We start from the raw sequence: 144,179 nt of genomic DNA on the forward strand, positions 1-144,179 counted from the left end.
AGAATTCTCTTCAGGGGGAGAGCTCAAGTGAAGAGAATAGCGGAGGGGCTGAGTTTATTGCGTTAGAAGCGGTGAATGAATTGTTTAATCAACAAGAGAATAGTGGAAGAATTTTTTAGCCAACCAGGTCATCATGATGTGCAACAAGACTGTGCTCCCAACCATGAAGTTGAGAGTGAATCACTAATTGCTCCTGAAGAATCCTCAGAGTTGCCTCCGTCTACACCATCAATTGAAGAATCAATCCAGAATGTTCCTCCTCAGGTAAATACGAATCCAGTGTTTGATGAATCTATTGAAACATGTGTTCCTCTAGAAAATATAACTCCTAGATATCCACAAAGATTGAATAGGGGAGTTCCAAATAAACAGTATGAACCTGATCTTGAAGCCAAGACCAAATACTCAATCAACAACTATGTGTCTTCCCATAGGTTGACTAAATCATATACATTTACTGTTGATCAATTATTCAAGGTTTCTATTCCTAGTAATGTGTTGGATACATTAGCTGATCCAAATGGAAAAAGGCGATGAACGAAGAGATGGAGGCTTTACAAAAGAAGGCCACGTGGGAACTTGTTTCATAGCCTAAAGGAGTGAAGACAATTGGATGTCGATGGGTGTTCACGGTGAAACTCAAATCGGATGGAAGCATTGAAAGATATAAAGCTCGGCTAGTTGCAAAGGGATATACACAAAGGTAAGGGATAGACTATAAGAATACTTTTGCACCAGTTGCTAAGATCAATACAATTCACATCCTTATATCTTAGTAGCAAATCGAGACTAGCCTCTACAAAAATTTGATGTTAAAAATGTCTTTCTCAATGGATACTTAGAGGAAGAAGTCTACATGGAGCTACCACTCGGAGTTAAAAGTGGTTCTTTATGTCAAGGTAAAGTTTGTAAATTGAAGAAGTCATTGTACGGGCTAAAACAGTCACCTAGAGCATGGTTTGGGAGATTCTCGGCTACAATGAAGGAGTTTGGCTATAAGAAAAGTAACTCAGATTATACTTTGTTTATAAAATACAGAAGGAAAAGTAACGGCTTTAATTGTGTATGTTGATGATATGATTTTGACAGGAGATGACCCATGTGAAATGCAAGCTTTATAAGAGTATTTAGCCACTAAATTAGAAATGAAGGATCTCGGACAACTTAAATATTTTTTTGGAATTGAGATGGCAAGATCGAAACATGGAGTCTTCCTTTCACAGCGAAAATATATGTTGGATCTTCTAGCTGAAATCGGAATGCTTCATTGCAAACCAGTGGAGATGCCTATAGAAATGAATCATAAGCTCGGAATTTTCCCAGATCAAATCCCAACAGACAAAGGGCGTTATCAGCGATTAGTTAGAAGATTAATCTACCTATCACATACAAGACCAGATATAGCATATGCAGTGAGCGTTGTGAGTCAGTTCATGCATGCACCAAGTGAAGAAGATATGGAAGCAGTCTATCGGATCTTGAGATACTTAAAGAGTGCTCCTGGAAAAGGTTTGTTATTCGGAAAAGGTGTCTCTAACATTGAAGGATACACAGATTCTGATTGGGTAGGAGATCAAACAACCAAAAGATCCATGTCTAGTTACTTTACTTTTGTAGAAGGTAATTTAGTCACATGGAAAAGCAAAAAACATAAGGTAGATCAAGTGTTGAAGCTGAATTTCGAGGCATGACTCATTGTGTATACAAATTGTTATGGATAAGAAATATACTTAGGGACTTAGGGATTGAATATCCTGAATCTATGAATATCCACTGTGATAATAAGGCTGCCATCGAAATTGCAAAAAATCCTGTTCAACATGATCGCACTAAATATGTTGAAGTTGATTGTCATTTCATCAAGGAAAACCTCGATGCAAAGATTATATAATTTCCTTTTATTCAATCCGGGAGTCAGCTGGCTGATATGCTTACGAAGGGAGTATCAGGGAAAGTAATTCATGATATAATTGACAAGTTGGGCATGATCGACATCTATGCACCAACTTGAGGGGAAGTGTTGGAATGAGCTGTAAATTGTGTAAATTGTTACCGTAATTATAGGAAATGATTTGTTTCCTTGTTTTGTTCCTGATTCTAAGATCTAAATTGGATCTAAATTAGGTTGTAAATGTATTATAAAAAGCCTCCATGACGAAAAGAATATCATCGGAAAAAATTATTTGAAATCCTTCTTTGTGTTATTCAATTTTACAATATTCTCATGTTTTGACTGAAGGACCTCATTACCCAAAAAATATTTTAAAAGTCAAAGATCTTTCGTTTTGAATTCCTTGCATATCGTTGCTTTAACTTCTTTTATACCTTCTGCATTACTACTAGTTAAGACAATATCATCTACATAAATTACTCGTAACACACTCCTCCTCAAGGTATGCTTGACAAATACAGAATGATCTATGAAGCATCTATTGAATCCAAACCACTGCATTGTTTTGATAAACTTGTCATTCCAAGCCGGAGGAGATAGTTTTAGACCATATAAAGATTTCCACAATCTGCATACCTACTCCCCCTCAACCACAAAACTAGGTGGTTGATGCATCTAGATCTCCTCTTTAATATCTCTATTTAAAAATGTATTTTTCACATCTAATTGGAATATCGGCCAAGAAGAATTTTACAACAACTAATAATAAGATGCGTACCGAATTTAACTTGCCCCCCAAGGAAACGAAATGGTGCAAGAGGGGAGATCGAGGAGGAGAGTTTCAGGTATTGAGAATTAGGCCGAGTCTTCTTCTTTCAACAAGGTGAGAAATTCTCCAGTAATTCATTTTCAAATTGATAACCATTTCTTCATTTTTTTGTATTTCAAGTATCAATTGGTAATCCTTTTTCTTTTTCCTTATATTGTTTTGATTGAACGTATATCTATTGTCTTGTTGATACGTGGCCTACTTCTTTTTCCTTTCTTCTAATTGAACTATTTTTAATTCTTATTGAGGGAACGATCAATAAGAATAAAAAAATAAGAATAAAGAGGTATATTATTTCACATGTTGTGGTAATTTTTATGTGACCAAAATATTCAAGAAAGGGGGAGCACAAAAGATGAAGTTTTTGCATCTATGAAGAATTGAGTATGTGAAGCATTTTTTCAGCAAAAGAAAATTGAAGACCAAATATAATTTTCATTGCAAGCTGAAGTTATAAACTCTATCTTGAGGGGAAGTGTTGAAGCGAAGAGTCTTACATGACTCTCATAATAAGAAGTCTTACGAAGCCTGAATTAATATGGAAGGTCTTATAGAAGAGTTTCAGTTAAAAGGTATTTTAGTTATGTTTGTCTTCTATTTATGTTCAATAGTTTAATTATACTAGGACTTATCTTTAAGCGTTAAACTCTGGGTGTAATTGGGACAAGGGTAGTTTAATTTTAATCGGACTCTACTGCTTTCCCCTATTATAAATAGGGGCTCATGCACTCAGATTACCTCAAGTTAATGAAATTTTTTTATTTTCCTGAAATTCAACACCTTCCATGATACATCTGTTGTTTGAAGAATGGGAACTTAGAGATCAAATAGCAACAGATGTGTAGCAAAAATGCAAGAACATCTTTGCAAACCAATCAAAGGTCTATGAAATGCATCTCCGCAAGCCTTGCAAGCCATAAAAAGACTGATGATTAGACACTGAATGATTATGTTACAAAATTTAAAGGAGTTTTTGATGCATTAGAAGCCATATAGAGTCCCACTTAAGAAGAAGACAAATAGTTTTGGCTTCTCCATGCCTAAACACCTAAATGAATCCTTGGTCAAAACAATACTAGCTTGACCTTCGCTTCCAACAGATAAAGAAATTCTACCAATACTCCAAAGTCGTCACCTTCGAATTATCTAGTAGAAGAAATTCCTTCTTAGCAATGGTGGTAAACAAAACTTAATTAACCAAGTCACAAAGGAATATGTTGAATTTCATGAAAAGAGAGAAACTTCATTAACTTGATGTAATTTCAGTATATAAGCTTCTAATTATAATAGAGGAAATAAGAAAAATTTAATTACAATTAAACTATCCTTATCCTAGTTACACCCAAAGTTGAACACTAAAAGATAAGTCATAGAATAATTTAAAAACTGAACATAAATAAAAGATTAATATAACTAAAACAACTTTGATTGAGACTCTTCCATGAGACCTCCTCTTGTGAGACTTTTCTTAGACTCCACCATATTAATTTTAGCTCTGTGAGATTTCTTATTGTGAGAATCATGTATGACTTTTTCAAACTTGCTATTCAACAACCCCCTCAAATTGTAGTTTATAACTTTAGCTTACAAGGAAAAAGATTCATGTTCTTCAATCTTCATCGGCTAATTTTTTTTCATAGATGAAAAATCTTCACTTTTATTCTCCCCATTTCTTGAATATTTTTGTCACATATAAATTACCACAACATGTGGAACATAGTATCTCTTTCTTGTTCTTTTTTTTCTACTTCTCCCGCTCAAGTTGGGGATAAAAAAGACATAGACACCAAGTTGGACAAAACACAATGTGGGAGAAGAAAATCTCTCCTAGACGTACGACAAAGGTCCATATACCAATCAAAACGGTCATAGTCTAAAACACACTTCACTCAATTTTAAAGGCAAAAAAATGGCCCAACTTTAGGAATTAACAATGAGACTACACACTTTTTAAGGGTAGTTCAAAAACAAATCTCCTCTAGGGTGAAGAATAAAAGACTTGACTCAAGATGGATGTTGGGCACAATCCTACACTTTTTAGGTAGTGGGTCTAGGTATTGCTCAGATGTGATAAAAATACATGATGATAAACTAAAGAAATAATACAGGAAAACAACTTTAACTGGAAGGAGACAACTATGCAACATTCATGCTTCCAAAGTAACCTTTTTTTGTGAAAAATAGTGGAGGCTATAACGATAGAACTTAATAAATTTGACCACAAATATTTGGAGTTAACTATGTGGAAGATACACAACCAAGTTACAAAAACTCAAAACTTGAAGAGACCATGGAACCAAGCAAGGAGGAGTTAATTCATGGAGTCCTGAAAATCATAACTCTAATATCATGTTGATTTTCTGGATTTCATAGCGTTAAGGTCTTCGGTAACAAAAGAGAGAAGGAAGAAGGACAAGAAGAGAGGAGGAGAAGAGAGAAGGAAGAAGGACAAGAAGAGAGGAGGAGAAGAGAGAAGGGAAGAAAGTGACGTCCAAGACAAGGAGGGAGATAAAAGACGAAGCATGTTAAGGAGAGAAGAAGAGGAGGATTAGGTTATGAATGTGTGTCCTAATCCTTCCCCTTAAGCATTATTTATGGAAGCCAATAATACAAAAATTATAATTGTACCTTTCACCCTAGTAGGAGTGAATATGAAGCAAAGATCATAGGATAATTACATCAATAACACCCAAACATGTATATATCTACTAACAAGTTCTTGCACATGAACCAATCAAAACACATAAATAAGCCAATCAACCACTACACCAAGGATTTTTATAATAGTTCACAATCAATATTTTAAATTACTACTCCATTCCCAAGGAGTTTTTGCCCTAGAATAAAAGGGTTTCAATATAATTAGCCAAATGACATCTTTAGCTTAGAGCATGAATACGCTCAAGTACAACACTAGCCCAAACACTTTATGACTTATGGTTAGTAGCTCCTAGGTACAAGCACCTAGGTCCAACTTATGGGATTTCACAATCAGATTTAACAAGTTTTGCAAGGGTTACTTATTTTCAATGTACAAATATACCTCTCATCAGGCATATATAACAATATCCTTCTTTGAACACTTGAATCCATCAACAACTTTTGTACATGGGTCAACTCCATCTCTACCTTTCATCTTTTAGACTAGGGTTGACTCCTTCAATTTACATAGTGTTGGGGTCGACTCCTTCTTTCAATCTTAACCTTACTGTAAGTTGGTGTCGATTCCATCTTCCCTTTTTACTCATTATACGGGCACAACTCCATCTGAGTGTGCTTGACTCCTTTGGTAACTTTTGTTCAAGGCTCAACTCCATTTTTTACTTGAGACCTTACTATAAATCAGATTTGACTTGGTATGTAGTTGTATGTGGCTCATGGGCCAGATTCCACCAGCAAGGAATCGACTCCACATTTGAAAATGGCTTTTATATTATAATTTTTTGCATAACTCTCACTCATAGATTTATAATTAAATAACTTGATTTGTTATCTTCTAAATTTAGGTTATTAGAGGATCCTTAATCATCAACTCCCACAAGATTAAGTGTCAAAAACGGAGAAAAAATAGATTTACTTAGCTTGTAGTTACATACAAGTGGGCAAATTTTTTTAATCACTTTAAATGGGATTCTCAATGACATACTCGAGATTGATTAGTTTCTTAGAAAGACCAATCTTATTCTAAGCCAATATCAAAGACAGTTTAGTTTGTTTATGACTTCATTGGTGAACTGATGAATGTTGAGCAACGGGCACATTGGAAACAAGTATGTCCCCATCAGTGTAGAGTGATTTTCAGCCCAGTATATGAACAAGAATAGGGTGTTCTCACTTATAAGATTTTAATGTTGATACCTTTCGTTGTGATATTGGGGTTTGTTCAATGAGTTTCCACTCAAAATTATTGTTCTATTTTGAATTATAGAGAGGGTCTACAATTGGCGCCCTAAATCAGTTTAAAATAATTTATGACCTTGCATAAGAGCTTGGCTTTCGTTTCTCACTTTCTTGTGTTTCTTTGTTTCTATCACCCTTTTTTTCTTCAAATATCAAGAGGCAGTTTCGGAAATCCAATGCAATAACATGGTTTAGTTCTTTCCAATGACATATATAAAGTGCATCAGACCTGACTATTCCATATCAATGGGTCTCATTCATCCCCAAAAATAATTGGTGTGCACCAGACCTAGCCTTCTCCATGGACTAGCAAATTCCATATCTTTCCATCATTGCATCAATTTCAGTAGTCGTGTATGCTCATTGAGCACCCCATCAATCATCATGCAAATAAATAAAAGTGATCTCTCCCACTATTAAAAAAAATTATTTAACTCTTAAAAGCAACCACTTTTGAAGCTAAGCAACAATCTAATTTCAACAAGTGCTTATTCTCTTGCCTAGACATCAATCCATGCAAGAACAAGTCCAAAACCCATGAAGCAAAAATGGTTATTCTCTCCCATGTCAACTTTTGTATTCTTAAAGTCCAAAGTGGCAAAGTCAAATATAGGAAGGATTAGGGAGAAGAAAAGGAGGAAAAATATAAGTCTATCCTTAATCTTGCTGAATAAAATCGGTTCAAAAAATAAAAGAGACATCAAATGAGCCATGCGAATAAGGTAATTAAGAAGAAGTTAAAAAATTTTGTTTTAGACAATAGTGTGTATAAAAATAAATTATTTTCAAAAGGCAAGTCCTTGAACAGTTCAAGTGAAATAATATCGAACCTTGAATATTATAATTTATGGGTGTAGATCTGTCAGTCTATGTATTAGGATTAGAGTTGGTTCTTCCAAGCACATGAGAAAGATGAGTGAGACCCATCTCCCACATATATGGATCCCTATTATCCTCTCCATGTAGGTAGCAATGATCAGCTACAGTAGTAGTAACCGGATCAAGACATCTGAGCTTCCATTCTATTGAATGCAACTCAACTATATTGTAGATTACAACTCTTTATCTCCTTGTCTAGCATATTTTCCCGACATTCTAAAACTGATTTCTTGCTTCAACTCCATCCCATTTGCTTCTATTAGTGTCCTTCAGCATGCAAATTTTGAGACTTTAAGATCTCAATACTTGTAAGGAGAGACTCTCTTGGCTTGACAATGCAGCTACAAGGAACATATTTTGCAGTATATAAACCATTCCATTATTGATTCCACCAGAAACTATGAACATAAACATGAAGCTAGAGGCCAAAGGCAAAACCCTAGAAGTGACCCATATCCCTAGTATAGACTAGAAAATTTCTAGTTATGTAGAAGGAGATGGTCTTGTGTAGATCTTCCTATCTCCATTACATTTATGCAAGTACCGAATAATCTGTATCCACGGAGAACACTTGCATCAAAATTTAGGGCAATGAAGTAGTTGATTCCTCTTGATGATCAAATGTTATAAAAAAACATGTGCAACGTACTATATGTGGTGAGGCACACAACTAGACTTCTCTTACTATTATCTTCGTATTATTCATTTGAAACGAGAGAAGTTAGCAGTCAAGGTCTTGGTTGAGCCTAGTTGTTTCATATTAGAAGTTACCACTTAAAATCAATCGATACGATCACTTGAACATACATTAATTTGGATATCCTTAGAGGCTTTAGAGGGAAAAAAGGAAGAGGATAGTATTCCATAAATCTTTGTTTCAAGAAGAGATAATAAGACATGGGAGATAAAATACAATTGAATTTCAGAAGAACTTACCATGCCTCACTCACAAAACCATTGAGGCTAGGTTGTAGAGGGGACGCACCAGCTATTATTTCCTTCACGAAGGGGGGTTAGTCCAAAATGAACTTCAATTGAAGTGAAAAATTGAATTGATTCAAACTTCAACTCATCTTTGGGTGTTAGTGTAAACGAGTTCAAATGGTTGGAAAACAAATTCCAGTATTAATACCCCCAAATGAAAAGTATGATATAAAGAAGAGAATGAGTAACCTTTTATAATATACTAAATAGAACATATACCTAAACATATAATTAACCAAAATAAACGTAGTTACTACACTTATAAGTGATTTAATGTGTAGTATTATAATATATTAATATCCTAATTAATGAAATATTATATTATATTACTTAATGATTATAGTTTATTACCCTAAACCCAATAATTATGTGAGACTAGAATAAATTATAAAAAATTAATTAAAAAATTAAAAATAACGTAAGAGAATATACTAAATAAACCTAATAGTTTAATTAATTATAGAAATTGGATAATTTAACCAATTAATGATTACAATTTATTATAAATTAATATATTAATTACATATGACTAGAATAAATTATTTAAAATAAATAAAAAATTTAAAATTAACGTAAGTGAATATAATAAAAAATAAATTATTTTATAATAACATAATATATAGTTTAAAATTTAAAATCACTATTTTAATACAAAATAAAAATACATAATAAATAAAATAATATATTAATTTATCAATAACATAATATATAAATTAAATATTATTAACTAATAATATATTCACACAAAATGAAAAACTGATGGTTTAATTAATTGGATAATTAAAACAATTAATTATTTTATGTATTAATAATTAATAAAATATTAACAAAAAATGGAAAACCATTTGTTTAATTAATTATAGCAATTGGATAATTAAACCAATTAATGATTACAGGTTGTTATAAATTAATATGCTAATTACGTGTGACTAGAATAAATTGTAAACATGTGAAAAAAAGTATAAAATAACAAAAACAAATATAATTAATGTAAATTATTTTTAACAACGAGTTCGTTCGTTTAACTTCATCAACTTACTAGTTCAATACATACGAAAGACAAAATACATGTTGAAATGCAATAAAGTACAACCACTAATCATCACTCCACATGCTAGTTTCTATGGCATCTCGAAATTTTGCAACTCTAGTGGATTCTAATGCACGACGCCTCCGCATTGTTGTTGATAGGTTGCCTTCATCCCCAAGATCATCGCTATCATCTCTATCTTCATCCAAATTTTTACCTGCTAATCGGATCACATCACCTCCTTCACCGGCTAGTCCTTAAAACCCCTAAAAGTCCCAAACCCAAAACCCTAAACCCTACACCTTAAAACTCCTAAAAGCCCCAAACACTACACCCTAAGCACTTAAAACACTATCACCCCAAAAATCGAGAACCCTATTTAAAAAAAATAAAAATAAACCCTAAGTCTAGACCTAAAGACTAAACCCTATACCTTAAAACCCTAAAAGTCCCAAACCCCAACTCTAATCCCGAAATTAACCCCTATCAAGACGAAATTGAACCCTAAATTTGATAAACTCTAACCCTAAATCCCACAATTAGGCCACAATTAAGATAAATTAAGCACAAAAATTAAAATTAAATCAAATACAACACTACATTAGTTGAAAAATAAATTAGGGTTTCGGCTTACCTTTGAAAATTTTGGGAAAACCACTGCCGAATGGGGAAATTTAAACCCGATGGAAGAAATCAACGCCTAACTGTCGAAAATCAAAGAAGATCGAAGGAAATCGAAGGATATCGAAACCGAAATAGGTTAAATCGAAGGAAATCCGGGGAGGAGGAAAGAGAAGAGCGAGAACAAGAAGGGAGAGGGAGGCCGAGAGTGAGAAGAGAGGAGGCCGAGAGGGAAAAGAGAGAGGGAGACGAGAGAGGGAGAAGGAAGAGTGAGGCCGAGAGAGAAACGGAGAGGAGATGCGTAGAAGAGAAGAAGAAGAAGATGGGGCCAAAAAAATCAAGCGATGATGAGAGAAAATGAGAGATGACGAGCGAAAGCAAAGAAAGCAGAGGGAGCAGAAGGTGGGGCAAAAAAAATCGTCGGGAGACAAAAGGCCGAGGGAGAGGGAGAGGAGAATAGCGAATGAGGAAAAAAATTTGCTTTCGGGGACAGGGGGGGATGAAGCAATGCGGTCATGCATGGTAAGTTAATGAATCGCAAAAAAGGTAGGAATCAATTTTCCTCTGTTTTTGCCTAAGGAGATGAAATGGTGTAATCTCACTTCAATTCAAGTCTTTTTACACTAAAACGCAAGTTTTTTTATGAACTAGGTAATGCGAGGGGAATTCATTCCACTTCATTGTGGACTAAACCCCCCTAACTTTCAAATGATTTTTGTTTGTACCACATTACTTACAATAGAGATAACCCAATTTCTTGAACGATGCGATGTTATCTCCCTTTGGAATTTGGAGCATCGAGATTAAGAAAGTAAGAGATCATGCCTTGGTTCACATGAGTTTTTAAAAAAACTAATCAGATAAAAAAAGATTGAACAAAAGAAGAGAAAATGGGGAAATCTTGTTACATGAAAAAAAGAAAAAAGTCATTTGCTTTTTATGAAACAAAAATATGAGCAAAGATAGACAGATTCTCTTACCTAGTCATCACCACCGGCTAGAGTTGTTTGCCACGGGAAAGAGTTGATACCTGAAATTCTTCTTCTCATTAGGGCCGGATTTTTATTTGCTGAAACCGGACTGCCAGTTTCCGCATTGGGAAAGAGTTGATACATGATAATAACCAGCAAGACTGTCATTTAAGAAAGATTTGGATACATTTGCTGTAAAATACAAGATAATCAACACTTATTCCTGACGACCGTTCAGTTCTCTCACTCTCTCTCCCTCTCTCAATTTTTCATGTTTTATCAGAGAATAGCATCACTCCCTTTCATCCTAGGCAGCCAACGGAATGATGGAAGGGTCAATAAGGCAAGGAATGAAGGGGAATGCCTTGAATCTCACAGAAGTAATTTCATGTCGCCTATGTATCTCCATCCTCTTGAATCTGACTTGGTTGCAGTCGTAGATCACAGCTCCACCCATTTCTTCCAGGAAGACGAGTTCATGATCGGAGAGAAAGACCATCGGCTGGTACAAAATGTTCACCTTGTCCCCCGGGCCGAGGTCGCTCTCAGGGATTATGGAGAAGTCAGTCAAGCTGATACAATGCTTTAGCTCCCACTCGTTGGTATTGTTGTCCTTGAGCATCCAGACAGTCGAAGCATGCTGGTCCCCGTAGGAGTAGTACAGGGATCCTCCTACCTGCTCGATGCTTCCATGGGAAGCGGTAGACACAGAAACTGGCAGTCAGATCTCTTGGACCTCCACATTTAGTTTAAGATCTCGAATCCAGGTAAGAAGAAGTGAAGGAATTTTCTATTTCGAAGGTAGTCGAAATAGATGCCTCTCATATTGGCTATGGTGACATATTAAAACAAGTTAACCCAATTGGTAAAGAAGAACTTGTTAGATTTACTTCTGGTAATTGGCATGATTCACAAATTAATTATTCTAATGTAAAATAGGAAATTCTGGAAATAATTAAGTGCATTCATAAATTCCAAAATGATTTATTAGATCAGAAATTTATTTTAAGAGTTGATTGTTTTGCTGTTAAATCAATTCTTAAGAAGGATGTGAAAAATCTTACTTCCAAACAAATCTTTGTTAGATGGCAGGCGGAATTAAGCGCCTTTGATTTTGATATTGAACTTATCAAAGGAGAATTGAACTCCTTACCTGATTTTCTAACCTGTGAATTTCTTCAAGGTTCTAACCATGGTTAACCTCGATAGGAACCATTCTTCTTGTTCAATGCTCTGTAGTCGATGCATAAGCGCATGGAACCATCCTTCTTGCGCTGAAATAAGACCAGTGCCCCATAAGGAGCTTTGGACGGCTGAATGAACCCCGCTTCAAGCAGCTCGCTCAGTTGCTTCCTCAATTCTTCCAACTCCTTAGGCGCCATGCGGTAAGGGGCTTTTGAGGGCGGCTTTACTCGAGGCTCCAACTCGATCTTGTGGTCTACTCCCCTTCTTGGTGGCAAGCAGGGGGGAGTTCTATCGGCATGATGTCCTTGAACTCGTTCAAGACTCCCGCCATCTCCTAGGGTATCTCTTGGGCCATGTCCTCTTTTACCTCACAAAAAGCAGCTAACTAGGTAGAACAGCCCTGCTTAAGACCACACTTAAGCTGGAGGGCGTTGATTGATTCAACATTTTCAGTTACATTGGTTTTGAAACCATTGACCATACAAGCCCCTCCCTCATCAAGGATGCCCACTACGCCTAGTGAAGGTAAAATGAAGGCCTTACAAGTCGTGAGGAAGTCCATGCCAAGGATGACTTTGAAGTCGTCCATGGGTACTATGGTGAAGTCTATCTTCCCATCCCAATTCCCCACGTGGGCAGAAACGGCTTTGGCTACGCCGAAGACCTCTCTTGCAGCGGAATTCATGACCTTCATCCTGCTGCTGTCTTTCATAGCCTTGAGCTTCACGTATCCACCATGGCCTTGACTTGGAATCCATTGATAAGGACATCCAAGTAGAGAAGATTGCGGTTCAACCTTGCCTCTTTGGCACTCGCCTTTGCCTCCCTTGACCGAACAGCATTAAGCACGGATAGCGCCCCCATCTGTGGTTCCTCCTCTTGGTTCTCGAATTGGGCAGCATTTAGCAGCTTCTTCTTGGGACAATCTCTTGCCATATGCTCCCCTTCACAAATGAAGCATTTTAGAGGGCGTTTGGAAGGCTTACCTCTATCATCCTTCTTCTTGTTGTTGGTGTGGCGAGTGTCGGTGGTGTCGGTCCTGGCCTTTTCCTTCTCTGGCTTCTTCTTCTTCTTGTCATTGAAGTTGTCGTCCTTGTTAGGCTAAGTAGCGTTGTCCTCCGACTTTCACTCGAACTCGGTCAGCTTCTCAACTGTGGCTATGGCAGCAGCCAAGGACTTTACCTCCCTTCTATGAAGTTCGGTCTCGGCCCAAGGCTTTAGCCCAGCCAAAAATGAGAAAAGTCTATCCTCGTCAGACATACGAGGAATACACAGTATGAGGGAGGTAAAAGCTTGGACGTATTCCCAAAATGTACCTTTTTGCCTGAGGGCACTCAACTCTTTCTGAGCTTGATAGTCTACGTCCTCCAGGAAGAAGTGGTGTCGGAGTTCCCTCTTGAAATCCTCCCATGTCTCCACCGATGCTTCATCTCCCTGCTCACCCGAAGTCTTCCACCATAGCATGGCGTCTTCCGCGAGGAACATGGACGCAATGCTTACTTTGGCTTCTTCGCTGGTCAACATCGAGGCATTGAAGTATTGCACTACTTGCCAAAGGAAATTGTCGATTACCTTTGGGTCGTTCTTCCCAGTGAAAGGCTTCTGTTCTGGAATCTTGATCTTAGCTCCTCCTTGTGAACCTCCTCCATTGGCAATGGCTCTTTAAGATAGAGTGAGCCTGGCCCGAACTTCTTCCACGATGGTATTTATATCTCCGTCAACTCTCTTGATTTTGACACGCATCACGGACATGGCACTGTGCACATCGTCCTCATAACCTTGGAACCAGTCCAGGACCGGTAGTCGTGCGTGTGCAAGGTCGTTCACGTATTCCTCCAGTCTTGAAAAGTGATCCACCATGCTGACAAGCCTGAACTCGAAATCACCAAAACGTAAATCGGTTGAAGAAAGTGACACTTTACCTCTTGGTGCTACATCATCACTGGTGGATGCCATTGATGGAATGCTGCTCTAATACCAGTTGGTCCTCTGATACCTAAGCTCTGATACCAGTTGGTCCTCTGATACCTAAGCTCTAATACCAGTTGTCACGCGGTTAGATTTTGGCTAAGTCCGTTTAGCCAAGCGGAATATCTACCTCGTGCGGCCTAGCTCTTCCCAAGAACTAGTCTGCCTCCTCGTGCCTCGGATCCTCCACTCAACCTTCACTCTAGATGTTGCAAGACCAAAAGGACAACAGAAAGGACCAAAGGGATGGAAGAGAAAAGCCAAACTCTCTTGAAGGCGAAAAACTCTCTATACACTTGAGCAAAGAATGCTAAGAATCTCAAGAATGCCTTTACAATGGGAGAGGCCCCTCCTATTTATAGCCTCCTCCCATGCCTTTAGAAGGCTCTAGAAATGCTCAGGATGATGCCACGTGTCCTTGGTCCTTAGAAGTTTCTAGACATGCTCAGAAACACGTCAGTTCCAAAAGGTTCAACTTTTGGCGCCCTCTGGAGTCTTCTGGTGCCCAGGCCGCGTGCGCGCCTCTAGGGTCTCGCCTATGCGTGCCTCTGGATGGAGTCCCGCCCGTGCAAGCCTTTGGATGGAGTCCACCTATGCGCCTGGAGTCCTTGTCGCCCGCACGCTAGGAGTCCTTGTAGCCCACGCGCCAGGAGTCCTGGCGGCGCGTGTTTTGAGTCCTGGCCGCATGTAACCCTGCTTCGACCCGCCTCCGCTCGTCTGTTGGTGCGCTGCCTTGCGTGCGACTTGCCTAGCCTTGTGTGCATTGCGCCAAGGCCTGTGCTAGGCTTGCCGACATTGCCTCCGAAACTTGTATGGCTGCCATAAGCGCTTCCTTAGCCATATGCGCGTTGCCTTCCCTTGTGATGCTGCTGTGTGTGCACCCCTCCGGATCGTGTTTGCATGCTTGGCCAAGGTTGTGATTATGGTTGGAGCCATGTGGTGGGCCTGTGGGCGTGCCGTCTAGACTCGGCTGGTTGCCCCTCGTCTCAATAGTGCTCACCCATTAGAAAAACATAAAAAACAAGAGAATCCCTAAACCTGTATAGTACACTTATAATTACAACATAATCCTTGAACCCTAAATTAGGTAAAACAATCATTATTACTACATGAATAAGTTATTTAATGTATAATTAAAATAAATTAATATATTTATTAATTGAATTAGATATGTTATTGTGCATTCATATGGTAATTACGTGAACCAATGAAATACTCACATGATTAATTACAAGTAATAAATAAATAACGTTATAAATAAAAAAACGAAAGTAATATGTATAGCTATTAATTTATTAATAACATATGATATATTATAGCCTAAAAATGAATGATTTAAGAGGAAAAACTGATATAATCATAACTTTAATACTATATATTTTTACGTAATATTACCACTATTAAATCACTAATATAATACAATAAATAAAAAATAAATATAATGAGTAAATAAAGAATTCTTTTATTAAAAACGTAACATGGCATAGTATTAATTAATAATAGATTTCCACAAAATTGAAATTAATCGATTGATCAAATGCATATTGTAACTATATTTTATTTACCAGACTTAAATATCTAGTTTAATACAGTAATAAAATTTAATAAATATAATATATAAATAAATATACAACTTTATTACTAATGTAATAAAGATTTATTGTAATAACCAGTTCATGATTAGTATTAAAATCATCAAATTACAAGTTTAGTACATAAGAACAACAAATGTTCAAAAACAATAAAAAATACAATCATCAGTTATCATTCCACATGCAAGTCACTATGTCATCTCGAAATTGTGCGGCTCTTGTGGATTCTAATGCACGCTGCCTCCGAAAGCTTGTTACTTGGGTGTCCTCTTCCACAAGACCATCGTTATCATCACTATATGTATCGTCTGTTGCTCGTAATTGGACCCCATCACCTCCTCCACCGAACTCGTCATCTGAATCATCATCTTCCAAATCAAATATATCATTGTAATCCTCTCTACGTATATAATTGTGCAATATGCAACAAGCAATGACAATTTTTGTCTGCATCTTAAAATAAAATGGAGGAGTGTCTTTCAACATTTGAAATCGAGCTTTTGAAGCACCAAAAGTTCTCTCAATAGTATTCCGCAAAGACGAGTGTCTTCGATTGAATAATTCTTTTTCATTCCTAGGAATATTATCTCCAAATTCTTGCAAATGATACCGAGTTCCTTGATATGGTGCCAAAAATCTTAGTAGATTTGCATAACCAACATCGACTAGATAATATTTACCAACAATACAAAATATTTTATATATTAAATAAATAAAGATAAAATAGATAAAAGATTACTGCATAAAAATAAATTATTTACCTTCAGGTACAAATAATCTATTTCGGCGAGTCAATGCGTCCTTCAGTACACAAGAATCAGCTACTGATCCCTCCCATCCAACTAGTACATAAATGAATTGCATGTCGAATGTACATGTTGCCATCACATTTTGTGAGAGATAGCCCTTTCTGTTTCAGAACCTTGGTTGTTCTTCAAGTGGGATGTTCGCTTTGATATGTGTTCCATCAATAGCCCCAATAAAATTCTAATTATAAAATTTCAATTAGTATTGACTAAATTTGTATAGTAATCTAAATAGAGGGCAAGTGATGTTACCTTGAAGTATGGATAAAAACTTGAATTGTTTAAAATCGTCGAGTGTGTATGTTCTGAAGGTTGTTTGATGTAATCAGCGTGAAGTTTGAGGATACCATCCAACACCTTGTTGAAATATTTACTTATGGTCCAGTTTGATCTATCAAACATATCTGTTGTGACACTATAGGCTTGGTGTTGACCAACAATTAAGAGGAAATAGGCAAGTTGTTCTTCTACTAAGATGGTCTTTGTTGTTGATAAAAACCCTCTGGTATTAAGTATTTTTGCCAATTTGTGAAATACAATTTGATTCATCCTATAAACTTTTCAAAATTTTGCAGGAGATTTGTCTAAGGCCTTTTGCAAATACAATGGACCATTCAACCCACAAGAACGTGGTACACCTCTATTACCATGGCATAGATAGTATCTTACTATGATGACAATAATACATGCCAATCCAACCATAATTACATCCATGTCTTCTTCTGTCATAATATCCATGAGAATCTGCAAATTTAATCTTCTAAAAAGTCATAACCTATTCATCCAAACTCAAAAATCATATTCACATCCATGTTATAGAAACCTATTCATCCAAACTCAACAATCATACTCATCCATCATACTCATCCACCATATTATCCACATAATATATTAAAGACAACAAACATAACCTATTCATCCAAACTCAACAATCATACTCATCTACCATATTATCCACATAATATATTAAGATAACAAACATATAAAATAGAAACCTTAACCATACTGATAAGTCTAGCAACGTTATAATTCAAACGTACTCTTTAATACATAACAATCTTCTCAAAAAAGATATTGTACTTAAAACACATTACAATTTAGTTGTTTGCACAATAATTAAGCCATCTGACCCACTCTGTCACTGTCATTTTTACAAACAAGACCTTCTTACTTGGTGTATCCAACCATCTAGAAGCGCCATACTTCAGTTCATTTGACAAGTCCGAAATTTCCATGAGGGCATTTATCCAGGGTTCTTCGACATCGCGTTCCTTATACTTCATAACACATTTCATTGCTTCAGTGATTTCATGAACTGCATCAATTAATTGTCTATTGTCATCAGTGGGCAATTCGCTTCTCTTTCTACGACAATGTGAAGATGACCCTTTACTTCCACGAGATTGATCCGTTGTCGAATCATTTCAGCTAATTAATTGCGGTAGAGTTCCCATAACTACGTCAACATTGTCGGGCTCGTCCATCGGGATAGGAGCCGACTCATCATGGATAACTTCATCACCCATATCTATAGGAGTTGTACTACCACTCCCAATGGCTATTGTGTTTCCGACTACCATAGCTAATTTGTCGTATAGGGGGCAACCTTGTTGTCTATACTTCTCAGCATCTTTATGCTCTTACAATAATAAAACATCATTTATAATGGAATAGAGTTCTTAGTAATGCAAAATAATACAAACTATTTTACAGTATATCATAATTTACTGACCTTAATGTAGTATTGCCATACAGAATGACATGCAGTAACTACTTGTGTGGTTGCATCCCAACTGAACCCACAGGTGTTGAGACAACTCGTTATCGTTTGGTATGTTTTCTTCCATGATCTTGTTCGATTCTTAAGCTGCTCAACAGTTTTTTTATTCACTGCGTCTTCATTGAACTTATTGACACATTCCGTATATACCTCATGCTTCTAAATCCCATTGGGAAACTTGTTCCCCATATATACTTGCTCGACTAACAGATCGATCATTTTGTTATCTTCTTCAAAGCTCAAAAAGTCATATGATCCACCAATTGGTTGTTTTCTTGTAGCCATTTTCAATCTAAATCCAAGATTGTCCTCATGGAAAAACTTTATCAGACAACCATTGCCCGTCACAAAAAAAAAAAAAAACACAAATAAGAAAATACCATGTGTTGGATATTTATAACACCAGAATGTCCTCACCACATGGAAAAAACATTCCATAACACTTCAAAATTTTTAAACAACATTCTAAAACATTCCACAATTAATCAATTATTTCCATTGGAGATGTACTAAACAATACAAACACACATACACATCAAGTCCAAATTCACCGAACACCCCTAGTAGAGCCCCATATGACTTCACAGTCACTACAAACTGTACCTCGTCAGTGATGGGGGTCGGATTTTGTTGGCTAATGGACGCCTGAGTAGGCGACTCAACCTGGTTTCAACAGGACAACACCTTAAACTGTAATTGAGAACCTTAAAAAAACCCTAGATCCTAAACCCTAAACCCTAGACCCTAAACCCTAACCCTAACCCTAGACCCCATAACCCCAAAACCTCCTAAACCCTATACCCTGAACCGTAATTCCATAAGTTAAACAAAAAACCCTAAATCTTAAAAACCCTAAAAGTCCCAAACCCTAAACCCTAAACCCCTATCACCCAATAAACATTAATTGAAAAAAATTGAAAAAAAAAATTTAAACCCTAATTCTAGAACCTAAAACCTCACAATACCATAAATCCTTAACCCTAAATCATTAACCCCTAAATACAGAGCACCAACCCCTAAAAACTCTAAACCCTAACCTTAATAAAAAAATTTAGACCCTAAACCGTAACAATAAATCCCACAATTATGCACAAATAACCCCAAATTAGGCACTGAAACTAAAAATAAATCAAATACAGCACTCATTTAATCAGAAAAAAATTAGGTTTAGTCATTCCTTCTAAAATTTTGGAAAAATCGAAGCCGATGGCTGAAATCAAAGTCGAATAGGGAAATTGATGCCAAATCGAAGTAGAAATTAAGAAATCGAAGCCCAAATGTCAAAATTGAAGAAAATCGAAACTAAAACAGGGAAAATCGCAAGAAATCGAAAGGTCTTTTGGGGGAAAAGATAATAGTGTGATGGAGAAAGGAGTGAGATGTCGAAAGGGAGAAGAGAGGGAGAAGAGTCAGAGAGAAGAGAGGGAGGCCGAGAGGGATAAGAGAGTGGGAGAAGCGAGGGGGAGGTTCAGAGGGAGAGCGAGTCTGAGAAGGAGAGAAGGATGCCGTAGAGAGGGAGACCGGAGAGAGAGAGACCGGAGAGGGACGGTGGAGATGAGAGAGGGAGCAGAGAACGAGAGAGGGTTGTAGAATGAAAGAGAGCTGCGGGAACCAGAGAGCGAAAAATGAGAGCTACAGTGTGTGAGAGACAAAGGCCCGAGAGAGCGTCCCGCGAGTGTCATGTACATGATTCACAAAATCAGGCAGAAAGCGCTTTCCGCCGTTTACTCTTGGGACATGAACTCCTGAGTCATGGATAATCATATACATGACATGATCTTTGGCGCTTCCTAACGACATTAGGACATGAACTGAGTAATGCGCCTGATCTTCATGTCCTAAGCCATGTTGACTAACCCCCCACCCCCTCTTAGTAAAAACACATGAATTCTTGATATATATTGCAGTCATTTGCTTTACCATCGAATGCTCCTTATTTGTACTTTTCATATCTCAGTCACAAATCAACTTTGTATAAAATATAAATTAGATGCGACCTCTCCACACGAATCGATTCTTCCATTGTATCATTATTAACCGTAATATCCATATTTTCTCAAAAATATGTTTATTTTTATTAATTATATTTTATTATTACGTTAGGAATGTGAACATTATCTATCTCCACATTGATATGATATTATTTACTTTGGGTCTAAGCCCTCATGAATTTGCTCTCGAGTATTATCCCAAAAGGCTTCATACCAATAGAGATAGTGTCTATACTTATATATTCATGATCCTCCCCACTTTTAGTTAATGTGGGATTTTGGTCATATATCCAATAACGGTGTCAAAGTTTTTTCCAAAATATAAAGAAACTAATAAATTTAGAAGAAAAGAAAAATGAGAAATTGAAGTTAGATAGGAAATATTTTTTTTAGTTTTCCAATTGATATAACGCAAACTCTAAACTTATTAAAGGAAAAATATAATAATGTTGGTAAATTGGTAGGATAACTGAGTTAGATTATTAATATTTTTATGTTTGATCTAAACTAAAGTGAATCCAATTTAACTATAAAATTCTATTAAATTCGATTTAATCAACTATCATATCTATTTTGAACATGGTAGATATGTAATTAGGGGTGTGCATAGGGTCAAAGTTTCATGGAAAAACCTCATATTCTAAGGGACATTACGCCTCTATAGGCATCACTATTCATTACTAAATGCATGATTTTAAATCCAATATTCACATCAGGAACTGTTACTGGACATCAAATTTCGGTGTTGAGAAGGGATATCTCATGTTTCTCTTACTTCGGTTTTGATTGTTGTTTTCTTATCTTTTATTTTCAGTTTTTTCGTTCAAAATAATTTCTAATTGTACATTTTTTGTGCTATTTTCTTTTATTTCAAAGCTTTGGAATAGGTAAGGGCTGTAGCAAACCCCTAGGCTTACGTTGTTCGATTTTATCTTGTTCACAGATAAGACACGTGCGTACAAACTCCTCCACATCATTCTCCATGTCTGGCCAATAATACTGGCCAGACTGCAAGGCCAACGTCCTTCTTTGACCTGGATGTCATGCCCACTAGGTATCATGGCATTCCCTCAAGAGGTCACGCCGTAGGTTATTGTACTTCGGCACATAAAGTCGATTACCTTTTGTCTTGAGCAATCAGTCGTCAAGCCAGAATCTTCTCGTCTCGCCCAAGGCAGCAGCTTGTACGTTGTTATAAGCCTGGGTGTCTTGGCAAAGTCCAGTGCGAATCCGGTCTAGCAATGAAGTACTGACCTTTGTAATTGCTACTAAGGCTCATAATCGCAAAATTGCATTTTCTATTTCTACGCCAAGAGAGTCTTCCATGTGCGCGCGCTCGCCTTGCGCAAAGTGCATATCTCCTGCGCCTACGCTCGAGCCGCGCGCCACTTCATTTTCTGCTGCTACCACATCGAGCATTGTGCGCGTGAAGCAAGTGCCGGGTGTTGTGGTATGCGGGGTTTTAGCCACGTTCATCTTCTCCTCTGTCGCATGCGCGCATGATTCTGGTGCTAGCTGCGCCATGTACTCTAAGCTCTAGTTGGTCTCTTCCATGTAAGAGTTAGGTGCATCCACCTTCCTACTCAGTGCGTCTACAGCACCGTTGGCCTTCCCCGCCTTATACATCATCTGAAAGTCAAACTCGGCTAAGAAATCTTGCCAGCGGGCCTGCTTTGGACTGAGTTTTTTCTGCGTAAGAAAGTAGCTAGATGCGACATTGTCAGTTCTTACAATAAATTTGGAGCCTAAAAGATAGTGCCTCCAAAGACGTAAATAATGTACTACCGCCATCATTTCGCTTTGTAGTACAGTATACCGTTGCTCAATTTCATTGAGCTTCCTACTCTCATAAGCGACTGGGTGTCCGTCCTATTCTAGCACTCCTCCAATGGCATAGTTTGAGGCGTCGGTATGTACCTCAAATGGCTTGCTGAAATCAGCAAGGTGCAGCACAGGTTCAGCCACCATGGTGTCCTTCAGCTGCTAGAATGCTCTTTGGCATGTGTCTGTCCATTGCCACTTTTGGTCCTTCGTGAGGAGGTCGGTCAAGGGGGCGGCTATAGCTGAGAAGCCCTTGATAAACCTCCTATAATAATTTGCAAGGCCAAGGAAACTCCTAAGTTCACGCACCTTGGTAGGGATTGACCAGTCACGCACAGCCCCCACCTTCTTGTTATCCATCTATATCCGTCCTCCCCCTATCCAATGTCCAAGAAAGGACACCTCTGGCAACGCAAAGGAGCACTTCTCTTCCTTGACGTACAGTTGATTGTGTCTCAATGTCTTGAACACCTTTCGAAGATGTTCCTTGTGCTCGTCCATACTCTTGTTGTACACCACAATATCATCCAAATAAACAACGACAAACTTGTCCAAGTATTCAGAAAATACCTCATTCATGAGAGTGCAAAATGTTGCAGGTGCGTTGGTTAGGCCAAAGGGCATAACCATGAACTCGTAAGCCCCATATCTTGTTACACAAGTAGTCTTTCCCTCATCTCCTTCAGCAATCCAAACTTGGTAATAACCACTCTGCAATTTCAATTTGGAGAAAACTTGCACCTCTTTCAATTAATCAAAGAGATCTGCAATAAGGGGAATAGGGTACTTGTTCTTGATAGTTACCTTGTTGAGCGCCCTATAGTCGATGCATAGTCTCATACTTCCATCCATCTTAGTCTGAAACAGTATAAGGGCTCCATAAGGTGTTTTGCTTGGCCTTATGAACCGGCATCCAGCAGCTCACTGAGTTGTCTTCGCAGTTCGTCCAGCTCTTTGGGCGCCATCTAGTATGGTGTTTGTTCAGGCTTTCTTGCTCTGGGCTCAAGCTCTATGTGATGGTCCACCCCTCTCCTAGGTGGTAACCTCACTGGGAGTTGTTTAGGCATGACGTCTTTATACTCATGCAAAACAGTTTGTATCTCCTTAGGGGTAGGCATGACCTCATCCTGCTCTATAGCACAAATAGCAACAATGTAAGTAGAACACCCCTGCTTAAGACCTTTCTTAAGCTGGAGGGCTTATAGCATTAAGTCCTTTTCTGTTACATCTTTGCTCGTTCATAATCCCTACTACCCTAACATTGCGGCATTACAAAAGCCTTACAAACCATGAAAAACTCCATTCCCAAAATCACCTTGAAATCATCCATGTCAACAATAGTAAAATTCAGAAATCCTACCCACTTTCCTATCACCACATACTGCTTTCATTTTGCTCCCGTCTTTCTCTCCTCGTATCCTTAGGCGCCTAGCCTCCTCCTCCAAAAGGAAGTTGTGGGTGGTACCAGTGTTCACCATTGCTTTAACAGTATGTCCAGCAAGTGTAAGAGAGATAAAAAGAAGTTCTGTTAAGGGTCTTACAAGAAGTCGAGCAACCTTCTCCTCCTTTGAACGGACAGCAACATTGAGAAGGGTTAGAGAGCCCATCCTAGGTTCAATTCCTCCATTGTTCGTCTCAGTTTGAGTAGCATTGAGGAGCCTCTTTTTAAGACAATCTCTCGCAAAGTGTTCTCCCTCACATATGAAACAATGGACCTTTTTTTCTGTTTGTCCCATCTTTTCTTCTCTTCCGGCCTAGCCTTTGCATCCTTTGCCCATGGCTTCATCTCCCCTTTCTCCTTATTCTTAAAATTCATTTTACCACTATTATTTTCCTTAGACACTTTGTTAGCCGAATCATTCCTTCTCTCATATTCGATTAATTTTTCAGCCGTTGATAAAGCTGAAGCTAATGTCTTTACCTCCGTCTTCTCAATTCTTGCTCAGCCCATGGATGTAGGCCAGCGAGAAAGGAAAAGAGATGATCCTCATCTGTCATGTTGGATATACAAAGCATAAGGGAAGTGAAGGATTGTACATACTCTTTAATAGTGCCTTTCTGCGTCAATGCACGAAGTTCCTTGCTTGCTTGGTACTCGACATCTTCTAGAAAGAATTGCCTCCGCAGCTCCCTCTTGAAATCATCCAAGTGTGGACAGGGTCCTCTCCCTCTTGCTCATCTCCCATGTGTCTTCTCCACCAGATAATAGCATCATCAGATAAGAACATAGCAACAGTACTAACCTTGGCTTGATCGTTGGTAAGTTTGCTAGCATGGAAGTATTGCTCCACTTGCCATAGAAAATTATCTATGACCTTCGCGTGTCTCTTTCCGACGAAAGACTTTGGCTCAGGTACCTTGATCTTTGCTTGTGCGTGAACAACCCCTCCATTTGCAAAGGCTTGTTCGCACAAGGAGAGTCTTGCATGTAGCTCTCCAGAGAGGTCCTTGACATCCTTCCCCAATTGTCCCATCTCCACCCTCATGACGGAAATGGCTGAGTGGACGTCTTCTTCAAATCCTCTCAGCCAATTCGGAGATGGTTGCTCCTCAATCGTCCTTTGAACGAACTCCTCCCAATTTGTACAAAGATTTTCAACGTTGTCCAAACGATGTTCAAGAGTTGTAAAACAAAAATCAATGTCACTTACTTGATTTTTACCTCTTGAAGCATCTTCTCCACTTGTGGAAGTCATCAATTGCAACGTACGCTCTGATACCAGTTGTCACGTGGTAAGATTTTGGCTAAGTCCGTCCAGCCAAGCAGAATATTTATCCCGTGCGGCCTAGCTCTTCCCAAGAACTAGTCAGCCTCCTTGTGCCTACGGATCCTCCTCCAAACTTACATATTAGATATTACAAGATAAAAGGACAACGAAAAGACCAAAGAGATAGAAGAGAAAAGCCTGCTTTGTATTGAGAAGACAATATTACAAAGGGTGGCCAAACACTCTTGAAGGCCAAAGGCTAAAAACTCTCTCTATACACTTGAAGAGTAAAGAATCTCCAGATGATTTACAATGGGAGAGGCCCTTCCTATTTATAGCCTCCTCCCTTGGTCTTTAGAAGGCTAAGAACCCGTCCCTAGCCCTTAGAAATGCCCAAAAATCCGCCAGATCCTGAAAATTCGGTTTCTGGCATTGGAGGTGCCCTTGTCAGGTCCGCCTGGAGTCTTGGTCGCGTGGAACCCCATTTTGTCAGCCTCATTATGCGTCTGGGTGCAACCCCGCTTCGTACGGACACCTACAGATGCGCCTGGAGTCTTGGCCACACGTAACCCCATTTTGCCACACCACAGAATGTGTCTTGGCGCAACCGTGCTTCGCGCAGGTGCCTGTAGATGCGCCTGGAGTCCTGGTTGCGCGCAACCCCATTTCGCCCCCTGGGCTCAAAGCTCTGATACCAGTTTGTCATGGGGTTAGTCGAGCCTAAACTTCTTTAGGCTTGCAGAACTCAACCTCTCGTGATGGCCTACCTTCAATCTGTCAAAAGGTAGTATAGCCTCTAGCCCCTTAGATCAACGTTGCAAACTCCTTCCTCTCAAGTGAAGTACGAACATAAAAAGGTAGAAAGACAATGAAGTTGGGAGAGAAAGCAACCTTGTATTAACTCTAGAAAGAATACAAGGAGTGGTCGTCCACCTCTACAAAAACTCTCCCTCATGTCTGTGTTTTACAAGAGGGTGAATCCAAGATATGGGGAATTCATAACAATGGGAGAGGCCCCTCCTATTTATAACCTCCTCCCCTGGTCTTTAGAAGGCTCAGAAACCGTCCCTGGCCCTTAGAAATCTCTAAAGACGCCCAGAAATCAGCTAGATGTAGAAAATACGAATTTTGGCGTAGGAGGTTCCCTGGTCGCGCGGCGCCTGAAGTCCTCATCGCGCGGGCGCCTGGAATCCAGGTCGTGTGGCTCTTGGAGTCTTGGTCATGCGGGCCCTTGGAATCCAGGTCGCACGCACGTATAGTTGGAGTCCTGGCCGCGCGTAACCCCATTTCGTGCGCCCCTCGATTCCTGGCAGGGCGCGCGCAGAAGTCTTGGCCGCGCGCGCTCATGGAGTCCTGGCCGCGTGCAACCCCATTTCGCCCTACCTGCCTGTGCGTTCGCTTGGAGTTTTGGCCGTGCGCAACCCCATTTTGACCCGTTTTTCGTGTCTGTTGGCGTGCTTCCTTGTGTCTCGGCCGGCTATTGGGGTTTTGCACACCTTGCTACTTGGACATCCGTCTGGCAAGCTCAAGTATGTTTTCTTCCGCTGCAACTGATGTCAGGCTGGCCATATGTGTGTGCCCCTCTGGGCCATGCCATTGAACTTGGCATTGGTTGTTACTGCTGGTGTTGTGCACTAGACTTGCACAGTCTTTGGCCTTGGTATCTGGCCACACCATGGCTTCATCCTCCATCTCATATAAGAAGAATACCCAACAATGGTGAGTTGTTCTACTTCTTCATGATATTTTCTATACCATAGATCTGGAGGTGGGACTATACCACAGGCTTTAATGAAGAAGGCATTCCAACATTATTACTAACTTTTCATGTTCAATGGTGGAAGAATTTCCCCAACATTGATGCCAAAGTTGCAGAAATTAAGTCTGTCAGATTATATTAAGTGCTAGAGGTCCATTATGACCCGAAGAATTTATTCAACAATTTTAAGACTCAATTAAGAGTCCATTATCCGAATATTTCGAAAGCCCAATTGATGAAAAAACTCTTAGAATGAATGAAGGGTTCTATTCTTGATTTGTGTCATGAAAGCACACCGTCTGCATCCCGTCCAGCTGATGATAATATGTCCATATCCAAACCATGCTGCAGATGATAGTATTGAAAAAGATGAAGACGATAATGCAGATCATGCTATTGACTCATTACCCAACAATCAGCATATAGATGACGAGCATACAATGGCTGATTATTCGGAGACTATGGTTCATCTCCATGAATCTAAGTCTAAAAAGAAATAAATGTATTTACAGGATATCTATGTCAGAGTTCCAGCAAAAAAAATCGTCGGCAACATCCGTCCACACTTAGTGGAGGAAATCTTATCCTCTATCACATCAATCAAGACACCTACAGTATATTTGGTCGACATTCCACATCAAGTCACATCAATGGGATGCCAAAAGTAGCCGCCTTGCTTGTGTTAGATTTAAAGCTTTAAGAAAAAGAAAGATTCTCTGGGACCAAGCCCATCAAAAGTCTCTTTCAAGTCTCAATCATGGAGAAAATCATGAAGCTAACCTCAATAATAGAGGTGTCTCCACTCAGCTGCGTCAATCATAGAGGCCTATCTTTTCCTTAGTGGTGGATTTCAAAACATTATAGAATCCACTTGTATCCTCTCCTACTATATAAGGAGATGTTTTATTTTTTTAAGGCATCACTTGAAATTCGGAGTTCTCTCAGAGTGTACTCAAGGTTGCCTTCTTGATTCCTTAGCTTGTTCTGAAGTTTACTGTAAGTACATTAATATATTGTGAATAAGTTTGAAACTATTCTCTACTCTTTCTGTTTCTTACTGCCTTCTATTTAATTCCTTCTCCCGCTGTATTTGGTATCAGAGCCATTGAAGGCTAAATAGTGAATATCCAGGAATGAAGTAGGATATTATAAATTTTTTATATTTTAATCATCAGGGGAGTAGAACTAAGCTCTTAATGTTGTAAGAATTTTAATATTCATCGTCGTTCTTGTATAAGATATGGGACGTCACCCAAGTCGTGTTGAGCAAGGTCGTGTTGTCGAGGATGGCGTGAAAGGCCGTATTACTCGTAAATCATTGACAGACGTGTATCTACACAAGAAGATGATGAACAGTAAACTGATTATGATATTACGAATAATAGTTTAATTTATTTATGATTATCATATAATAAGTTTATAATATTTTTACTGTATACTAGGATATTCCCCTTTCTATTGTTCTTCGTCCTTGTTTATTGCTTTGTAGGTTCAATTGTAGTTTAATTAGTTTTAATTTTAATTTTAATTTTAAATTAATCTTAGCATGGCATCAAGTAGTTGAAATACTGGATTAGTTAAGAATGCATCTTTGGTTGAATATAAAGTTCAACAACAATTGAATGATTGGACAATTCCGTCTATTAAACCTACTTCAATCTACAAGAAGGGGACTTTTACCCTTGCTAGTACCATGGGAATTAAAACCATGGAACAAACTATTAATCTTGAAAATCAAGATTCCACTCTTAAATTATTAGAGTTAACAGATCTAAATAAGTATCTTGTAGATATTGAAAAGAAATATATGCATATTGGATGCATACAAATTGCATTCAAACCCCATTATTAGGGATGAATACATGTTTACAGGCCATCTTACGAGATGGAAGATGTTTTGATTGGAAACCCTCATTGATGGGTATAGTTGAAACTAGTCTTAGTAGAGGACCAGTTTATTTTAATGTCCATCCAAACCTTACCCTATCTTTAACAGATAGAAATCTTTTAAAAGCAATCCAATTGAGGATTGAAATATAGGGATGCAATTTTATTCCTGGAACTAAAACCATAGCAGTTATTGCTAGGATTCATTTTAAAATTATGAATACCCTAGTCCCTAAGGTACTGATCGAAACCGATCTTATGAGTGCCAATGTTGCCACTCCAAGAATGATCAATTGGGAGGAAATTCAATTCCCAACCACTTGGACCATTCCTCAGGTTGTTCCTCCAAAACTCCTGTTAAATCAGGATATTGATCAAGTCATTCAATCCACAGATGGAGACGTGATAATTAATTTCAAAGATAAGACTCCATACCGAGTCTCTTTGCCATCATCATCCAGATACTCGGATGTAGGTCAGACCTCACGCCTAGAGAAGTGGATGAAAAACAATCCTGTAAGGATGATTCCTCATTAAAAGGAATCCACATATCAGACACCCAGATACCTCATGGGGTCTATACAAAGAGGGAGCATAGCGCACTTCTCCCATTCCAGTGAAATGACTGGATTCAACACGTGGAGGATAGAGCAGCCATATAAGCTGAAATTTTTTACCCCAATAATTTAGGTTTTAAACGATGGTTTTTTGAAACCTATGGGGCCGCACAGCGCCTTGAACTATCAAAAGAATTTTATCTTTATTTGGACACAAATAAGGTTATTATGTCTTTTGTTGATTGATTCATGCGATATCGATTGAAGCACACACAGAAGCAACCCTTAGCTTCTACAACAACACTAACTATTTCAACCCTAACGAGAGATTGGCAGCTTCAATCTGGAATCAAAATCACATCCATTGATCCTCCAACTAATCCATTAAAGATTACATTCCCAAGCACTTTAAAAAACAAACCCTCTAAGGCAGTTGAAGCTATCACTTTTGTTAACCCAGACAACAGTACAAGCCCACTGGTGCAAATAAGGATACAAAACAATTATACAAATTTAAATCTTTGAACTATTAGTCATAAATTGACTCGTATTGAAGATTTATTAGACAAAAGTAATCCCGAGAAAATTTGTCATAATCCATATGACTTATCCTCTCGAAATTTACCTTTGCTGAGGAATAATAAACCCTTAATAAAAGGATAATAATATTTAACTTGTTAATGAATTATTATCCAAATTTTGAAATCTTAATATTAGTGCGGATGATGATACATCTTTAGAAGAAAAGATTAAAATTGCATAAGCAAAAGTAAAGGGAAAAACACATTATGTCACAGGCCTCAATGTTCTTAACGAATAGGCTTCTGATGATGATTTGTCGATCCCTCCTTCTATTTCAGGAGATATAACTCCTTTAGCATATTCTGATATTGAATCTGATCCTGCACAGTTCGGATTAACCAATATCAGTCAAACTGAAGATATTCTTCAGGAAATGATAGAACAACCAAGTATCCAAAATTAGATTATTCTAAAAAATCTACACGGAAATGGGATTTGAATCATAAATTCTATTATCATAGGCCTACACCTCAGGACCTATTGTATGAAGAAAATCTATTTACAGATTAGAAAGTTTATGATGGCCATTCCATATAGGAAATGGAATTTAGATGGGTTATCTGAATACCAAATCTTCGAAACATGTCAAAGGATGCTCATGTACAGAACCATTTGTCGGCAACATAAAAATATTGTTCAAGGAATTGTCGAAATGCTTACCGCAGGGTTTTCTGGTGCCCTGAAAGTTTGGTGGGATAATGTGCTCATCACCGAACAATAACAAGAAATTTATAATTCCAAAAAGGTAATTAAAACTGAATCAGGTCAAGCCTATTTAGGTGAAGATGATGCAGTTTATACCTTGATTTCCTGTATCCTACATCATTTTTTAGGTAATTTAACTTCCCAAACTGACAAGGGAAGAGAGGTTTTGCAAAATCTTAGATGCAGAACTCTTAGCCATTTTCGATGGTATAAATATGTCTTCATTTCTAAGGTCATGCAACGACCTGATGCCAATAATGAATATTGAAAAGGCAAATTCATTGAAGGATTACCCACTCTTTTTTCCAACAAATTAAAAAGGAGACTCAGTAATGAGGTAGGAATTATTAACTACCAGCAATATACTTATGGTCTCCTTATTAGTGCAATTATCCAAGAAGGTTTGACCCTATGTAATGACTTGAAACTCCAAGCTCAGCTCAAGCAACAAAATCTAACTGGGAAAAAAGAGCAAGGAGAGTTTTGTGAACAATTTGCTTGTAACACAGAACAACCACTTTCAGGAACCCTACTCTCACCAAAGTAGAGAGTATCCTAAGAGACAGTCGCATAAAATGACTAGTCAGGAAACCCGAAAACCTCCTTCTAGACCACCTCCTAGAAGGAATCTCCCAGACAAAAAGAAAATTGTTTGTTATAAATGTGGTAAATTAAGCCACTATTCAAATAGATGCAAAACAAAGGAGAAAATTAACCAACTTGAGATAGATGAAGGATTAAGACTCCAGTTGGCCAAAATTCTCTTAAAATCTGATTCTGGCGATGACATTTCTTATGCTTCCTCTAGCCAATCAAAAGAGGATCACAATTGTTGTTGTTCTCATCTACAATTTGTGGCCCAAATGCATCAGATTAATGTTCTTACTATTGATCAACACACTTTATTGGAGACCATTGATCAAGAGGAAGATCCTCTACAAAAAAGATATCTAATAACAGAATATCTTGACAAAGCCTCAAAGGATAGACAAGGGGTTAAACCCTATTCTTTGAAAGAAATTGTAAATCGTTATGAAAAATCCATTTCTTCAAAACAACCGGTCTCTCTGAATACTTTGCAAGGAGAAATTAAAGGTATCAAGCTTGAATTAAAAGAATTAAAATCTTTATATAAAAAGATTGAACAACAAATAAAAACTCAGGAGAAACAATCAGATGAAGTGTTTCTCAATCAAAGTACCAAAGTCACTCATCAAAAGTGGCATACAAAAATTAACTTGGTCATCAACCAGAACTTTGTCATACCTCAGTTGACAGCTCTGATTGATAGTGGAGCAGATTTAAGCTACATCCAAGAAGGGTTAATTCCAACCCAGTATTTTGAAAATACTACCCAATCTTTGGCTAATGCAAATGGCAAGAAAATGAAAATAAAATACAAATTAAACAATGCCTCAATCAGCACTAATGATCAGTGCATAACCTCAGACTTTCTGTTGGTTAAAGATATGACTCAACAAGTCATATTAGGCACTCCATTTTTGGAAAAAATTATGCCAATCAAAGGCATTGACAACCAAGGAATACTTGGAGAGGTTAATAATAAACCTATATATTTCTTTTTTAAATCTCAACCCAAAGTAAGTTTTATTAATGAGATTTCGGAATTGAGACATATAAAAGAAAATGAAATTAGTTTCCTGCATAAAGAAATTCAAGGAAGGATTGGTCAGGTTAAGACAGGGGAGTTGTCTAACCTTCCTTTTTATCAATTGGACTGCCTGTGTATGCTTAGGAGTCCATAACTCAGGATTATTTCTGAGTCGTTTGTGTAATATTGCTAAGTCTTGGGCCAGATTTGGATAATAGTCAGCAATATAATTGAGACTTACTAGAAATATCTGAAGTTGAGTTTTTTTTTCAATAATTCATCTGGAAATTTGGAAGCAAACTCAATGCTTCAATTATTTTCCCTTTGTGAATATTGTGACCTAAAAATCTGACAGAGGTCTAGAACAATTTCATCTTTTGTACCGATATCACCAGCCCATGACTGTTTTGAAAACATTTAAATGCTTAAAATGAGCATCAATAGATTTTGAATAAACAAGTATATCATTAATATAAACAATAGTGAATTCAGAATAAGCAGTAAAAATATCATTCATGATATTCTGAAATTTAGATGGAGCATTTTTCAAAGCAAAAGGCATAACATTCCATTCAAAGTGACCAAAAGGGACAGTGAATGCAGTTTTGTATTTATCCTTTTTATTGATTTGAATTTGCCAACAGCCAGATTTCAAATCAAATTTAGAAAAGATTTAGCAGAAAATAATATGTCTAATAAATATTCTTTGTTTGGAATAGGATACCTGATCTATTTCAAACAATCATTGAGTGGTTTATAATTAACCATTAATTGCGGAACACCTCGTTCCTTTTCTACATTTCTATTGACATAAAAGCAGTACAACTCCATGGGGAGTATGATTTTGTAATTATTTTTTTATCCAATAGATTTTGGATTTCTTTTTGCATAGGTCTAGAAAAGTATGCTTCATTTGATTAGGCCTTGCTTTGGTGGGAATGGTTCTTTCATTGAACCCATCAATATAAGGTAACGACACAATATATTTATGTTTGTCCCAAAATGTAGTAGGAATATCACTACAAATTTCTTGAGAAAATAATTTATAAAGAGAACTAATTTTCTCTTTAATGTTTGTAGTTTCCAGTTCTTGTTTTAAAGTTAGTCGAAACAGATGTTGTTCTAAAGTTCATCGAAACAGTTGTCATTCTAAACTTAGTCAAAATATAGAAAGAAAGGCAAAATATAGAAATAAGGCGAAATGTAGAAAGAAAGGCAAAATATAGAAAGAAAGGGAAAATATAGAAAGGAAAATGAAATATAGCAAGAAAGGCGAAATATAGTAAGAAAGTCGAAATAGAGAAAAAAAGGTGAAATTTGGGAAGAAATGCGAATTATAGAAAGAAAGACAAAATATTTAAAGAAAAGTGAAATATAGAAAAGAAATGAGAAATACATAAAGATAGACGAAATATAGTATGAAAGTTGAATTAGAGAAAGAAAAGTAAACAGTAGAAATAAAAACAAAGTATAGAAAGAGAGACGAAAAATAAAAAGAAAGTCGAAATATAGAATGAAAGACAAAATGTAGAAAGAAAGATGAAATATAGAAAAAAGGCAAAATATGGAAAGAGTAGGTGAAATATAAAAAGAAAAGTTAAAATATAGAAAGAAAGACTTAATAGAAAAAGAAATGGCGAAATATAAAGAGAAAGACGAAATACAGAAAGAAAGTTGGAATATAGAAAGAAACACAATAAATGGAAAGAAAGATGAAATATAGCAAGAAAGTCAAAAAATAGAAAGAAAAGCAAAATCTTGAAAGGAAGGCAAAATATAGAAAAATAGATGAAAAATAGAAAGAAAGTCGTTATCTAGAAAGTAAGATAGAATACAAAATGAAAGACGAAAAATAGAAAAAAGAAATGGTTAAATATATATAGAAAAGGAGAAATATAGAAATAAAAATGAATTATAGAAAGAAATGGCAAAACATATAAAGAAAAGATAAAATATAGGAAGAAAGGGCAAATATAGAAAGAAAAGCGAAATATAAAAAGAAAGACAAAATATAGAAAATAAGATGAAATATAGAAAGGACAAAGTGAAATGTAGAAAGAAAAGGTGAAATATAGAGAGAAAAAAGAAATCAAAGAAAGACAAAATATCTAAAGAAAGGCGAAATACAAAAATAAAAGCGTAAGATAGAAAAAAAGATAAAATATAGAAAGAAAGATAAAATCTGGAAAGAAAGTCAAAATATAGAAAGAAAGATAAAATATATAAAAAAAAATTGAAATATAGAATGAAAGACGATATATAGAAAGAAAGACGATGTCTTAAAAATTCTTGGCCATAGCTATTAATCCTGGAAGAAGATGATTTTGTAGAACTTTGATATGGGAGATCCATCTGTTCAATTAACATGGGAAGAAAGAAAAAAATCTCCTACTTAACGTATTTTCAAGACTATTATTTTTTCCCTTGATATGTTCAAATTCTACTTTATATCTGTTTCCAGTAATTATGCCTACCAAGTTTAACCATCTTCTTCTGCTTATTTTATTTTCTTTACTTCTTTGGAAGTATTTTACTATAGCTTCACAATCTATTCTTAATGAGAATTCCTGCTTATTAATAATAAAGAGTCTAAAAGCTTCTAAATAATAAATAATAGCTAGAATTTCAGAATCTATGCTACTCATGTTGCCTTTTTATTTTATTTTACCACTTGCATAACTAAAGATCCGTTCTTCTATTTTATCATTGTACTTATGAGGTTTAGCAATGAATACTCATCCCCATCCTATATTGCTACCATATGTTTCAATAATAAGATAATCAGAGTCAAGTGGCATTTATAGTTTGGCTAAATTTTGAATTTTTTCTTTTAATTTTTTAACTAAGTTTTTGTCTTCACTGTTGAAGAAATTTTGACCATTTGGGGACTTTTTTTCCATATAATGGTCCTATAAGTTTTCCTATATCTTTAATAAATGGTCTGGCATAATTTACTAATCCTAATAACCTTTGAAGTCGTTTGGTTTCTGAAAGATCATCTGGCATTTCTAAAATTTTCTTTGAAATATGTTCTTGTAATTCTATTTGGCCTTGTCTTATATTGACACCCAGGAATTTTATATATTCTTTAAATAATTCTACCATTGTTTTTCTAATAATGATTCCTTCTTTCATGAATTCTGCTAAAACTAATTGAAGATGACCAATATGATCTTCTATTGTTTTGCTAAAAACTAATATATTATCTATATATACTAATACAAAGGTATCATATTTTTTAAATATATTATCTATTTTACTTTGGAAAATGGTTGGAGTATTCTTAAAGCCAAAAGGCATTACTAACCATTCAAAATGTCCTTCTGGACATGTAAAGGTTGTCCATTCTATACTATTTGGATGTATTTTAATAGCCAAAATCCTGATTTACAGTCAGATTTGTTGAAAATCCTTTTATCTTGGATTCTATTTTTCAATTGTGACTTGTCTGGAATATTATAACTATTTGTAACAGTATTATCGTTTAGTCTTTTATAATTGATTACCATCCTAGATTTTTCTCTTTTCAGTCTCACTATGTTTTCTTACAATAAATGCGGCAGATCTATGTCGATTAATTGATTTTCTTATAGTTTCTAAGTTTAATAGTTCTGTTATATGGTTTTTGAAATCTTCTTTATCTAGATTAGTAACTTCTATATTGGTTTTCTTAACTATATAATTAGGATTAAGTAATTCTAGCCTACATTGGATATGGTTATTTTCCCAATGTTTGAGGGGATTTTCCCCAAAAGATTCTAATTTATCTAATTTATCAATAATCTTTTGGAGATATAATTTATCTTTATGGTTAATATTAATTATTTCTAAATAAAGCTTTTTAGTGTCTAAAAAAGAATATTCAATATCTAACATATGTTCTATCCAGTCATCAATGTCTTCTTCTTCACTCATAAGGTCCTCCTGCAATTCTTGGAAACTACGTTGTAGTTGTGAGTTTGGTACTATGTTTTCTTGTTGAATATTAACTTCTATAAGATCTTCTTTTGTAGAGTTTGGATCTAAGTTTTTTGGAGTAAAGGTATTAATTTCTTCGTAACATAATAACTTATTATCTAGTTTAATTATATTATTATCTATTTGTTTTTCTGCTTCTATTATGATGGGATGTTTTTGACTTCCTAGTTCTAATTTATGTTAACTACCTGGAATTTTGCATTTACAATTTTCTTTTTTACAGGCATGGTTGTTGTCTTCTATGGTTATTCGGGATCCACCACGCTCCATTGCTTGGTTAGATGTAATAGTGGATGAATAAGTGGTATAAACTGGAATAGTACTACTATTTTTGTTGAAGTGAAGGAAATCTCTACATATTGTAAGGGAACCATTATTATGAAGAATAAAATTAAGGCCTAAAATAAAATCTACTTTTAGTTTAAGATCTCGGATCCAGGTAAGAGGAAGAGAATAAGTACTAGAGAAAGAAGAACAATTATTATAAAATTGGATTTTGGTTGTATCAATATAGGTATTATAAGGGTTGCAAGTACCATATAATTGTTGGCTAAGAATTTGTTTATGTGTTTTCTTGTGGTATTTAGAAGGTACTAGTTTTTTATGAATGATACATTTTGTACAACCAGAGTCTACTAGAGCAACTAAAGTAATTGTATATTTATCTGGGAAAAGTATTTAAGCTCTAACAATGATACTAGTAAATGTTTTATCTTGGTTATATACAAAAGTGGTTTCAGGTTCTTTTGTATCTTGGTTACAGACATAAGAAGTCTCGGGTTCCTCTAAACCAATAGTGATACCATCATAAGAATTTTTTTCTAAAGTATCTATTTTATGTTTTATGAGACCAATTTCTACTTCACAATTCTAAATTTTTCTGGATAAGATTTCTAACGTAGTAGTACTTATTTTATTTTGTAAAGTAGGATCTTCTAGTTGAATTCCTAATGTCTTAAGACATGGAATATAGGCTTCACTAAAACATTGAGTACATTTGGCTCTATTTTTCTTGCTAGGATACCATAAGCATTTGAAGCAAGGGTTAGTATCTAATCTGTTTGCCACAACCAGGTATGTGAGCATTCCAAATTAACATCCATTAATTCTAAAAAAGAATTTGTAGGGCAATCTAGGTTTAATTTTTCATCTGAATCAGAAATATCTTTAGGAATATCATTTATACTGACAATGCTATAGATAGATTTTGTATTTAACATATATTCATCTACTTCTATTAGGTCTTGTTGAACATTTTCTACTAAAGAAGATATTTTGGAATTAATTTTTTGTCTTTTTTTATAAGTATTAGCAAGATGTTCAGATTGTCCACATATATAGCAGGTAAGCTTATTTTCATATGTTCGTTTAAGATTAAATCTTCTTACATGTCTTTCTTTATTTAAGTACGGTTTAATACTTTTAGATATTCTAATAAAGTATCCTTTTTTATATATTTTCTTACTCTTTCTTGGTTTATCATCTGAATCTTTTAATCCATAAGATCTTTTATCTTTCTTTCTATATTTTATCTTGTTTTCTATCTTACACTTTTCTGTATTTCGCCTTTCTTTATATATGTTGTCTTTCATTCATTTCTTCTTTCTTTCTATATTTCACCTTTTCTTTCTACTTTTCACTTTTTTCTTTCTATATTTCATCTTATTTTTTATATTTTTTCTTTCTTTTTATATTTCGCTTTTCTTTCTATATTTTGCCTTTTCTTTCTATATTTTTTCTTTTCCTTATATGTTTCGCCATTTCTCTCTATAATTCATTTTTATTTCTATGTTTCTCCTTTTCTATATATATTTAACCATTTCTTTCTTTTTATATTCTATCTTACTTTCTATATAACGACTTTCTTTCCATTTTTGTCTTTTTTCTATATTTTGCCTTCCTTTCAAGATTTCGCCTTTCTTTCAATTTTTTGACTTCTTGCTTTATTTCATCTTTCTTTCCATATTTTGTCTTTCTTTTTCTATATTCCAACTTTCTTTCTATATTTCGTCTTTCTCTCTATATTTCACCATTTCTTTTTCTATTAAGTTTTTCTTTCTATAGTTTACCTTTTCTTTTTATATTTCATCTACTCTTTCCATATTTCGCCTTTTTTCTATATTTCAACTTTCTTTCTACGTTTCGTCTTTCTTTCTATATTTTGATTTTCTATCTATTTTCGTCTCTCTTTCTATACTTTGTCTTTATTTCTAGTTTTTGCCTTTATTTCTCTAATTCAACTGTCATACTATATTTCGTCTTTCTTTCTGTATTTCTCCTTTCTTTTCTATATTTCACTTTTCTTTAAATATTTGGTCTTTATTTCTATAATTCACCTTTCTTTCCATATTTCACCTTTTTTCTCTTTTTTTATTTCTATATTTCCCCTTTCTTTCTATATTTATAAATTTTTCACCTTCTTTTTCTCTATTTCGACTTTCTTTCTATATTTTACATTTCTTACTATATTTCCTTTTTCTTTTTTATATTTCCTCTTTCTTTCTATATTTTGCCTTTCTTTCTATATTTCGCCTTATTTCTATATTTTGCCTTTCTTTCTATATTTCACCTTTCTTTTTATATTTCATCTTTCTTTCTATATTCCATCTTTATTTTGTATTTTGTCTTTCGCTCTATATTTTGCTTTTCTTTCTATTTTTTGTCATTCTTTCTGTATTTCACATTTCTTTATATATTTCTTCTTTCTTTATATATTTCATCTTTCTATCATTTCTTCATTCTTTCTATATATCACTTTTTCTTTCTATATTTCGGTTTTTCTTTCGATATTTTGTCTTACTTTCTATATTTTGTCTTTCTTTCTATATTTCATCTTTCTTTCTACATTTCGTCTTTTTTTCTATATTTTGGCTTTCTATCTATTTTTCGTCTCTCTTTCTATAATTTGTCTTTATTTCTAGTTTTTGTCTTTCTTTCTCTAATTCAACTTTTATACTATATTTCGTCTTTCTTTCTGTATTTCTCCTTTGTTTTTTATATTTCACTTTTCTTTAAATATTTGGCCTTTCTTTCTATAATTCGCCTTTCTTTCCATATTTCACTTTCTTTTTCTCTATTACGACTTTTTTCTATATTTTGCCTTTCTTGCAGTATTTCCCCTTTCTTTCTATATTTTGCCTTTCTTTCTATATTTCTCCTTATTTCTATATTTTGCTTTTTTTTCTATATTTCACTTTTTTTTCTATATTTCATCTTTCTTTCTATATTCCATCTTTATTTTGTATTTTTTCCTTCATTCTATATTTCGCTTTTCTTTTCATTTTTCGTTATTTTTTCTATATTTCGTCTTTCTTTCTGTATTTCAAATTTCTTTATATATTTCATCTTTCTTTCATTTCTTATTTCTTTCTATATATTATTTTTACTTTCTATATTTTGGTTTTTCTTTCTATATTTTGTCTTATTTTCTATAATTTGTCTTTCTTTCTAATTTTATCTTTTGTTTCTATATTTCATTTCTTTCTACATTTCACCTTTTCTCCATATGTTTCATCTTTCCTGTCTATAATTCGTTTTTCTTTGAATATTTCACCTTTCTTTATATTGTTCACTTTTCTTTATCTATTTCGCCATTTCTTTCTATATAACGTTTTTCTTTCTATATTTTTCTTTTCTTTCTATACTTCACCTTTCTTTCTATTTTTCTTTTTTCTTATTTCGTTTTTATTTCCTAATTCCATCTTTCTTTATGTTTTTGGCCTTTCTCTCTTTATTTCACCTTTTCTTTTTCTATTAAGATCTGATGATGAATGAAAAATCCTGTCACATTGTGCAGGTAGATGCTGGAACCCATTCGGCGTAAGTTCCTCACAACAAAGAGAAGACAGTTCTCACTAGTGTCAATCCTAATCAGTTCAACAATGAGAAGAGCAATCTTCACTCTCTCATCTGCGTCCTCATCTTCAACTTCTCCTATCCTCTCACATTTGATAACGACTATGATTAATTCCGATAGTGCGCACCAGGTTTTCGGAAAACCTCGATCAGAGCAAGCATTGGCAGCTCTATTGTGTCATCATCCATGTCTTGACAAAGGAGAAGTGGTATTCCAAGGCTACCTGTTTGACAAAAGAACTCGTCCGCACTGTTCAGGAAAAGGGGCAATCTCAGCCCCTTGCATCCTCTGTCTTTGACACCCTCGGTTGGTTAAAGGGCCCCAAATTCACTTCCGAAGTGTTCAATGTATTAGTTATTGCTTTCTGTCAGATGGGTCGCATCGATGAAGCTTCTTGGGTGTTCCGCAAGATTGGAAGTTTGCCAGTTATTCAGGCGTGCAATGCGCCTCTAAATGGATTATTGAAAATAGGGAGGTACGAATCTGTCTGGGAAATGTACCAGGACATGCTCCTTGGAGGTCTTTGCCCCAATGTGGTCACCTACAACACTCTGATCAATGCTTGCTGCGATGAAGGTCTACTGGATGAGATGGTTAGTAGGGGGATCAATTCAAACGTTGTCACGTATACGACTATCATCTGTGGATTGTGCAAGGAGGATATGATTACTGCTGCTGTTGACATATTCAGGAAGATGAACCTGCGGGGGATACTCCGAATATTTATACATATAACGTGCTGATGGACGGACACTGCAAGACCCTTAGTGTGCACCCAGCGCTTGAGTTGTACAGAGAAATGCTTGGAAATGGGTTGCAGCCAAATGTTGTTACATATAGTACATTTCGCTTACATAATGATTGGAATAAGAATTTGTGCGTCAATGTCGCAACAGTCTTGGCTGATGATAGAATTTAGAAACCTGCGTTTTTTTCCATGAAAATGACTAGGCTATTCTTTGTGGGGGCTCTACGTAAATGTCGCTTACACTCTCCCCCAAGAAGAAAACCAAATAAACTGAACACCATTCTCAGAAGGTGCACGTTCCTCAGCAAAGCCTTCTTGCTTTTTCGGCGAGTTTGGAGAAAAGGTATTGGTTCAATTGACGGCTTCACTTACCTTCTTGTGTTGAAGACCTGCACCAGGACGCCTTCTGTAGTCACGGGAAGACAGATACACAAATTGATGGTGAACTTGGGGTATGAACGCATCATTTTTCTTCAGACATCCTTGCTTGGTATGTATTCAGTGACTGGTAACATTCAGGATGCCCACCAGGTGTTCGAGGAAATCCCCCAAAAAAATGTTATTTGCTGGACTGCATTGATCTCTGCATATGTTGAAAACAGAAAGCCTAGGAAAGCTCTGGAGTTGTTCAGACTAAGGCAGATGAAAAATGTAGAACCAGACCTGGTAACAGTAACCATCGCTATTTCTGCTTGTGCAGATTGGGGAGCTTTGGAGGTGGGAGAATGGATCCATGCTTACATTAACCGAAGTAAAGGTTTCAAAATAGACCTCTCTGTCGAACGCTCTCGTTGATATGTACGTAAAATGCGGAGACATATAAGCTTCTCGTCAATTGTTTGATGGGCTGATAACAAAGGACATCACCACCTGGACATCAATAATCGTCGGGCACGCCATTCATGGTCAAGCAGAGGAAGCTCTAAAACTCTTTGCCAAACTCGAAGAAAGTAACCCAAGAACTATTCCTAATAGAGTTACATTTATTGGTGTTTTAATGGCCTGTAGCCATGCAGGCCTCGTGGAGCAAGGATTGCAGCATTTGGACCGTATGAACAAGAAATATGGACTTGAGGCCATGCATATCCCATTACGGGTGCATCGTGGATCTCTTTTGCCGTGCTGGACTGCTAGAAGAGGCATTGGCTTTTATTAGGCAGATGCCAATCCAGCCAAGTGCAGTGATATGGCGCACTATGCTGGCTGACATTGAGCTTGGACTTCACGCTCAACGAAGGCTGCTAGCCTTGGAGCCTAGTAGCCACGTCAATGATCATATAACTGTTGCCAATACCTATGCTGCCGCAGGCTTCTGGGCTGAAAAATCAATGCCAAGGGAACAGATAATGGGGCAACGTAGAATTCCAGGTTGTAGTTTGATTGAGTTGGATAACAGAATCCATGAATTTGTTGCAGCAGACGGGAACCACCCTCAAGAGGGATGATATATATGACATACTAGATGGGTTGCTCAAGAACTCGACCACTTACTTCGGGATAGACTATGGGTCTGGATGATAATGACACACCAACGAAGCGTCATTAGACAAGTAATACAGGACACCAAATAGGGAGATATAGAGAGTGTATCTCATTGCTGGTTCAATCCTGTATTGCTACTGATTCATTTTGTAAAGGACTGGTGGTGCCCCACAACATCTAAGGCGAGCCTCTTGGAGAAATTAACAACTCTTGAAAAAACTCAAGGAGATTGTGTTTAGAACTTACAGATTGCAAACAAACTAACCAGACTATGACTCGTTCTCTCCATCAAAATCATCAAAGCGGCCACTTCTATGCCTTCGGTTCTTTTCGCATCCAAGCCAACGTCCACTACCTGTAAATAACAGTGGAAGGAATTGATCAATCGTTCCTGTGATCTTTAATTTCAGAGAAATCAGTTTCAAAGTAGTGAAATAGGTTTGGGGACCCTTCCCTTAGCCTCGAAATGGACAGGTTTCTGATGATTACTAATTCGCTACAATATAGTGATACATGTTGTAGAATACAAAAGAACAAAAAAAATATTCCTCAACCTGTATGTCATGATTCTACACTTTTTTCTTACCTCCTGCTGCTTTCTGAACAACATACAGAGAACTCTGTATGTAGCAACCTCTTTCATATTTTGTTTGTCACATCAGTGTTCCCTTCTGCTGCTGCTGCTGCTAATTTACATCAGTGGTGTTAAATCATGCTGTGTCCGCAAACAGCTGACTACAATATCCTCGTACAGCTAAAAGATCACAAAAATATATATTAAGCGGTATGTAACCAAAATTGTTAGGGTGTCATAACGGTCTCTTTTTTTTTCCATCCAAAATACAGGAAAGCAAAGCATAACTAAACATTTTCATCCCAGGTTTATGAACATAATTCCAGAATTAAAAACAAAGAAACAAGGTGAAGCAGTCAGCCATCTGTGTTCAGGTCTTTACAGCAGGCCTCACCAATCCTAGCCCACTACCACTTCCTAAATGCTTAAAGTCAGTTGCGTCCAAATGATCTCCGTGTCCAGAATAGCCAGTTCCCCCCTTCTCCAAGCAAACCAGATTCCTCTCTTTGCACTCCTTGTTGCAGACCAAACAGACGTTGTCCTTTGCAATAAATCTATCCCCGCACTTCTTACAAAACACATGTCCACATGTGCTGACAGCAACAAGTGCCAATGTGTTCGTCAGAGTAACCTTGCAGCTGGGGCAGATATAGCTTGCATCCAACGACTTCGCTTTCTTATCATTATTGTCTTCTGTAAAATGAATTGGGAAAAGGGTTTTGAGTTTGAGTTTTTCTTTTCCTTCAGGACAGATTGTATCAGTGGAAGGGGCCTCCACTTTAACTGGGGCTTCAGGTGTGGCAGATGGCAGCCAAAAAGCTTTCATGTTCCGGAGGGCTTCCTCCTCAAAGGATGTAACCTTAACACTGTTGGCACCATGGAAGCCATTCTTATCTTGGGTATAGCTCCGATCATCATACTTTGGAACAGCACCATGGTTTTGCCGATCAAATGCATCAAGCTCCCGGGCTTTTTGCAGCATTAGTTTCTCCTCTTCTTCTTCTTTCTCTTGCTTCTGCTGGGTAGCACGTGCTGCTTGTTTCCTGAAAGTTCAAAAGGAACAGTCAAGCTTAAATTTAGAATTTGACTTGACTTGGCTTTTGTTAACTTCTTCAAGCAACCATTTGAATTTATTCAAGATGATACAAAATGATCATCCAAAGTAATGTTTGCTTGGGAATTATTTTTTGCGAATTCGATTCTAATAACAAAAATGCCAAATCAGTGCGTCCACCATAATACAGGGACTTCCATGTGAAAAATGGATGCAGCAAATGTGTTATTCTTCATAAATCAAACGGCTTATGAATAGACCATGAGCTCTACTTACATCACAAGTTAATAAAAAATATCATCAGTGATTGTTATATAGTAAATGCTCATGAATCATAAATTTACGGACATAATTTAAGCCATAGACTCCTAAATTAATGATCATGATGCGTCAAATTTCCGAACTATAAACCCATATCACATAAAACTCATCTCCATCTATTGTACTTTCACGTAAGTTTCCAATGGTTAATAAAAATCTACTTCTCTAATAGCACTCTTAGAGAACTATTTGCGTTCTCATCCATCCAGGAGCCTTATTGAACTCTTGTCCTAGTTGAAAGATTAAACACACGCTAAAAATTTGGCTTCAATCTTCCTTAATTGATGGCTTAAATAAATGTTCTCCTCCTCTATTTAAGCCACTAACTCTTGGGGCTACAAACAGATGTCAAACTAAAGAATTCACTCGGAGTAGTTCTTCATAAACTTCACCACTTTATGTCTGTAAGAAAACTCCACCAAAGCTTACAAATCACAAACAGTTCAACTTTTTTTTTTTTTTTTTTTTTTCGAATGATTACCAAGACCCAGGAGAGACGCAAGAAAACTAATGATGAAACCAAGGGTGGTTCAAATAAAAGCATGTTAACAGGCAATGCAGGTCTCTGACAAGAAAATCTCTAAGGAGGGCCAAGTCCCATCAGTTCATTCTCAGTCCCTCCCAAATACCCTACACCCTTTTCCTGAGGAAGGTAATCGTACATCCTCAAGAAGTGTCAACACGGAAGTACTTGTTATCCCTACTCCTCAAACAAATAAAGGGGTTAGAATGTCCGGGATTGCATCAAAGGAATATGATGCTGTAATCTATTGTGGGAATTATATAGTTCCAAAGTAGAAATTCTAGATTGACTAAGTGAGTAAAGGTACAAAGAGGTTGGGAATTGTATCTCAATCACGACAAATTTTATATCTCAAAACCCATGACTAACAAGTTCGCACCACAAAGCAACCATATCCAGGTTATAAAGCTATCTTCTTCTCATCATGATTTGGTGGCAGCAATAGCAAACTATACATTTCCCATGTAATGTGTCTCAGTATGGGAAGCTTTGTCATGAAAATTCCAAAAATTCAGCTGGAGTATATCTATAAGCAGTGTGCATGTGCCTACAATTATAAACTGTTTATCTAGTCCAAAACACACGGCACTTAATTAAAATCTATGAAGAACACAAACTATTTACGTAGTCCAAAGGCCAGAACTTAATTAAAAATTTTAAAGGCTATAAGCTAATTATCTAGTCTAGAGACCAAATTGTAGATAAAAATTTTAAAAGGCAATGAAAGACTATAGTCATCCTCAAAGACATATCATAAATCAAATGTCATAATTATTAGATGTATAAAAAGATATAACTGGATTGTTGACTTAAAACCATTGGCCATAAATAAAAGATCTTAAATAAATTTTTAGAAAAACAAACTGACCTCTTGATGTCTTTCTTCTGAGATAACAAGCACTGAAATATACACTCTTTGCAAAAGATATGCCCTTTATGGCAGCAGAGTGGATCAATAAATGGCTTCAAACAGAGGCAGCATGCATCAAACGGTTTAATTGAATCTTTTCCGAGTCTTTCCCTCTGGGTGCCATAACCAAGTTTCCGCTTCTCATCATAAGTGAAGAAAGCAAGATCATTATTGTTCTTTGAGTGCCGCTGCGGCATCTTGTCTGAACAATCACAGCAAACTTTATAAGAAAAATGAAAATATCACAATAAGAACAACCTGAATCAAAAGTAAATCAGCTGATCCTACTAAATACTGAAAAGTGAAAAGCTTCACTCTGTTTGAGTTCGAGCCCTCCCATGTCCGAGAAATTACAAAGGAATGTTGACCTTAAATAGAAAATACAGTACTGTCAATCTAGAAATTTATCGAGATGTCACTTTCAACACAGACTCTTTCTTCTTCTTCTTTCCATCAGCACCCTAAGTCCAAATAATTAATACCTCCATTATGTGTTCTTTCAGCAAATAAGCCAAAGCCTTAAAGAGTAATAAGATCAATTAAGGGATAACAGTGACAAGAAAAATGGGAGTGACCTATTATGGGTATTTGCCAGGTGACAAGTCCACCCCTGGAGTTAACAACAAAGACCATCAATGATTGTTATTTCTTGGAATGTATGCGGCATTAGTTCCCTCTAGATGTGTGCCACTGTGCGCAATCTTCTTGTCAAAAGTCATCTTATCTATTGTAATATTAGAAAAAACTAAATGTTAAAGTCTATCTGACTCCACTGTTCATGACTTATGGGGATGTCCTAATTTGAAATGGCAGGCTATTCACATTGGTGGCTTCTCAGGAAGAATCCTCCTCCTTTGGAACTTGTCAGTTGTTGATGTGGTGGATCATATCATTGACACTTTTTCTATCGGCATTAAATTACAGGGCAGGCTATTAACATTGTTGGCTTCTCAAGAAGAATCCTCCTCCTTTGGAACTCGTCGGTTGTTGATGCGGTGGATCATATCATTGACATTTTTTCTATCGGCATTAAATTACAGGTCAGGTGTACCGGCCTCACTTGGGGCCTTGCTGAAATTTATGGGCCCACTCGCTATCGGGATCATCGCTTTCTTTGGAAGAGCTCCCTGATCTTTTTCCTCGCTCGATGACTTGTCCCCCCCTCCCCCCCCCCCCCCCACTGGGGGCACAAATTATGATGGTTAGTAGGGGTGGCATCGAGCCGAGCCGAGCTTGATTTAAATATTTCAAATTCAAGCTCGAGCCAAATAATTTTAACCGAGTTCAAGCTCCAACCTACATTTAAAACTTTGCATAAAATACAAGTCAAATAAATTGTATATACAATTGTGTATACATTTTACACAAAATTGGGTATAACCTCTACTTAAAATTGGACGTAACCTCTATTTATTAACCCTGCATAAAATTATTCATAAAAGCTAAATAATTATGCATAAACTTTATTCAATAATCAATCACAAAAACATTCCTTTGAAAAACAATGCTAGTTTTGTCCATTTGTACTCAATCAGATCATTCTTATTCAAGGACTAAGAAAACCAGATCATGGAGACAAATAAAAAGTTTAAGAAAAATGATTTTGGATGACTTAATCGTATGGCCATTTTCGTTTTTTTCTTCGGAGCATGGATTCATACAACAACAGTTTTGAGATGCTACCAATCTATTCTTCTAAAAAACTCGAGTGAAGTTAGCATTAAGATACTTCAAACAATTTGAGTCTTTTCAAGAGACATGACGAAGAGACAGCAGGAGTTCAAGAAACAGTTTTTTTTTTTTTTTTTTCACGTGCTAGTGATCTCGAACGTGTGAAATCATCGCAGGTGCAAAATCGTAGTCTTCACGCGCGCAGCGGGAAATTCTCCCCTAACTTAGATTTGGTTTTCCGCCGAGACAACAAGGGGGGGGGGGGGCAAGCAGCTATCGACAGCGACGGAGGCAGCCACATCAGCGGATGGGAGAGGCTCGTTGGTGACGAGGGGAGGAAGAAATCGCTCCCAACTCCCGAGCCCTCGTTAAGTTAACAAGCCGGCTCGCGAGCTTTCGAACCCAACCATAGTTTAGTCGAACTCAGCTAGTTAACTCAAACAAGTTTTCTTTGGATGCTTTCTCTGGATCTTGAACTGAGTTCGAGATCCAGATAAGTTGAATCAAACCGAATCGAGCTTGAGCGGCACACGAACTAGCTCGATTCGATGCCACCCCTAAGAGTTAGATCCTCCCTTGCAAATTGAAGCAACTAAAAAGCAAACTCAAGTCTTGGTCCTCAAAATGTTATCTTTCCGCCACAGCCAATAAGCCTTCCCTCTAGTCTTAGATTGTCAGCCTTACTCTAATTGTGCAAGAAAGATCAAAGTTGTGTTGGGGTTTTTCGATTTAGCCTCGGGTCAGAAAGTAAATTGGGGAAAGACTTCCCTAATGGGCTTCAATGTTAACCTTGAGGTTCTCACAGAGATGGCAAATATATTTGGATGCACCTTAAGTCAATTACCCGTAACATATCTTGGCTTACCTCTCTTCAACGGGCGTAGTCTATGGAATCCGGTGGTAGAAAAAATGAAATCCCGATTATCATCATGGAAGGGGCGTCTTCTTAGTAAAACGGGAAGACTCGTTCTTCTAAAGTCATGCGTAGCAGGAATCCCAAATTATGCTGTCTCTCATGCCTTGCCCTGTTGCTATTTGTAAGATCATGGATAGGCTGAAAAGAAGATTCTTATGGAGGGGATTGAGTGATGCATTTAAGTACCACCTGGTTAGTTGGGATGAAGTTTGCAAGCCAAAGAATATGGGGGGCATGGGAATCCAAAAAACTAGAGACATGAATCAAGCCTTTCTGTTAAAAAGGCTATGAAAGTTTAGCACTCGCTCCTCAAATCTTTGGAAGGAAATGATTCTCACAAAGCTGGGTAGGGAACCTCATTGGTTCATTGGTGGATGTCTGGTGGGAATCGTAGAGCCCTCTCCCCGATATGGAGAGCGCTATATCTTCTGCTCCCCAAATTTCAATCTGCAAGTAGATTCTATGCTGGTAACGGTAGATCGCTCAAGTTTTGGGATGACTTGTGGATAGGGCCGGAGCCCCAGCAGGCTGCTTTCAAAAGTTTTTTTCTTCTCACGACTCACAGAGACATATCAATAGCAGAAGCTTATGCGGGGGGAGGTATGAGCCTCCATCCTAGAAGGGGCCTCTCGGATAGTGAGGTATTGGAAGTTAGTCGATGTTTGGACCTTGTCGCTTCATTTAAAATCCGTCCTTTGGAGGCTGACAAACTCGTTTGGTGGCCGGATAAAAAGGGTTCTTTCACGGTCTCATCGGTATACGGATTTTTAAACGGCAGTAAATCGGAATGAGAATGGGATCAATTTCGTATGGCATTTAGGTGCCCCTCCAAAGGTAAAATTCTTCATGTGGAGTGCCTGTCAAGGTAAAATCCTCTCGGCAGACGTATTGAGAAGAAGAGGCCACCCCTCCGTTGATCCCATATGTCCATTCTGCAATTCTGAGAACGAAACTACCAGCCGCATTCTTCTTCACTGCAGTTTCTCTTGGAAAGTGTGGATAAGCATCCTTGGTAAGTTTGGGCTACAATTCTGCATGGCGGGGGATCTCCTCACTTTCAGTAAATCACTCATGGGTACCTCTATGCCGAGGCTTGGAAAGATGATGTTTTCTGCCTGTTCCAGTTTCCTCCCGTGGGGGCTTTGGAATGAGCGGAATAGAAAACGATTTGATGCAAAAAGTGAATCTGTAGACTGAATTGCGGACAGAATTGTTGGTCATATATCTACTTGGCTTTTAACAAAGAAAGCTTTCTCTCCATATCTGGGTTCCTCCATTCGTGAAAATTGGAGAAACTTGGCTTTGATACACATTGGAAAAAAGCCTCCGGTCATGCAAGAATGGACTCCTGCTCTTGATTATCTCAAGCTAAATTTTGATGGTTCATCTCTTGGCAACCCTAGTATTTTTGGTTATGGCGGAGTAATTTCAGATCATTCCGGCAATCAACTCTTTACGTATGCCGGCCCCCTTGGTATTTCAGACTCTACGACTGCTGAGTTATAGGCTTTGCTCTCTGGTCTTCGTGTTTTCAAAGATAGATGCAGTGGGCCCCTCCAAGTTGAAGGGGATTCAAAAGTGGTGATTGGATGGTGTGAGAAAGTGTCTTCTCCTCCATAGTGACACTGGGATATTTTTAAGAAAATTTTATATATTACCTCAATTGTTTCTTGTTGTTGGTCCCACATTCCGAGATCCGCAAATTTGGAGGCAGATGTACTTGCCAGATAGGGAGCTACCCTACAATCGCTGGTTGTAAGGGAAATGCTCCCTCAAACTTTGTAATTTTCTCCTGTTTTATTAATACATCATTTTCAAAAAAAAAAAACAAAAACTTCAGTTTATTCTTCACAATGAGCGGGTGCAATGGAAGCAACAGGCCCATTTTAAGTGGCTTGCCGAGGGCGATGCCAACACGAAATTCTTTCATACCATCGACTCAACCGGTTAGAGGACTCACAGGGTTACTTCTATGTTTATCGACAATGAAGTCATCTCGAATAGGACCTCTATTACCGATGTCTTCCTTAGTTTTTTTCACATATTTGTATCCAGAAATATGCAGCCACCGTCCTCGTATCTCACATCTTTAGTTATCCTTGATCTCCCCCGTGCTAGCAGCCTTCATTGAGCTTCCTTTTCGGACCTTGAGATTGAGGACATTGTTTTGGGCCTACAATGTGACAAAGCCCCGGGTCCCGATGGTTATAATGGTGAATTCTACAAATCATGTTGGCCTACCTTGAAGACGGATATTCTCTCCATAGTCCTTTGTTTCTATGACCGGGGTATCACTTTCAGAAGTATTGGTGCCTCCCTCATTGCTCTAGTTCCGAAAAAAGTAAATGTCGAACATCTGCACAAAAAAAACTTCAGACCAATTAGTCTTGTATCTAGCCCATACAAGATAATTGCTCGTGTCCTAGCCCGACATCTCAAGGTTATTCTCCCCACTGTCATCCGAGTTTTTTTCTTCGCGGTAGAAATATTCTGGACTCAGCCATGGCTACTCATGAGATTATTGACCACCTCTCCAAACAAGGCCTCCAGTGGTTCGTCCTCAAGATTAACCTAGAAAAAGCTTTTGACAGTGTGAATTGGACTCTACTTGATGATGTCATGCAGTGTATGGGTTTTGAGGACAGGTAGAGATTTTGGATCCGAAGATGCATTTCATCGGCCTCTTTTTTTTTTGAAAAAGGTGTGAATATATTACTGAGAGAAAAATTACAAACCTTACTAAATAGGAACCTCCTCCACAACAAGTTGTTTGAGAAAAACACCTGATTTAGCCCGACTATCCGCCAAGTGATTTGCGGATCTAGGAGTATAATTCCACATACATTGTATTTGGGAAATTAGAGTACATAAATCATCAAAAAGATCCCAATGACGCCATGGAGGTTTACATGTCTTCTTACACCAACTGATGACAACTTGAGAATCGCCTTCGACAAATAGAGGTCCTACCATTCTCTGATGAAACAACTTCAAGCCATTAAACAACCCAGATAACTCGGCCTCTTATTCTTTGCTCCTCAATGGTACTATCTATGGTTACTTCCATGGCTCCTGTGGCATCCAGTAGGCAAATCCCCTCTCCCCTCTACTCTTCAATATTATTGTCAAGTACTTGTCCTCTATGTTCTACACATCCCACAGCTTTGGATGGCTTGAAGCCATTTTGGATCAGAGCACCTTTGACATACCGCTTCTCCAGTTTGCATATGAGACTATTTGCTTTGGCACTGGCCCACTCGACCAAATCTACGATATCAAGGTTCTTCTTGGGGGTACCCCTCATTGACTGCGGGTCTCGGAAAGGGCTTTGGGCTCGGTAATTGAAAGGCTCAAATAGTGTTTATCTACTTGGAAATGAAGACTCCTCTCTAAAGCTGGCAGATTGAAGCTTCTTAACTCTTGTTTGGCAAGTATACCCAACTACTTCCTTTCCTTTGCTCCTTGCCCCGCCTCTATTTGTCGGCTCATTGACAAGATCAAAAGGCGATTCTTATGGCATGGATCTAGCAATGAGTTTCATTATCATTTAGTCAGCTATGATGATGTTTGTATGCCGAAGACTATTGTCGAAAATACCCTCTATCCTTTGCCACCTCTTATAGTCAGTAGATCTTCTTATTCCTAAAAATTTCATGTCGTCTCGCCGATTTCCGATCTCGATCTCCTTCTTGCCTGAAATGTTTTCGTCTTCCCGCTGATTTCCGACTTAGATTTCTTCACTGCTCCTTCAAGTTTCTCCATCCCGATTTGCTTTCGCAAATCTTATTCTCCTGTTCGCGCTAATCGTTGATCTTATTTTCGGTAGTATCTTCTGCTGTATAGGTAAGGTCTGTATCTAATATTACTATTTTTGTTTCTATACTGCCATTATAATAGATATTACATCCGGCGTGCTCGAGGATGGTGGATTGAGCACAAATATAGCACTTGCCTGTGTCCATCAATAGCGAGTGCCTTGTGGTCATAAGTGACAATAATAGTGAGTTTTATTTAACTAATAAGATCTTGAAACACTGAAATACTTAGAAAAAATTAAAATCAATGTTTAGTTTCCATGCTTCAGATCCTTTCTTTACAAACCAAATAAGTACAACGAATTTGTTTCTTAAATAACTTGTCTGCAGTCATTGGCTGATTTAACAGTGAACACTGCTTTTGAGGAATGCAGCATGGATATCTGTTTTTTTATTTTTTTATTTTTTTGAGAATGGCAAAATTTTATTAAACCAAAAGGCAAAAACTACAAACAGGAGGGATCCCTAACAATGAGAGTTTGGAGAGATCCTTTGGCAGCCGTAGGAACTAACCTCCATTTACAAACAAAAGAATCGGCAAGCTCAAGGTCGTCATGAAAGCAAGACTAGTGCCTCCAAGGAGTCTCGCTATTGCCAGATCACCAGTTGATGATGGTTTTAGAGTTACCCTCAACGTGAATAGCCCCTGAAAATGATCTTTGAAAAGTAGAAGACCATGACTCAACCCTTAAGTTCCGTAGAGGTGGAGTCTGAGATGCCAAGGGAGCCCGCAAAGGAAGCAAGGGTGGTGCCAGAGCAATCATGGAAAATACCCCTGAAGCCCAAAGGTCCCGGATTGCTGAAAGAGGAGACGACAAAGTTAATATTTATAGCATTTGGATATGGGGGAAGCCAACTATCAGTACGATTGGCAAGGCAGTAGACTTGAAACCAACAACTTCTAATCAGGCTGGCCTTGATGCCTTCAAAGAGGAAGGGATCCAATCCACATAACCACCTAAGAGAAGATCTTTCTAGCATTTTTTGCCAAGGAGAGAAGGTCATTTGGAAAATTCTGCAATTCCTTTCATTCCAAATGAGCCAAGGAACAAAAGCAAGAAAGAAAGGAACATAGATTCATTCCAAATGAGCCAAGGAACAAAAGCAAGAAAGAAAGGAACATAGATTGGTTGAGGGTGGGAAGCATTAATCTTGGACTAGTCTGAATGAGAGAAGCAAAGATTGTTAGAGATGCAAATGAAAATCTCAAATAGACTGAAGAAGAAACACCACACTTGCCAAGAGAAGTGACAGTTGACTAGGAGGTGGTGAATAGATTCATCCATACGATGGCAGAGAGGGCAAGTGCTGTTGGGACCGGTGGTTTCTTGACGAATGAGATTATGCCTTGTAGAATTTTTCCATGGAGGATGCTCCATAGGAATAAAAGGTGGTGTAGCAAGATGCTACAATAAATAATCCATGGCTGTTCGGGCAAAATATTATTCTATATGCATTGTGGATCTTAAAAGATGTGGTAGCCATCTGCTGTAATAATAAACTTCCACAGCCTCATCATCCCAAAGATCTTGCCAGAAATGGTGACTCCAATCAACCCCATGGGGTGAATCGTTGGTGAGGAAGTTATACATAGTTGCATTAGGTAATCAGGCTAGATTGAAGAGCAAGGGAAATTGGTCTTTTGAAAGGCCATTTCAAAACCATAAATCATAACAGATTTGAACATGAGAGCCCTCCTCAAGGAAGTATCTGATATGAGAAACAAAGTGAGCGAATATCTTTTGAATATGTTCCAGACTGGAGATAACTGAGTAGGATTGCTTTGACAAATAATCCAATACAGCTTCTTTAAAACTAGAGGAATCTAGGGAAGGTCCCTTTGGGTATTAATACGCTAGCACCATTTGGAGGGGAAAACCATGTTCATTTCTCTGATCTTTGTTCTAGCAAGGCCCCCATGATTTTTCTTTCTATATTTCATTTTGCTTTCTATATTTTATCTTACTTTCAATATTTTATGTTACTTTCTATATTTCATCTTTCATTCTATATTTCAGTTTACTTTCTATATTTCATTTTTCTTTCTGTATTTTATTTTACTTTCTAAAGGCGAAATATGGAAAGAAAGACGAATTATAGAAAGAAAGGCCAAATATTTAAAGGAAAGTGAAATATAGAAAAGAAAGGAGAAATACAAAAAGAAAAATGAAATATAGTATGAAAGTTGAATTAGAGAAAGAAAGGCAAAAATTATAAATAAAGACAAAGTATAAAAAAGATACAAAAAATAGAAAGAAAATCGAAATATAGAAAAAAGACGAAATGTAGAAAGAAAGATGAAATATAGATAAAAGGCAAAATATGGAAAGAGTAGGTGAAATATAAAAAGAAAAAGTAAAATATAGAAAGAAAGACTTAAAAGAAAAAGAAATGGCGAAATATAGAGAGAAAGACGAAATACAGAAAGAAAGTTGGAATATAGAAAGAGAGAGAAAATATGGAAAGAAACACGAAATATAGCAAGAAAGTCAACAAATAGAAAGAAAGGTGAAATCTTGAAAGGAAGGCAAAATATAGAAAAAAAAGACGAAAAATAGAAAGAAAGTCGTTATATTGAAAGTAAGATAGAATATAAAAAGAAGACAAAATATAGAAAAGGAGAAATATAGAAAGAAATGGCAAAACAAAAAAAAGAAAAGATAAAATATAGAAAGAAAAGGCAAAATATAAAAAGAAAGACAAAATATAGAAAAAAAGATGATATATAGAAAGAAACGAAATACAGAAAGAGAAGAAAAATTAGAAAGAAAGACAAAATATAGAAAGTAAGACGAAATAGAAAGAAAAAATAAATAAAAGAAAGATGAAATATATAAAGAAAGACGAAATATGTAAAGAAATGTGAAATACAGAAAGAAAGACGAAATACATAAAGAAATGTGAAATACAAAAAGAAAGACGAAATATAGAGAGAAATACAAAAAATCGAAAGAAAAGCAAAATACAAAATAAAGATGGAATATAGAAAGAAAGATGAAATATAGAAAGAAAGGCAAAATATAGAAATAAGGTAAAATATAGAAAGAAAGGCAAAATATAGAAAGAAAAGGGAAATATAGAAAGAAAAAGGAAATAGAGCAAGAAAGGCGAAATATAGAAAGAAAATCAAAATAGAAAAAAAAAGGTGAAATATTATAGAAAGAAAGGCCAAATATTTAAAGAAAAGTGAAATATAAAAAAGAAAGGAGAAATACAAAAATAAAGACGAAATATAGTATGAAAGTTGAATTAGAGAAAGAAAGGCAAAAACTAGAAATAAAGGGAAAGTATAGAAAGAGAGAAGAAAAATAGAAAGAAAGTCGAAATATAAAATGAAAGACGAAATAGAAAGAAAGATGAAATATTGGAAAAAGGCGAAATATGGAAAGAGTAGGTGAAATATAAAAAGGCCCATTGTTTATATTGATGATATTCTTGTTTATTCAGAATCTATTGATGCTCATTTTAAGCATTTACATGTTTTCAAAACAGTTATTCGAAAACATGGGTTAGTGATATCGGCACCGAAAATGAAATTGTTTCAGACCACTGTTAGATTTTTAGGGCACAATATTCACAAGGGAAAAATCGTTCCCATTGATAGAAGCATTGAGTTTGCATCCAAATTTCCTGATGAATTATTGGAAAAAACTCAACTTCAGAGATTTCTAGGAAGTCTCAATTATATTGCGGATTATTATCCTCATCTTGCCCAAGACTCCGCAATATTACATAAACGACTTAGAAAGAATCCTGAGCCTTGGACTACCAAACATACCCAGGCAGTCCAATTAATCAAAAGTAAGGTCAAACAACTTCCTTGTCGTAACCTTACCAACCCTTCTTATCCGAAGGTTGTAGAGACAGATGCCTCCCAAATAGGCTATGGTGGCATATTAAAACAAAGAAATCCATCTGGTAAAGAAGAACTTGTTCGCTTTACCTCTGGTAGTTGGCATGATGCACAGATTAATTATTCCACTGTTAAACAAGAAATATTGGCAATAATTAAGTGCATTCATAAATTCCAGGATGATTTATTAAATCAGAAATTCCTTTTAAGAGTTTATTGTTCAGCAGCCAAATCGATTCTTAAGAAGGATGTGAAGAATCTTACTTCCAAACAAATCTTTGCTGGCAGGCGGAATTAAGTGCCTTTGATTTTGATATAGAACATATCAAAGGAGAATTAAACTCCTTACCTGATTGTCTAACCCGTGAATTTCTCCAGGGTCAAAATCATGTATAACCCCGCAAGGGGCAATCCACTCCCAATGAGAGGACGTGGTAATCAACAATCCAGAGGCCGAGGCCGAAAGAATCCAGAAAGAGGAAATTCCTCAGACAAGAAGGGCAAAGCCCCAGTGTCGTATAAAGAGACACTTGAAGTCGAACCAGAGTATATTACTCTTCCGGATACGGAGACCATTCTGCTCCTGAATAAAGAGGATCTTGAGGGTACATTGGATTCCTGGGAGATGTTACAGAAATGGCTTGGAGAAGCCTACTGTCCCATCCGTGCAGGAAAACGATGGTATTCCTTTGAATCTATTTTGGTTCACCTGAATTCTATATCAATGCATCATACACTGACAAACGTGGCTAAATGGGATAGCCCAAGAGCGTACAGTAAATGTACAATACAAAGATTCATGCATCCCTCAACATGGGGAAAATTTGATTTAGCTAAAGCAGCTAATCTTCCTAATGATAAGGAATTTAATTATTGGGATTATATGGATTCTTGGTATAATACCTTTTATTACCAAAATCCCTCCCATAGACATTCATGGTTTTTCCAATGGGAAAAGAATGTCTTTCAGAGATCATTACCTCTACCCAGTTGGGTATTTGCATGGTGGAACAAATTTGGGCCACCCATTTCAATATTACCTGAGCCCATTAAGGCTTGTTTTGTTAAATGGACTCAATCCAGTCCTGAGCTTAAAGCTCTGGGTTTTGAAAAACCCCCAAAGAATTGGGACAGTCTTATCTTCTTTATGGTATTTTCCTTACCATGGATATGGAGATGGGATTGTGCTACAGGCTTTAATGATAAATGTCTACCAGTGTTATTAAGAACATTTCATGTTCGTTGGTGGAAAAATTTTCCCAACATTGATACAAAAGTCGCAGAAATTAAGTCTGCTATCATGCAAAACGAAAATAATCTTGGATTGCATCGCGTCTCAGAAGTCCATTATGACTCCGACAATTTATTTGCAAGTTTCAAAACTCAATTGAAGAGTTTGATTCTGAATATATCGAAAAAAGATATTATAAAAAAATTATTAGAATCAATGAAAGATTCTATGGATCCTAAGTGCAATGAAGGCACATCTTCCTCTCATCCTGTCGATGACAACATGTCCGTTTCGGAACCGTCAGCAGCAGAAGATGAAGATATTGATGACTTTACCAGTACCGAGCATGATGATAATGCTAATGAATTCCTACCGGATAGTCAGCCACCCAATGAGGATCCGGAAGAATATATTAATCTTATGTTGCAGGCATTTAAAGCAACATCTAAAAAGAAATAATTTTGCAGGATATGACTATGACAGATAAATCTGTTCCAGATTCGTCGGCCAAGTTCGTCCAAAAGCTACGAAGGAAATCTTATCCTCCGGCCCACAGTTGGCCTATTTGTCATATCACGCCAGGCTCATACAGTATCTTTGGTCGGCCATTTTCCATAAAGTCACATGCATGGGATGCCGCCAGCTGCCGCCTGCATAGGATAAGAGTAAAAGCTCTTCGTCAACAAAAGATGCTATGGGACCAAGCCCATCAAAGGTCTTGTCCTAATCTCAATCATGGAGATCAAGATGATAAGGATGATAAAGAGGATCAAGATGATGACTCATCCAAGAATCTCAATTATAGAGATAATGACTCACAACTACCTCAATCATAGAGGTTACTTTTTGTATTAGTGGTACATTTCACATATTTTCAAATCCACTTTAGTTCTCTCCGTCTATATAAGGAGATAGTTTCTTTTGTTAATGCATCACTTGAAAAACCTTCCCCTTTGTCATCAAGGTTGCCTACTCGTGTGGTTTAGTAACTTCTCTTTGTAAGTATTTTATGATATTGTGAATAAATTAGTAGTGAGTTAAAGTTATTCTCTGCCTATCTCTGGTTACTTGCCTTCTGTCAATTTTCCTTCTTCCCGCTGTAATTGGTATCAGAGCCATGGAAGGCTAAACCCTGAATATCCAGGTATGAAATAATCTATTATACATTTTTTATATCTTAATCATTAGGGGAGTTAAACTTACTTCGTAATGTTATAATACTTTCCTATTCATCGTCGTTCTTGTTATGATATGGGACGTCACCCAAGTCGTGTTGAGGTATGCCCGTGTTGCCGTTGCCATGGATAGGCGTAGGCGTTGAAGGGCCGCTATACTCTTAAATCGTTGACAGACGTGTATCTGATCAAGACGATGATGAATAGTAAATTCATTATGATATTAGGAATCATAGTTTGCTTCGTTCATGATTACCATATAATCAGTTTATAATAGGTGTATTTCATACTAGGATATTCCTCCTTCTGGTTATTTCTTACCACTCTTAGCTGTAGTGCAATTTAGTTTACTTTTAGTTTACTTGCATTGTGTTTTACTTTGTTTTAATTTGTTGAAAGATGACATCCAGTAGTAGGAGTACTGGATCGGTTAAGAATGCATCTTTAGTTGAATATAAAGTTCAACAACAATTGAATGATTGGACAATTCCGACCATTAAACCTACATCCATTTACAAGAAAGGAACCTTTACCCTTTCTAGTACCATGGGAATTAAAACCATGGAACAAACAATTAATCTTGAAAATCAAGATTCAACTCTTAAATTATTAGAGTTAACAGATCTCAATATCCAGATTTCAAATCAAATTTGGAAAAGATTTTAGTAGAAAACAACCTGTCTAATAAATCTTTTTTATTTGGGATAGGATAGCGAATCCATCTCAAACAGCCATTGAGTGGTTTATAATTAACCACTAATCGAGGAACACCTCGTTCCTTTTCTGCATTTTAATTGACATAAAAAGCAATACAACTCCATGGCGAGTAAGATTTTCTAATTAATTTCTTATCCAACAGATTTTGGATTTCTTTTTTGCAAAGGTCTAGTAAGGCATGAACAACTACAATCTGGTTCCTCTTCTGATTGATTGGATGAGGCATAATCAATGTCATCCCCAGAATCAGAATTTAAGAGAATTTTGGCAGACTGAACTCTCAATCCTTCATCAATTTGAAGTTGGTTCAATTTCTCTTTTGTTTTGCATCTATTTGAATAGTGGCCTAATTTACCACATTTATAACAGACAATTTTGCTTTTGTCTGGAGAATTCCTTCTAGGAGGATATCTCTGACGAGGAGGTCTCCTAGGTTCCAGACGAATCTTTTGATAAGACTGTCTTTTGGGATATCTCCTATTCTGATGTGAGTAGGGTTTCGGTCTCTTAGAATGAGAGGCCTTTCCTTTGCCCTTCCTTTGATGGGAAGGTTGGGGTCCTGTGTCACAAGCAAATTGGTCACAGAACTCACGAAGCTCACGCTTGCCAGTCAAATTCTGTTGCTTAGGCTGAGCTTGAAGTTTTAAATCATTACATAAGGCCAGTCCTTCTTGGATAATAGCACTAGTAAGGAGACCATATGTATATTGATGGTAGTTGATACTTCCAACTTCATTACCTATTCTCTTTCTTACTTTGCTAGCAAAAAGAGTTGGTAATCCATCAATGTATTTAGCTTTCCAATATTCATTATTGGCATCCGGTCTTTGCATAACTTTGGTAAGGAAAACATCTTTATACCATTTGAATTGGCTAAGAGTTCTACAACGTAAGTTTTGCAAAACCTCTCTTCCCTTATCTGTTTGGGAAGTCAATCTTCCAATAAAATGATGAACAATACATGAAATTAAGGTATAAACTGCATCGTCCTCGCCAAGGTATGCGGGACCAGCTTCAGTTTTGATAACCTTTTTAGCATTATAAATTTCATGATGTTATTCATTGGTTAGGATATTATCCCACCAACCTTTGAGGATTCTAGAGAACCCAGCAGTTAACATTTCTGCTATTCCTTGATCGGAATTCTTATGTTGTCGACAGATGGTAGCATACATTAACATCCGTTGACAATGTTCCATTACCTGATATTCAGATAAGCCATCTATATTCCATTCATAGATGGTTTTCCCATCAAAGGATTTTTGGTCTAGATAAATATTTTCTTCATACATTAGGTCTTGAGGGGTAGGCCTATGGTAATAAAGTTTATGATCTAGAGCCCATTTCGAAGTAGATTTTTCGAATAATCTAATTTCTGAATACTCGGTTGATCTTGAATTATTTCCTGAAGAATTTCTTCAGTCTGTCGAATATTAGTTAAACCAAAATCTTGAGGATATTGGGTTTGACCAACATCAGAATCAGAATATGCTGAAGGAGTTAAATCTTCAGTATTATTTTGCGATAAAGACTCTTCTTGAGATTCTTCATCCTGTGATTCGTCAGCTTCCAAAACATGGAGACTTTTATGAACTGCATTGGCCTGGGCGTCATGAGCCTGTTGGGCGTGCTTAATTTGATCTTCGGATAGATTTAATTTTCCAAGCCGCAATAATAATTCTTCGACTACCTCTGAATTATTATCCAATTTAAAGTTCCTGATTGGAACAGGGAGTTTGATGAGTGGTTTATCATTCATCAATAATGGTAATTTTCGAGAAGTTAAGTCAAAAGGATTTTGACAATATTTCTCGGGTGGATCTTTGTCCAATAAATCTTCAATTCGAGTAAGTTGTTGTCCAATTGTTTGAAGATTTAAATTGGTAAAGTTGTCTTGTCTCCTGATCTGACCCATAGGATTTATGGTGATTTCAGGATTTACAAAAGCAACTGCTTCCACAAATTCAGGGGATTTCCCTGAAGGACTTGGAAAGTCAAGTTGAATCGGATCAGTAGGAGGATGAACGGATCTGATATTGATACCAGACATTAAATGCCATTCTTTCGTAAGGGTAGAAAGAGTGGGGGCAATGGAAGAAACTAAGGGTCTTTTTTCCGCCTGCTTGAGTCTGGTTTGCGTGAACCAATCTACAAAAGACATAATCTTATTTGTTTCCAAATAAAGATAAAAGTCAGTGGAGAATTGCATGCGTTCTGCGGCCCCATAGGTGTCAAAAACCCAATTTTTGAAACCTAGATTATTGGGGTGAAAGAATTTCAACTTTAATGGCTGCTCTGTCCACCACGAAAGGTGGTGGTTCCTGGGAACTCTGTTGAGGTGTAAAAATCATAATCACAAAGTAAAACCAGTCATTTCACTGGGAGTGGGAGAAGTCCTTTCATGCTCCCATTCGTGATAGACCCCATGAGGTATCTGGGCGTCGGATAAGTGGATTCCTTTTAATGAGGAATCATCCTTTATGGATTGTTTTTCATCCAATTCTTGTAGGCGAGTGGATGGGCCTACATCCGAATATCTGGATGACGTGGGTGGTAAAGAGACTCGGTATGGAGTCTTATCTTTGAAATTAATGACCACATCTCCATCAGTTGATTGGATGACATGATCAATATCCTGATTTATCAGGAGTCGTGGAGGAACAGCCGGAGGAATAGTCCAGTTTGCTGGGAAATGAATTTCCTCCCAATTGATCATCCTTGGAGTGGCAACATTTGCACTCATAAGATCGGTTTCGATCAAAACAGTCTTACCCTGATCTGGTAAGTGTAATACCTTAGGGACTAAGGTATTCATAATTTTGAAATGAATCCTTGCTATCACAGCAATAGTTTCAGTTCCACGAATAAAATTGTATCCCTATGTTAGAATCCTCAACTGGATAGATTCTAACAAATTCCTATCAGTTAAGGATAGGGTAAGGTTTGGATGGACGTTAAAGTAAACAGGTCCCCTACTGAGACTTGTTTCAACAATACCCATTAATGAGGGTTTCCAATCCGAACAGCGACCATCTCTGAGTATGGCCTGCAGACATGTGTTCATCTCTAATAAGGTCAAGGGTTTGAATGCAATTTGGAGGCATCCTATATGCATCTATTTCTTTTCAGTATCAGCAAGATACTTATTGAAATCTGTTAACTCTAATAATTTAAGAGTTGAATCTTGATTTTCAAGATTAATTGTTTGTTCCATGGTTTTAATTCCCATGGTACTAGAAAGGGTAAAGGTTCCTTTCTTGTAAATGGATGTAGGTTTAATGGACGGAATTGTCCAATCATTCAATTGTTGTTGAACTTTATATTCAACTAAAGATGCATTCTTAACCGATCCAGTACACCTACTACTGGATGCCATCTTTGAACAAATTAAAACAAAGTAAAACACAATGCAAGTAAACTAAAAGTAAACTAAATTGCACTGCAGCTAAGAGTGGTAAGAAATAACAAGGAGGAATATCCTAGTATGAAATAAACCTATTATAAACTGATTATATGGTAATCATGAACGAAGCAAACTATGATTCCTAATATCATAATGAATTTACTATTCATCATCGTCTTGATCAGATACACGTCTGTCAACGATTTAAGAGTATAGCGGCCCTTCAACGCCTACGCCTATCCACGACAACGGCAACACGGGCATACCTCAACGCGACTTGGGTGACGTCCCATATCATAACAAGAACGACGATGAATAGGAAAGTATTATAACATTACGAAGTAAGTTAACTTCCCTGATTATTAAGATATAAAAAATGTATAATAGATTATTTCATACCTGGATATTCAGGGTTTAGCCTTCCATGGCTCTGATACCAATTACAACAGGAAGAAGGAAAATTGACAGAAGGCAAGTAACCAGAGATAGGCAGAGAATAACTTTAACTCACTACTAATTTATTCACAATATCATAAAATACTTACAAAGAACTCCAAGTTACTAAACCACACGAGTAGGCAACCTTGATGACAAAGGGGAAGGTTTTTCAACTGATCCCTTAACAAAAGAAACTATCTCCTTATATAGACGGAGAGAACTAAAGTGGATTTGAAAATATGTGAAATCCACCACTAATACAAAAAGTAACCTCTATGATTGAGGTAGTTGTGAGTCATTATCTCTATAATTAAGATTCTTGGATGAGTCATCATCTTGATCCTCTTTATCATCCTTATCATCTTGATCTCCATGATTGAGATTAGGGCAAGACCTTTGATGGGTTTGGTCCCATAGCATCTTTTGTTGACGAAGAGTTTTTACTCTTATCCTATGCAGGCGGCAGCTGGCGGCATCCCATGCATGTGACTTTATGGAAAATGGCCGCAAAAAATACTGTATAAGCCTGGCGTGATATGACAAATAGGCCAACTGTAGGCCGGAGGATAAGATTTCCTCTGTAGCTTTTGGACGGACTTGGCCGACGAATCTGGAACAGATTTATCTGTCATAGTCATATCCTGCAAAATTATTTCTTTTTAGATGTTGCTTTAAATGCCTGCAACATAAGATTAATATATTCTTCCGGATCCTCATCGGGTGGCTGACTATCCGGTAGGAATTCATTAGCATTATCATCATGCTCGATACTTGTAAAATCATCAATATCTTCATCTTCTACTGCTGACGGTTCCGAAACGGATATGTTGTCATCGACAGGATGAGAGAAAGATGTGCCTTCATTGCACTTAGGATCTATAGAATCTTTCATTGATTCTAATAATTTTTTCATAATATCTTTTTCCGATATATTCGGAATCAAACTCTTCAATTGAATTTTGAAACTTGCAAATAAATTGTCGGAGTCATAATGGACTTCCGGGACGCAATGCAATCCAAGATTATTTTTGTTTTGCATGATAGCAGACTTAATTTCTACGACTTTTGTATCAATGTTGGAGAAATTTTTCCACCAACGAACATGAAATGTTCTTAATAACACTGGTAGGCATTTATCATTAAAGCCTGTAGCACAATTCCATCTCCATATCCATGATAAGGAAAATACCATAAAGAAGATAAGACTGTCCCAATTCTTTGGGGATTTTTCAAAACCCAGAGCTTTATGCACAGGACTGGATTGAGTCCATTTAACAAAACAAGCCGTAATGGGCTCAGGTAATATTGAAATGGGTGGCTCAAATTTGTTCCACCATGCAAATACCCAACTGGGTAGAGGTAATGACCTCTCAAAAGACATTCTTTTCCCATTGGAAAAACCATAAATGTCTATGGGAGAGATTTTGGTAATAAAAGGTATTATACCAAGAATCCATATAATCCCAATAATTAAATTCCTTATCATTAGGAAGATTAGCTGCTTTAGCTAAATCAAATTTTCCCCATGTTGAGGGATGCATGAATCTTTGTATTGTACATTTACTGTACGCTCTTGGGCTATCCCATTTAGCCACGTTTGTCAGTGTATGATGCACTGATATAGAATTCAGGTGAACCAAAATAGATTCAAAGGAATACCATCGTTTTCCTGCACGGATGGTACAGTAGGCTTCTCCAAGCCATTTCTGTAACATCTCCCAGGAATCCAATGTACCCTCAAGATCCTCTTTATTGAGGAGCAGAATGGTCTCCGTATCCGAAAGAGTAATATACTCTGGTTCGACTTCAAGTCTTTTTATACGACACTGGGGCTTTGCCCTTCTTGTCTGAGGAATTTCCTCTTTCTAGATTCTTTCGGCCTCGGCCTCTGGATTGTTGATTACCACGTCCTCTCAATGGGAGTGGATTGCCCCTTGCGGGGTTATACATGATTTTGACCCTGGAGAAATTCACGGGTTAGAAAATCAGGTAAGGAGTTTAATTCTCCTTTGATATGTTCTATATCAAAATCAAAGGCACTTAATTCCGCCTGCCATCTGGCAAAGATTTGTTTGGAAGTAAGATTCTTCACATCCTTCTTAAGAATCGATTTGGCTGCTGAACAATCAACTCTTAAAAGGAATTTCTGATTTAATAAATCATCCTGGAATTTATGAATGCACTTAATTATTGCCAATATTTCTTGTTTAACAGTGGAATAATTAATCTGTGCATCATGCCAACTACCAGAGGTAAAGCGAACAAGTTCTTCTTTACCAGATGGATTTCTTTGTTTTAATATGCCACCATAGCCTATATGGGAGGCATCTGTCTCTACAACCTTCGGATAAGAAGGGTTGGTAAGGTTTAGACAAGGAAGTTGTTTGACCTTACTTTTGATTAATTGGACTGCCTGGGTATGTTTGGTAGTCCAAGGCTCAGGATTCTTTTTGAATCGTTTATGTAATATTGCGGAGTCTTGGGCAAGATGAGGATAATAATCCGCAATATAATTGAGACTTCCTAGAAATCTCTGAAGTTGAGTTTTTTCCAATAATTCATCAGGAAATTTGGATGCAAACTCAATGCTTCTATCAATGGGAACGATTTTTCCCTTGTGAATATTGTGACCTAAAAATCTAACAGAGGTCTGAAACAATTTCATTTTCGGCGCCGATATCACCAACCCATGTTTTCGAATAACTATTTTGAAAACATGTAAATGCTTAAAATGAGCATCAATAGATTCTGAATAAACAAGAATATCATCAATATAAACAATGGTAAATTCAGAATAAGAAGCAAAGATATCATTCATGATATTTTGAAATTCAGATGGAGCATTTTTCAAACCGAAAGGCATAACATTCCATTCAAAGTGACCAAAAGGCACAGTGAATGCAGTTTTATATTTATCCTTTTCATTAATTTGAATTTGCCAATATCCAGATTTCAAATCAAATTTGGAAAAGATTTTAGCAAAAAACAACCTGTCTAATAAATCTTTTTTATTTGGGATAGGATAGCGAATCCATCTTAAACAGTCATTGAGTGGTTTATAATTAACCACTAATCGAGGAACACCTCATTCCTTTTCTGCATTTTTATTGACATAAAAAGCCGTACAACTCCATGGGGAGTAAGATTTTCTAATTAATTTCCTATCCAACAGATTTTGGATTTCTTTTTTGCAAAGGTCTAGTAAGGCATGTTTCATTTGACTAGGCCTTGCTTTGGTGGGAATGGTTCTTTCATTGAACCCATCAATATATGGTAAAGACACAATATATTTATGTCGATCCCAAAAAGCTGTAGGAATGTCACTACAAATTTCTTGGGTTAATAACTTCTGAAGAGAACTAATTTTCTCTTTGATTTCTATAGTTTCCAACTGCTGTTCAAGGGTTAAAAATTGTATTTCTTTATGCAGGAAACTCAGATGATGTTCTTTCACATTTCTCAATTCGGAAATCTCACTGATAAAACTAATTTGAGGAGGAGATTTGAAAGAGAAATAAATAGGTTTATTATTAACCTGACCATGACTCCCATGGTTGTCAATGCCTTTAATTGGCATGATTTTCTCCAAAAAGGGAGTTCCTAATATGACTTGTTGAGTCATATTTTTGACTAATAAAAAGTCAGTAATAATGCACTGATTATTAGTGCATATGGAGGCATTATCCAATTTATATTTAATCTTCATTTTGTCTCCATTAGCATTAGCTAAAGTTTGAGTTGTTTTCTCAAAATAGTGGGTTGGAATTAACCCTTCCTGGATGCAGTTTAAGTCTGCTCCACTATCAATCAGAGCTGTTAGTTTAGGAATGACAAAGTTCTGATCAATAACCAAATTAATAACAGTATGCCATCTTTGATGGATGACTTTGGTGATTTGATTCAGAAAAGAAGCATCAGATGTCTTTTCTGGAGGCAAATGTTTTTGTTCACATTTTTGTTCAAGCTTTTTATACAAAGATTTTAAGTCTTTTAATTCTTGCCTGATTGCTTTAATTTCTCCTTGTAATGAGGCGATGGATATTGGTTGTTTAGAAGAAGTTTCTTCTTCATAACGACCAATAATTTCCTTCAAAGAATAAGGTTTCACTCCTTGGATGGGTGGGATAGTCTTTGAAGCACTTTGAATTTGATCAAGATATTCTTTAATTAAATCTCTTTGTGTGAGGATTTTCCTCCTGACCAATATTCTCAAGCATACGTTGTTGCATAGAGGTAAGAACATTAATCTGATGCATTTGGGCCACAGATTGTAAGTGAGAACAACTACAATCTGGTTCCTCCTCTGATTGACTGGATGAGGCATAATCAATATCATCCCCAGAATCAGAATTTAAGAGAATTTTAGCCAACTGAACTCTCAATCCTTCATCAATTTGAAGTTGGTTCAATTTCTCTTTTGTTTTGCATCTATTTGAATAGTGGCCTAATTTACCACATTTATAACAGACAATTTTCTTTTTGTCTGGAGGATTCCTTCTAGGAGGATATCTCTGACGAGGAGGTCTCCTAGGTTCCAGACGAGTCTTTTGATGAGACTGTCTTTTGGGATATCTCCTATTCTGATGTGAGTAGGGTTTCGGTCTCTTAGAATGAGAGGCCTTTCCTTTGCCCTTCCTTTTGATGGGAAGGTTGGGGTCCTGTGTCACAAGCAAATTGGTCACAGAACTCACGAAGCTCATGCTTGCCAGTCAAATTCTATTGCTTAAGCTGAGCCTGAAGTTTTAAATCATTACATAAGGCCAGTCCTTCTTGGATAATAGCACTAGTAAGGAGACCATATGTATATTGATGGTAGTTGATACTTCCAACTTCATTACCTATTCTCTTTCTTACTTTGTTAGCAAAAAGAGTTGGTAATCCATCAATGTATTTAGCTTTCCAATATTCATTATTGGCATCCGGTCTTTGCATAACTTTGGTAAGGAAAACATCTTTATACCATTTGAAATGGCTAAGAGTTCTACAACGTAAGTTTTGCAAAACCTCTCTTCCTTTATCTGTTTGGGAAGTCAATCTTCCAATAAAATGATGAACAATACATGAAATTAAGGTATAAACTGCATCGTCCTCGCCAAGGTATGCGGGACCAGCTTCAGTTTTGATAACCTTTTTAGCATTATAAATTTCATGATGTTGTTCATTGGTGAGGATATTATCCCACCAACCTTTGAGGATTCCAGAGAACCCAGCAGTTAACATTTCTGCTATTCCTTGATCGGAATTCTTATGTTGTCAACAGATGGTAGCATACATTAACATTCGTTGACAATGTTCCATTACCTGATATTCAGATAAGCCATCTATATTCCATTCATAGATGGTTTTCCCATCATAGGATTTTTGGTCTAGATAAATATTTTCTTCATACATTAGGTCCTGAGGGGTAGGCCTATGGTAATAAAGTTTATGATCTAGAGCCCATTTCCGAGTAGATTTTTTCGAATAATCTAATTTCTGAATACTCGGTTGATCTTGAATTATTTCTTGAAGAATTTCTTCAGTCTGTCGAATATTAGTTAAACGAAAATCTTGAAGATTTTGGGTTTGACCAACATCAGAATCAGAATATGCTGAAGGAGTTAAATCTTCAGTATTATTTTGCGATAAAGACTCTTCTTGAGATTCTTCATCCTGTGATTCGTCAGCTTCCAAAACATGGAGACTTTTACGAACCGCTTTGGCCTGGGCGTCATGAGCCTGTTGGGCGTGCTTAATTTGATCTTCGGATAGATTTAATTTTCCAAGCCGCAATAATAATTCTTCGACTACCTCTGAATTATCATCCAATTTAAAGTTCCTGATTGGAACAGGGGGTTTGATGAGTGGTTTATCATTCATCAATAATGGTAATTTTCGAGAAGTTAAGTCAAAAGGATTTTGACAATATTTCTCGGGTGGATCTTTGTCCAATAAATCTTCAATTCGAGTAAGTTGTTGTCCAATTGTTTGAAGATTTAAATTGGTAAAGTTGTTTTGTCTCCTGATCTGACCCATAGGATTTATGGTGATTTCAGGATTTACAAAAGCAACTGCTTCCACAAATTCAGGGGATTTCCCTAAGGACTTGGAAATTCAAGTCGAATCGGATCAGTAGGAGGATGAACTGATCTGATATTGATACCAGACATTAAATGCCATTCTTTCGTAAGGGTAGAAAGAGTGGGGGCAGTGGAAGAAACTAAGGGTCTTTTTTCCGCCTGCTTGAGTCTGGTTTGCGTGAACCAATCTACAAAAGACATAATAATCTTATTTGTTTCCAAATAAAGATAAAAGTCAGTGGAGAATTGCATGCGTTCTACGGCCCCATAGGTGTCAAAAAACGAATTTTTGAAACCTAGATTATTGGGGAAAATACAGAAAGAAAAATGAAATATAGTACGAAAGTTGAATTAGAGAAAGAAAGGCAAAAATTATAAATAAAGACAAAGTATAAAAAAGATACAAAAAATAAAAAGAAAATTGAAATATAGAAAAAAGACGAAATGTAGAAAGAAAGATGAAATATAGATAAAAGGCAAAATAAAGGAAAAAATCTGAATACTCCAGTATCCTAGTTAGAGCTAAGCTTACCTTTCCCGATAAACATTCCATCGTCCTAGATGCTTTAGTAGATTCTGGATGTACTAAATGTATCATTCATCGGAGACTTGTTCCCCGCCAATATATCAAACATACATCTAAGACCGTTCTCAGTCAGCAGGTAGATGGTACTTATAATCCTTATACCCAATATTTTGATAATGGCCAACTCCAGTTTTTTACCAACTGCTCTACCTTCTCCGCCTCTTACCCTTTACCTCTCACTTGGGTCCGCGATCTGAAACTCAAAGTAGACTTTATCCTCGGTCTGAATTTTATTCTCCATAATAATGGCTCCCTTACGATTTCCCGCGACTATCTCCACTTCCACAAAAACTCCAGTATAGTTCCCGTTCAGACCTCTTACTCACCTACTATTTCCCCTTCAGCGGAGCGTGGTGGCCCCAGTACAACAACCGCAACAAAAGCTGCCACTTGTCAATGTCCAATTTTAGGCAGCTGTAAACAAACCACCAACCCAGCAACCTTACAAGCCCTGGCTCAACATGTAGAAAATACTTTAGACAAAATAGATAATAAACTTTTATGTTATGAAGATATTGTAGACGTTCCTATATCCATAGGAGATGTTACAACCACTAGAGACACATCAGATTCAGAATTAGCAACTCTTTCTAGTCCTCCCCAAGATTATCCGGAAGAATTTATGGAAGAAACAGAAGATTTTGAAGATTGGATTGAAAGAATGATTGAATTAGATTATACTTTCTTAGACACAGAAAAGTTATATTTGGAAATAATAAATATCAACCATCAAGATAAACACCAATTACAACAAATCATAGATAAACTTGATAAATTAGAATATTTTGGAGAAAACCCTCTTAAATATTGGGAAAATAATCATATTCAATGTAGATTAGAATTATTAAATCCCAGCTATATAGTTAAAACAGCAAACATAGAAGCCACTAATCTAGATAAAGAAGATTTTAAGATGCATATTAGTGAATTATTAAAATTAGGAATTATTAGGAAATCTATCAGCCCTCACAGGTCTGCTGCTTTTATAGTAAGAAAACACAGTGAGCAGAAAAGAGGGAAGTCAAGAATGGTTATCAACTATAAAAGATTAAATGACAATACTGTTACAGATAGTTACAATATTCCAGATAAAACTCAGCTTATTAACAAAATCCAAGATAAAAAGATATTTAGTAAATTTGATTGTAAATCAGGTTTTTGGCAGATTAAAATGCATCCAGACAGTATAGAATGGACAGCTTTTACCTGCCCAGAAGGTCATTTTGAATGGTTAGTGATGCCCTTTGGTTTAAAAAATGCCCCAGCTATTTTCCAGAGAAAGATGGATAACATATTTAGAAAATATGATAATTTTGTTCTGGTATATATTGATGACATCCTAGTTTTTAGCAAAACTATTGAAGATCATATAGGACATCTACAATTAGTATTAGCCACTTTTATGCAAGAAGGCATAATAATCAGCAAAACTAAAATCAAACTATTCAAAGAATATATAAAATTTTTAGGAGTGAATATAGGAAAAGGACAGATTGAACTACAAGATCATATTTCAAAAAAGATTTTAGAAATGCCCGATGACTTGTCCGACACAAAACAGTTACAAAAGTTCTTAGGCTTAGTAAATTATGCTAGACCTTTTCTTAAAGACATTGGTAAATTGATAGGACCTTTGTATAGCAAAACTTCTCCTAATGGACAAAAATTTAGTCAAAAAGGTTAAAGAAAAAGTAAAAACTCTATCCAAATTACAGATGCCCTTAGATTCTGACTATCTTATTATAGAAACAGATGGAAGTAATCTCGGATGGGGAGGAGTTTTGATAGCAAAACCCCATCAATATAGTAATAAAGAAGAAGAACGTATCTGTAGTTATGCAAGTGGTAAATTTAAAGAAAAGGGTAACATGAGTAGTATTGACTCAGAAATCTTAGCAGTAATTTATTCTTTAGAAGCTTTCAGACTATTTATTATCAATAAACCAGAATTTACTTTAAGAACTGATTGTGAAGCTATAGTCAAGTATTTCCAAAAAAGTAAAGAAAATAAGATTAGTCATAGAAGATGGTTAAATTTGGTAGATATTATTACTGGTAATGGTTATAAAGTAGTTTTTGAACATATTAAAGGAAAAAATAATAGCCTTGCAGATTCTTTAAGTAGAAGATTTTTTGATCAAAAATTTATTTCTTGACAGATGGATTTTCCAGCATCTTCTCGGTCCACTTCTTCTTCTTTTAAATATAATAATTATGGTCAAGAATTTTTATGTTTTGGTGGTCAAAAGTTAGTTGTTTTCCCTAAGTCTAATATTACTTTCAAGACTTTACCTACAGTTACAGTTACTAAAGAAGAACAATGCCTTTTAGACAATCTTTGGTTAGCCTACCAAAGAATTCCCAAAGATCAGAAGTATTTCCTTGCTAGTCTCAACGGTCTTTCAGAATACTTTACCCAGAAAAAGAAAGGTTTCAATTTCTATGTTGTTTTCCAAGGTCACACTCCAGGAGTCTTTCATTCCTGGACGGAAGTTGTTTCCAGTATTCAGAATTACCAAAGGCCAGTATACAAAGGTTTCAATAATCTTCAAGAAGCCCTAGAAGCAGCAAAATTAACAATAGGAACAAATTATTATATTGCTCCTTCCCTCAGACATCTTCGAGAAGACCAAGTTACTTACAGTGTAGCCAAGGATACTAAAAAGATCATTTTTTGTGATCATTGTGAGACTCTTACCAAGACTATTCAGAGGTTAAATGAAAAAAGGAGATTATTAGAAGAAAAGAATGATTTCCAAAAAGAATATATTGAGACCCTAGAAAAAGAAAACAGGATGTGGAAAGCGAAGGCAACAGGTACGTTCTGCACTCAGCTCCCTACTAGTGAAGGGTTTTCACTAGCTAGTCCGGCTCAAACGGCAGCCGGTAAAGACATATCAAGTCCGTTGATGGCTGGGCATTTGCCAAAAATGCCAGAAGAAAAAGAAAAAGAAAAAGGAAAAGAAAAGCAGACAAAGACTCTGGTAGAAAAAGACGAAATCAAAAAGATGATGGATGATTATTTTACACAGTACTTAAAAGAACAAGGCTATGGATTGAAAAGTTCTTCAGACTCTTCCAGCAAGACCGGGTCCACTGGAACTCAGACACTCCAGTGTTATTCCCAAGAAGAAGATGATTATGAATATGACTCTGAAGCTATCCAGAATCTTCTCACTACAGAAGGCAAATAAAAGAAAAAGATAGAAAAACCATCAGCATTATTACCAGCAGACAGCTCACCAAGACTTATCAAGAAGAATCTTATCCAAACGTGAGAATTAGTTGAAGACAGCTCACCAAGACTTATCAAAAAAGAATCTTATCTAAAGCGTGCAAGACAAAGTGTGCAAGACAACTGGCGTGCAAATCTTATCAGCATCCTCTACTTTTATAAAGAAATGACAAGGCAACAGAAGCAAGTGTGCAAGACAACTAGCGTGCAATCTTATCAGCATCCTCTACTTTTATAAAGATAGATCTTATCAGAACTTTATGTCAAGTTTGTAATATCAAGTTTGTATTTTTCTTTTTTGTAATTTTTTCTCTTTTGAAAAACACCGAACACCTGGAAAGCATAAAGGATCAATCACTGTCGATGGGGCCCAATGAGCACCCGGGTGATTCCCTTTGCCTCCTTGTGTCGGCACCGTTTGGCTATAAATAGCCCCTTTGTAAACATATTCGATATGAATGAAAGCACGGTTTGAGCATACTCCCTTGCTGCTTCCAATGTCTTTCATGGCCTTTCTCTTTTCTTTCCAGTAATCGTTCCTGAACTCGCTCTTGTAAGTCCTTCTTTCTTTCCTTCTTCAATTCACTAGTTTTCCGGGACCTTCCTTAGGGAACCTCCTACTCTTGTCTCTGTAATAATTTTCACTTACTTCAGTTCATCTCTTGCGGACAGAAAAAGCATTGTGTAATCCTTTGAGGGTTCACGGTCCTGAGTTCCATTTGTTTGCCCGCTTATGTCTAATGTGACCAAGGGCTTTGTGTTAGTGGAATGTTGAAGGAGCCCGTGCCCAAAGCTTATTGCTAGGAAAGCACACACCTCTGTTCGTCCCGAGTGCTGAGACTTGCTGGAAATTAGAAAAAGAGACTGAGTATGGAGTTACCCTAAGGAAGTTTTATTTCTCATATAGCCTTCTTGTTTATAGTTCTGTGTGTTTATGCTAGTTCTGTGGATTACTATTGGTATCATCGTTCTTGCCCTTATCCTTACTGCTTTCATTGTTTGTTAGACAGTTCTGTTTGTAGTAAAATCCAGTTCCTCAGATTGGGTATATTAGGCTGGAATACCACTGGGTGAGGGTTCTACCCTGACAGCCGCCTCTGGTCCCAAGAGACCTTCGTCTTACGGGACCAAGCGTCGCTCCCGGTTGCTACAACGCCGCCGTACCCTCTCTTTATGTATATTTGGCTTGTTTCATTTTTATTACACCAGTTTGCTAGACTAGTACTCAGATACTTGCCTCCTTGTTATATATATATAAGCCTGTTTTATAATACTTTGCAGCAGTACGCTTTTATTTTTGCATAATAGGGTTTTATAGTTATATTTGGCTTTTAAGCATTCTTGTGTTAAGACTTTTTGAATATTTTGTCTGGATTCCTAGAAACTTAGAAGACTTATTAGCATCAGATATTTTCTTATTTATTGCTATTATAATCAAGTGTTTGGAAAAAATATATGATCTTTGTTAATATTGCACTAGTCATAGTTTTCAGTAATTTTATAATTTTTAGTTTTATCTGTTTTGTTTTATCACTTAATCATTATATTAGAATCTTTGAAACACCTAGACCTATTATTATCCCAAGAACACCTAGAAGTAATTCTGGGGAATTTATTCGTCTTAAAACTTGTCTTCTAGGTGTTCTTGGGATAATAATAGGTCTAGGTGTTTCAAAGATTCTAATATAATGATTAAGTGATAAAACAAAACAGATAAAACTAAAAATTATAAAATTACTGAAAACTATGACTAGTGCAATATTAACAAAGATCATATATTTTTTCCAAACACTTGATTATAATAGCAATAAATAAGAAAATATCTGATGCTAATAAGTCTTCTAAGTTTCTAGGAATCCAGACAAAATATTCAAAAAGTCTTAACACAAGAATGCTTAAAAGCCAAATATAACTATAAAACCCTATTATGCAAAAATAAAAGCGTACTGCTGCAAAGTATTATAAAACAGGCTTATATATATATAACAAGGAGGCAAGTATCTGAGTACTAGTCTAGCAAACTGGTGTAATAAAAATGAAACAAGCCAAATATACATAAAGAGAGGGTACGGCGGCGTTGTAGCAACCGGGAGCGACGCTTGGTCCCGTAAGACGAAGGTCTCTTGGGACCAGAGGCGGCTGTCAGGGTAGAACCCTCACCCAGTGGTATTCCAGCCTAATATACCCAATCTGAGGAACTGGATTTTACTACAAACAGAACTGTCTAACAAACAATGAAAGCAGTAAGGATAAGGGCAAGAACGATGATACCAATAGTAATCCACAGAACTAGCATAAACACACAGAACTATAAACAAGAAGGCTATATGAGAAATAAAACTTCCTTAGGGTAACTCCATACTCAGTCTCTTTTTCTAATTTCCAGCAAGTCTCAGCACTCGGGACGAACAGAGGTGTGTGCTTTCCTAGCAATAAGCTTTGGGCACGGGCTCCTTCAACATTCCACTAACACAAAGCCCTTGGTCACATTAGACATAAGCGGGCAAACAAATGGAACTCAGGACCGTGAACCCTCAAAGGATTACACAATGCTTTTTCTGTCCGCAAGAGATGAACTGAAGTAAGTGAAAATTATTACAGAGACAAGAGTAGGAGGTTCCCTAAGGAAGGTCCCGGAAAACTAGTGAATTGAAGAAGGAAAGAAAGAAGGACTTACAAGAGCGAGTTCAGGAACGATTACTGGAAAGAAAAGAGAAAGGCCATGAAAGACATTGGAAGCAGCAAGGGAGTATGCTCAAACCGTGCTTTCATTCATATCGAATATGTTTACAAAGGGGCTATTTATAGCCAAACGGTGCCGACACAAGGAGGCAAAGGGAATCACCCGGGTGCTCATTGGGCCCCATCGACAGTGATTGATCCTTTATGCTTTCCAGGTGTTCGGTGTTTTTCAAAAGAGAAAAAATTACAAAAAAGAAAAATACAAACTTGATATTACAAACTTGACATAAAGTTCTGATAAGATCTATCTTTATAAAAGTAGAGGATGCTGATAAGATTGCACGCTAGTTGTCTTGCACACTTGCTTCTGTTGCCTTGTCATTTCTTTATAAAAGTAGAGGATGCTGATAAGATTTGCACGCCAGTTGTCTTGCACACTTTGTCTTGCACGCTTTAGATAAGATTCTTTTTTGATAAGTCTTGGTGAGCTGTCTTCAACTAATTCTCACGTTTGGATAAGATTCTTCTTGATAAGTCTTGGTGAGCTGTCTGCTGGTAATAATGCTGATGGTTTTTCTATCTTTTTCTTTTATTTGCCTTCTGTAGTGAGAAGATTCTGGATAGCTTCAGAGTCATATTCATAATCATCTTCTTCTTGGGAATAACACTGGAGTGTCTGAGTTCCAGTGGACCCGGTCTTGCTGGAAGAGTCTGAAGAACTTTTCAATCCATAGCCTTGTTCTTTTAAGTACTGTGTAAAATAATCATCCATCATCTTTTTGATTTCGTCTTTTTCTACCAGAGTCTTTGTCTGCTTTTCTTTTCCTTTTTCTTTTTCTTTTTCTTCTGGCATTTTTGGCAAATGCCCAGCCATCAACGGACTTGATATGTCTTTACCGGCTGCCGTTTGAGCCGGACTAGCTAGTGAAAACCCTTCACTAGTAGGGAGCTGAGTGCAGAACGTACCTGTTGCCTTCGCTTTCCACATCCTGTTTTCTTTTTCTAGGGTCTCAATATATTCTTTTTGGAAATCATTCTTTTCTTCTAATAATCTCCTTTTTTCATTTAACCTCTGAATAGTCTTGGTAAGAGTCTCACAATGATCACAAAAAATGATCTTTTTAGTATCCTTGGCTACACTGTAAGTAACTTGGTCTTCTCGAAGATGTCTGAGGGAAGGAGCAATATAATAATTTGTTCCTATTGTTAATTTTGCTGCTTCTAGGGCTTCTTGAAGATTATTGAAACCTTTGTATACTGGCCTTTGGTAATTCTGAATACTGGAAACAACTTCCGTCCAGGAATGAAAGACTCCTGGAGTGTGACCTTGGAAAACAACATAGAAATTGAAACCTTTCTTTTTCTGGGTAAAGTATTCTGAAAGACCGTTGAGACTAGCAAGGAAATACTTCTGATCTTTGGGAATTCTTTGGTAGGCTAACCAAAGATTGTCTAAAAGGCATTGTTCTTCTTTAGTAACTGTAACTGTAGGTAAAGTCTTGAAAGTAATATTAGACTTAGGGAAAACAACTAACTTTTGACCACCAAAACATAAAAATTCTTGACCATAATTATTATATTTAAAAGAAGAAGAAGTGGACCGAGAAGATGCTGGAAAATCCATCTGTCAAGAAATAAATTTTTGATCAAAAAATCTTCTACTTAAAGAATCTGCAAGGCTATTATTTTTTCCTTTAATATGTTCAAAAACTACTTTATAACCATTACCAGTAATAATATCTACCAAATTTAACCATCTTCTATGACTAATCTTATTTTCTTTACTTTTTTGGAAATACTTGACTATAGCTTCACAATCAGTTCTTAAAGTAAATTCTGGTTTATTGATAATAAATAGTCTGAAAGCTTCTAAAGAATAAATTACTGCTAAGATTTCTGAGTCAATACTACTCATGTTACCCTTTTCTTTAAATTTACCACTTGCATAACTACAGATACGTTCTTCTTCTTTATTACTATATTGATGGGGTTTTGCTATCAAAACTCCTCCCCATCCGAGATTACTTCCATCTGTTTCTATAATAAGATAGTCAGAATCTAAGGGCATCTGTAATTTGGATAGAGTTTTTACTTTTTCTTTAACCTTTTTGACTAAATTTTTGTCCATTAGGAGAAGTTTTGCTATACAAAGGTCCTATCAATTTACCAATGTCTTTAAGAAAAGGTCTAGCATAATTTACTAAGCCTAAGAACTTTTGTAACTGTTTTGTGTCGGACAAGTCATCGGGCATTTCTAAAATCTTTTTTGAAATATGATCTTGTAGTTCAATCTGTCCTTTTCCTATATTCACTCCTAAAAATTTTATATATTCTTTGAATAGTTTGATTTTAGTTTTGCTGATTATTATGCCTTCTTGCATAAAAGTGGCTAATACTAATTGTAGATGTCCTATATGATCTTCAATAGTTTTGCTAAAAACTAGGATGTCATCAATATATACCAGAACAAAATTATCATATTTTCTAAATATGTTATCCATCTTTCTCTGGAAAATAGCTGGGGCATTTTTTAAACCAAAGGGCATCACTAACCATTCAAAATGACCTTCTGGGCAGGTAAAAGCTGTCCATTCTATACTGTCTGGATGCATTTTAATCTGCCAAAAACCTGATTTACAATCAAATTTACTAAATATCTTTTTATCTTGGATTTTGTTAATAAGCTGAGTTTTATCTGGAATATTGTAACTATCTGTAACAGTATTGTCATTTAATCTTTTATAGTTGATAACCATTCTTGACTTCCCTCTTTTCTGCTCACTGTGTTTTCTTACTATAAAAGCAGCAGACCTGTGAGGGCTGATAGATTTCCTAATAATTCCTAATTTTAATAATTCACTAATATGCATCTTAAAATCTTCTTTATCTAGATTAGTGGCTTCTATGTTTGCTGTTTTAACTATATAGCTGGGATTTAATAATTCTAATCTACATTGAATATGATTATTTTCCCAATATTTAAGAGGGTTTTCTCCAAAATATTCTAATTTATCAAGTTTATCTATGATTTGTTGTAATTGGTGTTTATCTTGATGGTTGATATTTATTATTTCCAAATATAACTTTTCTGTGTCTAAGAAAGTATAATCTAATTCAATCATTCTTTCAATCCAATCTTCAAAATCTTCTGTTTCTTCCATAAATTCTTCCGGATAATCTTGGGGAGGACTAGAAAGAGTTGCTAATTCTGAATCTGATGTGTCTCTAGTGGTTGTAACATCTCCTATGGATATAGGAACGTCTACAATATCTTCATAACATAAAATTTTATTATCTATTTTGTCTAAAGTATTTTCTACATGTTGAGCCAGGGCTTGTAAGGTTGCTGGGTTGGTGGTTTGTTTACAGCTGCCTAAAATTGGACATTGACAAGTGGCAGCTTTTGTTGCGGTTGTTGTACTGGGGCCACCACGCTCCGCTGAAGGGGAAATAGTAGGTGAGTAAGAGGTCTGAACGGGAACTATACTGGAGTTTTTGTGGAAGTGGAGATAGTCGCGGGAAATCGTAAGGGAGCCATTATTATGGAGAATAAAATTCAGACCGAGGATAAAGTCTACTTTGAGTTTCAGATCGCGGACCCAAGTGAGAGGTAAAGGGTAAGAGGCGGAGAAGGTAGAGCAGTTGGTAAAAAACTGGAGTTGGCCATTATCAAAATATTGGGTATAAGGATTATAAGTACCATCTACCTGCTGACTGAGAACGGTCTTAGATGTATGTTTGATATATTGGCGGGGAACAAGTCTCCGATGAATGATACATTTAGTACATCCAGAATCTACTAAAGCATCTAGGACGATGGAATGTTTATCGGGAAAGGTAAGCTTAGCTCTAACTAGGATACTGGAAAAAGTTTTGTCTTGGTTAAAGACTAAAGAAAGATCAGGTGCAGTGGATGGAGTGACGGTGATACCATCATAGGAATCTTGTTCTAAAGCATCTAATCGGTGTTTTAATAAAGTAATCTCATCTTCACAGTTGCTAATTTTTCGGGAAAGAATTTCTAGCTTAGTAGTGGAAATCTGACTTGTCTGTGGAGTGGTATTTGGTTGGATGCCTAGCTGATTAAGACAGGGGAGACAGGCTTCTATAAAGCATAAAGAACACTTAGCACGTTGTTTCTTACTCGGATACCATTTACACTGGAAACATGGATTACTATCTAATCCTGTGAACCATAACCAGGAAGGAGTACAGTCTTGGGTAGTATCCATCATGTCTAAGTGATAGTCACCTTCTTCATTGAGATCTAGTATAAGATCAGAATCTGAGTCAGAGTCAGAGGAAGGTCCTACAGTTGGTAGACTGACTATACTATAGATAGATTCTGTATCTGACATGTATTCACCTACTTCTATTAAATCTTGTTGAACATTTTCAACTAAGGTAGATCTACGAGAATTGATATTTTGTCTTTTTGGACAAGTATTGGCTAAATGTTCTGTCTGTCCGCAAATATAACAAGTAAGTTTATTTTTATATGTTCTTTTGGGGTTAAAGCGTCTAACATGTTTATCTCTAGTAAGATAAGGCTTCCTACTTTTGGATCTTCTGATAAAGTAATTCTTTCGAAATTTACTAGGCTTTCTTGGTTTGTGTTTTGAGTCTTTTAATCCATAAGCCTGTGCTGTGTATATCTGTTTGCAAAATCCGAAGTCATCTCCTTTAAGTTGTCTTTGAATCTGGATGTCAGTACATTTTTCTTGTAAGATTTGCATAATAAATTTAGTTCTTTGTCCTATGGAAAAGACACTATTTGAATTAGGTTCTTCAATTTTCTACCATTTTTCATAAATTTCTTTTCCTAAAGCACCTGGTAATTTTCTAAATAATTTTATTCCTAAATCTTTATTAAATGCATTTCCAGAAATGCATGTATAATAGAAATAGTCTTGTAGAAATTTTTTGACATATTTATAATTATAAAGACTAAGTTGTTCTAAATGTATAACAGCATCTCTTTGAAGAGTTATAGATCCTAAATTTGGGTCTTCACCTGTTACTAATTGAAAAACTTTATTAACAAAATTGTATGGGTTAGGTCCTAAACTCATTAACTGGCCAAATTGGGTTGGATCATACCTTTTATAACTTTCCCAGAGGGCCTTAGTACTTTCTCCTAAAAAAGTTTCTAAATATCTATACATTTCTTCTACGTCTTGAGATTGAAAGTGTTGGATATAATCTGAGACTACTTGGTTTTTCCAGAGGTCTAGTACAGTTGTCCATTCTTGGGGGTCATGTGCTGAAAGGTTAAGGATTTTTCCTTTTCCTTTATCTTGGAAAGTAATAGGTCTTTCGACATCCTTTCTTTTGCCCCTAGGGTGTACAGGTTTCTCTAAAGTTATAGATTCTGTGTATGGTATTCTGGGCATGTTGCCGGAATGGAAAACTTCTCTAGGAGGAGGAGTAGGATAAGTTGTATAATTATTAGGGTTATTTACTGAGGAACTTTCTGCTTCCATATAATCCTTGATACTAACAATATCTTCTTCAGATGGCGCTAAAGGCATAGTGCCAATTCTAATATTAAATTCTTCATCATAATATAAATATTCTTCTTCTTTGATCCTTTTATTTTTTATTAAATCTTCTTCTAGATGAAGTAATTCTCTTTCTGAAAGATGTAATTCTAATTCTTTGGGATAAATGATTTCATCTTTTACTAATTCTATGTTGGCTAAATCATAATTCTCACTGGAAATGGATTCATTATCTTCTGTATTTTTTTGTTCATAACTATTGAATCTAATATTCACATTTCCTTTTGTATCTGTATACATAAGACTTTCTTCGGGACTAATAATTTTTTCTTCTCTAAACTTCAGGTTCCAGTCTAAACCAGCTAATTCTTCAGGAGCAAATTTTATGGGTTTTAGTAATTTTATGCCTTTATTACCAATTAAGTTTACTACATCATCAATTTTTATTTTAAACCTAGTTGTACTGGAACTTGTACATCTTCCTAAAAAACCAATGCATAATAGCAAATTATTTCCTACAAAGGAATCATATCCTTTTGTCTGGATTCCTATTTTTATATATTTTTTGAAGTCTTGTAATCCTATCAGGAAATCTGGAGAACAATAAAAAATGCCACCATTCTGATTCATATCTATTTCTGTTATTCCTAACATGGCTTTTTTAGGGTCTGCCCATCTATCATCATAAATACTTAATAAGGTTTTTGTTCCCAAATGTTTTCTGCCTAATCCTTTTATTCCTATAACAATTAGGCCTAAATGGATTAGAGAATATATCTTTTTTATTTCTTTAAAAGCTGGTTCTGATATAAGATTCACATTTACTGAATCTTGTCCTACACAACTAATCTGGAGCTCCCTATAATGCCTAAATAATCCTGTATGGAAATTAAGAGGTCCTGTTCTATAAAGGTGTCTAGGGTTTAGTAAATTAAGCTGGTTATTACTAAAAATAGTTAAGTCTTGATCTACGTCTATAATATCATCTAATTGAATGTCTTGTTGTTGAGATAAATGACTACTTCTTCCTGTTAGTCTATCTAGAATGTTTAAAGTCCTAAAAGAACTGGTTATTTCTTCTGAGGAACTTCTCCGTGAAATTGCCATGGTTTCTTAGCAGGACTAACTTTAGGTTGATCAATTTTTACTGCTTTAAGTTTTTGAGTAATGGCTTCTATTTCTTTATCTATATTCTGCTGAGCACTTTTACTGGTTTTTAAATAGTCTAAATTTTCTGCTAAGCCTCCTATTCTGGTTCTAATAGCTTTAATTTCTTCCTGAATTTTAGTGATAGTAAATTCTATATCTGTTATTTTAGTTTGCAGGGTGGTTCCTAAGCTGATAAGCAAGTCTACAATACTGTTTAATTGTGCGTTTTGACCGTGCAGACTATGTTCTTCACTATTTAAGTGACACTTTAGAGAACTAGAACCTATAAATTTATAATCAGCCTTTGAAGGTATTCTTAAATCTAGATATTCAATTCTTTTAAAAGGTTCCAGGATGACAAAGTATAAAAAAGATACAAAAAATAAAAAGAAAATTGAAATATAGAAAAAAGACGAAATGTAGAAAGAAAGATGAAATATAGATAAAAGGCAAAATATGGAAAGAGTAGGTGAAATATAAAAAGAAAAGGTAAAATATAGAAAGAAAGACTTAAAAGAAAAAGAAATGGCGAAATATAGAGAGAAAGACGAAATACAGAAAGAAAGTTGGAATATAGAAAGAGAGAGAAAATATGGAAAGAAACACGAAATATAGCAAGAAAGTCAACAAATAGAAAGACAAGTGAAATCTTGAAAGGAAGGCAAAATATAGAAAAAAAAGACAAAAAATAGAAAGAAAGTCGTTATATTGAAAGTAAGATAGAATATAAAAAGAAGACGAAATATAGAAAAAAAGAAATGGTTAAATATATATAGAAAAGGAGAAATATAGAAAGAAAAATGAATTATAGAAAGATATGGCAAAACGAAAAAAGAAAAGATAAAATATAGAAAGAAAAGGCAAAATATAGAAAGAAAAGCAAAATATAAAAAGAAAGACAAAATATAGAAAAAAAGATGAAATATAGAAAGAAACGAAATACAGAAAGAAAAGTAAAATTAGAAAGAAAGACAAAATATAGAAAGTAAGACGAAATATAGAAAGAAAAGTTGATATATAGAAAGAAAAAATAAATAAAAGAAAGATGAAATGTAGAAAGAAAGATGAAATATTGGAAAAAGGTGAAATATGGAAAGAGTAGGTGAAATAAAAAAAGAAAAGATAAAATATAGAAAGAAAGGGCAAAATATAGAAAGAAAAGTGAAATATAAAAAGAAAGACAAAATATAGAAAATAAGATGAAGTATAGAAAGAAACAAAATATAGTAAGAAAAGATAAAATTAGAAAGAAAAACAAAACATAAAAAGTAAGACAAAATATAGAAAGAAAAGCCGAAATATAGAAAGGAAAGATGATATATAGAGAGAAAGAAGAAATGAAAGAAAGATGAAATATACAAAGAAAGACGAAATATATAAAGAAATGTGAAATACAAAAAGAAAGACGAATCTCTTTTCTTTTTCTTTTTTTTCTTTTTTTTTTAGCTAATCTCTTTTCTAACATTATCTTTACTTTAGTCTTTTCTAGCCAATCTCTTTTCTAAAGAGCATCTTATCTTATCTCATCTTTTCATCCAAAGTGATAAGGTTCTGATCTTTAGTCTTTTCTAGCTCTCTTTTCTAAAGAGCATCTTATCTTATCTCATCTTTTCATCCAAAGTGATAAGGTTCTGATCTTGTCTTTTCTTTATTTTCCATCCAAAGTGATAAGGTTCTGGATGGCTTCAGAGTCGTAATCATAGTCTTCGTCTTCATCTTGGGAAAAACATTGAAGGGTCTGAATGCCAGTGGACCCTGTCTTGCTAGATGAGGAGTCTAAGTCCTTTTTCTTGTAGCCTTGCTCTTTAAGATATTCTCTGAAATAGTCGTCCATCATCTTTTTGATGTCATCTTTATCTGGAGGAGTCTCAGTCTTTTCTTTATTCTTTTCTTGTGGCATTTTTGGCAAATGCCCAACCATCAACGGACTTGATGTGTCTTTACCGGCTGCCGTTTGAGCCGGACTAGCTAGTGAAAACCCTTCACTAGTAGGGGTCTGGGTACAGAAAGTACCTGTTGCCTTTGCTCTGAGTATTCTATTTTCTTCTTCCAATGTCTTGATGTATTCTTTTTGGAATAAATTCTTTTCTTCTAGAAGCCTTCTCTTCTCATTAAGTCTTTGAATGGTCTTTGTAAGTATATCACAATGGTCACAGAATATAATTCTCTTACTATCTTTGGCTATTCCATAAGACACCTGGTCTTCTCTCATATGTCTTAAAGAAGGAGCAATATAGTAATTAGTTCCTATGGTTAACTTGGCTGCTTCAAGAGCTTCCTGAAGGTTATTAAAGCCTTTGTAAACTGGTCTTTGGTAATTTTGGATGTTTTCTACGACTTCTGTCCAGGAATGAAAGACTCCTGGAGTATGACCTTGGAAAACGACATAGAAATTGAAACTCTTCTTTTTCTGGGTAAAATATTCTGAAAGACCGTTAAGACTTGCTAAAAAATACTTTTGATCTTTAGGAACTCTTTGGTATGCTAACCATAAATTATCTAGAAGACAATGTTCTTCTTTCGTAACAGACACGCTTGGTAAGGTTTTGAAAGTAATATTAGATTTTGGGAAAACTACTAGCTTCTGATTACCAAAACATAAAAATTCTTGTCCATAATTATTAAATCTGGAGGAAGAAGGTCTGATAGAACGGTCAGGAAAATCCATCTGTCAAGAAACAAATTTGGTATCAAAAAATCTTCTACTCAAAGTATCTGCAAGACTATTATTTTTACCTTTGATATGTTCGAAAACTATTTTATAACCATTACCTGTTATAATATCAACTAAATTTAACCACCTTCTTCTGCTTATTTTGTTTTCTTTACTTTTTTGGAAATATTTTACTATAGCTTCGCAATCAGTTCTTAGAGTAAATTCTTGTTTATTGATAATAAAAAGTCTAAAGGCTTCTAAGGAATAAATAACAGCTAAAATTTCTGAATCTATACTAATATTTCCTTTTTCTTTAAATTTTCCGATGGCGTAACTACAAATTTTTTCTTCCTCTTTATCACTGTATTGGTGTGGTTTAGAGATAAGAACACCACCCCAACCTAAATTACTTCCATCTGTTTCAATAATAATGTAATCAGAATCTAAAGGCATTTGTAGTTTTGACAAGGTTTTGACCTTTAATCTTTTTAACTAAATTTTTATCTTCTTGATTAAAAAACTTTTGCCCAGTTGGTGAGGTTTTTCCATATAATGGACCAACCATTTTTCCGATATCTTTTAAAAATGGTCTAGCATAATTGACTAAGCCTAAGAATCTTTGCAATTGTTTTGTATCTGACAGGTCATCTGGCATTTCTAAAATTTTCTTTGAAATATGGTCTTGTAATTCAATTTGCCCCTGTCCTATATTAACACCTAGAAACTTTATATATTCTTTGAAAAGTTCTATTTTTGTTTTACTGATTATGATTCCTTCTTGCATAAATGTTGCTAGGACTAATTGTAAATGACCTATGTGATCTTCTATGGTTTTGCTAAAGACTAAAATGTCATCAATATAAACTAAGACAAAATTATCATACTTTTTAAAGATATTATCCATCTTTCTCTGAAAGACAGCTGGTGCATTTTTTAATCCGAATGGCATTACAAGCCATTCAAAATGCCCTTCTGGACATGTGAATGTTGTCCATTCTATGCTATCTGGATGCATCTTAATCCGCCAAAAACCTGACTTACAATCAAACTTACTAAAAATCTTTGTGTCTTGAATTTTATTAATGAGTTGGGACTTGTCTGGAATATTGTAACTGTCTGTAACTGTATTATCATTTAATCTTTTATAATTTATTACCATTCTAGATTTTCCTCTTTTTTGCTCACTATGTTTTCTAACTATAAAGGCTGCTGATTTGTGTGGACTAATGGATTTTCTTATTATGCCTAGTTTTAATAATTCAGTAATATGCATTTTGAAGTCTTCTTTGTCTAGATTTGTGGCTTCTATGTTTGCTGTTTTAACTATATAACTAGGATTTAACAGCTCTAGTCGACATTGAATGTGACTATTTTCCCAATGTTTGAGTGGGTTTTCTCCAAAATATTCTAATTGATCTAGTTTGTCTATAATCTGTTGTAAATGTTGTTTATCTTCATGGTGAATGTTAATAATTTCTAGATATAATTTTTCTGTGTCTAGAAAAGAATAATCTAAATCTATCATTCTTTCTATCCAGTCGTCAAAGTCTTCATTTGCTTCCATAATTTCTTCTGGGTAATCTTGAGGACTGGGGATAGATTCTATATAAGATTCATGAAAAGGTCCTTTCTGTGTATTTACTTGAACTAATCCAGTGTGCTGTACTTCTTCTTCAAAAGTCTGGAATTTTTGTACAGGGACTTCAACTAGGTCTTCATAGCAAAGGAGTTTATTGTCTAATTTTACTAAGTTATTTTCTAATTGTTGTTCTAAAGCTTGTATGGTAGCGTGATTAGTTGTCTTTTTACAGCTTCCTAAAATGGTACACTGGCAACTACTATTATTAGGGCTACTACTACTGGGGCCACCATGCTCCGCTGAAGAGGAAAGAGTGGGAGAGTAGTGTGTCTGGACAGGGACAGTACTGAAATTTTTGTGAAACTGGAGGTAATCGCGAGATATAGTTAGAGAACCATTGTTATGAAGAATGAAATTTAGGCCTAAAATAAAATCTACCTTAAGTTTAAGGTCTTGGACCCAAGTAAGAGGTAAGGGGTAAGAACTAGAAAATGTAGAGCAGTTTGTGAAGAACTGGATCTTACCGTCATCAAAGTATTGGGTATAGGGATTATAGGTTCCATCTACTTGCTGGCTGAACACTTGCTTGCTAGTATGTTTGAGGTATTTTCGAGGGACAAGTCTACGATGAATGATACACTTGGTACAACCAGAGTCTACTAAAGCATCTAAAACTATAGAATGTTTGTCTGGAAAAGTAATCTTAGCACGGACGAGAATACTAGAGAAGGATTTGTCTTGATTACAAACTAAAGAGGTTTCTGGTTCACTAAGTCCTACGGTAATACCATCATACGTATCTTTTTCAATACTATCAAGTCTGTGTTTGAGTATAGAGATCTCTGCTTCACAGTTATCTATTTTTCTAGCCATAATTTCTAATTTCGTGTTGGAAATTTTATCTGATTGGGATGGCTCTGTAGGAGAAATACCTAATTGTTTAAGACAAGGAAGACAAGCCTCTGTAAAGCAGAGGGAGCACTTTGCTCGTTGCTTTTTACTGGGATACCATTGGCATTGGAAACAGGGGTTACTGTCTAAGCCAGTAAACCACAACCAGGAATGGGTACATTCAGTAGTGGTTTCCATGAGATCGAGATGTTCATCTAAGTCTAAATCTAGAATAAGGTCATCATCTGAATCTGAAGATTCTTCTGGAATTGTAGGAAGACTGACTATGCTGTAGATGGATTCTGTATCTGACATGTATTCATCTACCTCAATTAGATCTTGTTGAACATTTTCTACTAAAGTGGATCGTTTTGAGTTAATATTTTGCCTTTTAGGACAGGTATTAGCTAAGTGTTCAGTCTGTCCACAAATATAACATGAAAGTTTGTTTTTATAGGTTCTTTTGGGGTTAAAGCGTCTAACATGTCTATCTCGATTAAGGTAAGGTTTTCTGCTTTTAGATCTTCTAATAAAATATCCTTTCCTAAATTTTTTGGGTTTCCGGAATTTATGGCTAGATTCTTTTAGGCCATAGGCTTGAGCAGTATAAATCTGTTTACAGAAACCAAAATCATCTCCTTTAAGTTGCCTTTGTATCTGTATATCAGTACACTTTCTTGTAACACTGTCATAATAAATTTGGTTCGTTGTCCTATGGAGTAAACAGAGTTGGGGTTAGAATTTTCAATATTCTGCCATTTTTCATATATTTCTTTTCCTAAGGCTCCTGGTAGTTTTCTAAAAAGTTTTATACCTAAATCTTTATTAAATGCATTTCCAGATATGCAGGTATAGTAGAAGTAGTCTTGAAGAAATTTTTTAACATATTTGTAATTATGAAGACTGAGTTGTTCTAAATGGATAACTGCATCTTTCTGTAATGCTATTGATCCTAGATTAGGGTCATCTCCGGTTACTAGTTGGAAAACCTTATTTACAAAATTATAAGGATTAGGTCCTAGACTCATTAATTGTCCAAATTGTTCTGGATTAAATCTTTTATAACTTTCCCAGAGAGCTTTGACACTTTCTCCTAAGAATGTTTCTAGATACCTATACATTTCTTCAACGTCTTGGGAAGAGAAGTGTTGAATATAATCTGAAACTACTTGGTTCTTCCATAGGTCTAAAACTGTGGTCCATTCTTGAGGATCGTGAGCAGAAAGATCAAGGATCTTTCCTCTTCCTTTATCCTGGAAGGTAATAGGTCTTTCAGTGTCCTTCTGTTTTCCTTTGGGATGTATTTTCTTATCAAAATTGATTGGTTCGGTATAAGGTATTCTAGGCATATTTCCAGAATTGAAGGCTTCCCTAGGTGGTGGAGTAGGATAGGTAGTATATGTAGGGTTATTAACTAAGTTTTCTGCTTCCATGTAGTCTTTGACGCTAAGGATTTCTTCTTGTGATTCTGAAGTAGGTTCTAGTGGCATAGTGCCTATTCTAATGTTGAATTCATTATCATAGTACAACTATTCTTCTGCTTTTATTCTATTGTTTTTTATCAAATCTTCTTCTAGATGTAGTAATTCTCTTTCTCCTAGGTGTAATCCTAGTTCCTTAGGGTAAATTATAGCATCTATTTCTGTTTTGAGGTTAACTAAGTCATAATTTTCACTAGAAATAGATTCAGTTTCTTCTGTATTTTTTTGTTCATAATTATTAAATCTAATGTTTACATTTCCTCTTGTATCTGTATACATGATACTTTCTTCTGGGCTAATTACTTTTTCTTCTCTAAACTTTAAGTTCCAGTCTAATCCTGCTAGATCTTCAGGTGAGTATTTTATAGGTTTTAATAATTTTATTCCTTTATTACCTATAAGATTTACTACATCATCTATTTTCTATTTTAATTTTAAACTTTGTAGCACTAGAACTTATACATCTTCCTAAAAATCCGATACATAATAATAAGTTATTACCTACAAAGGATTCATACCCTTTGGTTTGAATTCCTATTTTTATATATTTTCTAAAATCTTGTAATCCTAAAAGAAAATCTGGAGAACAATAGAAAATTCCCCCATTCTGGTTCATATCTACTTCTGTTATTCCTAACATTGTTTTCTTAGGATCAGCCCATCTATCATCATAAATATTGAGTAGAGTTTTTGTACCTAGGTGCTTTCTTCCTAAACCTTTTATTCCGATTACTATTAATCCTAAATGGATTAAAGAATATACTTTTTTTATTTCTCTAAAGGCTTGGTCTGTAATTAAATTAACACTTACAGTGTCTTGTCCTACACAACTTACTTGAAGTTCCTTGTCGTGTCTAAACAATCCAGTCTGGAAGTTCAAAGGCCCTGTTTGATATAATTGCCTAGGATTAAGTAAATTAAGCTGATTATTGCTAAATACTGTAATATCTTGGTCAACATCTATGATGTCATCTAACTGTATGTCTCTATGATCTATGCTTCGTCTACCAGTGATTCTGTCTAGAATATTTAAGTTCCTAAAAGAACTGCCTACTTCTAAGATTGCTGAGTCACTTCTCCGTGAAACTGCCATTGTCTTTTAGGAGGAGTTGCTTTAGGCTGGTCAATCTTAACAGCTTTGAGTTTTTGGGTTATAATGTCTATTTCTTTATCTATGTTTTGTTGAGTACTTTTACTGGTTTTTAAATAATCTAAGTTTTCAGCTAAACCTCCTATCCTTGTTCTAAGGGCTTTTATTTCTTCTTGAGTCTTGGTTAAGATAAAATCTAACTCAGTTATTTTAGCTTGAAGAGAAGTTCCTAAGCTGATTATTAAGTCTATGATACTATTTAACTGTGGGTTTGAACCGTGTAAACTATGTTCTTCGCTATTAAAATGGCACTTTATAGAACTTGAGCCTACAAATTTCTATTCAAATTTTGAGGGGATTCTTAAATCTAAATATTCTATCTTTTTAAAAGGATCCAGAATGTTAAGGCTCTGATACCAATTTGAGAGGGGTACTCTTTTTTAATCTGGAGTATTCAGATCTGTACTATTACTATTTTGCCTAGGTTGAACTCTTCTGATAATTTGTCTTCTAGGGGTTCTAGGTATGATTATAGGTCTAGGAGTTTCAAATACCCTAATATAGTGATTTAAAGATAAAACGAAACAGATAAAACCAAATATTATTAAATTACTCAAAACTATAATAAGATCAATACTAACAAAGACCATACAATTTTTCTACTAATTTTATAATTATGCACAAATAGATAAATATATCTGATTCTAACAATTCAACAATCTGTTCTAGAAAGAAAACAAAGTACTCAAATAATCTTAAGGCTATTACTCCTAAGATAAAAATATGGCTTAACGTACCTATCTTAATAAAACAAAGAGTTTTTTCTTAAAATTCTATATAGTAAACCAAGGTATAGGTAATAACACGGTAAATATCTAAGAAAAACACGAGCTATCTGATGTAATATAAAGCTAACAAGCCAAATAAACATATAAGGGTACGGCGGCGTTGTAGCAACCGGAGCGACGCTTGGTCCTTTGGAACAGTGGTTCCACAGAAGCAGAGGCGACTGTCAGGGCGTAACCCTCACCCAGTGGTGTTCCAGCCTAATATACCCAGATATGTAGAAGGAGACTAAGCAAGCTGAACAATTATACTAACAGACTTGAAAGCAGTGATTATAAGAGCAAACAAGACTATACCAACAACTATCAAGAGAATAACCATAGAAAGGAGACGGGAAACAGTAAAGAAACTGAACAAAGTTAAACAAACTTCCGTAAGGTTGCTCCTAAGTATCTTTTGTTTAACTCTTTGTGAGATTTCCAACAAGTCTCAGACACCTAAGACATGCCGAGGTGTGTGCTTCCCTAGCCTGTCTGGCTTTGGCCACGGGCTCCGTCAATATTCTGGAATAACATCAAGCCCTTCAGTCACTTATGGACACAGTGGGCAAAATCCAGAACTCAGGACCGTGAAACCTCAGAGGGTTACACAATGCTTTTACAGCATGCTCAGGATGGATCCGAATTTAGAGGACATCCTTACAGAGTTAAACAAGAAGAACTTAGGAGGTCCCTTAGGGAAGACCCCGAACTACTGGAATGAAGAAGATAAAAGGCAAGGACTTACACTAGAAACTAGGATCGATCGGAACTTAGAAGTGGGATGGAGAGGAGACAGAAGTCATTGAAGCAAGGCAGATGGTAGGCAAAAGCTTTCTTTCATTCATATCTTCTGAACCTTACATTAGGCTTTTTATAGCCGAACTTTGCCGACACAAAGAAGCAAAGGAATCACCCGGGTGCTCATTGGGCCCCATCGTCAGTGATGTATCCTTTTTGTTTTCCAGGTGTTGGGCAATTACAAAAAGTACAAAAGAATATTTACAAAAGTGTACAGGAAACTTTTTACAAAAGTAATGGAGGTCACTATCTGATGTAGTCTTCAAGCCACTGATCAATTACAAAAGTAATGGAGGTCACTATCTGACGTAGTCTTCAAGCCACTGATCAAAAGTAGATATATTCTTCAAGCCACTTTAAGTCTTGTCAATATAAAGCCATACTTGAAAGTCTTGGACAAATCCCCTCTTTTTTTTTTTTTTTTAGCCAATCTCTTTTCTAACATTATCTTTACTTTAGTCTTTTCTAGCAGTCTCTTTTCTAAAGAGCATCTTATCTTATCTCATCTTTTCAAGACAGCAAATGATTATGAGACAGCTCAAGGTTTCAAGATTTTTAAGACAGCTTGGTTTGAAGATTAGGACGTTGAAGACATTTTTAAGACAGCTTGGTTTGAAGATCAAGACATTATCCTGTACACTGTTGTAAAGTTCTCCATTATTGTACCTTTTTCTTTTTGCTTTTATAAATGTGTGATGCCACACCGAACACTTGGAAAGCAAACAAGGACTTATCACCGACGATGGGGCCCAATGAGCACCCGGGTGATTCCTTTTGCCTCCCAGTGTCGGCAGGTTTTGGCTATAAAAAGTCTAATGTAATGTTTCGAAGGTATGAATGAAAGAGAGCTTTTGCCTATCACCTGCCTTGCTTCCATGACTTCTGTCTTCTTTCCAAATCCCTTCTTCTAAGTCTTGATCGTTTCCAGTTTCCATTGTAAGTTCTCTACTTCTTTTCTTTATTCCAGTAGTTCGGGGTCTTCCTTAAGGGACCTTCTTGTTTAACTCTGTAAGGATTTTCTCCTCCTTCGGATCCATCCTGAGCATGTTGTAAAAGCATTGTGTAACCCTCTGAGATTTCACGGTCCAGAGTTCCGATATTTTGCCCAATAGTGCCCATGTGTGGCTTAAGGGCTGGTTGTTTCGGAATGTTGAAGGAGCCCGTGGTCGAAGCCTAACAGGCTAGGGAAGCACACACCTCTGCATGTCTTAGGTGTCTGAGACTTGTTGGAGATCCCATAAAGAGTTAAACAAAAAATACTTAGGAGCTACCTTACGGAAGTTTGCAAATCTTAATTCAGTCTTTACTGTTTCTATATCCTTTCTATGTTTGTTCTACTTGTTGTGATTAGTGTCGTTATATTTGCTCTTGTAATCACTGCTTTTATAGTTCGTTAGTATTCTGTTTCCTCTATAAGTAATAGTTATTTATCAGTCCTTACATATTTGGGTATATTAGGCTGGAACACCACTGGGTGAGGGCTACGCCCTGACAGCCGCCTCTGCTTCTGCGGAACCACTATTCCAAAGGACCAAGCGTCGCTCTCGGTTGCTACAACGCCATCGTACCCTTATATGTATATTTGGCTTGTCAGCTTTATATTACATCAGATAGCTCGATTGCTCCTTAGATACTTACCTTGTTATTATTTATATGTTGGTCTGTTTTACAGAATTTTAAGAAAAAACTCTTTATTTTATTAAAATAGGTAATTTAAGTTATATTTTTATTTTAGGAGTTGTAGCATTAAGACTATTTGAATACTTTGTTTTCTTTCCAGAACAAATTGTAGAATTATTAGAATCAGATATCTTTATCTATTTATGCATAATAATTAAATTAGTAGAAAAATTATATGATCTTCGTTAATATTGCTCTTATAATAGTTTTCAGTAATCTAATATTATTTAGTTTTATCTGCTTTGTCCTATCTTTAAACTATTACATTAGGGTATTTGAAACTCCAAGACCTATACTTGTACCTAGAACTTCTAGAAGACAAATTATCAGAAGAGTGCAACTTGGACAAAACAGTAATAATCCAGATCTGAATACTCCAGATTAAAAAGAGTACCCCCTATTTTTGGTATCAGAGCCTTAGCATTCTGGATCCTTTTAAAAAGATAGAATATTTAGATTTAAGAATCCCTTCAAAATTTGAATATAAATTTGTAGGCTCAAACTCAATAAAGTGTCATTTTAATAGCGAAGAACATAGTTTACACGGGTCTAATCCACAGTTAAATAGTATCATAGACTTAATAATCAGCTTAGGAACTTCTCTCCAAACTAAAATAACTGATTTAGATTTTATCTTAACCAAGACCCAAGAAGAAATAAAAGCCCTTAGAACAAGAATAGGAGGTTTAGCTGAAAAATTAGATTACTTAAGAACTAGTAAAAGTGCTCAACAAAACATAGATAAAGAAATAGACATTATAACTCAAAAACTCAAAGCTGTTAAGATTGACCAGCCTAAAACAACTCCTCCTAAAAGACAATGGCAGTTTCACGGAGAAGTGACTCAGCCATCTCAGAAGTAAGCAGTTCTTTTAGAAACTTAAATATTCTAGACAGAATTACTGGTAGACGTAGTTTAGACCAAAGAGAGATACAATTAGATGACATCATAGATGTTGACCAAGACATTACAGTATTTAGTAATAATCAACTTAGCCTACTTAATCCTAGGCAATTATATCGAGCAGGGCCTTTAAACTTCTGGACCGGATTATTTAGACACTACAGAGAACTTCAGGTAAGTTGTGTAGGACAAGACACTGTAAATGTTAATCTAATTTCAGAACAAGCCTTCAAGGAAATAAAAAAAGGTATATTCTTTGATCCATTTAGAATTAATAGTAATCGGAATAAAAGGCTTAGGAAGAAAGCACCTAGGTACAAAAACTCTACTCAGTATTTATGATGATAGATGGGCTGATCCTAAGAAAGCCATGTTAGGAATAACAGAAGTAGATATGAATCAGAATGGAGGAATTTTCTATTGCTCACCAGATTTTCTTTTAGGATTACAAGATTTTAGAAAATATATAAAAATAGGAATTCAAACCAAAGGATATGAATCCTTTGTAGGTAACAACTTGTTATTATATATTGGATTTTTAGGAAGATGTACAAGCTCTAGTGCTACAAAGTTTAAAATTAAAATAGATGATGTAGTTAATCTTATAGGTAATAAAGGAATAAAATTATTAAAACCTATAAAATACTCCCCAGAAGATCTAGCAGGATTAGATTGGAACTTAAAATTTAGAGAAGAAAAAGTAATTAGTCCAGAAGAAAGTATCATGTACACAAATACAAGAGGAAATGTAAACATTAGATTTAATAGTTATGAGCACAAAAATACAGAAGAAACTGAATCTATTTCTAGTGAAAATTATGACTTAGTTAATATTGAAACAAAGATAAATGAAATAATTTATCCTAAGGAATTAGAATTACAACTAGAAGAAAGAGAATTATTACATCTAGAAGAAGATTTAATAAAAAACAAAAGAATAAAAGAAGAAGAATATTTATACTATGATAACGAATTAAACATTAGAATAGGAACCATGCCTTTAGAACCTTCTGAAGAATCACAAGAAGAAATTATTAGTGTAAAAGTCTATATGAAAGCAGAAAGTTCAGTTAATAACCCCACATATTCTACCTATCCTGCTCCACCTCCTAGAGAAGTTTTTAATTCTGGAAATATGCCAAGAATACCTTATACTGAACCAATTAATTTCGACAAGAAAATACATCCCAAAGGAAAAAGGAAGGAAACTGAAAGACCAATTACTTTCCAAGATAAAGGAAGAGGAAAGATCCTTAATCTTTCTGCCCATGATCCACAAGAATGGACCACAGTTTTAGATTTATGGAAAAATCAAGTAGTATCAGATTATATTCAACATTTTTCTTCCCAAGACGTAGAAGAAATGTATAGGTACTTAGAAACCTTCTTAGGAGAAAGTGTCAAAGCTCTTTGGGAAAGTTATAAAAGATTTAATCCAGAACAATTTGGGCAATTAATGAGCCTAGGACCTAATCCTTATAATTTTGTAAATAAAGTTTTTCAATTAGTTACTGGAGACGACCCTAATCTAGGATCCATAGCTCTACAAAAAGATGCAGTCATTCATTTAGAACAACTTAGCCTTTACAATTATAAATATGTTAAAAAGTTCTTACAAGATTACTTTTACTATACTTGCATTTCTGGAAATGCTTTTAATAAAGACTTGGGTATAAAACTTTTTAGGAAACTACCTGGTGCCTTAGGAAAAGAAATATATGAAAAATGGCAGAATATTGAAAATTCTAATCCTCATTTAGCCTACTCTATTGGCCAAAGAACAAAATTCATTATGAATATCCTACAAGAAAAATGTACTGATATTCAAATCCAAAGGCAACTTAAAGGAGATGATTTTGGATTTTGTAAACAAATCTATACTGCTCAAGCTTATGGCCTACACGACTCTAGACAAAAAACTAGAAGACCTAAAAAGTCTGTTAGAAAAGGGTTTTTTATTAGAAAATCCAAAAGTAGAAAACCATATCTTAACCGGGACAGACATGTTAGGCGATTTAACCCCAAAAGAACTTATAAAAATAAGCTTTCGTGTTATATTTGTGGCCAGACTGAGCATTTAGCTAATACTTGTCCCAAAAGACAAAACATCAACTCAAAAAGATCAACCTTGGTAGAAAACGTCCAACAAGACCTAATTGAGGTCAATGAATATATGTCTGACACAGAATCTATCTATAGTATAGTCAGCCTCCCTACTATGTCCGAAAAGTCTTCAGATTCAGAAGATGACCTTATTCTAGACTTAGACTCAGATGAATATCTCGATTTGATGGAAACCACTACCGACTGTACTCATTCTTGGTTATGGTTTACAGGATTAGACAGTAACCCAGGTTTTCAATGCCAATGGTATCCCAGTAAAAAGCAAAGAGCAAAATGCTCCCTTTGTTTTACCGAAGCTTGTCTTCCTTGTCTTAAACAGTTAGGTATCACACCTACAGAACCCTCTCAATCAGACAAGATTTACAATACCAAATTAGAAATCATGGCTAAAAAAATAAATAACTGTGAAGCAGAAATATCTTTACTTAAACACCGTCTTGACACCATAGAAAAAGACACTTATGATGGAATCACAGTAGGTCTCCAAGAACCCGAAACCTCTTTGGTTTGTAATCAAGACAAATCCTTTTCTAGTATTTTAGTCAGAGCAAAGATTACTTTTCCCGATAAACATTCTATTGTGCTAGATACCTTAGTAGACTCAGGCTGTACTAAGTGTATCATTCATCGCAGATTAGTTCCTAAAAAATATATTAAACATACTAGTAAACAGGTCTTCAGCCAACAGGTAGATGGTACCTATAATCCCTATACTCAGTACTTTGATGATGGCAAGATCCAGTTCTTCACTAATTGCTCCACCTTTTCAGGTTCTTACCCGTCACCTCTCACTTGGGTCCATGACCTTAAACTTAAAGTCGATTTCATTTTAGGCCTTAATTTCATTCTCCACAACAACGGGTCCCTTACTATTTCTAGAGATTACCTTTAGTTCCATAAAAATTCCAGTACTGTTCCTGTCCAGACTCACTACTCTCCTACTCTATCCTCTTCAGCGGAGCACGGTGGCCCCAGTAGCCCTAACCCTAACACAGGTTGTCAATGTACTATTTTAGGAAGCTGTAAAAAGACAACTAACCAAGCTACCATACAAGCATTAGAACAACAATTAGAAAATAACTTAGTTAAATTAGATAATAAACTCCTTTGCTATGAAGACCTAGTTGAAGTTCCTATACAAAAGTCCCAGACTTTTGAAAAAGAAGTACAGCACACTGGATTAGTTCCAGTAAGTACTCAAGAAGAACCTATCCCCAGTCCTCAAGATTATCCAGAAGAAATTATGGAAGAAAACGAAGACTTTGATGATTGGATAGAAAGAATGATAGATTTAGATTACTCCCTCCTAGATACAGAAAAATTATATTTAGAAATTATTAATATTCACCATAAAGATAAACATCATTTACAACAAATTATAGACAAACTGGATCAATAAGAATATTTTGGAGAAAATCCCCTTAAACATTGGGAGAATAATCACATCCAATGCAAATTAGAACTATTAAATCCTAGTTATATTGTTAAAACAGAAAACATAGAAGCTACAAATTTAGACAAAGAAGACTTCAAAATGCATATTAATGAATTACTAAAGCTAGGTATAATAAGAAAATCTATTAGTCCTCACAGATCAGCAGCCTTTATAGTAAGAAAACATAGTGAGCAAAAAAGAGGAAAATCAAGAATGGTGATAAATTATAAAAAACTAAATGATAATACTATTACAGACAGTTACAATATTCCAGACAAGTCCCAACTCATTAATAAAATCCAAGACAAAAAGATATTTAGTAAGTTTGATTGTAAGTCAGGATTTTGGCAGATTAAGATGCATCCAAATAGCATAGAATGGACAGCCTTCACATGTCCAGAAGGACATTTTGAATGGCTTGTAATGCCATTCGGGTTAAAAAATGCACCTGCTGTCTTTCAGAGAAAAATGGATAATATTTTTAAAAAGTATGATAATTTTGTTCTAGTTTATATTGATGATATCTTAGTCTTTAGTAAAACAATAGAAGATCACATAGGACACTTGCAATTAGTTTTAGCAACCTTTATGCAAGAAGGAATCATAATTAGTAAAACAAAAATAGAACTGTTTAAAGAATATATAAAGTTTCTAGGTGTTAATATAGGACAAGGACAAATAGAACTACACGACCATATTTCAAAGAAAATTTTAGAAATGCCAGATGATCTATCAGATACAAAACAGTTGCAAAGATTCTTAGGATTAGTCAACTATGCTAGACCATTTTTAAAAGACATCGGAAAAATGGTTGGTCCTTTATATGGAAAGACTTCACCAAATGGACAAAAGTTTTTTAATCAAGAAGATAAAAATCTAGTTAAAAAGATCAAAGAAAAGGTTAAAACTTTGTCCAAACTACAAATGCCTTTAGACTCTGATTATATTATTATTGAAACAGATGGAAGTAATTTAGGTTGGGGAGGAGTGTTTATCTCCAAACCACACCAATACAGTGATAAAGAGGAAGAAAGGATTTGTAGTTATGCAAGTGGAAAATTTAAAGAGAGGAAATATGAGCAGTATTGATTCTGAAATTTTAGCTGTTATCTATTCTCTAGAAGCCTTTAGGTTGTTTATTATTAATAAACAAGAATTTACTCTAAGAACTGATTGTGAAGCCATAGTAAAATATTTTCAAAAAAGTAAAGAAAATAAAATTAGTAGAAGACGATGGTTAAACCTAGTCGATGTTATTACTGGTAATGGCTATAAGATAGTTTTCGAACATATCAAAGGTAAAAATAATAGCCTTGCAGATACTTTGAGTAGAAGATTTTTTGATACAAAACTTGTTTCTTGACAGATGGATTTTCCTGACCGCTCTATCAGACCTTCTTCCTCCAAATTTAACAATTATGGACAAGAATTTTTATGTTTTGGTAATCAGAAATTAGTAGTTTTTCCAAAGTCGAATATTACTTTTAAAACTTTGCCAAATGTTTCTGTTACGAGAGAAGAACAGTGTCTTTTAGATAATTTATGGTTAGCATACCAAAGAGTTCCAAAAGATCAAAAGTACTTTTTAGCAAGTCTTAATGGTCTGTCAGAATATTTTACTCAGAAAAAGAAGAGTTTCAATTTCTATGTCATCTTCCAAGGTCATACTCCAGGGGTCTTTCATTCCTGGACAGAAGTCGTAGAAAACATTCAAAACTACCAGAGACCCATTTACAAAGGATTCAATAATCTCCAAGAAGCTTTAGAAGCAGCAAAATTAACCATAGGAACCAATTACTATACTGCCCCTTCTTTGAGACATATGAGAGAAGACCAGGTTTCTTATGGCATAGCCAAAGACACCAAGAGAATTATATTTTTTGATCATTGTGACACTCTTACAAAGACTATTCAAAGACTGAACGAGAAGAGAAGACTTCTTGAAGAAAAGAATTTATTCCAGAAAGAATACATCAAGACATTGGAAGAAGAAAACAGAATTCTTAAAGCAAAGGCAACAGGTACTTTCTGTACCCAGACCCCTACTAGTGAAGGGCTTTCACTAGCTAGTCCGGCTCAAATGGCAGCCGGTAAAGACACATCAAGTCCGTTGATGGCTGGGCATTTGCCAAAAATGCCACAAGAACAGAATAAAGAAAAGAAGATTGAAACAGCTCCAGACAAAGACGAAATTAAAAAGATGATGGATGACTACTTTAAAGAATATCTTAAGGACCAAGGATATGAAAAACGAGACTCAGAAGCATCATCCAGCAAGACAGGGTCTACAGGCACTCAGACTCTGCAGTGTTACTCCCAAGATGAAGACGAAGATTATGATTACGACTCTGAAGCCATCCAGAACCTTATCACTTTGGACGGAAAGTAATGAAAAGACTAAAGTAAAGAAAAGATAAGATAAGGTGTTCCTTAGAAAAGAGACTGGCCAGAAAAGACTAAAGATAAGACAAGATGCTATTAGAAGGAGACTGGTTAGAAAAGACAAAAAAAAAAAAAAAAAAAAAAGTCTTTTTTCTTAAAATATAGAAAGAAAGACTTAAAAGAAAAAGAAATGGCGAAATATAGAGAGAAAGACAAAATACAGATAGAAAGTTGGAATATAGAAAGAGAGAAAATATGGAAAGAAACACGAAATATAGCAAGAAAGTCAACAAATAGAAAGAAAGGTGAAATCTTGAAAGGAAGGCAAAATATAGAAAAAAAAGAAGAAAAATAGAAAGAAAGTCGTTATATTGAAAGTAAGATAGACTATAAAAAGAAGACGAAATATAGAAAAAAAGAAATGGTTAAATATATATAGAAAAGGAGAAATATAGAAAGAAAAATGAATTATAGAAAGAAATGGCAAAACAAAAAAAGAAAAGATAAAATATAGAGAGAAAAGGCAAAATATAGAAAGAAAAGCAAAATATAAAAAGAAAGACAAAATATAGAAAAAAAGATGAAATATAGAAAGAAACGAAATACAGAAAGAAAAGTAAAATTAGAAAGAAAGCCAAAATATAAAAAATAAGACGACATATAGAAAGAAAAGTCGATATATAGAAAGAAAAAATAAATAAAAGAAAGATGAAATATATAAAGAAAGATGAAATATATAAAAAAAGACGAAATAAATAAAGAAATGTGAAATACAGAAAGAAAGACGAAATACATAAAGAAATGTGAAATACAAAAAGAAAGACGAAATATAAAAAGAAATACGAAAAATCGAAAGAAAAGCAAAATATAGAGCGAAAAACAAAATACAAAATAAAGACGTAATATAGAAAGAAAGATGAAATATAGAAAGAAAGGCAAAATATAGAAACAATGTAAAATATTGAAAGAAAGGCAAAATATAGAAAGAAAAGGAAAATATAGAAAGAAAAAGGAAATATAGCAAGAAAGGCGAAATATAGAAAGAAAATCAAAATAGAAAAAAAAAGGTGAAATATTATAGAAAGAAAGGCCAAGTATTTAAAAAAAAGTGAAATATAGAAAAGAAAGGAGAAATACAAAAATAAAGACGAAATATAGTATGAAAGTTGAATTAGAGAAAGAAAGGCAAAAACTAGAAATAAAGGGAAAGTATAGAAAGAGAGAAGAAAAATAGAAAGAAAGTTGAAATATAGAATGAAAGACGAAATGTAGAAAGAAAGATGAAATATTGGAAAAAGGCGAAATATGGAAAGAGTAGGTGAAATAAAAAAAGAAAAGATAAAATATAGAAAGAAAAGGCAAAATATAGAAAGAAAAGCGAAATATAAAAAGAAAGACAAAATATAGAAAATAAGATGAAATATAGAAAGAAACAAAATATAGTAAGAAAAGATAAAATTAGAAAGAAAGACAAAACATAAAAAGTAAGACAAAATATAGAAAGAAAAGCCGAAATATAGAAAGGAAAGATGATATATAGAAAGAAAGAAGAAATGAAAGAAAGATGAAATATACAAAGAAAGACGAAATATATAAAGAAATGTGAAATACAAAAAGAAAGACGAAATATAGAAAGAAAGACAAAAAATGAAAAGAAAAGCGAAATATAGAGTGAAAGACAAAATACAAAATAAAGATGGATTATAGAAAGAAAGATGAAATATAGAAAGAAAGGTGAAATATAGAAAGAAAGGTCAAATATAGAAATAAGGCGAAATGTAGAAATAAAGGCAAAATATAGATAGAAAGGGGAAATATAGAGAGAAAAAGAAATATAGCAAGAAAGGCGAAATATAAAGTCGAAATAGAGAAAAAAGAGGTAAAATATGGAAAGAAATGCAAAATATAGAAAGAAAAGCGAAATATACAAAGAAAGACAAACTATAGAAAATAAGATGAAATATAGAAAGAAAAAAGTTAAATGTAGAAAGAAAAGGAAGAAGAAATTAAAGAAAGACAAAATATCTAAAGAAAGGCGAAATACAGAAAGAAAAGCGTAAGATGGAAAAAAAGATAAAATATAGAAAGAAAGATTAAATCTGGAAAGAAAATCAAAATATAGAAAGAATGACGAAATATAAAATGAAAGATGATATATAAAAAGAAAGATGATGTATAGAAGGTAAAACGAAATATAGAAAGAAATACAAAATATAGAAAGAAAGACAAAATATATAAAGAAATTCTAAATGAAGAAATAAAGATGAAATAAGAAATAAAGACGAAATAAGGAAAGAAACGGTGAAATATATAAAAAAAAAAAGGTGAAATATAGAAAGAAAGACTTAATAGAAAAAGAAAAGGCGAAATAAAGAGAGAAAGGCGAAATACAGAAAGAAAGATGGAATTCGGAAAGAAAAACGAAATATCAAAAGAAAAAGGAAAAATAGAAAGAAAGGAGATATCAGGTTTATTCGGGATCCACCGCGCTCCGTTGCTTGGTTAGATGTAATAGTGGGTGAATAAGTGGTATAAACTGGAATAGTATTACTATTGTTTGGTGAAATGAAGGAAATCTCTAGATATTGTAAGGTAACCGTTATTATGAAGAATAAAATTAAGGCCTAAAATAAAATCTACTTTTGGTTTAAAATCTCGAATCCAGGTAAAAGGAAGTGAAGGAATTTTTTGTTTCAAAGGTAGTCGAAACAGATGCCTCTCATATTGGCTATGGTGGCATATTAAAACAAGTTAACCAGTTGGTAAAGAAGAACTTGTTAGCTTTACCTCTGGTAATTGGCATGATATACAAATTATATATTCTACTGTAAAACAAGAAATTCTTGCAATAATTAAGTGCATTCATAAATTCCAAAATGATTTATTAAATCAGAAAATTTCTTTTAAGAGTTGATTATTTTGCTGCTAAATCAATTCTTAAGAAGGATGTGAAGAATCTTATTTCCAAACAATTTTTTGCCAGATGGCAAGCAGAATTAAGCGCCTTTGATTTTGATATTGAACATATCAAAGGAGAATTGAACTCCTTACCTGATTTTCTAACCCGTGATTTTCTTCAAGGTTCTAATCATGGTTAACCCCGGCAAGGGTAACCCACTCCCAATGAGAGGACGTGGTTCACAATCCAAAGGCCGAGGTCGAAAAAATCAAGGACAAGAAAATTCCTCAGACAAAACGGAGAAATCCCCTGTGTTGTATAAAGAGACACTTGAAGCTAAACCAGAGTATATTACTCCTTCCAAACGGGAAATAATTTTAATCTTCAATAAAGAGGACTTAGATGGTACCCTGGATTACTGGAAGATGTTATAGAAATGGCTTGGCAAAGCCTACTGTCCCATCCATGCAGGAAAACGGTGGTATTTATTTGAATCCATATTGGTTCATTTGAATTCAATAACAGTGCATCATACATTGTCTAATGTGACTAAATGGGATAGTCCACGAGCGTACAGTAAATGTACAATCCAACGATTTATGTATCCCTCAACATGGGGAAAATTCGATCTGGCCAAAGCTGCAACTCTTCCTAATGAAAAAGAATTTAATTATTAGGATTATTTAAATGACTTGTATAATACTTTTTATTACCAGAATCCCTCCCATAGACATTCCTGGTTCTTCCAATTGGAGAAGGATGTCTACCAAAAATCCTTACATTTACCCCATTGGGTTTATCAATGGTGGATCAAATTTGGGCCACCTCTGGATATCTTACCTGAACCCATTAAGGTTCAATTTCATTTATGGACTAAGCCTAGTTCTGAGCTCAAAGCTCTAGGGTTAGAAAATGTAGAGTAAGAAATTATTTTGAACAAAAAAACTGAAAATAAAAGAAAAGAAAACAACAATCACAACCGAAGTAAGAGAAACATGAGATAACCCTTCTCAACACCGAAATTTGATGTCCAGTAACAGTTCCCGATATGAATATTGGATTTAAAATCACGCATTCAGTAATGAATAGTGATGCCTATAGCGGCGTAAAGCGCCCAAATCTTGGAGAAACGACATCTATGAACAACTTCAATCTTTGAACAGATGTACGACAATTACAGAAGCGAGAGAAGAAACGTACTCACCGATTTCCAGAAGCCTCCCAAAAGGCTGCTAAAAGAAGCCGAGGAATGCCATGAAAAAGTACAGATCTGCGTAAATAGAACCGGAAAAGCCTACAGATCAGAACGATCAACACTGCACCAAGCGTGGGGAGAAGAAAAGACCGCCACAACAAAGCGATAGCATGAGAAAACAAAGCGATAGCATGAGAAAACAACGCGATGAGGCAGGGAACCCAAAACAGGCGGACGGCATTCAGGGTCCCAGAGAAAGGAAAGGAGGACGACCGGCTGGGACCGTTAAAAGCCGAAGGGAGTTCAATGATTAGGTCGGGTGCCCGACTGGGGACGTTCAGCTGGATTTAAACCCGAGGTGGCGTCCGCGAATAGGCCTCGATAGCGTACGCTCGGATTCCAAGCAGCCGTCAAATTCAGTTAATTGTGGAGTCAAATCGGGGGAAAAGGCGTGGAGCACCAACGATAAATAAACGCTAAAAAAATAAATTGGAAAAACCGGAAGGAAACAGTAGCCGCCCACCTTGACCTAGAAAAATGAAACTAAACCCAAATAATTTTTTTTTAAATAATTAAATTATATCTCTTCGTTTTCCTGTACGGATTGGCCAGTGTATCATACACTATAATAGAATTGAGATAAACCAAAATGGATTCAAATGAATATCATCGTTTTCCTACACGGATGAGACAATAGGCTTTTCCAAACCATTTCTGTAACATCTCTCAGGAATCCAAGGTATCATCTAAGTCCTCTTTATTGAGGATTAAAATTACTTCCTGTTCGGAGAGAGTAATATACTTGGGTTCTGCTTCAAGTGTCTCTTTATACAACACTGGGGTTTTGCCCTTCTTTTCTAAGGAATTTCTTTTTCCTTGATTTTTCCGGCCTCGGCCTCTAGATTGAGAACCACTTCCTCTTATTGGGAGTGGATTACCCCTGTCGGGGTTATACATGATTTGTACCATGGAGAAATTCATGGGTAAGAAAATCTGGTAAGGAGTTTAATTCCTCTTTAATATGTTGAATATCAAAATCAAATGCGCTTAATTCCGCCTGCCATCTGGCAAAGATTTGTTTAGAAGTAAGATTATTCACATCCTTCTTAAGAATTGATTTAGCAGCTAAACAATCAACTCTTAACAGAAATTTCTAATTTAATAAATCATCTTGAAATTTATGTATGCACTTAATTATTGCAAGAATTTCTAGTTTCACAATGGAATAATTAATCTGTGCATTTTGCCAATTACCAGAGGTAAATCTACCTAATTCTTCTTTACCAGCTGGGCTAACTTGTTTTAATATACCTCCATAACCAATACGGGAAGCATCAGTTTCTACGACCTTCGGATAAGAATGATTGGTTAGGTTAAGATAAGGGAGTTGTTTAACTTTCCTTTAATTAATTGGACTGCCTTAGTATGTTGAGGAATCCAAGGCTCAGGATTCTTTTTGAGTCGTTTATGTAATATTGTTGAGTCTTGGGCAAGATTGGGATAATAATCAGCAATATAATTAAGACTTCCTAGAAATCTCGAAGCTGAGTTTTTTCCAATAATTGATCTGGAAATTTGGAAGCAAACTCAATACTTCTATCAATGGGAACTATTTTTCCCTTGTGAATATTATGACCTAAAAATCGGATAGAGGTCTGGAATAATTTCATTTTAGGCGCCGATATCACCAACCCATGTTTTTTAATAACGGCTTTAAAAACATGCAAATGCTTAAAATGAGCATCAATAGATTCTGAATAAACAAGGATATCATCAATATAAACAATTGTAAATTCAAAATAAGGAACAAATATATAGTTGATGATATTCTGAAATTCAAAAGGAGTATTTTTCAAACCAAAAGGCATAACATTTCATTCAAAGTAACCAAAAGGGACAAGTGAATGCAGTTTTATATTTATCCTTTTCATTGATTTGAATTTGCCAATATCTAGATTTCAAATCAAATTTTGAAAAGATTTTAGCAAAAAACAATTTGTCTAATAAATTTTTTTAGTTTGGAATTGGATACCTGATCCATTTCAAACAATCATTAAGTGGTTTATAATTAACCACTAGCCGAGGAACACCTCGTTCATTCTTTGCATTTTTATTGACATAAAAAACAGTACAATTCCATGGGGAGTATGATTTTCTAATTAATTTTTTATTCAAAAGACTTTGGATTTCCTTTTTACATAGGTCTAGAAGATTATGTTTCATCTGACTAGGCCCAGCTTTTGTGGGAATGGTTCTTTCATTGAACCCATTAACATATGGTAAAGACACAATATATTTATGTTGATCCCAAAAAGTTGTAGGGACATCACTACATATTTCTCAGGAAATTTTTTTCTGAAGAGAATCAATTTTCTCTTTAGTGTCTGTAGTTTCCAGTTGTTGTTCTAAAGTTAAAAATTGTATTTCTTTATACAGGAAACTCATGTGATGTTCTTTAATATTTCTCAATTCTGAAATCTCATTAATAAAACTAATTTGGGGAGGAGATTTGAAAGAGAAATATATAGGTTTACCATTAACCTCACCAAGAATATCATGGTTATCAATGCATTTAATTGGCATAATTTTCTCCAAAAATGGAGTGCCTAAGATGACCTGTGGAGTCATATTCTTAACTAACGGAAAATTTGTAGTTATGTACTGATCATTAGTACAAATTGAGGCATTATTTAATTGATATTTAATCTTCATTTTTTCTCCATTAGCATTTGCTAAGGTTTGAGTCATTTTCTCAAAATATTGGGTTGGAATTAACCTTTCTTGGATACAGTTTAAATCTGCTCTGCTATCAATCAGAGCTGTCAGTTTAGGTATGACAAATGTCTGATCAATAACTAAATTAATAGTAGTATGCCATCTTTGATGGATGACTTTGGTGATTTGATTTAGAAAAGTTTCATTTGAAGAAGTCTTTTCTTGATTTTCAATTTTATGTTCAAGTTTTTTATAAAGGAATTTTAATTCTTTTAATTCTAGCTTGATATTTTTAATTTCTCCTTGTAAAGAGGAGAGAGAAACAAGTTGTTTTGAAGAGTTAATTTTTTCATAACGACCTATGATTTCCTTCAAAGAATAAGGTTTTACACCTTGACTTACCTTTGAAGTTGATTGAATATTTTTTAGATATTCTTTGATTAAATATCTTTTTATAAGAGGATCTTCCTCTTGATCAATGTTCTCAAGTATCTGTTGTTGATCATTGGTAAGAACATTAATCTGATGTATTTGGGCAACTGCTTGTAGATGAGAACAACTACAATCAGGAGCATCTTCTGATTGACTGGATGAAGCATAATCTAAATCATCTCCAGAATCTGAATTCAAAAGAATTTTCGCCAACTGAAGTCTTAATACTTCATCTATTTCCAGTTGGTTATTTATTTGTTTTTTTGCATCTGTTTGAATAGTGGCCTAATTTACCATATTTATAACAGACAATTTTCTTTTTGTCGGTGGGATTTCTTCTAGGAGGTTGTCTCGGTGGAGGAAGTCTCCTAGATTCATGACGAGTCTTTTGATGAGACTGTCTTTTCGGATATCTCCTATGCTGATGAGCATAGGATTCCTGTAGCCTGGAAGTGGAGACTTTGCCTTTTCCTTTCCTTTGATTGGAAAGAGGTGGTACTGTGTCGCAAGCAAATTGCTCACAGAATTCACCTAACTTTCTTTTCCCAGTAAGATTTTGTTTCTTTAGCTGGACCTGGAGTTTTAAATCATTACATAAGGTCAGTCCTTCCTGAATTATTGCACTTATAAGGAGACCAAATGTATATTGATGGTAGTTTATTATTCCTACCTCATTACCTAATCTCTTTCTGACTTGTTTGCAAAAAGAGTAGGTAATCCATCAATGAATTTGGCTTTCCAATATTCATTATTGGCATCAGGTCTTTGCATGACCTTAGAAATAAAAACATCTTTATACCAATGAAGTTGGCTAAGTGTTATGCATCTAAGGTTTTGCAAAACCTCTCTTCCCTTTTCTGTTTGGGAAGTTAAATTACCTACAAAATGTTGTAGAATACATGAAATTAAAATATAAATTGCATCATCCTCACCTAAATAGGCTTGGCCAGATTCAGTTTTTATAATTTTCTTTGAATTATAAATTTCTTGTTACTGTTCAGTGGTTATGATATGATCCCACCAACCTTTCAGAGCTCCAGTGAACCCTGCAGTAAGCATTTTGGCAATTCCTTGATCTGAATTTTTATGTTGCCAACAAATAGTTACATACATTAACAGGAAGGAGGTCACCTTCAATGACAGTTAAACGAAGTTTGGGATCCATGAGAACAGAAGTTGGTTTACAAGCCAAGTAACCTGTGTCTTCAAGTAATTGTACGGTGTAGTGGCGTTGGGAAAGTACTATACCTTGCTTGGACTGAGCAATCTCAAGACCAAGAAAGTGCTTGAGACAACCAAGATCCTTAAGCTTAAACTGAGGATGCTGAAAGTGTTTCAGCTCAGTAATAGCGTGAGAGGAAGGACCAGTAAGGATGATATCAACCACATAAACCAATAGGGCGACAAAGGAGGAGCCATGACCTTTTGTGAAAAGAGAGTAATCGGATTTCGATTGAAGAAAACCAAAAGTGATTAAAACTTGAGAAAATTTGGAGTACCATTGGCACGAAGCCTGTTTGAGACCATAAAGGGACTTGTGAAGTTTACAAACTAGTTTGTTGTGAGAGGAAGAGGACTCCACCTGTCGAAGGTAGCCAATAGGGAGATCCATATAGATTTCTTCAAAAAGGTCACCATATAAAAAGGCGTTATTGACATCAAGTTGAGCGAGATGCCAACCATGGGAGGCAACAAAAGCAAGAAGAACCTTCACAGTTACTAATTTGGCCACTGGAGAAAAAGTGTTGACAAAATCCAAACCTTCTTGTTGGGTATAGCCTTTAGCTACCAAACGAGCCTTATATCGCTCAAGAGAACCATCAGAGGTAAGTTTAATTTTATAAATCCATTTGCATCCTATGGTATGTTTATCAAGAGGCAGAGGAGTGACGGTCCAGGTATTGTTTGCTTCCAGAGCGGCCAACTCGTCACGCATAACTAACCTCCATTCAGGACACTTCATTGCTTGATGATAGTATTGAAGTTCAACCTGAGAAGAAAGACTGAGCGCAAAATGTCTGTGCGAATCAGAATGGGCATGGTAAGAGATGGAGTTAGAGATTGGATAAGGCTGAGAGGGTGAAGTAGGTAGAGGAGAACCAATAAGTAAATTACAGTGATAATCCTGCAAGTAATGAGGTGGATGAGTCTTCCTAGTAGATGTGCGAAGAAGAGCACCAGCGGATAAGGAAGGAACAAGTGTGGGAAGATCATGAGGTGGAAGAGCATCAACTAGAATATCAGAAATAACTGGTGAACCAGGAATAGGGGAAGAATCGAGGTCGGGAAAAGGATGAGCTTGGAGGGAGGAGGAGGCAGAACTAAATCAGGAAAGGGATCAGTAAGTTGATCGGAACTGGTAATAGTATAAAAGGGAAAACTTCTTCATGGAACACATCATCTCTGGAAAGGAAAACCTGTATGGTCTCCACATCATAGAATTTATAACCTTTCACACCAGTCGGATAACCAAGAAACACACAAACCCGAGCACAGGGGTGGAACTTGGTGCGATGAGCAGCTAAGGTGGAAACAAAAGTTAAACAGCCAAAGACACGGAAGAGGGAATAATCAAGAGATGTGTTGTAGAATAAATAGAAGAGTGTGTTATGTCGTAAGAGAGGAGAAGGGGTTCTATTACCCAAGAAAGCCGTAGTAAGAATACACTCGGTCCAAAAAGGGACAGAGATGCGGGATTGAAAAAATAGCGATCGAGCCACATTCAAAAGGTGTTGATGTTTTCTTTCAACAAACAAGTTTTGCTGAGGCCTTTCAACACATGAAAACTGGTGCAAAACTCCTTGAGTGTGAAAAAATTCAACAAAGGATAACTCAGGTGCATTATCAAATCGAAAAACCTTGATTTTGGCATTAAATTGCGTAGAAACCATGTTAAAAAATAAGGTATCACAGAAACAGCATTAGAGCAGGTTTCACACGACCCGCTTTCGAATCCCCGTGCGTTCGCATGTTTGGCACGGGGACTTTGCATTTGCATTTGTATTTGGAATTTGTCATGGGTTTAACCAGAGGGTTTGGTTTGCGGGGGAGTGTTGGAATATGTTGGTGATCTGTGTTAAGTATTTGACTTTTTGCACCTTAATCAACTAGTCTTTTCGGGTTGTATTGGTTAGGTACTTATATGGTATCATAGCAGGTTGGTCCCGTGTTCGAGTCCCGCTCCCACCGAATTTTGTCCCGGATATTTCTGGTGAATTTGTGCTGGGTTTTTCCGGTGAGTTTGTCCACGGGTTTTCCCCATGCGGGAGAGTATTGGAATATTTGTTTGTATCGATCAGGCCAGTCCTTGTATAAGATCCGTGCGGTTGCTTTCCTAACAGGTTCGAGCATTTTAGCGCACTGGTTTCAACAGGGTCAACAAGGCAAGGAACGAAGGGGAATGCCTTGAATCTCACAAAAGTAATTTCATGTCGCCTCTGTATCTCCATCCTCTTGAATCTGACTTGGTTGCAGTCGTAGATCACAGCTCCACCCATTTCTTCTAGGAAGAAGAGTTCATGATCAGAGAGAAAGACCATCGGCTGGTAAGATGTTCACCCAGTCCTCCGGGGCGAGGTCCCTCTCAGCGATTCTGGAGAAGTCAATCAAGCTGATACGATGCTTCAGGTCCCACTCGTTGGTGTTGATGTCCTTGAGCATCCAGACAGTCATAGCATGCTGGTCCCCGTAGTAGTACAGGGATCCTCCTGCCTACCCGATGCTTCCATGGGAAGCGGTAGACACAGAAACCAGTAGTCGGATCTCTTGGACCTCCACAGTATTTGGGCGCCGGGGACGGTCGCGTCCGTGGAGATCGTTTGGGTTCATGAGTTTATATACAACCCCGTTGAGAGAAATCATATGAGTATAAGAACAGGTACTGCAAGCCCATTCAGTAACCTCGGAGCTGATCCAATTTCCTAACTCGTAGGAGAAAATCTCGACTACCATCTAGAGAGGTCGGAGCACGGGATGCCTCTGGTGGCGCTTATGTTTGTACTTGTAGAAAATGATCTTGTAATAAGGCGACACGTTTGGGTTGAAGTCCAGGGCAACAGAATTCATGTGACCTTTATCTGTGACCTCAGGCCTGGGAACCTCACGCCATTTCTTTGTCACAGGATTACAAACGAAGAAGTTCCCCCTGGTCTCGCCTCGAGCGGCGCAGCCCATTGGAACCAGCAAGGACCACACCGTTGGGGAAGCATGGTAGGAAACTGAGGATGATATCTAGAGCATCATTCAGATCTTCTTCGTATGCATCCTCTAGAATACGGCTCGAGTAGCCCCATTTGCCGCTGTCGTTGTAGGTAAAAATGCCCATCGGCACATAGAGTTGTTTCGTCAGGGGGACGTCGGTGAGCAGTCCGTACTGTCTCTTAGAGACGCATTTCGATGCCTGCAGAGGCCTCAGAGGCAAGAGGGTAAGGATGTTCATCAGTACATCATCGTTCAAAGCGGAGATCTTTGTGGGTTTCATGATAGATTGCCTTCCTGAAGTATTCATCTCTTCTCTCTGCCTGCATCCCACAAAAGTTGAACTCAATCAAAGGAAGATGGAGAAACGATCGAGGTAAATAAGAGAATAATAACTCATTTGCCTATTTTAATAGCAGTAAAGGTCTTGGTTGAGTGTAGTTGTTTCATATTAGAAGTTTGCACTTAAAATCAATTGATACTATCTCTTGGACATACATTACTTTGGATATCCATTGAGGCTTTAGAGGAAAATGGAAGAGTATAGTATTCCATAAATTTTTGTTTGAAGAAGAGATAATAAGACATGGGAGATAAAAAAAAATCAAACTTCAAAAGAAAAATTTATGTATGTCTCATGTTGATGGACCTCAAAGATACTGGAGCCTTGAAAACATCTACATGTTCATAAGATAAAAAATTTTGTTTGTGTGTATGTGGATGATCTTGTTTTCACAAGAAGCAATCCAAGAATGTTTGAAGACTTCGAGAAGACTATGACTCAAGAATTTGAAATACATGGGCCTCATGTCACAGTACTTGGGAATTAAAGTAAAGAAAATGGAGGATGAAAATTTTCATCTCTCAAGAGACTTATGCTAAGGATCTAAGAAGGAATTTTCATTCTCAAGAGACTTATGCTAAGGATCTAAGAATGAAATTAATCTAGTGAATTGTAACCCTACCAATACCCCCATGGAATTTGGCATGAAACTTTCTAAAATGGAGGATGGAGCAAGAGTAGACCCAACTTTATTCAATAGCCTTTTGGGAAGTTTGAGGTACTTGACTTGTACTAGGCCTGGCATTTTTTTTTCAATTGCTATTATGAATCGATTCATGGAAAATCCCGCTGAAACGCACAAGAAAGCAACTAGGAGGATTCTTCATTGTCTCAAAGGTACCTTTGACTATGGAATTTTCTATTCATCTTCAAATGAATTCAACTTGATAGGGTATTGTGATAGTGACTATATTTGAGATATTGATGATAGGAAAAATAGTATTGGATTTGTCTTCTTCTTTGGAAATAGTGCAATTTCTTGGTGTTCCAAGAAGTAACCCATTGTCACGCTCTCAACATGTGAATTTGAGTATATTGCTACAACTTCTTTTGCCTGTCATGCAATTTGGTTAAGAAGACTATTAAAGGAGCTCCATTTGGAACAAAGTGAAGCAACCAAGATTATGATAGACAATAAGTAAGCACTTGCTCTAGCAAATAATCCAGTGTTTCATGATCGATCCAAGCATATTGATACAACATATCATTTCATTTGAGAGTATGTTGAAAAGTAGACGTTGAGATGGAATATGTAAAGTCACTTGATCAAGCTATTGACATTTTCACAAAGCCTCTAAATATATGAAAATTTTCAGAAGCTGAGAATGTTGATTGGTGTTGCAAAGATATCAAGTTTAAGAGGGTGTGTTGGATATTAAACTTGATTCGAATCAAAGAATTAGTTGAAGGGGCTATTCTCATTTAAATGGTGAAAATAATATGTCATTGGAAAACTATACCCGTCTAAATTCCATTGAATTAGACCATTCATGAATGGAAGTTATTCTAGAAAAAGTTATTGCCAATTTACTACTGGTTGTTCAACAAAATCTAAAATATGATGCATCTATTGATTAATGTCTTTTGGTATGATAAGATGCATCCATTGATTAATGTCTTTTGATGTGATAAGGTACATCTATTAATTAGTGTCTTGGCAGCAACCCCATTTCGCCTTGCCTGCCTGAGTGCGCTCTTGGAGTCTTTGCCACTCGCAACCCCATTTCGCCCCGTCTGTGCGCCTGCTGACTGTAACCCCATTTTGATCTGCTTTTTCGTGTCTGCTGGAGTGCTGCTCTATGTCTCAGCTGGCTGTTGGGGTTGTTGCGCACCTTGCTGCTTGGCCATCCATCTAGCAAGCTCAAGTATGTTTTCTTCCGCTGCAGCTGATGCCGGGCTGGCCATATGTGTATGCCCCTCTGGGTCGTGCCATTGCACTTGGCCTTGGCTGTTGCTGGTGGTGTTGTGCACTGGACTTGCATAGTCTTTGGCCTTGGTATTTGGCCACACCATGGCTTCATCCTCTGTCTCATATAAGAAGAATACCCCACAATGGTGAGTTGTTTTACTTCTTCATGATATTTTCTATACCATAGATCTGGAGGTGGGACTGTACCACATACTTTAATGAAGAAGATCTTCCAACATTATTACTAACTTTTCATGTTTGATGGTGGAAGAATTTCCCCAACATTGATGCCAAAGTTGCAGAAATTAAGTCTGCCATTCTCATCAATGAGAATGCACTTGGATTATATAAAGTACCAGAGGTCCATTATGACCCGAAGAATTTATTCAAAAATTTTAAGACTTAATTATGAGTCTGTTATCCGAATATTTCGAAAGCCGAGTTGATGAAAAAACTCTTAGAATCAATGAAGGGTTCTATTCTTGATTTGTGCCATGAAAACACACCGTCTGCATCCAGTCCTGCTGATGATAATATGTCCATATCCGAACCATCAGCTGCAGAAGATAGTATTGAAGAAGATGAAGACGATAATGAAGATCATGCTACTGACTCATTACCTGATAGTTAGCCTACAGATGACGAGCCTACAATGGCTGATTATTTGGAGACTATGGTTCATCTCCTTGAATCTAAGTCTAAAAAGAAATGTATGTATTTGCAGGATATCTATGTCAGAGTTCTAGCAAAAAGATTCGTCAGCAAAGTTTGTCAACACTTAGCAGAGGAAATCTTATCCTCTGGCCCACAACTGGCCTATTTGACACATCAATCAAGGCACCAACAGTATATTTGGTTGGCCATTCCACATCAAGTCACATCAATGGGATGTCGAAAGTAGCCGCCTTGCTCGTGTCAGAGTTAAAACTTTAAGAAAAAGACAGATTCTTTGGGACCAAGCCCATCAAAAGTCTCTTTCAAGTCTCAATCATGGAGAAAATCATGAAGCCTACCTCAATAATGGAGGTGTCTCCACTCAGCTGCCTCAATCATAGAGGCTTATCTTTTCCTTAGTGGTGGATTTCAAAACATTATAGAATCCACTTGTATCCTCTCCTACTATATAAGGAGATGTTTTATTTTTTTAAGGCATCACTTGAAATTCGGAGTTCTCTCAGAGTGTACTCAAGGTTGCCTTCTTGATTGCTTAGCTTGCTATGAAGTTTACCGTAAGTACATTAATATATTGTGAATAAGTTTGAAACTATTCTATGATTTTTCTGTTTCTTACTGCCTTCTATTTAATTCCTTCTCCTGTTTAATTTCTTCTCCCACTGTATTTGGTATCAGAGTCATGGAAGGCTAAATAGTGAATATCCAGGTATGAAGTAGGATATTATAAATTTTTTATATTTTAATCATCAGGGGAGTAAAACTAAGCTCTTAATGTTGTTAGAATTTTAATATTCATCGTCGTTCTTGTATAAGATATGGGACGTCACCCAAGTCGCGTTGAGCAAGGTCGTGTTGCCGAGGATGGCATGAAAGGTCGTATTACTCATAAATCTTTTATAGACGTATATCTGAACAAGAAGATGATAAACAGTAAACTGATTATGATATTACGAATAATAATTTACTTCATTTATGATTATCATATAATAATTTTATAATATTTTTACTTTATACTAGGATATTCCCCTTTCTGTTGTTCTTCGTCCTTGCTTATTGCTTAGTAGGTTCAATTGTAGGTTAATTAGTTTTAATTTTAATTTTAAATTAATCTTAGCATGGCATCCAGTAGTTGAAATACTGGATTAGTTAAGAATGCATCTTTGGTTGAATATAAAGTTCAACAACAATTGAATGATTGGACAATTTCATCCATTAAACCTACTTCAATCTACAAGAAGGGGACTTTTACCTTTGCTAGCACCATGGGAATTAAAACCATGGAACAAACCATTAATCTTGAAAATCAAGATTCCACTCTTCAATTATTAGAGTTAACAGATCTGAATAAGTATCATGTAGATACTGAAAAGAAATATATGCATATTGGATACATACAAATTGTATTCAAACCCCATTATTAGGGATGAATACATGTTTACAGGCCATCTTACGAGATGGAAGATGTTTGGATTGGAAACCTTGATTGATGGGTATAGTTGAAACTAGTCTCAGTAGGGGACTAGTTTATTTTAATGTAATTCCAAACCTTACCCTATCTTTAACAGATAGAAATCTGTTAGAAGCAATCCAATTGAGGATTCTAATACAGGGATACAATTTTATTCCTGGAACTGAAACCATAACAGTTATTGCTAGGATTCATTTTAAAATTATGAATACCCTAGTCCCTAAGGTACTGATCAAAACCGATCTTATGAGTTCCAATGTTCCCACTCCAAGAATGATCAATTAGGAGGAAATTCAATTCCCAGCCACTTGGACCATTCCTCATGTTGTTCCTCCAAAACTCCTGTTAAATCAGGATATTGATCAAGTCATTCAATCCACAGATGGAGACGTGGTAATTAATTTCAAAGATAAGACTCCATATTGAGTCTCTTTGCCATCATCATCCAGATACTCGGATGTAGGTTAGACCTCACGCCTACGAGAAGTGGAAGAAAAACAATCTTGTAAGGATGATTCCTCATTAAAAGGAATCCACATATCAGACACCCAGATACCTCATGGGGTCTATACAGAAAGGGAGCATGAGCGCACTTATCCCCCTCCAGTGAAATGACTGGATTCAATATGTGATTATGATCTTTACACCCACACATGTTCCAGACCAGGATCCACCTCCCTTCGTGGTGGATAGAGCAGCCATAAAAGCTGAATTTTTTCACCCCAATAATTTAGGTTTTAAACGATGGTTTTTTGAAACCTAAGGGGCCGCACAACGCCTTGAACTTTTATCTTTATTTTGACACAAATAAGGTTATTATGTCTTTTATTGATTGGTTCATGCGATATCGATCGAAGCACGCACAAAAGCATCCCTTAGCTTCTACAACAACACCAACTCTCTCAACCCTAACGAGAGATTGGCTGCTTCAATTTGGAATCACAATCACATCCATTCATCCTCCAACTGATCCATTAAAGATTACATTCCCAAGCACTTCAACAGACAAACCCTCTAAGGCTTATGAATCTATCGCTTTTGTTAACCCAGACAGTAGTACAAGCCCACTGGTGCAAATAAGGCAACAAAACAATTATAAAAATTTGAATCTTCGAACTATTAGTCATCAATTGACTCGTATCTAAGATTTATTAGACAAAAGTAATCCCGAGAAAATTTGTCATAATCCATATGACTTATCCTCTCGAAAATTTCCTTGGCTGAGGAATAATAAACCCTTAATAAAACCCTCGGTTCCTATTAGGAACTTTAAATTGGATAATAATACTGAACTTGTTAATGAATTATTATCCAGATTGGGAAATCTTAATATTAGTGCGGATGATGATACATCTTTAGAAGAAAAGATTAAAATTGCATAAGCAACAATAAAGGGGAAAACACATTATGTCAAAGGCCTCAATGTTCTTAACGAACAGGCTTCTGATGATGATTTGTCAATCCCTCCTTCTTCTATTTCAGGAGATATAATTCCTTCAACATATTCTGATATTGAATCTGATCCTGCACAGTTCGGATTAACCAATATCAGTCAAACTGAAGATATTCTTCAGGAAATGATAGAACAACCGAGTATCCAAAAATTAGATTATTCTAAAAAATCTACTCGGAAATGGGATTTGAATCATAAATTCTATTATCATAAGCCTAAACCTCTGAACCTATTGTATGAAGAAAATCCATTTACAGATCAGAAAGTTTATGATCGCCATTCCATATATGAATGGAATTTAGATGGGTTATCTAAATACCATATCTTCGAAACATGTCGAAGGATGCTCATGTATGGAACCATTTGTCGGCAACATAAAAATATTGTTCAAGGAATTGTCGAAATGCTTACCGTAGGGTTTTCTGGTGCCTTGAAAGGTTGGTGGGATAATGTGCTCATCACCGAACAACAACAGGAAATTTATAATTCCAAAAACGTAATTAAAACTGAATTAGGTCAAGCCTATTTAGGTTAGGATGATGCAGTTTATACCTTGATTTCCTGTATCCTACATCATTTTTTAGGTAATTTAACTTCCCAAACTGACAAGGGAAGAGAGGTTTTGTGAAATCTTAGGTGCAAAACTCTTAGCCATTTTCGATGTAAATATGTCTTCATTTCTAAGGTCATTCAACGACCTGATGCCAATAATGAATATTGGAATGCCAAATTCATTGAAGGATTACCCACTCTTTTTACCAACAAAGTAAAAAGGAGACTCGGTAATGAGGTTGGAATTATTAACCACCAGCAATATATTTATGGTCTCCTTATCAGTGCAATTATCCAAGAAGGTTTGACCCTATGTAATGGCTTGAAACTCCAAGCTCAGCTCAAGCAATAAAATCTAACTGGAAAAAAAGAGCTAGGAGAGTTCTGTGAACAATTTGCTTGTAACATAGAACAACCACTTTTAGGAACCCTACTCTCACCAAAGTAGAAGGTATCCTAAGAGACAATCGCATAAAAAGACTAGTTAGGAAACCTGAAAACCTCCTTCTAGACCACCTCCTAGAAGGAATCTCCCAGAAAAAAAAGAAAATTGCCTGTTATAAATGTGGTAAATTAGGCCACCATTCAAATAGATGCAAAACAAAAGAGAAAATTAACCAACTTGAGATAGTTGAAGGAATAAGACTCCAGTTAGCCAAAATTCTCTTAAATTCTGATTCTGGCGATGACATTTCTTATGCTTCCTCTCGCCAATCAGAAGAGGATCACAATTGTAGTTGTTCTCATCTATAATCTGTGGCCCAAATGCATCAGATTAATGTTCTCACTATTGCTCAACAAAATTTATTGGAGACCATTGATCACGAGGAAGATTCTCTACGAAAAAGATATTTAATAACATAATTTCTTGACAAAGCCTCAAAGGATAGACAAGGGGTTAAACCCTATTCTTTGAAAGAAATTGTAAATCGTTATGAAGAATCCACTTCTTCAAAACAACCGGTCTCTCTGAATACTTTGCAGGGAGAAATTAAAGGTATCAAGCTTGAATTAAAAGAATTAAAATATTTATATAAAAAGATTGAACAACAAATAAAAACTCAGGAGAAGCAACCAGATGAAGTGTTTCTCAATCAAAGTACCAAAGTCACTTATCAAAAGTGGCATACAAAAATTAACTTGGTCATACCTCAGTTGACAACTCTGATTGATAGTGGAGCAGATTTAAACTGCATCCAAGAAGGGTTAATGCCAACCCAGTATTTTGAAAAAACTACCCAATCTTTGGCTAATGCAAATGGCAAGAAAATGAAAATAAAATATAAATTAAACAATGCCTCAATCTGCACTAATGATCAGTGCGTAACCACTGACTTTCTGTTGGTTAAAATATGACTCAACAAGTCATATTAGGCACTCCATTTTTGGAAAAAATTATGCCAATCAAAGGCATTGACAACCAAGGAATACTTGGAGAGGTTAGTAATAAACCTATATATTTCTTTTTTAAATCTCAACCCAAAGTAAGTTTTATTAATGAGATTTCGGAATTGAGACATATAAAAGAAAATCAAACTAGTTTCCTGCATAAAGAAATTCAAGGAAGGATTGGTGAGGTTAAGACAGGGGAGTTGTCTAACCTTCCTTTTTATCAATTGGACTGCCTGTGTATGCTTAGGAGTCCATGACTCAAGATTCTTTCTAAGTCGTTTGTGTAATATTGCTGAGTCTTGGGCCAGATTTGGATAATAGTCAACAATATAATTGAGACTTCCTAGAAGTTTCTGAAGTTGAGTTTTTTCCAATAATTCATCTGGAAATTTGGAAGCAAACTCAATGCTTCGGTCAATAGGGATTATTTTCCCTTTGTGAATATTGTGACCTAAAAATCTGACAGAGGGCTAGAACAATTTCATCTTTTGTGCCGATATCACCAGCTCATGACTGTTTTGAAAACATTTAAATGCTTAAAATTAGCATCAATAGATTTTGAATAAACAAGTATATCATCAATATAAACAATAGTGAATTCAGAATAAGCAGGAAAAATATCATTCATGATATTCTGAAATTCAGATGGAGCATTTTTCAAACCAAAAGGCATAACATTCCATTCAAAGTGACCAAAAGGGATAGTGAATGCAGTTTAGTATTTATCCTTTTCATTGATTTGAATTTTCCAATAGCCAGATTTCAAATCAAATTTAGAAAAGATTTACCAGAAAATAATATGTCTAATAAATCTTTTTTGTGTGGAATAGGATACCTGATCCATTTCAAACAATCATTGAGTGGTTTATAATTAACCGCTAATTGTGGAACACCTCGTTCCTTTTCTGCATTTTTATTAACATAAAAAGTAGTACAACTCCATGGGGAGTATGATTTTCTAATTAATTTTTTATCCAATAGATTTTGGATTTCTTTTTTGCATAGGTCTAGAAAAGTATGCTTCATTTGATTAGGCCTTGCTTTGGTGGGAATGGTTCTTTCATTGAACCCATCAATATAAGGTAACGACACAATATATTTATGTTTGTCCCAAAATGTCGTAGGAATATCACTACAAATTTCTTGAGAAAATAATTTATAAAGAGAACTAATTTTCTCTTTAATGTTTGTAGTTTCCAGTTCTTGTTCTAAAGTTAGTTGAAACAGATGTTGTTCTAAAGTTCGTCGAAACAGTTGTCGTTCTGAACTTAGTCGAAATATAGAAAGAAAGGCAAAATATAGAAATAAGGCGAAATGTAGAAAGAAAGGTAAAATATAGAAAGAAAGTCGAAATAGAGAAAAAAAGGTGAAATTTGGAAAGAAATGCGAATTATAGAAAGAAAGGCCAAATATTTAAAGAAAAGTGAAATATAGAAAATAAATGAGAAATACAGAAAGATAGACGAAATATAGTATGAAAGTTGAATTAGAGAAAGAAAGACAAACACTAGTAATAAAAACAAAGTATAGAAAGAGAGATGAAAAATAGAAAGAGTAGGTGAAATATAAAAAGAAAAGTTAAAATATAGAAAGAAAGACTTAATAGAAAAAGAAATGGCGAAATATAAAGAGAAAGACGAAATACAGAAAGAAAGTTGGAATATTGAAAGAAAGACAAAATATGGAAAGAAAGACGAAATATAGCAAGAGAGTCAAAAAATAGAAAGAAAGGCAAAATCTTGAAAGGAAGGCAAAATATAGAAAAAAATATGAAAAATGGAAAGAAAGTCGTTATGTAGAAAGTAAGATAGAATATCAAATTAAAGACGAAATATAGAAAAAATAAATGGTTAAATATATATAGAAAAGGAGAAATATAGAAATAAAAATGAATTATAGAAAGAAATGGCAAAACATATAAAGAAAAGATAAAATATAGGAAGAAAAGGTAAACTATAGAAAGAAAAGCGAAATATAAACAGAAAGACAAAATATACAAAATAAGATGAAATATAGAAAGAAAAAAATGAAATGTAGAAAGAAAAGGTGAAATATAGAAAGAATGAAGAAATCAAAGAAAGACAAAATATCTAAAGAAAGGCGAAATACAGAAAGAAAAGCATAAGATAGAAAAAAAGATAAAATATAGAAAGAAAGATAAAATCTGGAAAGAAAGTCAAAATATAGAAAGAAATATAAAATCAAGAAAGAAAGTAAAAATAAAGAAAGAAAGACAAAATATAGAAAAAAAGTTGAAATATAGAATGAAAAACGATGTCTTAAAAATTCTTGGCCATAACTATTAAACCTGGAAGAAGATGTAGAACTCTGATATGGGAGATCCATCAGTTCAATTAATATGGAAGAATAAAAAAATCTCCTACTTAACGTATCTGCAAGACTATTATTTTTTCCCTTGATATGTTCAAATTCTATTTTATATCCGTTTCTAGTAATTATGCCTACCAGGTTTAACCATCTTCTTCTGCTTATTGTATTTTCTTTACTTCTTTGAAAGTATTTTACTATAGCTTCACAATCTGTTCTTAATGAGAATTCCTATTTATTAATAATAAAGAGTCTAAAAGCTTCTAAATAATAAATAATAGCTAGAATTTCAGAATCTATGCTACTCATATTGCCTTTTTATTTTATTTTACCACTTGCATAACTACAGATCCGTTCTTCTTCTTTATCACTGTACTTATGAGGTTTAGCAATGAATACTCCTCCCCATCCTATATTGCTACCATCTGTTTCAATAATAAGATAATCAGAGTCAAGTGGCATTTATAGTTTGGCTAAATTTTGAATTTTTTCTTTTACTTTTTTAACTAAGTTTTTGTCTTCACTGTTGAAGAAATTTTGACCATTTGGGGGCTTTTTTTCCATATAATGGTCCTATAAGTTTTCCTATATCTTTAATAAATGGTCTGGCATAATTTACAAATCCTAAAAACCATTGAAGTTGCTTGCTGTCTGAAAGATCATTTGGCATTTCTAAAATTTTTTTTGAAATATGTTCTTGTAATTCTATTTGGCCTTGTAATTCTATGTTCTTTAAATAATTCTACCTTTGTAGAAAAATGATTCCTTCTTTCATGAATTCTACTAAAACTAATTGAAGATGACCAATATGATCTTCTATTGTTTTACTGAAAACTAATATATCATCTATATATACTAATACAAAGGTATCATATTTTTTAAATATATTATCTATTTTCCTTTGGAAAATGGCTAGAGCATTCTTAAAGCCAAAAGACATTACCAACCATTCAAAATGTCCTTCTGGACATGTAAAGGTTGTCCATTCTATACTATCTGGATTCATTTTAACTTGCTAAAATCCTGATTTACAGTCAAATTTGCTGAAAATCCTTTTATCTTGGATTCTATTTATCAATTGTGACTTGTCTGGAATATTATAACTATCTGTAACAATATTATCGTTTAGTCTTTTATAATTGATTACCATCCTAGATTTTCCTCTTTTCGTCTCACTATGTTTTCTTACAGTAAATGTTGCAGATCTATGTGGACTAATTGATTTTCTTATAATTCATAAGTTTAATAGTTCTGTTACATGGTTTTTGAAATCGTCTTTATCTAGATTAGTAACTTCTATATTGGTTGTCTTAACTATATAATTAGGATTAAGTAATTCTAGCCTACATTGGATATGGTTATTTTCCCAATGTTTGAGGGGATTTTCTCCAAAATATTCTAATTTATCTAATTTATCAATAATCTTTTGGAGATATAATTTATCTTTATGGTTAATATTAAATATTTCTAAATAAAGCTTTTTGGTGTCTAAAAAAGAATATTCAATATCTAACATAAGTTCTATCCAATCATCAATGTCTTCTTCTTCACTCATAAGGTCCTCCTGCAATTCTTGTAAACTACGTTGTAGTTGTGAGTTTGGCAATATGTTTTCTTGTTGAATATTAACTTCTATAAGATTTTCTTCTGTAGAGTTTGGATCTAAGTTTTCTGGAGTAAAGGAATTAATTTCTTTGTAACATAAGAATTTATTATCTAGTTTAATTATATATTTATCTATTTGTTCTTTTGCTTCTATTATGATGGGATGTTTTTGACTTCGTAGTTCTAATTTATGACAACTACCTAGAATTTTGCATTTACAATTTTCTTTTTTACAATCATGGTTGATGTCTTCTATGGTTATTCGGGATCCACCGCGCTCCGTTGCTTTGTTAGATGTAATAGTGGATGAATAAGTGGTATAAACTAGAATAGTACTACTGTTTTTGTTGAAGTGAAGGAAATCTCTACATATTGTAAGGGAACCATTATTATAAAGAATAAAATTAAGGCCTAAAATAAAATCTACTTTTAGTTTAAGATCTCGGATCCAGGTAAGAGGAAGAGAATAAGTACTAGAGAAAGAAGAACAATTATTATAAAATTGGATTTTGGCTGTATCAATATAGGTATTATAAGGGTTGTTAGTACCATCTAATTGTTGACTAAGAATTTGTTTGTGGTTTCTTGTGGTATTTAGAAGGTACTAGTCTTTTATGAATGATACATTTTGTACAACCAGAGTCTACTAGAGCATCTAAAGTAATTGTATATTTATCTGGGAAAAGTATTTTAGCTCTAACAATGATACTAGTAAATGTTTTATCTTGGTTACATACGTAAGTGGTTTCAGGTTCTTTTGTATCTTTGTTACAAACATAAGAAGTCTCGGGTTCCTCTAAACCAATAGTGATACCATCATAAGAATTTTTTTCTAAAGTATCTATTCTATGTTTTATGAGACCAATTTCTGCTTCACAATTCTAATTTTTTCTGGATAAGATTCTAACTTAGTAGTACTTATTTTATTTTGTAAAGTAGGATCTTCTGGTTGAATTCCTAATGTCTTATGACATGGAATACAGGCTTCACTAAAACATTGAGTACATTTGGCTCTATTTTTCTTGCTAGGATACCATGAGCTTTTGAAGCAAGGGCTACTATCTAATCTGTTTGCCACGACGAAGTATGTGAGCATTCCAAATTAACATCCATTAATTCTAAAAAAGAATTTGTAGGGCAATCTAGGTTTAATTTTTCATCTGAATCAGAAATATCTTTAGGAATATCATTTATACTAACAATGCTATAGATAGATTTTGTATCTGACATATATTCATCTACTTCTATTAGGTCTTGTTGAACATTTTCTACTAAAGAAGATCTTTTGGAATTAATGTTTTGTCTTTTTTTATAAGTATTAGCAAGATGTTCAGATTGTCCACATATATAGCAGGTAAGCTTATTTTTATATGTTCTTTTAGGATTAAATCTTCTTACATGTCTTTCTTTATTTAAGTACGGTTTAATACTTTTAGATATTCTAATAAAGTATCCTTTTTTATATATTTTCTTATTCTTTCTTGGTTTATCATCTGAATCTTTTAATCCATAAGATCTTTTATCTTTCTTTCTATATTTTATCTTTTTTTCTATCTTACGCTTTTCTGTCTGTATTTCGCCTTTCTTTATATATTTTGTCTTTCTTTTTTATTTCTTCTTTCTTTCTATATTTCACCTTTTCTTTCTACATTTCACTTTTTTCTTTCTATATTTCATCTTATTTTCTATATTTTTTCTTTCTTTTTATATTTAGCTTTTCATTCTATATTTTATCTTTTCCTTATATGTTTCGCCATTTCTCTCTATAATTCATTTTTATTTCTATGTTTCTCCTTTTCTATATATATTTAACCATTTCTTTCTTTTTATATTCTATCTTACTTTCTATATAACGACTTTCTTTCCATTTTCGTCTTTTTTTCCATATTTTGCCTTCCTTTCAAGATTTTTGCCTTTCTTTCTATTTTTTGACTTCTTGCTTTATTTCGTCTTTCTTTCCATATTTTGTCTTTCTTTCTATATTCCAACTTTCTTTCTGTATTTCGTTTTTCTCTCTATATTTTGCCATTTCTTTTTCTATGAAGTTTTTCTTTCTATAGTTTACCTTTTCTATAGTTTACTCTTTCCATATTTCGCCTTTTTTCTATATTTCAACTTTCTTTCTACGTTTCGTCTTTCTTTCTATTTTTGACTTTCTATCTATTTTTTGTCTCTCTTTCTATACTTTGTCTTTATTTCTAGTTTTTGCCTTTCTTTCTCTAATTCAACTTTCATACTATATTTCATCTTTCTTTCTGTATTTCTCCTTTCTTTTCTATATTTCACTTTTCTTTAAATATTTGGCCTTTCTTTCTATAATTCACCTTTCTTTCCATATTTCACCTTTTTTCTCTTTTTTTTTTATTTCTATATTTCCCCTTTCTTTCTATATTTATAAATTTTTCACCTTCTTTTTCTCTATTTCGACTTTCTTGCTATATTTCAATTTTCTTTCTATATTTCCCCTTTCTTTCTATATTTTACCTTTCTTTCTATATATCACCTTTCTTTCTATATTCCATCTTTATTTTGTATTTTGTCTTTCGCTCTATATTTCACTTTTCTTTCTATTTTTCGTCATTCTTTCAATATTTCGTCATTCTTTCTGTATTTCACATTTCTTTATATATTTCATCTTTCTATCATTTCTTCATTCTTTCTATATTTCGGCTTTTCTTTCTATATTTTGTCGTACTTTCTATATTTTGTCTTTCTAATTTTATCTTTACTTTCTATATTTCGTTTCTTTCTATATTTCACCTTTTCTCTATATGTTTCATATTTTCTGTCAATAATTCTTTTTTCTTTGAATATTTCGCCATTCTTTGTATTGTTCGCCTTTTCTTTCTATATAATGCTTTTCGTTCCATATTTTGCCTTTTATTTCTATATTTTTCCTTTATTTCTATACTTCACCCATCTTTCAGTATTTTGTCTTTCTTTCTAAATATTGCCTTTCTTTCTATTTTTCCTTTTTCTTTCCTAATTCCATCTTTCTTTCTGTATTTCTCCTTTCTCTCTTTATTTTGCCTTTTCTTTTTCTATTAAGTCTTTCTTTCAATATTTCACCTTTTTTTTCTATATATTTCACCGTTTCTTTCTGTATGTCTTATTTATTTCTTATTTCATCTTTCTTTATTCATTTAGAATTTCTTTATATATTTCGTCTTTCTTTATATATTTTGTATTTTTTTCTATATTTCGTCTTACTATCTATACATCGTCTTCCTTTCTATATATCGTCTTTCATTCTATTTTTCATCTTTCTTTCTATATTTTGACTTTCTTTCTATATTTTGACTATCTTTCCAGATTTTATCTTTCTTTCTATATTTTATCTTTTTTTTCTATCTTACGCTTTTCTTTCCGTATTTCGCCTTTTTTTACATATTTTGTCTTTCTTTCATTTCTTCTTTCTTTCTATATTTCACCTTTTCTTTCTACATTTCACTTTTTTCTTTCTATACTTCATCTTATTTTCTAAATTTTGTGTTTATTTTTATATTTCTCTTTTCTTTTTATATTTTGCCTTTTCTTTCTATATTTTATCTTTTCCTTATATGTTTCGCCATTTCTTTCTATAATTCCTTTCTCTTTCTATATTTCTTCTTTTCTATATATATTTAATCATTTATTTCTTTCTATATTTTGTCGTTCATTTTATATTCTATCTTACTTTCTATATAACAACTTTCTTTCTATTTTTCGTCTTTTTTTCAATATTTTGCCTTCATTTCAAGATTTCGCGTTTCTTTCTATTTTTTGACTTTCTTGCTACATTTCGTCTTTCTTTCCATATTTTATCTTTTTTTCTATACTTCAACTTTCTTTCTGTATTTCATCTTTCTCTCTATAGTTCGCCATTTCTTTTTCTATTAGGTTTTTCTGTCTATATTTTACCTTTTCTTTTTATATTTCACCTACTCTTTCCATATTTCACCTTTTTTTTCTATATTTCATCTTTCTTTCTACATTTTGCCTTTCTTTCTATATTTCGACTTTTTTTCTATTTTTCGTCTCTCTTTCTGTACTTTGTCTTTATTTCTAGTTTTTGCCTTTCTTTCTCTAATTCAACTTTCATACTATGTTTCGTCTTTCTTTCTGTATTTCTCCTTTCTTTTCTATATTTCACTTTTCTTTAAATATTTGGCCTTTCTTTCTATAATTCGCCTTTCTTTCCATAATTCACCTTCTTTTTCTCTATTTCGACTTTCTTTTTATATTTCACCTTTCTTGTTATATTTCTTTTTTCTTTCTATATTTTTCATTTCTTTCTATATTTCGCCTTTCTTTATATATTTCGCTTTATTTCTATATTTTGCCTTTCTCTCTATATTTCACCTTTCTTTCTATATTTCATCTTTCTTTCTATATTCCATCTTTATTTGGTTTTTTGTCTTTCGTTCTATATTTCGCTTTTCTTTCCATTTTGCGTCTTTCTTTCTATATTTCGTCTTTCTTTCTGTATTTCTAATTTCTTTATATATTTCATCTTTCTTTCATTTCTTCTTTCTTTCTATATATTATTTTTTCTTTCTATATTTCGGCTTTTCTTTTTATATTTCGTCTTACTTTCTTTATTTTGTCTTTCTTTCTAATTTTATCTTTTCTTTCTATATTTCGTTTCTTTCTATATTTCACCCTTTCTCCATATGTTTCATCTTTTCTGTCTATAATTCGTTTTTCTTTTAATATTTCACCATTCTTTATATTATTCGCCTTTTCTTTATATATTTCGCCATTTCTTTCTATATAACGCTTTTCTTTCCACATTTTGGCTTTTCTTTATATATTTTCCCTTTCTTTCTATACTTCACCTATCTTTCAGTATTTTGCCTTTCTTTCTAAATATCGCCTTTCTTTCTATTTTTCCTTTTTCTTTCAATATTTCGCTTTTCTTTCCTAATTCCATCTTTCTTTCTGTATTTCGTCTTTCTCTCTTTACTTTGCCTTTTCTTTTTCTATTAAATCTTTCTTTCTATATTTCACCTTTTTTTCTATATATTTCACTGTTTCTTTCCTTATTTCGTCTTTATTTCTTATTTCATCTTTCTTTCTTCATTTAGAATTTCTTTATATATTTCGTCTTTCTTTCTATATTTTGAATTTCTTTCTATATTTCGTCTTACTTTCTATACATCGTCTTACTTTCTATACATCCTCTTTCTTTCTATATTTCGTCTTTTTTTCTATATTTCGTCTTTCTTTCTATATTTTGACTTTCTTTCCAAATTTTATCTTTCTTTCTATATTTTATCTTTTTTTCTATCTTATGCTTTTTCTTTTTGCATTTCTTTTTTTCTATCTTACGCTTTTCTTTCTATATTCTTTCTTTTTTCCTTTTTGCAAAATTTTGAGACTTTAGGATCTCAATAATTATAGGAGAGGCTCTCTCGGCTTGACAGTGCAACTACAAGGAACATATTTTGCAGTATAATAAGACTACTTGATTTCTTGCACTAGTTCATTTCTTTCCTTGAAATGCCACCTCAGACATAATTGTGAGGGTACTGCCATTCTCACATTGAACACAATTTACTTTCAATAATTTGGGTTCATCAACTTATAAACCATTGCATTATTGATTCTACTTGAAACTATGAACATAAACATGAAGCTAGAGGCCAAAGGCAAAACCCTAAAAGTGACCCATATCCCCAATATGGAATAGAAAATGTCTAGTTTTTTAAAAGGAGGTAGTCTGGTGTAGATCTTCTAATCTCTATTACATCTATGCAAGTGCCAAATAACTTGCATCCAAGGAGAACACTTGGATCAAAATTTAGGACAATGAAGTAATTGATTCTTATTGATGATCAAATCGTTGTCAAAAATAGGTGCAACGCACTATTTGTGGTGAGGCAATTACAAACATAAAGTTTTTCCATTAAACACCTCTATGGAAACATTGCGGCAAGGTTTTGGTGCAACTTATGATCGCATGATGAAGGAAACATGGAAACAAATTTAGGCTCATAACTAGACTTCCCTTAATTTTATCTTCATATTCTCCATGTCATAACTAGACTTCCCTTAACTTTTATCTTAATATTCTTCGTTTGAAACGAGAGAAGAATAACTCATTTGCCTATTTTAATAGCAGTAAAGGTCTTGGTTGTGGCTAGTTGTTTCATATTAGAAGCTAGCACTTAAAATCAATTGATACCTTCTCTTGGACATACATTAATTTGGATATCCATAGAGGATTTAGAGGAAAATGGAAGAGGATAGTATTTCATAAATCTTTGTTTGAAGAAGAGATAATAAGACATGGGAGATAAAAAATAATCGAATTTCAAAAGAAAATTTTATGTACCTCTCAAGTTGAATTTCATTGAAATTGAAAACTTGAAAAAGATTTTTACAAGTGATGAGATTGTTCTCTTTAGAGAAACAAAGATCTTACCATGCCTCACTTAAAAAACCATCGAGGCTTATAGTGGGAGTAGTCCTGGGATTTCCCAGCGACAATCTAGTAGAAAAAAAAACACACACACGCAAAAAAAAATAAAAAATAAATAAATAGGGCGTTCAGGTCTCTTTATACTAGAACAACGCCACCTTTACATGAACCTGCACTAAACTGAACAAAACCACCTCTTCCTCGTGTGTATGAAGTTATATATATATTACCAAACTTGTACAGGATTACTAAACTAGTTCGGTTGTGTTTCGATGTCATTGTGCTATTGTTCAGTGTGTTCCCTATCAGAACAAGATCACTTGAAACAAAAAGAGAGTATACCTTTAAATGATTCCTATTATGAAGAGACTACACTACGAACTTTCCATTTTACCCCTCTAACATTATTTTCTAACTTCTAACTTAAGAAAAAAACCTTTAATACAAACATTATTACCTCTATCATTCCACCCCTCTTAGAAGACCAACATTATCTTCAAGCTTGAAGAATAGTGACACTATTGTAAAGATTCTTCAAGCAGTTCAGAGTCCATCTTTAGGTACCTCTTGTTAAGGTAAAATGTCATATGAGGGTGTGTTAAGGAGATATGGTGCTTCATGAGTTTGAAGGTCAGATCTCGGATTTGCCAGTCATGTGCTAAAACAGTTGCCTTTTGGTCCTTTTGACGTCCAAGGGAGACAAGAATTTGTTCAACCTTGTAGATACAATTAGCTGGGTCATCGTCGGCTTTGTATTTATGAGAATCAAGCCTAGACATCTTTGATTGGCAGAAATTAGAAGGGGAAGGAGATTGGTTAATGAATGGTGGTTATGGTGAGTGTGCAAGGTACATAGGTGGTATGAATGAGGTTTCACTTGTTGCAAGTAGTTAGGGATATGGTTTATAGAGAGAACTAAGTGTGGGTTATCTTGGGAAAAAGGGCGAGAATTAAGGTTAGAGTGTGTGAGTGGGTGTGTGCAGGGATGGTGTGGGGAGGGAGTGTGGTAGAGTGAAGGGGCACTTCATGGGTGAATTGAAAGGTGTGATTTTGTTGGGAAGAAGTACCAATGCTTAAGATGGGTAGAAAATTAGAGGGAATTGGGTCGGTGGCTGGTTGAGAGAGAAGCTTGGCTTGGTGGGAAGGTGAGTTGAGGAGGGTGAGTGGGTTTGGGTGCTGTGGGCAACAAGGGTGGGGGGAGACGGAGAAGAGCCACGGCAACTTGAATCATCAACCTGTAGAAGGGAAGCTCCAGCAATTATTTCCTCCACTAACATTCAAATAATTTATGTTTTCTGGTTCAAGTCTTTAAAATGTGGCAGTTTTATGATCAATAGAGATATCAGTTAGTATTGTCCTTGTCTTTCTAATTTCCATGCAGTGTATTAGTACAGTCTAATAATGGATGACAAAACCAATTCCTAGATGGTTTTTGGCTGAGTTAAGATGCAGTTAATTTGCAGTTAATCTTGGTTCCAAATTCCAATCAACTGAAATTGTTAAAAAGATGGAATGAAAGAACAGAAAAATGGGGGAAATCTTGTTAAATGAAACAAGGAAGAAACAAAGAAAAACTTCATTTGCATTTTGTGAAACAAAAATATCATTTATGGACGGATTCTTACCTCGTCGTCACCACCGGCTAGAGTTGTTTGCCACGGGAAAGAGTTGATACATTATACTCTTCGTCTCGTTACGGCCGAATTTCTATTTGCTGAAACACATGCTTCTGACATCAGGGTTATACTATAACATTCTGGCTCCATATGATAATAACCAGCAAGACTACCAATTAATGTCATTAAATAAGGATTTGGATACATGGGCTGTAAAATACAAGATAATCAACCCTTATTCTTGACGACCGTTCAGTTCTCTCTGTCTCTCTCTCCCTCTCTCAATTTTTCATGTTATTTCTAGTTTCGTCTTTCTTGCTTTTCCTTTCTGTTTCCTACAATTGACAGAGAAGGCCACTTCAATCTAACAAATTGCTGGCTGGACGCTGTAGCAGAATACCAGTTATTCCAACTGAAGCACTGATACTCAGATTAGATAACTTCAGGGAAGAACTTGGAAGGTTGAATCTGAAATAGTTCTAATTTTATTTTCACGAAAAGTTCTAATTTGATTATAAAGAGTGTGGTTTTCCTTTCATTACCACACTGAGATACAGTACAGATTAGGCTTTTCTATTAAGCATGCTGAAACAAATTTGTCTTAGACAAGCATAGCATCACTCCCTTTCAACCTGGGCAGCCGGCGGAATGATGGAAGGGTTAACAAGGCAAGGAATGAAGGGGAATGCCTTGAAACTCACAGAAGTAATCTCATATCGCTTCCGTATCTCCATCCTCTTTAATCTGACTTGGTTGCAGTCGTAGATCACAGGTCCACCCATTTCTTCCAGGAAGACGAGTTCATTATCGGAGAGAAAGACCATCAGGTGGTACACGATGTTCACCCAGTCCCCCGGGGCGAGGTCCCTCTCAGCGATTCTAGAGAAGTCAGTCAAGCTGATACGATGCTTCAGCTCCCACTCCTTTGTGTTTCTGTCCTTGTGCATCCAGACAGTCGAAGCATGCTGGTCCCCTTAGGTGGAGTAGAAGGATCATCCTGCCTTCCCGATGCTTCGGTAGGAAGCGGTAGATATAGAAACCAGCCGTTGGATCTCGTCCGACGAACAGTCGCGTCCGAGGAAATCGTCTGGCTTCATAAACCTGTAAACGTCCCCGTCGAGAGAAATCATATGAGTATAAGAACAGGTAGTGCTGGCCCATTCAGTAACCTCGAAACTGATCCGCTTTCCCAACTCGGAGGAGAAAATCTTGACTTCCATCTCGAGAGGTCGGAGCACGGGACTGCTCTGGTAGCACTTAAGTTTGTACTGGTTGAAGATGATAGTGAGAAGGCACAAAGAAATGATTTGTGAATAATTTCCCTTGTTCGGTATCGCTATATAAGGTTGTTACACGAAATTGAGATAAGGCTCTAACAAATAAGATATTTGAATACAAACGGGTGTTGAGATATTATCTCTATCTGAGTTTTCTCTATCTGTGTTGATCTTGTTGTTGGCATTAAGATATTATCTCTATCTGTGTTGATCTTGTTGTTGGTCAGTAGATTCAACATGATCTTTAACACCCCCCTTCAAGTGCAACGGGGAGGCACATACACGTTGAGCTTGAAACAGAGTAAATGAAATCTTGAGGACACAATGGGTTTCATTAGAACATCGGCCAACTGGTCTTGAGTGGGGATGAAAGACACTGTCAAAGCTTTGGTAGCAACTTTGTCACGAACAAAGTGAAAGTCTATCTCAACATGTTTGGTCCGAGCATGGAATATTGGATTGGCTGACATGTATGTTGCACCTATGTTGTCACACCCAAGAGTTGGAGCACTTGGGAGTGTAACTCGTAGATCATGAAGAAGATACTGGATCCATTGCAATTCTGCAGCAGTGTTGGCAAGTGCCTTGTATTATGCTTCGGTGCTTGATCGGGACACTGTTGGATGTTTGCAAGAGCTCCAGGAAATTAAATTCTTGCCAAGAAAGATACAATATGCACCTGTGGATCGACGACCATCGGGACAACCAGCCGAATCCGCATTGGAATAGGCTTCAAGGTGTTGAGAGGATGACTTAGTGCTGAGAAGTCCATGAGATAATGTATGCTTGAGGTACCGTAGTATGCGCTTCACAGCCTGCTAGTGCAACCTGGTTGGACGATGCAAAAATTGACACACACGGTTAACAACGAATGCTAAGTCTGGTCGAGTGAGAGAGAGGTATTGTAGTGATCCAACAGTGCTTCGAAAGAGAGTTGTGTCGAGGAAGGGTTCATTATCATAAGTCGAGAGAGAGTGAGACGATGCCATAGGGGATGAGATTGGATTAGCTTCAAGCATATTTGATGTTCTTATTAAGTCAAGTATATATCGCTGCTGAGATAAAAGAAGCCCTCTGGTAGTCGTTGCACCTCAATGCCAAGAAAGAAGTTAAGATCACCAAGATCTTTAACGGCAAAATCATTCTGCAAGAGTGCAAGGAGCTCATCAATGGCATTTGAAACCGAAGAGGTGATGATGATATCATCCACATAAATTAGAATAAATGTGGTCGTGGATCCATCATGAAATATAAATAAGGAGGAATCAGCTTTAGATGCTTGAAAGCCATGTTGAATTAGGCAAGAGCTCAACCGTGAAAACCAAGCTCTCAAGGCTTGTTTGAGACCATAAATTGCTTTGTTGAGGCGACAAACATGAGATGGATATAGGACATGTGTGAAACCAGGCGGTTGAGTCATATATACCTCCTCAGAGAGTGTCCCATGGAGGAATGTATTCTGAATATCAATTTGATGCATGGCCCATCCTGCGGAATAAGCTAGTGAGAGAACAGTTCGTATGGTGGTTGGTTTAACCACTGGACTGTATGTTTCACCATAATCCAAACCAGCTAGTTGATGAAATCCTTTAGCCACTAGTCGCGCTTTGTAGTGCTCAAGAGATCCATCAGGCTTTCGTTTGAGTTTGAACACCCATTTGCACCCGACTACATTTTTTGCCGTATGAGATGGAATAAGGGACCAGGTGTTGTTCCGAAGCAGGGCATTAAATTCATCTTGCATCGCAGCTCGCCACTCAGGTGTTTTGACCACATTAGTGAAGCAGGTTGGTTCAGTAAGTGCAGCATTTTCAGCAATCAAAGCCCTAGGAATGGGATATCGAATTGTGCCATCTGTATGTTGCCGAGGTCTGAACACATTGGCTTGAGACCGAGTGACCATTTGGTGAGTGCGTGTAGGTGCTGGTGTTGTAGGAATCTCAGTGACAAAGGGAGCAGATGATGAAGCAGGTGACTGAGTTGACGCTTTTGTAGATGATGAAGCAGGTAGTGAACCAATCACATCTGAGTCCGTCAATGAAGAAAATAATGGAAATGGCAAGATGGCATAAGCAAGGGATGAAGATTGAGGAGTGGACCTGCAAATGGGAGAGGCAAACGGAAAAGAGGATTCATCGAAGAGTCACGAGATAGATAAATTCGATTTGTGTTAGGATTTAAACATTTGTAACCTTTATGATGCATGCTATATCCGATAAACATAGGGAGAAGAGTGAGGCAGAAATTTATTTGTGTTATAAGGTCGAAGATGTGAGTAGCATGCACACCCAAAATTTTTGAGAAAATTATAATCTAGGCTGCACTTGTATAATTTTTCATAAGGTGATAAATTATTGAGTACAGCGGTAGGCATGCGGTTGATAAGAAAACATGCGGTTTGGCAAGCTTCATCCCAAAACTTCTTTGGTAAGGAGTTGTCGGTAAGGAGAGCTAGAGATGTTTCAATGACATGTCTATGTTTCACTCAGCACATCCATTTTGTGGATGAGTATGTGGGCATGACAGATGGTGATAAATGCCATGAGTTTGGAGATGAGTATGGAGGGACCGATACTCACCACCCCAGTTGGATTGAAAACATTTAATTTCAGTGTCAAAGTGACGTTCAACAAGAGCCTGAAATTTTAGGATAGACATCGGATTTGCATTGTATCGGATATAGCCAAGTAAATCAAGAGAATGCATCAATAAAGGTCACATAATATTTATTTCCAAGATGTGAAACAACTGGCGATGGACCCCAGACATCACTAAAGACTAACTCTAAAGGAGAGGAAAACACATGTGTAGAAGAAGAAAAGGGTGTAGCTTATGGCTTTTAGCTTGCAAACACACAGTGCATGGAGATTTGGATTTATTGGAGAGTACGGGAAGCTGGAACTTGGAGATGACACTCCGAACAATTTGCTGGATGCCCCAAATGACGATGTCAGTTGACATTTGTTGTGCGTTCACTGACAAGTGCTTTTTTTAATGGACTGAAAGGAAGTTGGTAGAGACCATTTTTAAGATGCCCTCGAAGGATTACTTTCTTTGTGCTGAAATCCTTAATCACAAAATAAGACGCATGAAATTCAAAAAAACCGGGTTGTCAAGTGCAAACTGACTAACCGAAAGAAGATTTTTTTTTGTAATATGAGGGACATGAAGTAGATGATTTAAAACAAATGAATGAGCAGATGTACAAAGAAGGGAGGAGCCGATGTGATCAATGTTCAAACCTGAGCCATGACCAACATGCATGTGATCAGGAGCATTGTAAGGCTCCGCAGATAAGGTGAGATTGAAGAGATCACTGGTCAGGTGATTGGTTGCGCCGGTAACGGGGTACCAATTCTCATCAGGTGGATTTTGTGGAGAAGTATAGTATGCTTGAGGAGGCTGAGATGGAGTTTGTTGAACAACATGATCAAATATGTAGTGACAGTTAAGAGCAATATGACCCACCTTGTTGCAGACCTGACATATAGGGCGAGAGCCATTGGAAAAAGTACTAGTGGATTGGGAATGTCGACCCCTACCGCGACCACCTTGGCCATGACCACCAGAGTTATGTCAGCCACCAGAGTTGTTATAGTAGGATTGCTGATATTTGCCTGGATTGTGATGATTGCGAGACACCAAATTGGCAAAGGACATGCCGAGATCAGTTAGAATCTGATGTTGCTCAAGGAGTAGTTCATGTGCGAGAAGATGTCCATACAATTCATCAAGAGGCAGAGGATCTACATGAGTTGTCACAGATGTGACAAAGGGATCATATTCGGTCCCTAAACCTGTAAGCAAATAAGGAGACAGTCTCATAAGAATTTAAAGGTTGTTTGGTAGCGACAAGTGTATTACTGAGGACTTTCATTTTTTGAAAGTATTTAGATATGGTAGAGGATCCTTTCTTCATGGTGTCAAGTTGATAATGAGTGCGAGTGATACGATCTTGAGATTCAGAAATAAAAATTCTTTCGAGAGAGAACTAGAGATCACGAGAAGTAGTGCAGCTTATGACATGAGATAGAATATTTTTGGATAGGGAAGATATATGGGTGCGGAGAATGATCTGGTCTTGTTGGATCTATAGGTGGAATGCTGGATTGAGGATCATAGCTGTGTCACTTTAGGTGGGTGTGGGGTTGGGTATGGTTGAAGGTGGAGGAGGGTTGGTGCCATCAACAAAGCCATATACATGTTGGCCATGTAGATAAGGAGTGACCTGAGCACACCAAAGGAGAAAATTCTCCTGGGTTAATTTGAGGGTGATCAAATGATGAATTGTGGTAAGGCCAATGATGGGATCAGAGGAGTTCGGTGATGAGTGTGGGTGGGTTTCAGTGGAAGATGTGTTACGATATGTTAAAATGTATATTAAATGTAATTTATGTTCATAATTGTTGTATAATTTGGGATATGTACATAGGGTTATTTTGATTAGGCTTAATGGGATGGGGGGGGGGGGTGTATTGTCTTGGGCCCATGGGCCATTTTGTAACAGGAAAACCTAAAGGTTAAATACCTAATGAAAGGGGAAAAATCCCCAACGGAAACATTTTGGATTAATATTTCGTTTGCTTCGTTTCGCAGTAAAACCAAAGAGCTATGCTCTCTCTTGTGGATGTTTGGACTGTTCCGTCAGTCCCTTGATTTTGATTTGTCATGGTATCATAGCTCTGAAGATTAACCGTCTGACTTATTTTTGTCCGACGACCTGTGTTGTCCAATGAGTTTTTTTTTTCCCGCTTTCGGCATTGATTTCGGGCGTCGTTGGAAACACTTGTCGGGTGGTTCCGTTGTCGGACAAGTTACGGGGGTTCCGTTTGCCAGGAAGGGGGTTCTCACCGGAAGGGGAAACGAACGGAAGAGGGTTCTCGCTGGAAGGGGAAATGAAAAGGGGTGGTTTTCAGGGGTTGTCGAAAAGTATTCTTCGAGCTCGGAAAAGTTGTGGTTCCGTCGTCGAAAAAGCTCCATCGGTGGTTTTGTTGCCGGAGAAGCTACAACGGGAAGGGGGTTCTCAATGGGAAACTCGCCGGAAGGGGGAATGAAGGTACAAATTTTTTTTCTCATGCGCGTTCGATTGATTATTTGGCATAAGGTTGTTATGCAATTTGAGAACTTTTGGGGGCCGATTTGCAATTTTTGAAAGTTTTGGGGGCCATTCTGACATTTCTGAAGATACGAGGGTGTTTTTCAAATTTCTAACAGTTTGGGGGTCTAATTCAAATTTCTGTTAACCTGGGGGCAAATCTTGGATTTTTGCAAGTGTAGGGGTCAATTTGCAATTTCCAAAAAGTGGGGGTATATTTGGAATTTCTTATCTTGCAGGGGTGCATCATGAATTTTGCTAGATTTGATTTTATCTTGTTAGCAGACAAGTCCGATTTCGCTCCTATTTGGTTCACGGGCAAGAACTACGGTACTTGGGAATTTCAGTTCCGGTTATTTGTTCAGGGAAGAGGTTTATGGGGTCATATTGATGGGAGTGATCCGACACCTAGCGATGCTGACGCATTGTCAAAATGGATCATCATGGATGCTAGAGTCATGACTTGGATACTTGGATCTCTTGAGCCTCACCTAGTCCCAAATCTGAGGCCCTACAAAACTGCCGCCGATATGTGGAATTACCTCCACAAGGTTTATCGTCAAACCAGCACGGCCCGTCAATTTCAAGTTGAATATGAACTTGCAAATTTCACCCAAGGCAGTCGTTCGATTGAAGAATATTTCTCGGGCTTCCAAAATCTATGGGCTGACTACACTGATATTATTTACGAGGATGTCCCTGCTGCTGCTCTCTCTGCTGTGCAAGCTGTACATGACACCAGTAAACGGGATCAATTCTTGATGAAGCTTCGTCCCGAATTTGAGATTGCACGGTCACATCTGATGAATCGTCATCCAGTGCTGTCCCTAGATGCCTGTTTGAGTGAACTTCTCCAGGAGGAGTAGCGCCTTACTACTCAGGCTGGAATGGAACCTCGCGTTCAGGCTGATCTCTCGGTCCAGTAGCTTATGTAGCACAAGGAAGGCCTCAGGGTCGGGACACCAGTCTGTTCAGTGCTTCCACTACAAGGCTTATGGTCACTTTGTTCGGGACTGCCCCAAGAGGTTGGTTCTATTCTGTAGCTATTGTAAGAAGCCGGGTCATCACATCACCGTTTGCCCTACACGACATCCAAGGAAGAAGCCTACAGCTTATCATGCATCCACCGGTACATCTAGTTCTGCCACATTGCCGCCTGCCATTTTGGTCCCTATCATTCCTGGTCCACCAGCACCTGCTAGTTCCACCACTCTCACTCCTGAATTGGTACAACAGATGATCATTTCTGCCTTTTCTACTTTTGGTATCTCAAGTAAACAGAACCTTTCTACTCAACCATGGTATTTTGATTCTGGTGCCTCTAACCACATGACCAACAATGTGGTATCTCTTTCGAATGTCAGAAAGTATGATGGTAACCTGCACATTAACATTGCTGATGGCAGTACTCTGCCTATCAGTGCTATTGGTGATCTCTCTCCATCTTAAGCTGATGTCTTTGTGTATCCTGACCTGTCAACAAACCTTTTGTCTGTTGTTCAATTGGTTGATAAAAACTGTAATATTCAGTTTTCTCGCTTTGGCTGTGTTGTGCATCAAGCATCGGGGAAGGTGATCGTGAAGGGGCCTAAAGTGGGCATGCTATTTCCACTTAAAGTCTTTCTATCCACTGTTATTCCACGTTCTCCTGTAATTTCTTTTGCTTGTAATGTTGTTGGATCTGGCCCTAAGTTGTGGCATAGACGTCTAGGCCACCCAAACTCGGCTGTACTTTGTACATTATTTAAATCGGGTTTATTAGGCAATCAAGATTGTACTTCTCATGACACGTCTTTTGACTGTTCATCATGTAAACTTGGCAAAAGTAAAACTTTATCATTTCCGCATCATGCCTGGCATGCCTCCCACTGCTTTGACCTTATTCATAGTGATGTTTGGGGAGTTGCTCCCATTATCTCGCATGCACAACTTAAGTAGTTTGTTACCTTTATTGATGACTTTAGTCGATTTACCTGGGTCTACTTCCTACGGGCTAAGTCTGAAGTTTTGTCATTTTTAAGAGGTTTCTTGCACTTATTGAAACCCAGTTCTCCGCTCACCTTAAAGTACTCCGCTCTGACTCTAGAGGCGAGTACATGTCGGCAGAATTCCAGGAATTTCTTCAAAGCAAAGGCATTATCTCTCAATGTTCTTGTCCCTCGACACCCCAACAAAATGGTGTTGCTGAGAGCAAAAATCGTCACCTTCTTGATGTGGTCTGCACCCTTCTCATTGAATCATCCATTCCTCCTAGGTTTTGGTGTGAATCTCTCTCTACCTCCGTCCATTTAATTAACCGCCTGCCCTCACCTGTCTTGCATCATGTCTCTCCCTTTGTTAAATTATTCGGTTATTCTCCGTCCTACATAGATCTTCGGACGTTCGGTTGTGTTTGTTTTGTGCATACCTAATCATGAACGACATAAACTTACAGCTCAATCCGTTATGTGTGCATTTCTTGGGTATGCCGATTCTCAAAAGGGCTATGTTTGCTATGATCATCAGGCGCGTCAAGTCCGTGTTTCTCGGAATGTGGTCTTCTTTGAAAACCAATATTTCTTTCCCTCTCAAGTTACACTTCCGTCTACCTCTTTGTCTAGTTTGTCGAGCTTTGATGAGCCTTAACCCACTACTTCGCTGCTGTCTCCTCCTTCTGACCTAGCGCTTACTCTTGATCCTCCCTCTGCTCGTGCTCCCCTCCATCTTTGCAGATCCACCCATAGTTCTCACCCTCCTGACCGGTATGGTTTTCCCTCCCCTGTATCTCTGGTAGCTACTTTGTCTTCTATTTCCATTCCTTTTGGATATAAATAGGCTATAACACATGAGTGTTGGCAAAAGGCCATGCAAACTGAACTACAAGCGCTAGAGGAGAATCAAACCTGGGACATTGTGGCTTGCCCTCCTACTATTCGGCCTCTTGGAAGTAAGTGGGTCTTCTCTGTCAAGCTGCGTTCTGATGGATCGTTGGATCGGTACAAAGCCCGCCTTGTGGCCCTGGGGAACAGGTAGGAATATGGGATTGATTATGAGGAAACTTTTGCCCCAGTTGCCAAGATGACCATAGTCCATACTATCTTAGCTATTGCAGCCTCTCAATCTTGGCCATTGCATCAGATGGATGTGAAGAATGCCTTTCTCCACATTGATCTACAGGAAGACGTCTATATGAAGCTTCCCTCGGGTGTGTCTACATCCTCTCCTAATCATGTCTGCAAGCTACGACGTCCTTTGTATGGGCTTAAACAAGCCCCCCGGGGTTGGTTTGAGAAATTTCCCAGCACACTTATCCTCCACCGGTTTACCTAGAGTCAGTAAGATTCCTCTCTCTTTTATCATAAATCTGTTGCGGGCATGGTCATTCTCTTGGTTTATGTGGATGACATCATCATTACTGGCACTGACTTTGGACTGATTACCAAGCTTCAGAAGGTGTTGCATGCCACTTTTCATATGAAGGATCTTGGACGCCTCACCTACTTCTTAGGGCTGGAGGTCCATCACACACTCAAAGGTATTTTCTTAAACCGACATAAGTATATTCAAATCTTATCACACTCGCTGGGTTGGAGGACACATCTTCGATGGCTACCCCTATGGAGGTCAATGTCAAATATCGAAAAGATGAAGGGACTCTCCTTGATGATCTGACTATCTATCGACGATTAGTCTGAAGTCTCATCTACTTGACTACTACTCGCCCGGACATTTCCTATGCAGTTCAAAAGGTCAGTCAGTTTATGGCATCTCCTTGACACCTTCATCTTGCGGCAGTTCAGTGCATCATCCGCTATCTGCACGGCTCCTCTGCTCGTGGTTTATTCTTTCCTACTGGCTCCGCGCTACATCTGGTTGCCTACAGTGATACTAATTGGGCAGGGTGCCCCGATACCTGTCGCTCTACTACAGGTTGGTGTATGTTTTTAGGCGATGCACTGATTTCTTGGAAATATAAGAAACAAGATCGAGTGTCCAAGTCATCTACCGAGGCCGAGTATCGTGCTATGTCTACTATGTGTTCGGAAGTTATTTGGCTCCGTGGTCTTCTTGCTGAGCTCTAGTTTCCTCAGCCCTCATCTACACCGCTTCATGCAGATAATACAAGTGCTATACAGATTGTAGTCAATCCGGTTTTTCATGAGTGTACCAAGCATATTGAGGTTGACTGTCACTCCATCCGCGACACTTTGGAGCGCCGGGTAATATCTCTTCCGTACATTTCTTCGGATCTTCAAGTGGCCAATGTCTTCACCAAAGCATTGTCTCAATCCCGACATAACTTTTTGGTTGGCAAATTGTTGCTGGTTGACTCACCATCATCAATTTGAGGGGGGATGTTACGATATGTTAAAATGTATATTAAATATAATTTATGTTCATAATTGTTGAATAATTTGGGATATGTACATTGGGTTATTTGATTAGGCTTAATGGGATAGAGGAGGGGGGGGGGGGGGGGGGGGGGGTGGGGTAATGTCTTGGGCCCGTGGGCCATTTTGTAACAGGAAAACCTAAAAGTTAAATACCTAATGAAAGGGGGAAAATCCCCAACGAAAACATTTTGGATTAATATTTCGTTTGCTTCGTTTCGCCATGAAACTAGAGAGCTACGCTCTCTCTTGTGGATGTTTGGACTGTTCCGTCAGTCCCTTGATTTTGATTTGTCAAGATGGTGGTGAGGATATGAGGCAGTCCATTGAAACAGAGGAGAGACGTAAGTCTTGGTGGCTCTGATACCAAGTTAGAAGACGCAAAGAAATGATTTGTGAGTAATTTCCCTTGTTCATTTCAGGAGTCGGTATGGCTATATAAAAGTTGTAACAAATAAAATATTTGAATACAAATGGGTGTTGAGATATTATCTCTATCTGTGTTGATCTTGTTATTGGTCAATAGATTCAACATGATCCTTAACAATGATCTTGTAGTAAGGCGACACATTTGACTTGAAGTCCAGGGCCACAAAATGCCTGGGGCCTTTATCGGTGCTGGGGAACCTCAAGCCATTTCTTTGTTAAAGGATTATAGACAAAGAAGTTCCCCCAGGTCTCATCTCGAGCGGCGCAGAAATTGGAACCAGAAAGGACCACACCGTTGGGGAAACATGGGAGGAAACTGAAGCTGATATCCAGAGCATCATTCAGATCTTCTTCGTATGCATCCTCCAGAATACAGCTCAAGTAGCCCCATTTTTCATTGTCGTCGTAGGTAAAAATGTTTGTCATCACAGAGTTGTTTCTTCAGGGGGACGCCAACGAGCAGTCCATACCATCTCTTAGAGACGCATTTCGATGCCTGCAGAGGTCTCAAAGGCAAGTGGGTAAGGATGTTCGTCAGTACATCATCGTTCAAAGCGGAGATCTCTTTGGGTTTCACGATAGATTGCCTTTCTGAAGTATTCCTCTCTTCTCTCTGCCTGCATTCCACAAAACTTGAACTCAATCAAAGGAAGATGGAGAAACGATCGAGGTAATAACATTTACCTGCACAGATGAATTTGAACAAAAACACAACGAAGCGACCGGAAAGAAAACCATAAGATCTCCACTTACCAGAAGCAAAAGTGATCTCTTTCTGCATATACCTTGATTAGAATATTGAAAGAGAAAATATTAAAGAAAAGCTCAAGCGCACATTTCATTGCATGTATCAGAGAATGGAGAACATGATTTACCTTATCCTTACCTTTGCAATATGGAAACGGAATGGAAAAAGCTTAAAAACGATGACCAAGAGACCTCAACGGAGGAAGAAGGAGACATGACGGACACTCCACTCTTTAGACACCTCAACTCAAGATGTCTCTCTTTGCCCTGGCTTACCTAATTTATAGATGAGTTTCAGGCAAAATGAGTAAAACCCGCATGCGTCCTTCAACATAGTTGCCTGACACACCGTCATTGACAGCTAATCTGCCCCTTTGCCACAGTTTAACGGTTATCATTCATTCATTAAAATTAAATACAGAAAAAAATCACAAGATGCTCAAGAAAGATTTTCCAATATTAGATTTTGCATCAAGAAAGGAAATTTAGTATATGCTGTCCTTTTCCTAGGATAGATCGTCATACATCTTAGAGTTTCTCAGCTCTGTAACATTCGGTAGAAAACCAATCAAAATCGAAAAAAAATCATGCAATGTTAGATCTCATTTTTCTACGTTTCTCGTGTTTTCTTAGGTTTTTCTATGTTAAATCACTGTTTCTGGAAAATTTCTTCACCATATATATCAACACAATGGTTAGGCAATGGTATTGCAATTTTTCTTATTGTTTTCTTCCTGGAATCATTTTATTTGAGGGTCGAGTTATGATCTTCCTTTCAAACACTCACTGAGAAGTGTCAACCATGGCAAAGTCATGCACTGTCAGTTATGCCATGTTGCTCGTAGACCAGGTTCTAGGGCTCGGTCTTGCACTTAGTACCAAAGATTTCCTTCTGAAGCGGTTTTATCCTTTGCTTGAGAAGTCTGCAATTCTCACCTCTTCTAGTACTAACCAAGAACACCATTGATCTGCTTTCTTCCTTGCTATGTACCTAGAACTACATCTACATGTTCTGCTTGTGGCTGCAGTACCAAATTTCCTCGAACATGAAGCTATGGGGAGATAATAAAATAGGAAAAGATACAAAGCAAGGAAGAAATTCTAAACCCTAGATCCTCTCGATGTCCTCATCCACAAACTCAATATAGTCATCACCGGAGTACACCATTGGACTGTTTACAATGGATGACGGCATGTGACAGTGGTGGCGTGTGATGGTGGGGGTAAAGACCTCCGAGGCGGCTGCAGAGGGGGTTGGGGTTGGGGTTGCGGGGAGGAAGAAGGAAAAGAGGGGAAA

At 35.9% G+C, this 144,179-nt stretch overlaps 2 protein-coding genes and 1 pseudogene across 5 annotated transcripts; 2 read left to right on the forward strand and 1 right to left on the reverse strand.

The window, feature by feature from the left end:
• The first annotated feature begins 25,345 nt into the window (after positions 1-25,345).
• LOC137943773 (pentatricopeptide repeat-containing protein At5g61400-like) lies at positions 25,346-40,811 on the forward strand. The gene is made up of 3 exons (XM_068789207.1): positions 25,346-25,521; positions 40,023-40,485; positions 40,584-40,811. Exons 1-3 carry the CDS (start codon positions 25,346-25,348, stop codon positions 40,809-40,811), a joined length of 867 nt encoding a protein of 288 aa, XP_068645308.1.
• A 24-nt stretch (positions 40,812-40,835) lies between these two features.
• Positions 40,836-42,158, forward strand: LOC137943775 (putative pentatricopeptide repeat-containing protein At1g74400; annotated as a pseudogene).
• A 724-nt stretch (positions 42,159-42,882) lies between these two features.
• On the reverse strand, positions 42,883-104,147 carry LOC137944250 (E3 ubiquitin-protein ligase CSU1-like). Of its 4 annotated transcripts, none has more exons than XM_068789875.1 (3): positions 103,886-104,147; positions 45,463-45,706; positions 42,883-43,739 (listed from the first exon to the last, which is right to left on the reverse strand). In XM_068789875.1, exons 2-3 carry the CDS (start codon positions 45,699-45,701, stop codon positions 43,067-43,069), a joined length of 912 nt encoding a protein of 303 aa, XP_068645976.1. In that variant the 5' UTR covers positions 45,702-45,706; positions 103,886-104,147; the 3' UTR covers positions 42,883-43,066. The 4 variants fall into 4 exon arrangements, with proteins under 4 accessions (XP_068645976.1, XP_068645977.1, XP_068645974.1 ...); XM_068789876.1 differs by having other exon boundaries at positions 103,882-104,147; XM_068789873.1 differs by lacking the exon at positions 103,886-104,147 and adding an exon at positions 69,315-69,498.
• Between the last annotated feature and the right edge of the window lie 40,032 nt (positions 104,148-144,179).

The sequence above is a fragment of the Aristolochia californica genome, unplaced genomic scaffold (genome assembly GCF_029961685.1).
Source record: "Aristolochia californica isolate CCGP_79_NKW_82.1479 unplaced genomic scaffold, dmAriCali1.0.hap1 SCAF_11, whole genome shotgun sequence".
Lineage (NCBI taxonomy): Eukaryota > Viridiplantae > Streptophyta > Magnoliopsida > Piperales > Aristolochiaceae > Aristolochia > Aristolochia californica.

What these genes read in the sequence shown, in the direction of transcription:
- LOC137943773 (XM_068789207.1), top strand. Translation starts at nt 25,346, where the DNA reads ATGCCCAAAAATCCGCCAGATCCTGAAAATTCGGTTTCTGGCATTGGA. An exon ending in GCCTGGAGTCTTGGCCACAC is followed by an intron (nt 25,522 to 40,022) that starts GTAACCCCATTT and finishes AGTGCGCACCAG; the next exon opens with GTTTTCGGAAAACCTCGATC. An exon ending in AAGGTCTACTGGATGAGATG is followed by an intron (nt 40,486 to 40,583) that starts GTTAGTAGGGGG and finishes TGACATATTCAG; the next exon opens with GAAGATGAACCTGCGGGGGA.
- LOC137944250 (XM_068789872.1), bottom strand. Translation starts at nt 52,462, where the DNA reads ATGACGACCTTGAGCTTGCCGATTCTTTTGTTTGTAAATGGAG. An exon ending in TCTTTTGTTTGTAAATGGAG is followed by an intron (nt 45,707 to 52,419) that starts GTTAGTTCCTAC and finishes GTGATTGTTCAG; the next exon opens with ACAAGATGCCGCAGCGGCAC. An exon ending in CAGAAGAAAGACATCAAGAG is followed by an intron (nt 43,740 to 45,462) that starts GTCAGTTTGTTT and finishes TTGAACTTTCAG; the next exon opens with GAAACAAGCAGCACGTGCTA.